This window comes from Myodes glareolus, chromosome X, assembly GCF_982192425.1.
Source record: "Myodes glareolus chromosome X, mMyoGla1.1, whole genome shotgun sequence".
Lineage (NCBI taxonomy): Eukaryota > Metazoa > Chordata > Mammalia > Rodentia > Cricetidae > Myodes > Myodes glareolus.
Window position 1 is genome coordinate 89,929,372 of NC_142053.1, and position 144,179 is coordinate 90,073,550.

The 144,179-nt window shown below is 41.2% G+C and overlaps 2 protein-coding genes across 3 annotated transcripts; one reads left to right on the forward strand and one right to left on the reverse strand.

Moving 5' to 3' along the window:
- Positions 1–19,713: 19,713 nt before the first annotated feature.
- On the reverse strand, positions 19,714–64,223 carry Klhl15 (kelch like family member 15). 2 transcript variants are annotated; one of them, XM_085684728.2, is made up of 4 exons: positions 64,103–64,223; positions 63,308–63,509; positions 44,860–45,571; positions 19,714–24,899 (listed from the first exon to the last, which is right to left on the reverse strand). In XM_085684728.2, the coding sequence occupies exons 3-4, from the start codon at positions 45,562–45,564 to the stop codon at positions 23,790–23,792; spliced, it is 1,815 nt and encodes a 604-aa protein (XP_085540854.1). In that variant the 5' UTR covers positions 45,565–45,571; positions 63,308–63,509; positions 64,103–64,223; the 3' UTR covers positions 19,714–23,789. The 2 variants fall into 2 exon arrangements, with proteins under 2 accessions (XP_085540854.1, XP_048305760.1); XM_048449803.3 differs by lacking the exon at positions 64,103–64,223 and adding an exon at positions 63,687–63,828.
- An 18,954-nt stretch (positions 64,224–83,177) lies between these two features.
- Eif2s3 (eukaryotic translation initiation factor 2 subunit gamma) lies at positions 83,178–102,417 on the forward strand. Its single transcript, XM_048449801.3, has 12 exons — positions 83,178–83,332; positions 84,076–84,139; positions 86,180–86,307; positions 86,405–86,526; positions 89,010–89,104; positions 90,037–90,195; positions 91,311–91,445; positions 92,477–92,571; positions 93,835–93,979; positions 96,321–96,490; positions 97,011–97,183; positions 100,894–102,417. The coding sequence occupies exons 1-12, from the start codon at positions 83,264–83,266 to the stop codon at positions 100,955–100,957; spliced, it is 1,419 nt and encodes a 472-aa protein (XP_048305758.1). The 5' UTR covers positions 83,178–83,263; the 3' UTR covers positions 100,958–102,417.
- The last annotated feature ends 41,762 nt before the right edge of the window (positions 102,418–144,179 follow it).

Consider the following 144,179-nt stretch of genomic DNA (forward strand, 5'->3'; position numbering starts at 1 on the left):
GGAAGCCCAGTCTGTTAATTTTTAAGGTATCCATATGGCTTTCTCCAGCAGCTGTGGGAATTTATATTATCTCCAAAATTGTACAAGAGGTTCCCTTTTCTCCACATTTTCCCCAGAACCTCTGGTATTCTAAGTAGGGTGATAAGATAGCTAGTGCTCAGTTTTGTTATTTTTTGTCTTGTTTTTTTCATTCGTTTTTAAGAAAAAAAAATCTCATGTAGCCCAAACTAGCCTTGAACTCATTTTGTATCCAATAATGGCACTCCCCCACCCGCCAGTCCTGACCTTCCATCTCCACCTCCCTGCACCAGAATCACAATTTATTTTATGGTGATTATTTCAAGTTGATAGAATGTGTATCTCCAAAGACTTTGTTTCCAGTCTGGTAGTTTTCTGTTGGGTATGCCTAAGGACCACGCTGGTTTTGGCAGGGGGTTATGTTGAACATCAGAGACTGAGGTTTCCATCTGTCCACACCGCTGGGAGAGGGCACATGCTTGGCTTTTCTTGGGCATGGGCTTTCATTAGCTGAACTTCCCTAGGATGCATTCTGTGTTCCCAGCCTTTATATGTGATGGAGTGGGGCTTCCTTTTGTCCCCTTGAGTTACTATGGGAGCTCTTTGGCTGCACCCCAAAGCCCAATTAATACAAGTGCTGATTGGCAAGGGGAGGGGAGAAAAGTTTTGTTAATTTTATGAGTGTGGGAAGCACCACAAGGGTAAAATCTGAAACAATGAACAAAAGAAAGAAAAACACATTTGTGCTGGAATGACGGGACACTCTGGGCTCCAAACAACACAAAGTCCCGTCAAGTCGTACTTAACATACTTGCTTTTCCTCACTTACTCTAAGAGCTGCAGCAGACGAGTGCTGGCCCTGGATCCATGACAATGCTCAAGGGGTAAAAGAACTTTCAGCTAAGCCTAGCAATCTAAGTCTAACCCGTGGCCTCCACACAGTGGAAAGAACCAACCCTGGTCAGATCCCTTCTGACTCATACGCAAGCACACGTGTGCACACATACACACATGCAGACACACACACACACACACACACACACTAAATAAATGTAATTTTTGAAATTTTTAGGTTAGTTTTTATTTTACATGTATGCATGTGTGTCTCTGTACCATGCATGCGCTATCGCCTGAGGAAGCCAAAAGAAGGCATTAGCTCCCTGGAGCTGGAGTTCCAGATGCCTGTGAGCTGTCATGGGGATGCTCCTGGGTTCTCTCGAAGAGTAACAAGTGCTCTTGACCACTGAGCCATCCCTCTCAGCTCCATCAGTGTGTGTGTGTGTGTGTGTGTGTGTGTGTGTGTGTGTGTGTGTGAGAGAGAGAGAGAGAGAGAGAGAGAGAGAGAGAGAGAGAGAGAGAGATAACAGAGAGAGAATTTGGTCCATCCCCCTTTTTTCCTATCAGGAAAACAAAAATGCTTTCTCTATCTAGATATGATTCTGTATGTGAATATGCCTGCCACCAAGGCTAACAACTTGAGTTCAACCCCCAGACCCCAAGTGGTGTAAGGAAAGAACTGGCTCCAGTAAATTGTCCTCTGACTGCCACACACACATATGCTCAAGCATGTGTGCAAACACACACACACACACACACAAAAGCAAAGCAAATAAAGCCAAGCAAAAGTTTCCCACTTATTAAAAAAAGAACACAGAAAGCCTCCAATAGACTTCATATATCTCCTTGACTAGAAGGGGCCCTGTGGCCACTCTTGGCTGGAAACTGGAAAAATGGAATGAATATTGTCATCATTTGGGCCTGGAGCAGTGAAAACTAATGCCTTGAACAATCTCTGACTTCTGTTAGTGTAGAAAAATAGAGACGGGCCAGGTGGTGGTAGTGCACACCTTTAATCCCAGCACTCGGGAGGCAGAGGCAAGGAGATCTCTATGAGTTCGAGGCCTGTTGGGGGCTGCAGACCCCTGGCCCCTTGACTTTCTTGGCCTACCTCAGATCCTTGGCCTGCTGGAGTGAAACAACTTGTTTTCCTCTGCTCTGAGCAGAGACCCTGATGGCAGGGTACTGGGTTCTGATGAGTCTGCAGCTGAAAGATCCTGAGAGCTGGGGCGTGGCCAGAGCCCTATATAAGCTGCCTCTGAACACAATAAAGGGGCATTCTTGGCATTCTTATATCAAGAAGGACTCGTGTCCCCGTGTTTCTTTCTGTGTGTGTATATTTTTAAATCTCCAGCCTAGTTCCTGGCTCACATAACCATCCTGTAGCTCAGGTGCTATAGGTGGAGGCTCCCAGCAAGATCGGGAACTAGGGAGATGCTGAGAGATCGCCCTCAGAAGGCTGACCAGCACGCGAGTAAGAGATTGATGGTGAGAGTAGATTAAAGATGGGTGCCAGTAATACTGTTCAGGTATTGGCCAGTCATTTGATAGTTCTTTTAAAGAATCAGGGCACCATTTTTAAAACTGAGACTGCACAAGAGTTTATTAAGATAGTTAGAATTTAGTTCCTGGTTTTCACAGGGTTTTTTTTTTAATATTCCTGATTGGGATCAGGTAAAAACTGACCTTCAAAAAGCTTTGAAACAACGAGGGCCTGAAGAATTTCCCATGGAAATACTTTTGCTTGCTCTTAGTGGGAGTTGAGGTGGAGCTAGATCAAAGACTTGTTTTCAGTGTGGACAACGGGGACATTTTAGAAGGAATTGCCCTGTGGGTAGCAGGGTGGGTAGTCAGACCAGGGAAAAATCAGGTATTTGTCTGACATGTCAGAGGGAGGGCCCATTGGGCTAATGAGAGCCACTTTAGAACTGACATTCAAGGAAATCCCCTCCCTGTGTTGGGAAATGGGAGGAGGTGCCTACTCCGGGCCCCCAAAATGCAAGTATATGGGGCAATGAGTGGACCAGCTGTTTCCATCAGATTCATTCCTCAAAGAAAAGCCTCACTGTCCACAACCTTGTCCGAGGCACCCCAGGAAGTGCAAGACTGGAGCTCTGTGTCTCCATCCAGGCAATATTGACCCCACAAATGTGTGTGCAGAGGAATAGTCCTGGGGGAAAGTAGTTCAGCACTTAAAATTCTATCAGGAATTATAGACTATGATTATACTGGAGAAATTAAAATTATGATTGAAGCTGGGGTGGGAGTCCTCGTCATCCCTCAAGGAGCGAGAATGGCTCAACTAGTGCTTTTGCCCATGTTTTGCTCTACTAATCCATTCCTAAAACAAGAACGAGGAAATGAAGGGTCTGCCTCCAGGGGACTCCCTGGAACTTTGGGGTTTCTAGTTTAGAGAGCCACCCCACACTTACATTAACAATTAATGGGGAAAAGTTTGAAGGTCTTCCAGACACAGGGGCTGATTCTTCTGTGATTGCTAAAAAAAATATTGGCCCACGGTCTGGCCTCTATAACCGACCTTTACAGCACTATAGGGGCTAGGAATGGTCAGTACTCCAGAGTGCAGTACCCAATATTTAGATTGAAAGAATGAGGAAGGTCATGAGGGCATGTTTAGATCATGTGTCCTGGAACACCTTCCCCTAAATTTACGGGGATGAGATATTTTGCAAGTTATGCTGACCACTGAACCTGTAAAATTATTTCGCTAGCTCCCCTAGATTGCATCCTTACCTCATTTGGGGGTGTGGAAGTGTATGTGTATTTCCACAGAATAGTCAAAGCCCCATTTGGATTTCTGAATGGATTACGCATCCTATGGACAATTCTCCTGACCATCAGCCACAGCAACAGGTGCAATGAGCCCAGTCAGGAAGCTGCTGGTACTGATGCCAGTAGGCCTGGATAGTCCCACTATCCAGGATAGTTTCCACTGATTGGGCTACAGAACAGCCAGCCATTTCCGTTGATTGGAGACATACTAATGTTATTAGTAGGTGGAAACTATCTAGCAGTTTGTGTTTTATTTCTGCTGAAATTTCCTTCTCCTTGTGTTAAATGTTGGCCCAGTACTATGATTGATGGCCAGAGCACATTATTCATTGTGGTGATGGGGACCATGATCACTTTACAAGAATGTTAGAAAGGATTCTCAGGAGTTTTGTTTTCAGAATCCAGCCCAATGTGGTATAGTGTCTACCTTCACAGGATAGTACCTCTGTGGACTTCATGCCTGTTTAAATTTTGAACCCTTCTCTGTGCAGGATTCTACCTTGTTTAATAGCACAGCAAGATGGAAAAACAGAGCCAAAATAGGGCTTCTCATGCGGCTGTCTATGGCTAATCAAACCTCGAATGATTCTTCCCTTAACTGTTTTCAAGTTTTGTGTCTTTTGAACAGCTGTTGGGCTAACGAGGTGACTGCCGTTGTGGTCCAGGTTACTGGTTTGGTGCATGCCCCAGTGAGTCAACTGGTGCTGAGCCGTCCCGGCCGAGACTTTGGGATCACTGTGGGTGGCTGCTATTGTCACTGCTGCGGCCTCCAAGACAGCCAGAATTGCCACTAGTCAGATGACTGCTGTGGCTGGCACTGTTGATCCCCTAGCCAGACAGGTTGCCACTGCCTTAGAGATCCAGAATTCCGGGTATAATTTTCACCAGGGCATTTTTCGGTTTGACCTATAGACCTCCTTTTATAAGAGCAGTTGGAGTATATGGTTGGCTGTGCCTTTACCTTTCATTATATTTGTGCCACGCCCATGCCAGTCCAGCCACTCCCATATAACCTAGGCTTGCTGAACAGCTGACCTTAGGAACTCCTGTAGCTGGAGGGCTTCTGTTGCTCTGCCTCTACAACAATCATCATCATCATCATCATCATCATCATCAGCAGCAGCAGCAGCAGCAGCAGCAGCAGCAGCAGCAGCTATGTAATATCACCATTTGCCCAAGAAAGTGGGCTTCCTCCGAGAGCAGTATGGGTTAGCAGGCTACAGAAAGACCAGTGAGCCAGAGACAGGTAAGACAGGAGCCTGTCACAGTCAACCTAAGACAGAGGCCTTCCATGCTGGGGCAAGGTTCTTTATGATGGGTAAGATGTGAATATGTGCTTCTGCAACCCAAGACAGGCCTGGACTAATTATATAGGACAAGAGAAGCTGTTGGGGGCTGCAGACCCCTGTCTCCTTGACTTTCTTGGCCTGCCTCCAGACCCTTGGCCTGCTGGAGTAAAACAATTTGTTTTCCTCTGCTCTGAGCACAAGACCCTGATGGCAGGGTACTGGGTTCTGATGAGTCTGCAGCTGAAAGATCCTGAGAGCTGGGGCGTGGCCAGAGCACTATATAAGCTGCCCCTGGCCACAATAAAGGGGCATTCTTGGCATTCTTATATCAAGGAGGGCCCGTGTCCCCGTGTTACAGTCTGTGTGTGTATGTATTTAAATCTCCAGCCTAGTTCCCGGCTTCTGTACCTTCCTGCAGTGCAAGTGCTACAGAGGCCAGCCTGGCCTACAAGAGCTAGTTGCAAGACAGACAAGGCTGTTATACAGAGAAACCCTGTCTCGAAAAAGAAAAATAGAAAAGGATGTGGGACATGCCACGAACAGGGCTAGAAGGATGTGGGGGATGCCATGAACAGGGCTAGGAGGATGTGTGACATGCCACGAACGGTGCTGTGCTCCAACACTGACTTCCCCAAAAGTGTTTGGAATAACAGCACCTAGACATAATACTCAGACAGCCCCATATTCCTGGACAGTGGGGCTATTTCTTATAGTGTACAGTACAATTCCTCCTCAGTTCACAATCTTAATTATAATGGTTCTGCAGGTTGAAATGCTAATTATTTCATTGCTGGCCTATCAAATGTGTTTTTAAAAGGGATTTTGATAGAGATTACGAAGGTGTACTGGAGGGAGCGTCTGTGAAGTTATATTCCTGAGAGCAATGCACAGAACAACCTGCTTCCCCCTCATGCTCTTCACGCTGGGGATTGCCACTCTTATTTTTCTTCATCAGTCTTATATTGTGGGGAGAAAAAAGGACCTTGCTTTCATTTGCATTTTTATTACTTATTATTCATCATATTTATTCAAGTTTTTTTTTCCTTTTGGTTATGATTCAAAAATGGAAATCATTTCAGCCTTGGGGAGATGAGTGAGACGCCAGTGCTCTGCTCTCGCGCTGCAAGGGTTAATCGCGGGGTTATTGGCCCGATTCACAGCGTTAGCTGTTCAGCTACAGCCCCTGCTCGACACTGTCTCCTAGTCAAAGCATGAAGTGTATTGATTAATAGTGTCTCTGTGGAAGCAGGAGTCCAGAGAATTTCAGGGCAGTTCGACCCAGCTTGTCAGCATTGTTTATTGATAACAATGAGACTGAAGAGTTGCACCTGGGCTTGAAGCGCTGTTTCCCCCCCCCAACTCCCACCGCCCACTTGCCTCTCCTTCCTCGGAGATGGAGATCTGCTGGTTCCACAGCAGAAATCTGCCAATATGACCAGCAACCCAGAAACAACCTCAGCAAAGCCTTCATTTGAATCTTCAACTTGCAGAGGATGCTCTCCACACATCAGTGGGCCCTAATCCAGGAGACATTTGGCCTGGCCTTTACAGATAGCCAGCTTGGGAAGAGCCCGCATCTGGCCCCTCCAGACACCCTGCTGGGAGTTGTCTGCTATGTTGCCTAGCCTGACTTTCTTACCATAATGTGCCCTTTCTTTGCACAGATATTTGAGGGGTCGTGAGCGTGGGGTTTGGAGGAGGGATCATTCTGACTTTTTAGTACAAGGATTGAACCCTTGTGTATGCTGAGCACAGTCTCAGTTCCCAAGCTATACCCCCTATCCTGAAGCCCTTTTAAGAGCCAGTGCTGGAGCAGCGTGATTGGGTTTCTGTAAATGCAGTGTGGCCACCAGGAAAAAAAAAAAAGGTATATTGTCTGCTAGAAGGGTTTCTTTCAAGGAAGCTATTAAATAAGACAGACAAACCATATTATTAACTGAATCCCCATCATACATTATCTTTATACACTTCAATGCCATTTTACTTGGGTTGTTTTGGTCTCACATTCTACTAGTTTAAATATTTTAACCTTTGGTTTCATATAATTTGCATCTGTTCTGTATATTTTCCCATTCTCTTACATTGACCTTTGTGTGACAGTGTGATTCTTTCAAATACCACAGAATTGACTTTTCTAATGTAATCTGTAAGGTTTTATTTTTAAATGCATTAAACTTATTTTAAAGATAAATTGCATTTACATTTATCATCAAAACTACTACATCAAGTTCACTGGGTTTTATCCCTTTCCTACTTTAAATGATTCACAGCCCTTTTGTTTGATGGGTTTTTTTCTCTTATTAGTTTTTTCTTGTTTTTGTTTTTATCAATCATCTTCATTACTTGTGAGGACATAGAGAATTCCTTTTGGAGCTAGTAAGTACAGTTTTTAAGCATTCTGGGTCTGGGAAGAACACACAGAAGATTTACAGACTCGCGTGCGCACACTGTGTGTGCGTGTGTGTGTGTGTGTGTGTAAAGGCAGGTGTGTATGTGCCATGGTTTGAGTGGAGGCTAAAAAGATGACTCCTTTGGGTGTTGATCCCCATCTTTTACCTTAATTGAGACATGTGCTCCTCCCCCTCTTCCATTTTCAAAGACCTACTGATCAATAGAGTAAACTCCAAAGAATCAACATGATATGCATTCAGATGAGAATTGTTTCTTGGTTTAAGTGGCTTCTAAAAAACCCTTAACTATAAACAGTTTGGTGCTGAAATCTGTATTTGGAAGTTGGGCCCTTTTTCAGTTTGCTATAGTCTACATTCAGAAGTATAATGTATAAGTATAGTCTACATTCAGAAGTAGAAGTTATATTGCTCATGGGGACCTGGTTTGTTCCAAGGCTCTTATTCCTTCTATCCCAACTGACATCGGAGTTGAACAATGCCACATACCGTGCTGCTCCAGTACCTCGAGCTCTAACAAATACAAAGAGGGGAAGCAAGCTTGGGTGCTTCTTGGCCCAACTGATAGTCTAGAGTAGCAGGTTTACAGAGGAGGCCTAGTCCACAGACAGGAGAACAAGCCCAAGAGTGCAAGGCAAACAACCTCTGCAGAGGTGGAATCTCTTGTGTGTCACTGCATGTGCATCTGGCTATATGTGGGGTCTGGGGATTTGAACTCAGGTCGTTATACTTTCATAGCATGAGCGTTAGCCATAAAGGCGCCTCAACAGCTCCAGTTAGTTTTCTAAAGCAGCATTGCTGTGTAGTCCAAATGTCCCTTTACCTTGCAATTCTTCTGCCTCAGCCTCCTCCAGTGCTGGGATTATAAAGATGTGATACCACTACCAATTAAAGTACTTTGATAGCAAAAAGGTTATAAAAACCTACTAGATCATAACAAAATATGTCAGGAGCCAACATAAATAAGTTTTCAGCAGCTACAGCCACACTGACAGGAACATTAGTGTACATAATTGGAGTGGGCCAAGACACAATCAAGTTGGAATCTGTGAGTTGATAATATTACCAAAAAAGGAACCTTTATTGTTTACTTTTTAAAAGCAACTCCACCATTTTCTTTTAGAAAAGTTTATGGCACTGCTAAATAAAATATTTAGTCAGAACAACAATATTTTTTGATGCTGGCAATTGAACTTAGGGCCTCACATGCTGAAGCACAAATTCTACCATAGAGCCATACCACAGTCTCATAGCAACAATAGTTAATTTTTAAAAAGCATCTCTCAGCCTATATTGCCTGCTTGTCAGTGAACTAGTGTCCTTTAGTTCCTTTCTATTCAGCCGAGTTGAGTCCATATATCCTTCCCTCCCTCTTTGCTAATAAAGCTTTAATTTAGATATGGATGAGTTATTTGGACTCTTAAAAGTGCCTTTGTAGTGTTCACGACTCCCCCCATGTTTTGGCCATTTTTTTTTGATCCTTCATTGTTGTAGCATATTTTTGCTGGACTCTTTTCAAGACATGTGAACCAATATTGTTTTTTAATCCAGGCAACAGAGACAAGCAAAGGGTTCAGAGGCTCAGGCTATCTAAACTCCCTCGTGGCTCTGAGATAAGTCAGTCATGTCACCTCCCCGGCCTTTGGCTTCTCGTCAGTAGGAGGACATGGATAGCAAGAATTCCTGTCTGCTAGGGTTATAAGTTGAGAGTGGGTGACTCAGTATATGCATCAACACTTCCCATCAGTGCCTGTCACACATATGTGTCGAAAACAGGCTTGCTATTATGAAATTGTGAAAGAGAATTTGACAGACCTTATAAATCAGCACCAGACAACATTTTTCTCCCCAAAAGATGTGACTCCATTTCCTTCTGGAAGCTTCTGCTGTAGAGAAGTAGGCGAAAGTGTCTGTCGAGCAGCGGTATTTGGCGTGTTGGAGGCCACCTGCCTTCGTTTGCATGCTAGGTCCCTGACTCACTAGCCATGTGACATTAGAGCAGCTGTTCTCTCTCATCGTGACTGTCATCCCTGGATCCCACAGTGAAAGGTGAGAACCAGCTTCCCCAACTTGTCCTTTGACCTCCACATGTGTTCCATCATATGTGCAACCATACACACACATACACATAAATAAAATTTAAAAGGTGGCACATGTGTGTAGGCCAGAGGACAACTTGTAGGAGGCCCTTCTTCTGTCACATGTGTCCTGGGGATTGAACTCAGGTTGGAAAGCTTGATAGCATGCACTGAGCCATCTCACTGGCCCAATTAAAAAAAAAAAAAACTTAGCCAGGCGATGGTGGTTCATGCCTTTAATCTCAGCAGTCGGGAGACAGAGGCAAGCAGATCTCTGTGAGTTCAAGACCAGCCTGGTCTACAAGAGGTAGTGCCAGGTTCTAAAGCTACACAGAGAAACCCTGTCTCGAAAAACCAAAAAAGAAAAAAAATTAAATGGTAATGAAATGTAGCTGCGTATAGGCAGTCAGGTCTTCCTGGAATGTCAAGTCTTTCTGGAGATAGCACCTTCTGGAGCTCAGGGCGCTCTTCTTTGTGAAGCACCATGCCTGCTCTGAGCTGGAAGGATAAGAGCCCCTATGTGCTGGGCTCTGTGCTGGTGCCGGCTCTGTGTTCTCCGCATCGCTCATCTCTTTCATCATCAGCTCCCCTCTGCCTCAGAAGGCTGTAGCTCCTCCGGGTTTAGTCTTAGGCAAAGTATTCATCACAAGAGTGGTGGACTCCTTGCGCTGGGCCCAACATTCCTGGGTCTCTGTGGCACCGGCGAGGCAGCTCAGCAGCCCCAGGCCACATGAGGGAAGGGGTTCTGGTCCTTTCCAGGCCCCCATTATCTCTGTAGCAGCAGCTGCTGGCAGGTAAGTGTGTGTGACTCATCAGTGACAAGACTCCATGCTTGGTGGGGTGGGAGAGAAACCAAACTCTACAGGATCCCAGAACCCCGTGCTGCTCAGAGCAGCAGCTACCTGGGGCCTCTCTGTGGGAGCTGGCTACAAGGACACACCCACCCTCAGGCCCAGACCTGGACCCTTTGCGTTCCAAGAGGCACGTTTACAGTGGCCCAGGACTGTGTGTTCTAATCCTTGTTTTTCTATCCAACCAGTTATCTCCCGGTAAAATCTCCAAGGGCCTCGGCAAACCGAATCGGGGACTACTCTCTCTTCTCTCTTCTCTCTCTTCTTCTCTCTTCTCTCTCTTCTTCTCTCCTCTCTCTCTGAAATTTCCCATAACATAGTGGTACTATTAAAAACCGCTCCATCATCAGGCACCTAGGAGTCTTGTTATGTACAATTCAGATTGTCACTGGAATTTTATCCCTCTTTGAATACCATCCAGGGCTTGCCTTACATTCATAAGGATTCCCAAACTTGTTATAGCTCAGAGTGTCTTCTGTGTGTTCTATACATGAGAACCACAGGTTTGAATACCTTCCCAGATTTAAGATACTGGTCAAAGGGGCTGGTGAGATGGCTCAGTGGTTAAGAGCACTAGATGTTCTTCCAAAGGTTCTGAGTTCAATTTCCAGGAACCATATGGTAGCTCAGAACCATCCATAATGAGACCTGGTACCCTCTTCTGGCCTGCAGGTATACATGCAGACAGAATACTGTATGCATAATAAATAATTTTTTTTTTAAAGATACTTGCCACTTTGTTCCTACTGGCTAACCTTGATCAACTTTTCTTCTCCAGTATGGAGTCAAGTCAAGACTACCCAATAAGAAGAAAGTATTCATGACAAACACTGGTCACTGAGAAGCACTGGCCCGATTGACCTCATCTTAAACCCATTATGATTCCCTGAAGCAGGTTCCAAGATTCCCACTTAGCAGATGAGAAAATTCAGGGTGGACTAATAAATGAGATATTTCTTTTTTAGGAAGGTACAATTTTGTTGTTTTTGTTTTTTTGAGACTGGGTTTCTCTGTGTAACAGTCTGGCTGTCCTGGAACTCACTCTGTAGACCAGGCTGGCCTCGAACTCAGAGATCCACTTGCCTTTGCCTCCTGAGTACTAGGATTAAAAGCATGTGCCACAACCGCCTGGCCTAGAAGAGTACTGTTTTTATAGCAAAAAAAAAAACCCCACAATCATTTGTAGCGTGAAGGGTAACGGGGAGATGTGTTACACTGTTTTGTCTACTGTTACTCCCCTTTCTGTTCCTGTCGCAAACACTTGGATAGTCCATTTAGAAAAAGTTTACATTGCCTCATGGCTTCAGGGAAACTGGTCTATGACCATGTAGTTCTGCTGTTTTGGGGACTGTGGGAGACAGTCCTCCATGCCAGAAAGCAGCTTTTAGCCAGGAAGTAAACAAGGGAAAAAGGGGAAGGGAGCCCTCCCAATAACCTAACCTTCTCTTACTAATTCCCACCTCTGAAAGAGTCCACCACCTCCCAAGGGCCCCATGCTGTGTAACAAACTTTACCTTTGGAGAATATTTCAGACCCAAACTAAAACACCTATGTAGCTGAGTATAACCTTGAACTGACCCCTGCCTAGGATTATAGGCATGGTTTATTTGGTGTTAGGGAATCAAAGCCAGGGTTTTATACATGCTAGGCAAATACTCCACCAGCTGAGCTACACACTCAGTCCCAGCAATCTTTCTTAAAGACAGGATTTCACTCTGTAGCCCTGAAACTGGCTAAGTAGACCATGCTGGCCTCGAACTCACAGAGAGATCCACCTGCCTCTTCCTCTCTAGTGCTGGGATTAAAGGTGTGTGCCATCATGCCCATCCCCAGAAATCTTTGAAAACTATGAAGCAGTTTTGACATTTTCTGACTTGAAAAGTAAATGCTTTTCAGGAATATTTCCCGAGTCTTCCGAGTTGCTCCCAGTTCCACGTTGCCGGGCACCGCTTTCAGTCTACACTCTTGCTGCCGATGCACTTCCCCTTAATTCTAACTCTTTGGAGTCTGGTGGCAACTTGCACTTTTCATCATCTTCTCTAATCCAGTGGTGGAACAGCCTTCGTTACTTCGCAGTGAACTATGAGACAGTCTACTTTATCTGCAGTCTAGACTCCCACTTCCCGCCTAGCTTATCACTGGGATTATTCTATTTTGATCTATTAGATAGTGAGTAGAGCTGGATAGATGGCTCATCAGAGCACTTGTTGCTCTTGCAGAGAACCCTGGGTTCAAGTCCCAGCATCCACATGGTGGTTCACAACCATCTTTGTAACTCCAGTTCCAGGGAATCCAAGACCCCCTTTCTGACCTCTGCAGGCACCTAGCACACACATGTGCAGAGAAAACATTCACACATAAAATGAATAAAATCCAACCAAAAAACTAAGAAAATGAAAGAGAAACAGGTCTAGGTGCAGTAAGAGACAAATCTCATAGTGTGTTTCCTGGTATGTTCAGTCTAAATGATAAGGCTCTAAATGTCCAGTCCTCTGTCCAGGGAAGGTGCGAGGCTGAAACAGAGCACTGTTGGAGCAAGAATGACACACCTTACAAAGCGCCCCCTCTTTGCTTTCATGATGTACCCCATAACATGAAGTATGGATTTCTTTTTCTGTTTAACTAACTCCATTTGCCTTCAGACTCATTTCAAGACTGCTCACAATTTCACATTGTCTTCTGTCAATCTCACTATTTTGATGAGGTTTTTAATCTTTTCCTCTAAGGTCATGGAATATTTTAATGAAAGTTATGAAGTGATTTACTGGAGGTTGTAAAATTCAATTTTCCTCATATCCTCTTTTAACCAAGTCATCTGTAGCTCCATGGAATACTCATGAATATATCTGTTGTTGTTTGACATCTGCTCCCATAGTTCTTTGGGTGAGAAATTCATCACTCACCAAGCAATTCATATGTTTCTCCGCTCATATTTACCCATGCAATTCCCTCGATTAGCTTAGAACTTTCTATGTAGACCATGCTGACCCTGAACTCACAGAGATCTGACTGTCTCTGCTGCCAGAGTGTTGGGTTAAAGGGCATGTGCCATCCCACCCAGACTAACTCCATTTTTGTGCGTACAATCAACTTAACCTCAGTGTAATAATATGATGAATTTATTTTTGGTACAGGGTCTTTCTGTGAGGCCCATGCTAGCCTCAAAATGGAAAATCTGCCTCAGATTATTTAATGCTGGGATTACAGGTATGCACCACCACACTAAGCTCCACTATACATGTAATTTTATAAAAATATATTTTCTTGAAAGGCATGGGGTCATACCTTTAATCTCAGCACTTGGGAGGCAGAGGCAGGCAGATCTCTGTGAGACGGAGGTTAGTCTGATCTACAGTGCAAGTTTCCAATTCAGCCAGAGGTACATAGTGAGACCCTGTCTCAAAAAAATAAAAACAAAATATATTTCTCTGCACAAATTCAAATCCACTTAATTTGTTGATAACAGTTTTCGTCTATACAGTGCAAGTAAACTATTTCTAGTATTTTTGTATCCTTTGAAAATTTTTCCAAAATTATTTTAATCTGTAAAATTCCTGTTCCTATAAATGTTGCTGGGGAGATGTTTTAAAACTTGCCCAAACTGGGGGCTGCAGAGGTGGTTCAGCAGTTAATAATACTGGCTGCTCTTCCAAAGGACCAGAGTTCAATTCCCAGCACCCACATGGCAGCTCACAAATGTTTGTAACTCCAAGATCTGACACCCTCACACAGACATACATGCCAACAAAACACCAATGCATATAAAATAAATAAATACTTTTAAAAAAAACTTGCCCAAACTGAGCCTGGGGTGGTGGTGCACACCTTGGATCTCAGCAGAGCCAGGCAGAGCTACACAGAGAAACCCTGTCTTAAAAACAAAACCAAAAGAACCCGTACAAATACTTTTTTGTTACAGACATCATGTATTTTATATTTCAAGCTCCTTGAAAATAGTATTGACATATTTTTCTTGTATTCAGAACATTGCGAGTTCCAAACAAGGCCTTGGTTTTGTTTGTTTGTTTGTTTTTTGAGACAGTGTCTCCCTGTGTAGGCCTGGATGTCCTGGAACTTACTCTGTAGACCAGGCTGGCCTCAAACTCACAGAGATCCGCCTGCTTCTGCATCCTGAGAGCTGGGATTAAAGGTGTGTGCCAACACACCTGACTATTTTAACTAATTGTTAAACTTATTAGAAGTGAGCTAACTTGCTGTGTCTAATTTTCTGGATTTGAAAAATCTTGTCAGCCTAAATTTTGTCAAGATGTATGTGACTCCTGAGAAAATGTACCGGACAGTGATGGTGCTAGAATACCTGTGAAGGAGGGTGGTCCACTGGGAGTAATCCAGGCACCAAGTTCTCAGCACAAAGGAGATTTATCACTCCAGAGGGGCAAGCAGGGGGTTGATGCAAAGGCAGCAGCGGCAGCAGCAGCAGCAGCAGCAAGCAGGTGTTTTTGCAGGAGTGGGTTTTTAAAGAGAAAAGGAGGGGTCTATGCTAGGGTGAGCTGGTAAATCCTGATTGGACATGTTAGCCAAATAATGAAATTTGATTGTTGGACCTTGGTGTTTTTGGCCAAATAAGGGAATAGGCTTTAGGGACTAGATTTAGGAATGTAAAAATCTAATGGTTTAACAAGGTAGGGAATGGTAAAAGGCAAAACCTGTCAGCACCATGTTTGCCATACTGGGGTCTGTTGGAGAGCCCTTCAATACCTCTGTCCACCTGGCCCTTTTCAACTCTTCATTTGAGGATTGCCTCAGTCCACAGCCCCAGCCTTAAGTGCTGGGGAGTTACAGTCCCTGGCAACCACCCTAAACCAATGAGTCACGAGAGTTGGAGGGAAAAAATCCTAGTTTCCTAGTCTCTTTGATGGGATGATGCTGAGGTAAGGAGGGAGGACTGAATCCAACTGATCCCCAGAGGATAATGTCTGATGATACACTTGCAGCCTTCATTCCTGTCCTATAGTTATCTTTTTTTTTTTCCGATAGAGTTTAAATGGGGAGTTTATTGAGAGAAAGAGGAAGGGGAGGGAAGAGAGAAAGAGAAAGACAGAGAGAGGTCCGATAGTCATCTTAAATTATTTGCGGATTAGCCAGATGGATCAGTGAGTGAAGGTCATCGTCACTCCCAGACTGATGACCTGAGCTAGATCTCCACAACTTCTAAAAGTTGTCCTCTGTCCTACACACACACTATGGCACATATGACCATGCATAGAGATAAATACATAAAAGTTTTCCACGTTATTTTTATGTGTGTACATGCACATGCTGGGGTGTGTGGTTGTGAGCATTCATGCAGAAGTCAGAAGAGGATGTCACTTATCCTTCCATATTACCTTCTGCCTATTCCTTTGAGGTGGAGTTTCTCCCTAAACTTAGGACTTGCACTTCTAGGCTAGGCTGGAAACCAGTGAGCCCCAGAGATCCTCCTATCTCCACCTCTGTCAGAGTTGAGGTTACAGGAATGCACGCAACATTTGGGTTGTTATGTGAGTTCTCTGATCCAAATCCTGTCCTCAAGATTGGGAAGCAAGCTCTCCTAACAGTGGAACTATCTCTCCAGCACCATCTCCTGTCCTGTCCTCCAACCTCTGCTTCCTGGAATTGTCTCTCCAATTAACCATACTTTAAATCCCTTTTCAAAGAATTCTCCTAGAGGACCCGCCTTGTGAAGTGAAACCCTCTAAGTGGTGTCATCTTGGCCAAATATTGGTGTCACAAGGTAGAATCTGACTAGGCCTGCAGGGATAGTCCTATTTTGTAACCCAGAGTGCCTACACTAGATATTATTATGTTCATTGTCTTCATAACTCTATAACTAAGAAAAAATTTTAAAGGATTTATGAGAATTTTTCTTGCATCTATGTCTGTGTATCATGTGTAACCTGAAATTGGAGTTATGGATGATTGTAAGCCACCATGTGGGTGCTGGAAATCAAACCCAAGTCCTCTGCAAGAAAAAGTGCTCTGAAGCACCATGCCACGATTCCAGTCTCTTAGTTAGACTTTTAAGAATATTCTGGGGAAGGTGAAGGGAATGGGAGGAGGGGAGGGAGTGGGAACTGGGATTGGCATGTAAAACGAAAATTTTTTCCTTTTTTAAAAAATAAAAAATATTCTGTGATCAAACATTTAGTTTATATGGCTATAAACATAAATCAGAATGAGTACAGCAAACTTCTCAGAGCGTTTACTAATTAAAATGCTAAATCTGATAATTTCTCTAAGAAAGAGGAATGGTATGTGCTATTTCCCAGTAGTACTGAGACCAGTGAACACTTTCTTACCCCACATTTTGTGAGACTGATGTTCTGCCAAGCACCTTTTAGGTCTGTTTTACTTGATATTTTTACCCTGAATCAGGAATCCCAAGATATCCAGGAAGTATCTGTTGACAACTGTGATAAGTGTGCACACATCAGCTTTTCAGAATGGTAGGAGAAATGAACGGATGTCCTCAGGGAAGTCAATCTCGGCAGACAAGCTCTCTAATACAACTCTCCTTCCTCAAAGGGAGCATTCTGTTGGTACTTCTCCAATTTTCTGGGTTATATTTTTATTGAGGATTTACCATGTGCCAGATACTAAGATTCTTGGAAGACAAAAAAGACAGTATCTGTCCTTAGGGCACGTTAAGGGTATAATGGGGAAGGGAGTTATCCTCACATATCAGAAAAGGTGAGGCCTAAGTATACACAAGGTGCTATTAGAAGACTAAAGGGTAGAAATTTTAAAACAACGAGAAAATGTTTGTTACCAAGACTGGTTTATGAAGGTCAAGAAAGGGTGAGCCAAAAGAGGATAGGGTGTGGGGTATGGGTAAAAAGGCAATGCGGCTTGAAAAAAACATAGCCTATTCAGAAAGCCATGTGGTTTGCTTAACTATATAGTACAGGGTAAAAGACACTGAAAAGGGAGTTGGGGGTACAGCTCAGTAGTAGAGTTGTTGTCTAGTACAGGGTTCTATCCCCAATAGGGAGGGCAGGCCAGAAAAAGGTTTTACATGGCACACTAGTGATTTGGGACCTTACTCTCAAGATAAAAGGCAATTATTGAAGAATGTTCTATCTCAGGAGCAGATTTATCTTTAGAAAGCTCTCTCTGGCAGCCGTGTATAAAAGAGAATATGGAAGCTGAGCAGAAAGACAATTCAGGAAGTCTAATATGAACCACGAGAGCTTGAACCAAACAAGCTTAAGAAGATAGATGAGAGTTTAAAGTGGCAAAAGACCAGTGTGATATCAGACCTGTATTCCCTGCACAAGGAAGGCTGAAGTAGGATCACCCAGCAGTCAAGGTCAGCCTAGGACACACAATAAGACTGACTAAAAAAACCCTGAAGATTGGTAAGAGAACTCACATGTTGGGTAAGAACAATGCAGATTTCTGCCTTGAACTACCACAGGCAATGGCAGAGCCACATATATAATCCAGGCAAAATTGTGGCCAGATGTAAGAAGGAATGCAGTACATAGAAAAACAAATGTCCCCCAGTGTCAGGCATTTGAACACCTGGTTATCAGTTGGTGGTGCTGTTTGGGGAGGAATTCTGTTCCTGGGGTGGGCTTTAGAGTAAAAGCCTATCCTACTTCTAACCTGTTCTCTTCTACTTCATGCTTACATTTGAAGATAAGAGCTCTCTGCTTCCTGCTCCTACCACCATGACCCTGCTTACTGCCATGGACTCTCTCTCATCCTTCTGGAGCCATAAGCCAAAATAACTTAAGTTGTCTTTGGTCATGGTATTTTATCACAGCAATAAAAAAGTAACTAATACAGGAGATAAACATGCTCTGTTTACTATGCCAATGAAACACATGAGGAATGTTTAGGAGTTGGCTGGAACCCTAAGTTGAGAAATGTGGATTTGCCAGGTGACAGAACTAAAGTTTGAAAGGAAGCTACAGGTGTGACTAAGACTATGTAGGAAGTGTGTACATAAAGAAAACCAAGCTAAAAGCCCAGCAACTGTTGCCTCTAACTCATCTAGCTCCCTATAGCACTCGCCTGTAACCTACAATGGAACCTGCCATGCTGCAATGAACACTTACTATGAACATAGCACAGGCTAGTCCTGAGGGTCTTTCCATTCAAGGCAGTAAGATAGGGTATTTATATCCAAGGAGACTATGATCTAAGCATGGAGGAAGAATTCTGTATGATGCTGTTGTGCAAAACGAATGAAATCAAGAGCTACAAATGAGTGGAGTATAGAAGAGGCAAAAAATTCACTGGGTAGAAATACAAGTTTCAAAGGGGAGGTGTATTATTTTTTTATTGTCATGATAAAATACCATGACTGAAGAAAATCATATGAGAGTTTTAAGCTTACAGTCGCAGAGAATTAGAGAGAATCCATGATGGCAGAGCAGAAGTAACAGGCATGTGGGTGGAGCAGAAGCCAAGAGCTGAGGGCTTACATTTCTATCTACAAGCAGGAAACAGAAAGCACACTCAAAATGGCAAGTCTTTTGAAATCTCAAAAGCCTGCCACCACTGACATACTTCCTCCAACAAGACCACACATCCAAACCTCCCCTTGAGACCAAGTATTCAAATGCCCAAGATTATTGGGGGACATCTCCTTCAACTATCACAGAAGCATTTCAGTTGGGCTTCATAAATTAAATGAACTGACAAGGAAAGAGGAAGACAATTTGAATCTGGACACGAATACACTGAAAGAGAAAACAGAATGTAAGAAGGCCATTGGAACAGAGTGCAGGAGGTGGTAGACAGAAAAGCTAGAAAATGATCTGAGTAAGTCAGGTGCTTTGGAATCCTGCTGAGGTTTCTTAGGAGTTCACATGAAAGGCACCTGTGTGTGCATACACACATACCTAAGACTACTTTCTGCCTATTTTCTAAGTTAAGGAATACCTTTAAGAACAATGAAAGAGGCTGGAGAGATGGCTCAGTGGCTAAGAGCACTAGCGGTTCTTCCAGAGGATCTGGGTGCAATTCCCAGCACCCACATGGCAGCTCACCAGTGTCTATAACTCCTCTTCTGGGGGATCTGATTCCCTCATACAGATGTACTTGCAGGCAAAACACCAATGTATATAAAATAAATAAATTATTTTTAAAAAGAACAATGAAAGAAATGTCAGAGAAAACATAAAGCTCACCAACTAAAGTTGAGGATCACATGCCTTTTCTCAGTTCTCATATTTCTATTCTGTAAAACTGAAAAAGTCTTGTTAGTGGACCGTTAATTATTTGGCTTTGTTATATCATTTCTATTGCATATAAGAATATAAATCATCTCACTCTAATGCTCTCATTTGAATCTTCTGCTGAAAACATTGGTAGAAATCACACTTTTCTTGGCATGTTGAAGAATAACAAAGTATACTATTTATTAAATTATTAATGACTTGAATGTGAAGTATTAAATAAAAGACTAAATAATCAGATAAAGACATACTTTTAAAGATTAAAAATATTTTATTTAAACTTTTCTTCATAAACACTTTTAACTTTTTTCAATTTAAAAACAGAATGGATAGCATAAACATGTTGAATAGATTACATCCACGGCTTGGGAAAAATTACCTGACAAAAAATGTAAAGGCTTTCAAAACAGGTATAAAAGGCAAACCTTAAATTATCCTAAGATTTTAATATCGGCCCTAGGATTATTTGACTACTGGCTCCAAAGGTACCTAAAGGTCAAAATATTTTTCTATAGACAAATTATGCCCAAGAGTATAGAGCATAAACAAGTTAGGTAGAAAAGAACCTTTCTGATCACCTCTTAGGAACATTCCTTCAGAAAGCAAACACCCAATCCTTACTGATATACTGATTAGTAACTTTTAATGCAGTTGTTCCCAAAGAAGTCAAAAGAAAACCCAAGAATTTTAAGAGGGAACAAAGCTAATGGCATTCTCAATGTTATTCACATAATATTGGGAGCTATACTGATATAGTAAAAGAATAGGATTTCCATGAATTATCTATTCCAGTTCATGCCTATGGGGTATTGAAGTAATAAACTCTCAATAAACTAATTTTTCAGGACTTTAATTTTTTAAGATAAATCTCTTTTTAGAAGGTATTTATTCCCAAACCGACTCTAAATGCAATTAAACAAATGGATGGTTTCTCAAAAATGTTCAGAATACCAAAAACAAACTGAAAACATGGTAGGCAAACAAGAAAACTGGCACTAGCAGTTCCACTGCCATATAGCCCTCAAATATTTCTAATTTACACTATTGTCTATGTTGTTTTACTTTAGTCTAAAACTTTTAAATTATGTATTCTCAAAAGAGCTAGTCTCTTTTGAGAGATAGCTTATAAACTGAAATAACAATTTATATTATAAACTGAAATGTTATGACCTACACCCACATATACATATATAAAAATAGTCCCACAAAACGTTTGACATGTTTAGATTATGCAGCTCAAATAATTTGTTATAAAATATTTTAAAGCTTAGTTTCATGTAATTAAGACAAAACTCTCCATTTTACCACTTCTTCCCCACACAAGTGTGTGTGTCCTTTATTGTGACTCAAGCAAGCTTCCCAGAATGAGGTGTCCAAAGGTGCTGCTTTAAAAAAGATACGAGAAGGGCTCAGTAAGTACTTCACAATTAGAGTAACACTCATACAAGATAGAGCAATGAGGAGGACACAGAAAAAGCTATCAAAGAAAGTTAATCATTCTATAATGCTTTGCCTTTAAGAAACCAGTAGCATTTCTTCCAATACAAAACCTTCAACACGAGAATCCTGTACTCTATGAAAAGGCTGTAGTGCAAGGATTTTCTTTAACATCAAAACTTAGAAGGTCAAAGACATGTAAGAGAATAAGTGGTGCCAACTAAAAGGCAAGTAAAGAAAATTTACTATTTTTGTGATGTCTACCATTTAAAATGTAAAGTGGAAGATGACACATTTAAAGATCCTAACAGTTAAACCATATAGTTTCAAACCACTTACTGAGTTTTTCAAAATGACAGTCTTGTTCATATACAATGCATATAGACAAAGTGGTTCCAAATGAAGCACAGAAAAGCTTGAAAAAATTCTATGAAAAATTTTCCATAGTTTAGTATAACAAAAATAAATCTCTTGCAGCTATTAAACCATAATTTTAAAAGGGAATGTAAGTTATTTGTGGATTTATAATCTAAATTAGAACTATGATTTCCTCATACATTCAGAACCCAAGCAATAGCAACTAGTCTTAAAGCTCAAAACTGATTACTACTAAGATTATAGTCAGACATGACTTACGTGAAGCTGAACCCAGAATTAGTTCAAGTTAAGATATCATGAATTTTCAGAAACAATCGTTGACCTTGGCCTTGTATATTCCAAATGGAAGACCAAGACTATTCAATTGTTTACAAAGATGTTGATCTACACAGGACTATGAAGTTGTATCAAAGCAACTAAAGAGAACTGCCACTGAGTGTAAAGCCTTTGATGGGGTACCCTGTCTGATATCCTCTTCTTGGTCATTTCCAGCAAAAGATACCAAGAAAAATAATGAAGACATTTTCTTTAAAGAGACACAAATAAAATTCTAAGTATATTAGAAAAAAATAGATGGCTAACCTATAGTTTCAAAAAGCAAAATAATTAAACTTATTTTTAAAATAAAAAACCCTTTAACCATATTCTAAGGGAAACTCAAATATCATTTTATTTTCAGAAATCAGAAATAAACGAAAGGCCACCTAATAAAAATGGAAGGATCACATACAAAAGAAGCCACTATTCTGATTCCTGAAAGAAAAAAAGGTTTTCTTTACAAAGTGTACCTGACACTTTCTAAAACTCAAACACTTGGCTTTACAGTTTTGAAAAATCAGGCCTTATTCACACTATCAATCGCAGCATAGGGGAAGGGGGAGAAAAAAACCCAAAATCTTCACATTTCCATTATTTCACACTTCCATTTTATGTTCAATGGTGCCAGCAGCAAAAATAAAACAAAACAAAGTACTAGAAAAATTTATACAACAGCAGCCATATAGAAGGCATTGCAATATTGCACCAAAATCCACAGATCTGGCAGGCTACGCCAGTGTAAGATTTAATCAGATACAGACTGCTCATGAGAAAATGGCATCAATTTGAATGATCCACTCACACGGATCACTCTTAATTTTGTCAGCTATATTTTCTTCCTTCGTATTTGAAGAGTTGAAATGTGCAGTTAATCCTAAACTATTTATTATAAATGCCATTAAAACAGCTATTCAAGATTCATTTCAAACTTTCGGGTGACTATCCCTCATGCTAGTAGCTTCCAGAAACTAAAAAGACGCTGAGGGTTGACATATCTCTCTAGTGCCACTGAATATTTTATAGAAAGTGATCAAGCAGATATAACCAGTAACATCATAACTCCTTTCTCACCTCTCAGTCGAAACTGAGCTCAAACTGTGTAAGAGTTGCTGCCCCACATTCACCCCTGCAGCAGCCTTACTGAATAGAAACTATGGGAGTTGCACTTACTTTTACGAGGCTTTTACTTAGGAGTCTGGCATTACCTGACTTTTCTTTAAAAGTGCTTGCACACTGCAGGTGAGAGCTTGACACAGAGCACTCTGATTCTCACTAAAACAGGGTAACCAAGATTAAACAGACTGCATAGAAAAACATTTTCAAACAAGAAAAACATACATTAATATGAAATATTAATGTTTAGTTTTGAAAACAAAATGTAAAAGTTTTTATCCATACATGTTTCAGAAATGAGTTTAAATTTTACTGAACTAGTATGGACTGGAAGATAGACTACTTTGATACTGAATGAGGACTCCAGTTATTTTAACTTTCTAAAAACATTAATACAGTAACGACATTACATCTAAATTTCAACAAGTATGGCGAACTGTGTGTGCAAGTGCACTAGCTTAAAAATATAGAATCCTAATCACGCATAAAAGGGATGTGCCTTATATATTTATAGGATGTACGTGAGTATGGTTATGCTTTCACTAACACAATGCAGATAAGAGAAGGCAGCTTAGAAATAGTGTTCTGATATAAAAAACTTTTGTAGAAAATTTAAATTTTTGCATTTTCAGCAAAAGCCATGCAAAAAGTCAAGAGTTTTAAACTTTTAAATAATAAACCAAAACATATAGCAGACTAAAACAATGTCTAAAAAGTGTTCAGATAAAGAGGGACTGAAATCACATCCAGTGACACTTACTGGGTCTTCTCTTAGAAGATGCACAAATCCTACACTAACATCTAAAAGAAATGTTTAAAGCAGAAAAATCAACTTCCCAGGTAAGTGGAGCAGTATAAACTGCTTTTGGAAGTAGTTTCAAGAGCTAGCGCTTTAAATGAACTTATTGCATGAGTTTGAGGCCACTGAAAGGAAAAGAAAGATGCTAGCACAGAATGAAAACTTACAATATTAGACCAATGGCTTTGATAGTAAAACTGGTGAGGTTTTTCTTTATGCTTTTAAACTACTTTATTACAAATGCTTTATTTGCCTTTTTTATTTTTAGGGAGAAGGATGACATTAGTTGCAACGCCTAACTTCATCCAGTACGTAGTCCGGAAAATGTAGGTTGCACACTTGTAAACCATCCAACTTGCAGGGCATTCGAGGATATTCGTCTTCCTTCCACTTATTTTCATCTGGGTCAAAGGTGAGAATGGAATCACTGTAATGACCATTGTAACAAAGCCCTCCAAGGACCATTATTTGTTTGTCCAGGACAGTCACACCATGGCCACTTCTACCAATTGGCATGGATGCCAAGATGGTCCACTGATCAGTATCTGGGTTGTACACCTCTGTGGAAGGGCAGCCCTGAGATTCAAAAGAGGCCCTCAAGATCACACAGACACCACCGAAGACATAAAGCTTGCCATTATAAGATATCATCTTGTGAAAGCATCTGGCATAATTCATCTTGCTCTTATTTTCCCAGCAATTGGTGACTACTTGAGTTCTCCTGGTCCGCTGTTCTATGGTCCCTTCTTTACTGGGATCAAACACACATACTTGTTTAGATGTGGAAGACGAAGTGATTCCTCCAGTGATAAACAATTTGTTATTGAGTACTGTCCCCTCATGTCCATATTTGTTAACTGGATAAGGATCTACAAATTCCCATTTATCATTAATGATATCATATCTTTCTGTCGAGTAGAAAGTCTCATCTCTTGTTCTGCCTGCTACAGCATAAATAAATTTCCCAATAACACCAACAGCAAATTCTGAACGGGGTACAGACATGTCTGCCATGCGCAGCCAAGAATTTTGTCTTGGATCATACCTGAACACTTTTGAAGATGCATGGAATTCACCATCTGGGCCCAGTTCTTCTCCACCTAACAGGAATACAAAATTATTGACAATAGCAAGGCAGTCTGGCCTCAGAGGTACTTGGGGACCCTCCAGTTCCCACCAGACTCTTGGTTTCTTTAGAAGAAGTATTTTACTATTAACCATGCTATGTCCAATCATTCCTCGGAATACTGTAGTTTGTGGTTTGGCAGAACGAATACGGCTTGATTTCATGTCTAACAAGGGCTGCTGGTGAATGTTCTGGAAGTAATTCAATGCTTGGTCAACTTCATAGCGTAGCTGTCGAGAATATCTATAAAATTCTGATGTTTTGACCTAGGAATACAAGTAAAAGAATTTAACCAAAAGATAAGGCATAAATGTTAAACAAACTATCAATGCCTACTATGATCAAGATATTTTAAGACTCCTTTGCTAAAACTGTTTTTTCCTGGAAAAATCACTTTGTTTTCTACAAAGCCTTTCCATTGTATTTGTTTCTGTAGCTTGCATTTATAATTACATATATATGTTCCCCCAAGCCTTTAAAAGTAAACAATCTCTCTTTAAGGAATAAGTTAATTTTTAAACAGAACAGGATTTATGAAAAAGTCTATTATCAGACACTATTATATGTTAGGCCCTAGGCTGCAAGTGGTGATCAGGTCATAAACAGGGCTTCATATTAGAAAAAGATCTCATCTGTAGTTTTCCTTTTTTAATATTTTTATGGTTTATTTAACTTTATTTTATGTGCATTGGTGTGAAAGTGTCAAATCTCCTGCAACTGGATCTTCAGACAGTTGTGAGCTGCCATGTGGGTGCTGGGAATTGAACCTGGGTCCTCTACAAGAGCAATCAGTGCTCTTAACCACTGAGTCATCTCTCCAGCCCCCTCATCTGTAGTTTTCTTAACCAATATTACATACCATGAAACAACCTCAAGTGCATCATTTAGAGAGTTATGGTAGTGAGTTAGTGAAAATTTTATATACATACACAATTCCCAGAAGGTTTTGACATAAAGATTTAGTATGTCAACAACAAATCCTATAAGTAGATTTTGGAAGTAGAACTACCTTAACATGACTACTATCAAGATCTTAGGAAGTACTTTTAAGAACTATACTAAACACTACTGGGAGATAGAAAGGTAAGTGTAAGAAGTAGTTTATGCCAGGCAGTGGTGGTACATGCCTTTAAGAGCAGCACTCAAGAGGCAGAGACAGGTAGATCTCTGTGAGTTCAAAGCCAGCCTGGTCTACAAAGCAAGTTCCAGGACAGGCTCCAAAGCTACAGAGAAACCTTGTCTCAGAAAAAAAGAAGAAATGGCTTATTTCCTCAAAGAATTTAGGATATATTTATAAAAATTAAAGCATATTTATAAAAATTAGAGCATAAATTGGCCAAGTTGACAGGTATGAAGTAGTACAGCACATCTCTGTATAGTAGCACTTTAGATATAGGTGTAAGAACGTATCAGTCAGGCCTCAGGCCGTGGTGGCACACGCCTTTAATCCCTTTAATCCCAGCATTTAGGAGGCAGAGGCAAGAGGATCTGTGTGAGTTCAAGGCCAGTCTGATCTACAGAGCTAGTTCCAGAACAGCTAGGGTGTTGCACAGAGAAACCCTGCCTAGGAAAAAAAAGTTATATAATATAAAATATTATATATGTGTATATATGTATATATATATATGTGTGTGTGTATATATATATATATATACACCTAAATTAGCCAATAAATACTTTGTAAAACAGGATGTTGGAAATCAGCAGAGAAAAAAATTCCCATTTTCAATAACAAGGATTCACTATTCTAAGATGAGGACTAGAGATGTAGTAGAGTACTTGGCTACCATGTGGCAAGGACCTGGGTACCTTCTTCAGCAATGTAAACAATTCTACAGATGACCATGATTAATTTGACAGAGTAGGAAAGTAAGAACTTTAATGTGATTTGTGGACTTAAGCTATTACATGAGTGGTGGATTACAGATATGAGAAAAGCAGCTAGGCTTTGGGAGAGGTATTCATTTCCCTGACAGGAAAATTGCTGGCAGGGTGCTGAAGGAGGAAATATAGGAGTCTGTTGGAAATCCAAATTGATAGCTCAAAAAAAAGTCAAAAGCAGGTATATGAGCTCTCTCTCTTCTCTTCTTAGGTGTTTTTCATTAATCCATCCTGTTATGAATTCTCCCAGGTAAGTCCAAAAAGATATCGGATATAATAAGTTATCAAAGTTAAATGTTTTAACTGTATTCAATATAATTGTCCTTTTTAACTTCAGGCATTTCATTTATGCAAATAAGATGATCACTTTGATATGGAGGTTTCCTCCATGGGCTTCACTAGACTAGCAAAGGCAAAATGTCTTGTCTAACTCCAGAAGATGGTAAACAAGAGCTGTGCTGGGTACTTCATATGTGTAGATCTTGTTAAAATTATTCCACCTGTAAGAGAACAACAACAATCCCTGATTCTCTGCTAAGAAAATTGAGGCTTAGGATATTACGTGACTTACTTGCTCAAGTTATTTACATAACTAAACTTCAGAGCCAGGATCTGAAGACAATTTTACTCTAAAGTGCATATTATTTCCAGTATGTTGGGAATACAGCTTCCATTCTGCTTTATAAAAAATGAATTTGTTTTTGTCAAAACAGGATTTCTCTGTGTAGTCATAGATGTCCTGGAACTCACTCTATAGACCAGGCTGTCCTCAAACTCACAGAGATCCACCTGCCTCTGCATCCCAAGTGCTGGAACAGAAATTCTTTTGTGTATAATCCATCTTTACATGGCTTTTTAAAAAATTGAACTATACATTTTTCTCTGCTCCCCTCCTTTCCTCCTCCTTCCGGGATAGAAAATTTTTTTTAGTAATATGTTCATTAATAAAAAACCTAGCTAGCCAGGTGGTGGTTGAGGTGCACATTTTTAATCCCAGTGCTAGGGAGGCAGAGGCAGGTGGATCTGTGTGAATTCGAGGTCAGCCTAGTCTACAGAGTGAGTTCCACAATGGCCAAAGCTACAAAAAGAAACCCTATATCAAAAAAACCAGAAAGATAAAAATCCTAGCAAGGGATTGGACCTAATGACTCATCACAAAGAAAAGAAACTATAACTGTCCTTAGCAAAAACTGATTAGCTTGGTGTGTTAGTGCATGCTTGTAATTTTAGCACTTGGAAAACAGACATGGGGACCAGAACTGCAAGACCATCTCTGACTACATAGTAAATTTTAAGCAGCCTGGGTTACCTGAAAGTCTGTCTCGAAATAAAAAAATCAGTTACTGGGATGACAATGATTACAAATTCAGCTCAATTCTTTCTATTAAAACAAATGTAGAAGAATTCAGCAAATAAAAACTATGAACAAATGATTGCAATAAAGAAAAATATGAAAAGACCCAATCCTTTATCATTTTAGTTCACATATTTAAAAAGCTTCAATCTCTTATGAGAAATAATGGGGTAATGGATAATAGTTCAGCAACTAAGGATAATATCATTGATTATTAACAAGGAAAGATGCTCACAGAATATCTAGTCCTTTATTTTTATTTATTATTTTTGTTTGTTTTTCAAGACAGGGTTTCCCTGTGTAACCTTGGCATTCCTAAAACTCACTCTGTAAACCCAGAGATCCACCTGCCTCTGCCTCCCAACTCCTGGGATTAAAGGTGCACCATTATCACCTGAATCAGTCAGTTATTTTATTGGTACTGATTACTGAACTCAGGTCTTGAATGTCAGGCAAGCATCCTACCAACTGAGCTATATCCCAAACCCTCACAGTATGTTCTGTTCATTTTTCTGAAGAACAACAGTACCCTGGCATTATACCAACCAAATACATTTTTATATAAGCTTACTTACATTAGTAGTGATTCCCTCTGGAATTTCACTAATATTTTTGGTTCTTTATCATGTATCTATTTATAAGTAAAAAGGAGTCTTTCCATTTTAAAAAAATGGGTCCCAAAGTGGATGGGGGTGGGGTGGGGGTCAGGAGAAGGGGAGGGAGTGGGAACTGGTGTGTAACATGAGAAAAGACTGTTTCAAAAAATAAATTGCTGGGCTATGGTGGTGCACGCCTTTAATCCCAGCACTTGCAAGGCAGAGGCACGTGGATCTCTGTGAGTTCAAGACCAGCCTGGTCTACAGGGTGAGTTCTAGGACAAGCCCCAAAGCTACAAACAAATCCTGTCTCGAAAAAACAAGATAGATAGATAGATAGATAGATAGATAGATAGATAGATAGATAGATAGACAGACAGACAGACAGACAGACAGACAGATCTTTTTAAATGGATTCCAAAGAGTTGGAGATATACAACTCAATTGCAGAGTGCTTGCCTAGTCTATGTAAGCCCTGGGTTTGGTTCCCAGAACCCTGAAAAAAGAAGACCATCAAAACTCTACTTCAAGCCAGTCATGGTGGCACATGCCTAGAATTCAGTACACAGTAGGTTAAGTGGAAGCTGAACTGGATTACCTAGTGAAATATTGTTTTGTTTTGTTCGGGGAGGTGTGCAGACATAATAGTTTAAAATTTCATGAGTAAAAATGAATGTTTTTCTACTTTCCTTTCTTATTCACTCTTTCTATAAATTGTCTAATAGTGTGCTGTATTCATTTATCATTTCATTATCGATTTGTTGGAATTAAAAGTTCATACTCTGTAAGTATGGACTAACAAGAATTAATGATGTATGATTAACAAGAATTAATCATCCTACCAGTCAGAAAGACCAGGTGTTTAAGGTCATCTTCAGCTACATAGGAAGATGAATGCTAGCCTGAGCTACATGAAACTCTATCTTGAAAGAGAGAAAGAAAAGGGAGGTAGAGAGGAGAGAGAAAAAAATAAATTAGCAGGGACCATAAACCCCAACTTACAAATTTAAGGGTTTAAAGTGCACAACCAGTGGCCTGGGTGCCACACAAATTCCTAAATAACAGAATTTTGTCCAGCATAGTAATTAAACATCTTGACAAGCAATCCAGTATGGAGATTAAGGATTCAATTTCTGATTTGGGAAAACATTAGCTGTACAACCTTGAACCTTTTGTTTTTTTAAATGTGCATTGGTGTTTGGCATACATGTGTGACTGTCTGAGGGTGTCGAATCCCCTGAAACTGGAGTTACAGACAATTATGAGCTGCTATATGAGAATTGAACCTGGGTCCTCTGGAAGAGCAGCCAGAGCTCTTAACTATTCAACCATCTTTATTGGGATATCACCTATGTTTCTTAATTTTGGAGCAGAAGATGACTGAGATAGCCCAAGTGCAAAGGATTTAGTTTAGTGTCTGTCATGTGCCCATGTACAAAATTCATTAGCTGTTACATTAAAGGTTAGTCTGTAGAGAGAGACAGAAGTGAGCGGAACCTATTTTGGACTTAACTGAAACATGACTGCTAATATACTAATAGAACACTACTTTACAGAAAGCAGCCTTGTTCAGACATTGAGAAAGGAGAAAGCTTCATATGCTAGACAGGAAGCTCTCAAGTTTTTCCAAGAAAAAAATCAGGAACTTTGCAAGGAAGCTTAGGAAGGCTTGGAAGTTCTGTGAAGTATAACACTAACTCCTTAACTGCAAAACACCCTGAGGAGAGAAATGAGAAAGTAACTGATGTAGCAGTTATCTGGACTTCAGATGCTAAGAAACAAGCTCATAGAGCAAGTATTATGAAGAGCTTCGGAATGAAACTGTAAGAATGCAGTAAAATGCTGAATCTTTACAAAGTACCAGATATTAAACAAAAAGCATCTTAAAGTAAAAATTAGAAAAAAAACGGAAATTAACAGAGAGAAAAAAAACCTCAGGTGGCACACACCTTTAATCCCAGAACTTGGGGGGCAGAGTAGATGGATCTATGTGAGCTATAGATAAACCTAAGTTCCAGGCCAACCAGAGACCCTATCTCAAAGAAAAAATAATTAGTTGAATGAACTATGGGCATATACCATCATTTTAATGATTGTGTATGATGTGAAATGAACCCAAAATGTACTGACAGATATTCAAAATGTTAAATGAGGAAAACCAAAGAACAGTACATATATTCTTAAATAAAAATCAACTATTTTATAGTTGGAAGCACATGTGGGGGGATCCACGTATATGTTTAATACACAACTACCAGCAAGTTCCCCAGGTCTACCCCAATTTGATTCTATATGGGTCAGAATATATTTTTTTACAAGGGTCATAACCCTTTTTTTGTAATAATCAGTTTTAAAAGGTACCCAATTTGCCCCAAATCAAGACAACTGGATCTCTGGAGACAACAAGCCCTCTGATACTAGAGGTAATGACTACCAGTAGGAACAGTAACTAGGGATTCCAGTGTCTCCGAAGACTAGGCTAAATGACCTGACAACCCCTTCCACATTCTAACACTGGTTTTTACAGATCTCATCAAACTGGCCCAGCTTACCTGCTTTGGGAATCATTTTCCAGTCTTGCATTTTCTACCTAATCTTCTAGTTTCACTGTCCTCTTCCCCATGCATTCTATTGTGTTCTTTTGAAAACCGGGTTCTAAAGAGCTTACAAAATTTACTTCAATTCTATGATCAAGCCCAATCAAACTGTTCTACCCCTAAGTCTCCAATAATGGAATTTATGCCTTTTGAAACAGCTAATTCAAAGACCTTCCAACCAAAGAAATTTAATTCCAATTGCTTTTGGCCAAAGCAAGTTCTAGATCTGCTTTGCTCTTTTCCCAGAGCTTCTTACTGCAATGCTTTTTCTAAAATTGCACAGTATCAACAAGCACAACCAATTACTTATTTCATTGTGGAGGTAGAACTAATGCCTCTACTAAATCTTGGCCTAAGGGATTTATACATACACATGCACTCTACTTTTAAAAAAGCATAGTGGTAAAACCATATGAAAGAAATCCTTCGAAGTGTATTCATTGGGTAAGAGAGCTACCCAAAAACAAATGTGACTCATCTTTTCATTAAAAAAAAAAAAAAGGCATTTCTCGCATCATCCATCCTTCATGTAACAGCTTAGCCATCTGTACATCAGGTGCTCTCAAAAAACAAATACAGAAAAAAAGACATATCTTCCTTCATGTTTTGAATTACCTTCCTTCTCCTTTCATAAATATAAAAAGCTGACTTGTTTTAACACTTGGAAAGATTATCACTTTTCCTGCTTTCATACATTAGGAATTTTGTTAAAAGTGGCATTTTGTTTTACAATAAAATCCTAGGACATACATATCATCTCTTAAAAACAGTGGTCTGAATTATCAGTTGGCCATTTCTTCCTCAAACATTTTCAATTTAATTTAATTTGTGTGCACACATATATGCATACCGTTAGGGAAGGAAGAAATATGACACAGGATTAATTCTAACAGTGGTTCCTTAAAGATGTTAAAAAAAAAACAGCAACTAGAACAGAGCAAAAATTCTGTTTCTCAAAATGTTATACAATCCATTTGCTAAATAAGCATTTTTTTTTTCGAGACAGCGTTTCACTATACAGTGTCACTTTATATATAGATCAGGCTGGTCTCAATCTCAGAGATATGCCTGCCTCTGCCTCCTGACTGCCAGGATTAAAGGTGTGTACCACCACTGCCAGGATTAAATAAGCAAATTTTGAAGGTAACTTGTTCATACTACCGTAAATTTTAAGAAGTAAAATGAACTTGTAATATTAACAGGTATTTTCCTACAATCTACTAGATTTAACTCAAAATCTGTAATTTTAAATATCTACTAAAGCTAGCTACAGTTTTAAAATTAGGTTTTTAAGCAACAGATACTATAAGCTGTTTCATGTTTTGAATAGTCCTAGTGATCAAACTCAAGGCCACACTCGCTAGCCAAGTTCTCTTTTACTGAACTATACTATCCTCAGTCATGAAATAATTTTTTAATGTCAAATATATTTCCATGAAACCAAAGAAAATCTTCTATATTAGTATTTCCTTCAGTGTGAGATTCTGAGCCACACTCCTTTAGATACGTTCTTCCTTACAGGAAACACTTGTTTCATGAGCAGACACTTCTGACTCTTCCTACATTCAAAAATGCTAACTTAAGCTTCATAATGATGGGTGTAAGCTTGTATCTTGGTTTTAAGTTTCATTTTCACTTCTCTATCATGATCTCATCTTCTCAAGAGAAATACCTAAAAACAAAGTACTATCATGGGGCTTGTGCTAAAACAAATCCTTACTTTTAGAAACCACAGCTGCATTATGGTTAATTTGGGCTTTTTGGTGGTGGTTGGTGATGAGACAGGTCATACTATGTAACCTTGGCTGGCCTGGAACTCACTATGTAGATTAGGCTGGTTTTGAACTTATCAGAAATTATTGTACCACAGCTTCCCAGGGCTAGAAAGTGGCACTACACCTGGCTCATTTGATAAAAATTTTGGTTGTCAGTAAAATGTGGGGCAGTCTTCATGTGTTGTATTGGAAAACTACCATGTCAAAGTCTTTATGAAATCATGCTTGGGAGATAAGGGTGTGGTTCAATGGTAAAGTCCTAGTCTAGCATTCATAAGGCCCTGAGCTTTATCCTCAGAAGCAGAAAATATTCATCATCAGAACTAAAGCTTATACTGATTTATGTAAAATAAAATGTTAGATTCAAAACCCCTTTGTTAAAAAATAAGGTGATAAAAATAAGTTTAGACTAGGTGCCAATCCTTTTGGTAGTAATACTGTGATTACTCGGCTCTTGGTATCAGAGAGGGATTGGTTTCAGGACTTTATGCTGATGCTCCAATCTCTTACTTAAAATGGTCCAGTGTTAACATTTGGGGGTACACATGTTCCAGCATGCTTTAAGCCATATCTACATTACTTATAAAAATTCAAACTAAATGTGCTTAGAAAGCTTAATTTTCTTACAACTTCAGTATGACACAGCATTGTCAGAAATGGTAAAGGCAGGAAATTAGTTTAAAATAGTTCTTAACTGAATAACTGAGCTGGGCAGTGGTGGCACACGCCTTTAATCCCAGCATTCGGGAGGCAGAGACAGGCAGATTTCTACGAGTTTGAGGCCAGCCTGGTCTACAAGAGCTAGTTCCAGGACAACTCCAAAATTACAGAGAAACCCTGTCTCAAAAAACTCTCTCTATATAAAATCTTCCAGATTATTAAAGATAAATGATCTGAAAGTTAAGAAATAAAAATAAAATTAATAATTTTTATTTATGCGACATAAGTAAGTTCTAGAATTCATGAGGAATCTTTTTGTATTTACAGAAATATACTCTACTATATATTTTATTCGTAAATATAGTAAAGCAAGCAAGCCAAATAAAAGGTTTAATTTTAAAATTAATTTCTCAATAAGTCATGGAATAGTGCTTACGGAAATGTGGTTCATTCTCAGGTATAAAGTTAAAAAATTAAGACTCCAAGCCAGGACGAGGTGGCACATACCTTTAAACCCAGAACTTGGAGACAAAAGCAAGTGAATCTGAGTTTGAGACAACATGGTCTACAGAGTGATTTCCAGAATGGCCAGGGCTGCACAGAGAAACCCTGTCATGAAAACACAATAAAATAATAATACTTCAAGGCCTAAAATCTAAACATTCCCCTTGTTCCTTCTTGTTCCTAACCTTTTCTCCAGTCATTCTGACATTTGATGTTTTTGTTGTTGTTTTCTGAGACAAAGTTTCCCTTTGTAACAGCCCTGACTGTCCTGTAACTTGCTCTGTAGACCAGAATGACCTCAAACTCATGGAGGTCTACCTACTTATTCCTCCCAAGTGCTGGTATTCAAGGTATGTGCCACCACTGCCCAACTAACATTTTGTCTTTTTTCTTTCAAAGTGATGGAGATGAATCCACGCTAGGGCAAGCTTTCTACATGTTCAGCTCCCTTTAATCCTTTTAATTTTCTGTTTTCCTATTATCTCTCCCAACTTATTAACAAAAGGGTTACATACACATCAGCAAAGAGGCCCTTATTCTCTTGACTTTGTTTGTTCTTTTTTATTAAAAAGGGAAACACTGAAATATTTTATTTGAAAACATGTTCTTACCATATTGTCCTGCCTGCCTGTTTCCTGAGTGATAGGATTAAAGGTATGTACCACCATGCCTGGCTCAAGATTGAGCTTTCAAATTCCTGTTTTCAATAGGTTCCAGTATACTAACTAACCCCTAACATACTGACTGCCTTTATCAAGGTTCTAATAGCAGTCAACATCTAGGCTTCTGATATTCTTGAAGAAACTATAAGCCTAAACTGAATCCAAGTCAGAGGTAGGGGGGAAAAGTACTCTGTATACACAGCAGATTTCAAAGCATAAAAGACACTGTGGGTTGCTTTTTTAGGGAAAAAAAACCTGCATATGCATTAATTCTGGGCATCTTAGTCTATGGGGCCTGGAAGATTAGTAAAAAGGAGACCAAAGTAACTGAGAGTATGTTTAATGCTGGTCTAGCTCCCAAAAGAAAACCCACCCATTTTTGTTTTCACTCCAAGGAGCAAATGAGTTAACTGTTCATTTAAGCAATTCAGCGTTCTATCTGCATAAATACTATTTCATAGCTGAAGAGGATTTTAAACTTTTCAACACAACTCAAGCTTATCAGAAATTCTGCTCAAATGTCTAATTTTCTTTCTTTAAAAATATGTTTACAGGGCTAGGTAGATGGCTCCATGGGTAAGAGCACTTGCTATGAAAGCAAGGAACCTGAATTCAAATCCCCAGCACCCAGGTAAAAGCTCAGCATGGCCAGAATTGGGGGTCAGAGAAATGCAGATTCCAGGAACTCAAGGGCTAATCAACTTCGCTAAAATGGCAAGCTTTAGGTTTACTGAGAAACTCTCAAAAACTAAGGTGCAAAGTGACAGGAGAAGACTTCCAACATCCTCCTCTAGCCTCTATCTGCATGTACCACAAGCACCCTACATACATACACAAACACTTAATACACATGTGCACATATAATACAAATACATACCCCAAATACTACTGTCAAATAAGCACAGCACTTTTTCTCATATATTTCTAAAACTGTGAGGGGTTACAAGAAAATTTCCACTTATTCTAGCTCTAACTGAAGTAATTAGATATAAACAAAGTCTTTTCAAGAAGTTTTGACTAAACAGTGTTAAAATTACAAGTAACAGTTTGACTGCTGGATTTAAGTTTTACTTCAAGCAAGTATCAGGACCAGACAGCATGTTCCAAAAACATACATGAAAGGACTGCAGACCTATAATACCAGGATCTACACTTTACCCATGGGCTGTATTTCAATTAATGAGAATACATCACAAGCATGAGATTAAGAACAGTAACTATGTTAACAGTCCACTGTGAATGCTGATGGAGAAACTGTGGATTAGTGTTTGGTGAAGAACACTGACAGCCACTATATTCTAAGGCATACTTTAGATACTCAAACCTTCATCCATGAATTCTACCAGTTCCTAGGTGACTTCACAATGCTTTAGGCTTGTTTTAAAATGTAGCTTTGATTTTTGGGTGTGTATGCATATATGCATGTGGTCACCAGAGGTCAATCTTGAATGTCATTCTTCTGGTGTTTACCTGTTTTTCTGACAGGATTTCTTACTGGCATGAAATTGGCAAATTTAGTTAGGCTGGTCACCAGGACTCTAACACCTCTGTGCTGAGACTATAAATGTGCACCATGGCAGACTTTTTTCCTGCATGGGTTCTAGGAATCAAACTTGGAGCCTCATACTATACCAATTGAGCTATTTCCCAAGAAACCAAAATGTAGGGGTTTTTGTTGGGGGGGGTTGTTTTATTGTTTGGTTTTTGTTGTTGTTGTTGTTGCTGTTTTGAGACAGGGTCTCTCTGTGTATCCCTGGCTGTCCTGGAACTCACTCTGTAGACCAGGCTCAGAGATCTGCCTGCCTCTGCCTCCCTAGTGCTGGGATTAAAAGAGTGTGCCACCACTGCAGGGTCTTGTTTTGGGATTTGTTGCTGTTGTTTTTGAGATAAGGTCTTATTATGTAGCTCTGGCTGTCCTGAAACTAGACCAAGTTGTCCTTAAACTCAGAGATTTGCCTGCCTCTGCCTCCTGAGTGTTGGAATTAAAGGTTCAATTTAAAGGTTTAGTTTTTTAGTTTCAGTTTTTAAAGCCATGAACTGTAGGTGAGCGTTATGACACCGGCCTATAATCCCATCATTCAGAAAGCTGAGGCAAGAAAGTAAAACCATCCTGGCCTAGATGAGATCCTGTCTTAAAATATCAAAGTGCTAGAAAGTTTTTCTGAAATATTATTTTCACTGACTTGAATTTTCACTAATAAAGACGTATTTTAAGCTATCAAAATTGTCAAAGTGGTAAATATTATATTACATATCTATGGGTATGTATATGCCATTGTGTATGGATTAAGATCAGAGGATAACACTCTCCTTCCACTATGTACGTCCCAGAGATTGAACTCAGGTCATCAGGCTTGGCAGCAGGCACCTTTACCCACGGAACCATCTTGCCAGCCCAAAGAAGTAAATAGTCCCAAAATAAACATTTATTAAGTACAAATATATTCTCAGTGATAGAAAAAGTACTAGTCTAAATTCTGTACACACAACAGATACACATTATGGCCTTTTCTTCCTAAAAAATATTAGCATTGCACGTTGAAAAAAACTGTAGGGACTCGTCATACAGCCCAGCGGTAGAGTACATGCCCTTGGGTGTTCTAACCAGAAAAAATAATAATTTTTATATAAATCCAGTTTTGAGATAAAACAGTGAATTATGCTTAACCAATAAGGGGGGAAAACCACACTATACAGTTTGAATATCATGAGGTAGTTCATGAAACAATGTGTCTGGAATAAAAATGATGAGTTTACTTAAAGGAGAATATATCTATATAGTCTGCTTCCTTAATAAACAGGCAATCAAATCAACTATAAAACCCTAAATACAGAACAGAACTAATTTGTTTTGCTATCCTCACAGGACTTAATAATTTTGAAGCTAATTCATATTAATATAATATCTAGAGGGTCAACAGCATGCTGAGTATTACCTTATGCATATTTATGATTTATGAAGATGCTCCTGTTCAAAAATGTTAAAATATGGACTCAAGATTGTAGCTAAGTGGAAAAACATTTCCCTAGCACATGTGAGGCCCTGGCTTACCTCCTAGTAACATCAAAATAAAAAAAATGTTAAGATGCCACTAAACTATGTTTTATTATTTATTTTCTGGCTTTTTGAAACAAAATCATATGTACACTGTAGCTCAGGATGGCCTCAAACTTAAGCAATCCTTCTGTCTTAGCCTTCCAAGTACTAGAATTATAGGAACCACCATTCCTGCTATGTCACTATATTAAAGAAATCAACAAATGTGTTCTAATCAATAATTTAACAATTTTGTTGGGGCTCAGAGGTTAAGAGCACTAACTGCTCTTCTAGAGGTCCTGAGTTCAATTCCCAGCAACCACATGGTGGCTCACAACCATCTATAAAGAGATCTAGTGCCCCCTTCTGGAATGCAGGCATACATGCAGGCAGAACACTATATATATAATCTTAAAAATTGTTACAAAGAAGGCCTTTTGTGTAAAGTATTTTGCCAAATATGCATTTACTGGATAATTTATTGTATCTATGTATGTATGTGTGGCCATGTACAGTCATGGCATGCATGAAGGTCAGAGGATAACTTTTGAAAGTCAGTTCTCTCCTTCTACCATTTAGGTCCCAGGGATGGAACTCGGGTTGTAAGGCTTGGTTGCAAGTGCCCTGATCTGCTCAGTCATCTGACAGACCCATATTGTTTCTTGTTTTTTAAGCCAGACCGTGGTGGTGCATGCCTTTAATCTCAGCACTTGGGAGGCAGAGGTAGGCAGGTGGATCTCTGAGTTTGAGGCCAATCTAGTCTATAGAACAAATTTCAGGACAGCCAGGGCTGTTACACAGAGAAATTCTGCTTCAAAAAGAAAAAAGAAAAAAAAACACAAAAAACAAAAACAAAACAAGACTAGCCAGGTACAATGGCTCACAACTGCACAACTATAATGGCAGCACTCAGGAATCTAAGGTGGAAGAATTATCTTAAATTCAAGTCTAACCTAGGTTATATGGTGAGTTCCAGGCAAGCTTAGGTTACCAATGAAACCCTATCACAAAACAAAAAATAAAACAAAGAGCACAATTTAAATGATTTAACTTTATCTACTGAAATTCATTGTGATAACAGGCCTTATTCCTTGTTAACAGATGCAAAGGCCATCAAAGCTAGTAAAAATGCATGCCAAAGATAACTGCTTAAGTAAAAACTGAAATTATAGTCTAGTTTCAAAACTAAGAATCTTTGACACACAAAAAAATAAATCTTAAAGACAAGATTTAACTTGAAATGTAGCTCAGTGGTGAAGTGCTTTCTTAAAATATGTGAAGACATGGGTATAATCCCCACCCAGCACCATAAAAATCTAAATTTAAAAAAGACTCTGAAATTGTGAGGTTTGATTAAACAGTAACAACAAAAATGTGTTTTCATACCTTATATTCTTTCAGGTGTATGAATTTCTTAAGTTTGTGTTGTTCATGCTATCACTTTAGAATTTCCTAATTCTACTAACAACTTCTAAATGACTAAAGGTGAATCACAGGTAAACAGCATGTGTTATGTACCTCCAGGGGCTCTGATTAGCCTAGCAGCTTTAAGAAAGACACTGACATGAGAAATAAACAGACCTGGATTCCAGTCTGGACAGTGCCACTTGTTCTGGAATAAGATCCCTGACTTTCTGAACTTGTTTTCTTATCTATATAATGAGGATAACTTTTGGACTCTATACCTATGTGGAAAGCAGTTAGTGGACACAACCTGGCAAACACATATGCAAATGCACACACAAAACACTGTGTGTGTGTGTGTGTGTGTGTGTGTGTGTGTGTGTGTGTGTGTGTGGGTGGTGGGGTGCGCGCATGTCTGTTTCAGTGTTACAATAAACAGTAGAGATGCCTTTGAGGAACTCAGGAAATCTAGAAACCTTGGCCTGGGGTGAGTTCACAGAGCACTCAGCATAAATTGAGGCAGTGTGCTGAGCTGAGAGAAATTCAGAAGGGTTTACAGGGAATGATAAGGCAGTAGAATAAACCTAGTAATTCTAGTGATTTGGACAGAGCTAGAGGGCCTTATTCAGATTCCTGAGATCCTATTAGGTAGAACTCTTCTTCAATGAAAAACAGAATACTTCTTTTGCTTCGTAAGATGCCATCACTTCTATCTGACAGCTACTATTACAGGAAGAAGTTTCTTCCCAAAGCTGTGTATAGGTGCTTATTTTCCTGATGATAGAAAAAAAGGGTCCTAACAAAGAAAGATGCTACACTCATTAACAGTTAATCTTCATCAAACACACTATAAATCTCTTCAGGTCTGGGAGGTTTTTTTTAACACTAACTGTATATAACCAAAGGGTGAAAATTAGGGAGAACGGGCTAAATATGAGAAAATTAGTTTACTACACGCATATTCAGGGTTGCTAATGAAAACTCACTTTAACTTTAGAGCAACACTCTGCTAGAAAAATATAATCCAAATGACAAATGAAAGCCAAAAGATGCAAAATTTTACATGCCCTACTATCCACATTTTAAAAAGCACAAAAGGTCAAATTTTATTTTGATATATTTAACTCAATATACTCAAAGTGCAATTTCAATATGTAATCAATCTTAAAATTATTTAAGTCTAGGGATGTAGTTCAGTAGTAGAATGCCTAACTAGCTAGCATCCACTAAGGTCCTACGTTTAAAATTCTTAGTTCCAAAGTAAATTAGAGATAATAAACATCCATTTTGTTCCCTTTTTAAGAGATTTATTTATTTTATGAGTATTTTATTTTATTCAGTATTTTGCCTGAATGCATATCTATGTGCATCATGTGCATCCATGGTGTCATGGATCCCCTGGAACTGGAGCTACAGACAGTTGTGAGCTGCCATGTACTCCTAACTGCTGAGTCATTTCTCCAGTCCCCCTGTTTGTTGTCTTAATCTTTCAACAGTGGAACTCAAGCCAGTTACACCTGATTTGGGTCATGCTGGAGACTGAATATAGTGCATACTAAGCTTATACTACAAACCGAAGTCTCAGGCTCACTTCTTTATTACAAGGACTCTTTCAATTTTAACCCTACACATAGTTTTAACTCCAATAAACCAAAGTATTCTACTTTTTCTTTAAGGAAAAAATTTTTATTACTCTAAACGAAACTGAACACAGAACAGAGTGAATAAAATTTTTGGTTTTAGTCACAGATATGAGCTGCTTGGAAACATAATACAAAAAAAGAATGATGATTTTCTAAGCCTAACCAGAGCAACTAAATGGTTTTCCGAGTTTTTCCTCTGGCATTATAGTATTTTCCTGTAATTGTTCATAAAAAAAAAAAAACATGACGCTAAAATGTAGCTGTGTTAACAGAAAGCAAGGAGTATAAAGAAACTAAATTAACAACACAAGGAAATAATCAGACACATCTAGAATACATCCAGAATGTGAAACACATTCTAGTCTTTCTCAAAAAAAAAAAGAAAAAAGAAAAGAAAAGAAAGAGAAAGAAAAGAAAGGTGAAGGTTGCTATAGATTAAGAAAGCTTAGATATACATGATGGCCAAAAAGCAATACAAAAACACTGGATTCTAGTGGATTTTAGAAGCAACTGCAAAACTAGAATATGCATTAGCAATTTGATGATGGGTCTTAGTGTTACTGCTCCTAAGGTAAAAATAGTATTGTATTTAAATAAGAAAAATCCTTACTCATCGGAGAAATACAGTTAAGTATTTAAGAGTGAGGTATATTGATGATTACAAGTTACAAGTTATTTTCAAAGGCTAGAAAAGCAACAGCTACACATGATACAAGTGTTCATTACAACATTCATTCAACTTTTCATATGTTTGAACATCCTTAAAACAAGTGAAGAAAGGTGGAGGCAATTCAAAATTAAAACAAAGACAACCAAATGTACTGTGCAAATCTGGATTAAATTTGAGTTCATGAAAAGCAACCAAAAGACACCTTTGAACTAACAGAAAATGATCTGGATGTTACATGATGTTAAAGAAAATATTGTTAATTCTCTTAGGCATAACAATAGTATTTTGGTTATGTAGGATGATAGCCTTAATCTTGGGAGATGATACATGAAACAGGAATGAATGGTCACAATGCCTACAACATTCTGTTTTGTTTTTGTTTTTTCTTGAAACCTGGTTTCTATGTAGTTCTGGTATAATGGCCTTGAATTGAGAGATCCGCCTGCCTCTGCCTCCCAAGTGCTGGGATTAAAGGCATGTGCCACCACTGCCTGGCTCTACAATATTCACTGAGTCAGTCAAGAAGGAAAAAAAAAGAACACATACTAAAGACTATACAATCTCTACCAATCTAACAAATATGTTAACAACTATTAACTTACATATTATGTTTGTTTTGGAGTGATCATTCTATTCTTTTTTTCAGCTTTTTTGTATGTTTAAGTAAATTTACAACAGAAAATTTAAAACACATAAAAGCTAAAATAAGGCCATATCAACACTTCCTGCCAGATGTGGTACATGCATATAATTCCTGTACTTGAGAAAGCTGAGGCAGGAAGATTATCCTGAGTGCGAGGCCAACCTGGGTTCTAAACATGTTTAAGCCCAGCCTGGGATAGAGTAAAAAGCCTTACTTGAAGAAAAAAATCCATTTTTATAAATTTCAGAAAATGGGATAAAAACCACAAATCAAAAGTAGTTATACTCCCTGTCCCTGGAGACTCTCTTACTAAAAAGGACCAGCATGGATTTAGCTTTACACTTTTATGCCCACTCTAGGACTAGGTATACATAATCAATGTGTTATTTTTTTTAAAAAAAAAAAAAGGCCCTGAGCGAGGCAGTGGTGACACACACCTTTAATCCCAGCACTGTGGAGGCAGACAGGTGGATCTTTGTGAGTTCGAAGCCAGCCTGGTCTACAAAGTGAGTTCCAGGACAGGCTCCAAAGCTCCACAGAGAAACCCTGTCTCGAAAACCTAAAACAATAATAAATGACCTTGAGCAGGGCAGTGGTGAGGCACGCCTTTAATTCCAGCACTTAGGAGTGAAGCAGAGGCAGGCAAATCTCTGTGAGTTAGAGTCCAGCCTGATCTACAGAGTAAGTTCCAGGACATCCAGGGCTACATAGAGAAACTATCTCAAAAAACAAAAAAGCAAAACAAAACCAAAAAAAAATAGGCCTTGTTTGGGACTTGCAAGAAAAATACATGGATACTATTTTCAAGGAGCTTGAAATATAAAACACATGATGTCTAAATTCTTTGTTTTGAGACAGGGTGTCTCTACAGCTGGCCTCTGCCTAAGTGCTGGAATCAAAGGTGTATGCCACCATGCCAAATCTTATCTAATATGTATTTGCCAATCAAATTCTCCCTAATAGTTTGGTTTTTCAAGTTGTATTTCTAGAGATAAGGCCTCTAATCTGCATAATTGAAGTGCATCTCAACATTTAAAAAGTCACAGATCGTTTTAATAAACAAATCTCACACACTATTAAGGCAATCTTACTGGTATTATTCAAGTAGAAGTGAAAGATTTTGTATTACAAAAAAAATGAAAAATTTCTCCTCAACTGGGTCTTAAGTTTACCTAAGAAAGTAATTTCAGAAAGAAGCCATAGTGATATTTTTATCCTAATAAAACCACATGCTTAGCCAATGGTGATAACCATTGTTATGTCATAGGTGCAAAAGGAAATCAGCAAGTTCAACTGCTAGACAACCTACCCAACACTGTATTTTAGCCACTAGAACAACTGCCTACTTTGAAAACTGATAATTGAAATGCAGACTAGTCTAGCAGCTCAGCATTTACAAATCATTAACTGCTCTCAGTTAACCACTATACTGTCCCACAAGAGATGAAATTTTATTTTCTATTTCAAAAATACTTTCTATTTCAATCTAGATTGAAATGGGGGAAGTAGGGGGCTCTGTTTTAGTAGTGAAAAAGCATCCTCATTTAATGTATAAAGACAAAACATGAATCCCCAGGGAAAGAGAGCAATAAAAACAATAGTAAAGGTAGAAAAAAATCAAAACATAAGCAGCAAATGGTTTACATAGTTGATGTGGGGCTGTTCTTTCTGAACAAAAACAAGAATACTCTTTAGTTTCAATTATTTCTGCCATATTAATACATTCTAAGAATAAAGATAAAATTCCATAAAATTCTCTATTAAAGATAATGACATTTCATAGCAGTTCAGAGGGGAAAAAAGAAAAACATGCCAGTCTGCTAAGTGTTATTCAAAGATGCAAATTTGTTTATTTTTCAAATGGCATAAACAAACCTCCTTTTCAGAGATTATATTTTTCACATGATCTGCTAGCTAAAGCTAAGCATTTTAACTGAAGGGTGTCTGTCAACAAAGTTTTGTGTGCTTTCTAGAAAGAAGGAAAGATGCAAGAGGTAAACATAGCCCCAGAGGTAACCATGTGATTAGAAACCAATTAAGTTAGGCAATTACTGAAGCTGCTCTCTCTCCTTTGGGCAAGAATGGATCACAAGTGAGACTCTTGATATAAAAATGAAGATGCTTATAAAAAAGGCCAAGGTTGTTTTAGAGAAAGTATTTTAAAATAGAATTATTTACATGTTAAAGTGTACACATGGATGCTTGATGAATATACATAGAGGATTTATGGTCTACCAATTTGGAAATGTCAAAATGTTTTTAGACATATATACTGTTTTCAGGGATAAATTTAGTTAGTATTCAACAGTGAAATGGGGAACAGAAATAAGCAAGAACATGGAAGACAATCACTCTGTGGCCTATTGGTCATCAAGAGCTATTATATGTACCTTTACTGCATTTTAAATAATAAAATGCATTTAATGTATATGTACCATGTAAAATTGTAAAAAACCCCAATGTCAATTCTAGCATGGATTACTTAAATTAACTTTAAAAAATATAAACCCAGTTTATATTATGAAAGGCTACAGCAAATTTGTAATATTTGTATCACATTATAATCCAACCTTAAAAGTACTTCAAAAGGGGAACTATTCTACTACCTACCTGGTTCACCCTTCACATACAAAATGTATTTTAAAAACAACTAAATACATAAGATATAACAAAGTCAGCTTCTTATATATAAAATATTTTATAAAACTACTTTGACTCCTAACCAACTCTGGGAATCTCATCTATAACAACATCTTTAACTAAATGAGGAGTCCTGTCTACTGCTTTCAAATGCACCAACCTTCTCAAAAACGCTGGATGGAGTCATCAAACAAAACCTGATGTTCTGAATGATGGTATCTGTATGTCTCCATCGTCGTCTATCATGTCGCAGCCAAGACTGCACAGCCTCGTACAGCTCTATTTCTGGAAACCTGCTCAGATGGTCATTATCCAGGTAAGACATGAGCTTCTCAAAGCTCAGATAGGACAGGAAGTCAGGCCTGGACATGAGTGGCACAAAGTTGTCTAGCAGAAAAGCGTCCAGCTTCTCCCTGACTCCCTCGATGTTAACACCGAAATCATCTAAGAGTCTCATAATTTCTGCACAATTTTCTAAGCAGATTTTGGCTAATAGGAAAGAACAGCAGAACTTCACCACTTCTATAAGCTGAACATACATTGCCGCCTGAAGGATTTCATGAACAGTATTCATACTCAGTTCTATAGTTCCATAATACATAAACTGAAGAACGTGGCTGAAACCGGTAGCTGTTAGACCTTTTAAATGAATTTTGTTCTGATCTCGTTCCCTCATGTCTGCAGTGAACATAATTCTGAAGTAATCACTTTGGGTGGCCAAGAGTGCTTTATGGGCCTGGAACTGATGGTCTTCAATAACCAGAGTGACATCGAGAAGCAATCCCTCCTCATACAGTGCTCTGAACCCAGCAGAGACACTGGTGTCATGGAGAGAAGAACAGAAACCTTCCACGTCCCCTGCCATGAATCACCTGGAAAAAAGTAATTAAAGAAAATGGTATTAATCATGACCATGCATTCAGAAGGTATTATTAAGAGCTGTAACAGTTTTTATACTATCTTAGGTCTACTGAAACAGTCTTGAAAGTGTACAAACCCTTAAGAGAGAAGGCAATCTTCTATGAAAGTTTCCAGGCTAATACTTTTGGGTTCCTACCTGGAGAAGAGATTCTACTAAAGATATATCAATCAAACAACAGTAACCTATTAACTTACAAACAACACACACCCATCTGATTTACTTTACATAATCCATCAAATATACACATGTTCTAAAATTAGGAATACAAAAGATTTCATATGCAAATACATAGTTAAGGAAAAGCCAAAAAAAAACAGAAAATAAATTATATCCAGAAAAAAAACCAAACTTGAAAATTCCTAGAAATTCACACAAAGAAAGTAATTAGATAAACATGCCAAGTTGTACAGATAAAATTCTTCTTCCTAGGATTTATAATAAACTATTATAAAGTATCCGGCACAGTAACATGCATTTGCAGTTATAGCTCCTAAAGAGGCTGGAAGAAAAACATCACTCGAATCCAGAGTTCCAGGCCAGCCTGGGCATGACAAAGGAGGGAGAAATGGAGAAGGGAGAGGAGTGGAAGAACAGAGGGAGGGTGATAAACAAAGCTTGCTGAGAATTCAAAGTCAGCCTAAGTACACAGCAAGTTCCAGACCAGCTCCTGTCTTGACCGACAAGGACAGACCTTCCTTGTCAACAAAAAATACACAAAAGCTTGACACTTGTGGGACATGTAGCACTCGGGAAGCAGAGGCATTAAGTTCTGGCCAGCTAGGGCTACATAACAAGATACTATGTAAAACAAAAAACAAGTCTGACAACAGATTAGTAAATAAATATGGTACAGTCTTATGGTAGATTACTGTAACAGGTAAGAGTGGTGGTAGAAATCTGCTTATTCTGACAAAGGATGTTTATTAGCTGCTACCATGATATTCTGAGTATACTTCAAAAATAAAATACATATGTATTTGTTCAGATGAGAAGAAATCTGGAAGAACATATACTAAAATGATGAGCCTAAGTAGTAAGTTAAGAGACATTTTTTCTTCTATACTTACCTTATTAACCTCATTTTAAAAACAGATGAATGCTTTTATATCTAATATATATATCTTATATATATATAAGGAAACAAATTTTCACATAGCTAAGAAATAAACCCAGGCATGGTGGTGAATGTCTTTATTCCCAGAACTAGGGAGGCAGACAGAGGCAGGTGGATCTCTGTGAGTTCAAGGCCAGCTACAGAGTGAGACCTGGTCTATAAAATGAGTTCCAGGATAGCTAGGGCTGCTACTCAGAGGAAGTCTCAAAAACGGGAGGTAGAAAGGTAGGAAGGGAGGGAGGGAGGAAGGGAAGGAAAGAAAAAAATTAAGTTAACACGGTACAATTAAAATCAGATATGAGGTTGAGGCTGGGCATGGAGGCATGTCTTTAATCCCAACACTCAAGGAAGTAGAGGTGGATCTTATTCAAGACCAGTCATACCTACACATCAACTTCCAAACTAGGCAGAGCTACACAATGAGACTTTGTCTCAAAACACAAGAAAAAAACAACCAAATTCGATCTATGGCAAGAGGCATAGCTTAGAGGTAGAGTGCATATTTAGTATGCAGGCCCTGGATTCAATTCCAAGCATTACAAAACTATAAATAAGAAAAATAAACTAGGTCCAAGAAAAAAGTAAATTTAGTAGATTCTGCTTATGAAATGAAGTAATTTTTTTCTTCCCAATGGCATCTACCTCATGTCATCTTCTATCTTGTTTTTTTCTTTGCATGCTCACATAGCTCCTAGTTCCCACTCTAAGGATTTCTCCATTCATGAATGCCCTCACAATTCCTTCCACTGTACCCTGTAGAACTTATACATAAACTTCCTTACATGCACATGTTGGTTCAAAGTTCCTTCTCCATCCTCATTTAAATATTTTTCCTCAAATTCCCACCTTCACCTATTTTATTAAAAATACTCTTTCAAGGTATACAGATATTTTTAATCCTTTCCTTAACTTCCTACCATCCTTTTCCTAAATAAAACTCAGGATTTTTTATAAGATAAAAATCCATCCTCTGTTACCTCTTATTACACACCTCTTGATCAATCACTTCCCACCTAACTGGCACCTCTCTGAGTTATATGTTCCCATTAAGCATTCATAAAAGACAATCCACACAAAAACTGAGTCATAATTCCTCCAAGTATTCCTTAACTTCTATATACCCTCCCTTATTCCACTGCAAATCCTTAAGATGTGCCCTTATCCAGAACTAGTACATAACTGAAATCCAAACTATCAACTTCCTAATTAACACCGCTCCTTTTAAAGAGAAATGGAGCCGGGCAGTGGTGGCACACGCCTTTAATCCCAGCACTCAGGAGGCAGAGGCAAGCGGATTTCTGTGAGTTCCAGACCAGCCTGGTCTACAAGAGCCAGTTCCAGGACAGCTAGGGCTGTTGCATAGAGAAACCCTGTCTCAAAAAAAGAAGAAGAAGAAGAAGAAGAAGAAGAAGAGGAGGAGGAGGAGGAGGAGGAGGAGGAGGAGGAGGAGGAGGAGGAAGGAAGGAAGGAAGGAAGGAAGGAAGGAAGGAAGGAAGGAAGGAAGGGAACGAACAAATAACCCAAGACAGACAAAGGCTTTTCACGTATAGGATCATAAGCCTCTATCACCACAGCAATTCTTCCTTTCTTCACTTGTCATATCATATCTTAACTTTGTTACTCTTTTGGCATCTTACACTTTCCCATACCAGATCAACAACTCCTGTCAAGGCTTCCATTTTTCTTGCCTCTTTGTCCCACTAAACAAAAAACATGCTGATCTGTCTTTTACTCTTAAGGTAGACCTTCAGTGTCTATGGACAGTTATTTCTTCTTTTTTTATTTTGTTTTTTTTTTCCAACACAGGGTTTCTCTGTGTAGCTTTGGAGCCTGTCCTGGAACTCGCTCTGTAGCTGGCTTCAAACTCACAAACTCCACCTGTCTGCCTCCCAAGTGCTGGGATTAAAGGCATGAGCCACCACTGCCATTCCCTACTAGTGAGTATTGATACACAATCACAATATGTTACCAAACTAAACATAACTGGTATGGACAAACCTCTGGAATATTATATCCATTGGAGGAGGGGTGATTTTGAGACAGGGTTTCAAGAGTCTCACTCTACAGTCCAGACTGGCCTTGAACTCATAGCATCTTTCTGTCTCAGACTCTCAAATCCTTCTCCACATAGTTAAGAAATGAAGCCAGGCATGGTATCGCACACCTTTTGTACCAGGATTTGGGAAGCAGAGGCAGATGGGTCTCTGAGTTTGAGGCCATTCAGGTCTACAAAGGAGTTCCAGGACAGCTAGGACTGTCACACAGAGAAACCCTGTCTCTGTATTCTGGAGAATTACAGATATACAACATATTCCCCACAATATAGCCACTTTGAAAACAGTCTAGAACGCCTCATGATTTGAAATTATGTTTGAGCTATCTGCTGAAACATTACCTACACATCAGGTTTGAAGAACATATTCAAAGATGTAGCAGCCAACATCTGAGGCTCTGAAACCCTGCCAAGTGACAATGCTGGGACCCAATCTCAATTCTTTTTTCATCTGCTTGGGTGTTTTGAACAAGATCCCTTCCAATGGAGCAATTGGCAACATATCTGACACCTGTCACCTGCCCTATCTTCTCCTTCTAGAGACAACACCTGCCAGTCTCACTGTTTTATTGCCATAGTTCCCCTTTTATTTACTGAAAGGAAAAGCACCAGTTTGCCAGGCACTACATTAGATATGGATGTATGTGACAATCAGGAAACCTCTCTGCATGCTGGATATGGTTAAGGAGGAAAAGGCAGTGCTCAAGACACACTAAGGCACCAATCCTCCACTTTCATGAGGAGATGATCATTAGATTTCCTACTGCTTCAATATGTTGTTTTAGCTTCTTGACTTTTTAACCTGTTTAATCAGTATTGAACCCAGGCTGAGCTCATGGAACAAAAAGAATGTGAATAAGAAAAAAGTCTGAGCAAGGTATGGTGTCATATACCTGTAATCTCAGCGGAAGCGAAAGGAGGAGGGTCAGTAGTTCAAAGTCATCCTTGGCTACAAACCAAGTTCAAAACTAGCCTGGGTGAGTTACATCACATCCTGAATCTTAAGAAAAAAGTCTGAGCCGGGCAGTGGTGGCACACGCCTTTAACCCCAGCATTCGGGAGGCAGAGCCAGGCAGATCTCTGTGAGTTCGAGGCCAGCCTGGTCTACAAGAGCTAGTTCCAGGACAGGCACCAAAAACTACAGAGAAACTCTTTCTCGAAAATCAAAAAAAAAAAAAAAGTCTGAAAGAATAATATATCAAAAATATTAAAAAATGGTTTTCTTGGCATGGTGGTGTGTCAGGCAGTTCCACTAACAGCTAATCTATTTTGCAATATAACTGCTCAAAAGGTATTACTGATTTTACAAAAACCTTTTAACAAAATCTTTAAAGTCTCTAATTGTCTGGTCTCTGTTTTCCTAAACCCTTCTGCAGCATGACTTAGGCCATTGGCTCATGGCTGTCAGTAGCACATTACTCTGAATCTCTTCCTATGCTACTCATTCTTCATTGTCATTCATGGGGTCATTTTTCTCAAAGTAACCCCTTGAGCACTGGTATCATCCGCAAATCAGCTCTTGCCCTATTTCTCTCATCTAAACATTGTATCTTGCTAAAAAAATCTCACCTAAACCTATGATTTTGAAGGTCTACTTTCACCAATATCTTGACAATCTTTCTGTATCTCAATCCTTACTTCACTCTGTCATATAATAAACCAATTGCATAGCAGACACTTCTGTACACTCTATTTGGGATGGTATCATTTTGGGACTTCAAAATCAATATATCTAAAACAGAATCCTAATCCAATCCTCCCCTACTCCGTTTCTTTTTCTTTTTTATCTTCCATCTTATCAAAAGACATATTGCAGGTGCCCCCTACTTCCCATGTCTTTTTTTCATGAGTCAAGGTCATACTTTATAGCCCAGACTGGCCTGAAACTCATTATGTACTCCAAGTTGGGCTTAAATTCACAGCAATTCTCTTGCTTCAACCTCCAGAAAGCTATGGTTATAGGCATGGACTACTATGCTCAACTCTTTAAAGCCTATTGATTCTACCACATTAAATATTCACTAATCAAAGGTAGCAAAAGTATGCACTAAATGAAATTAAGATCAAAATATTTATTTAGCATGCCATTAATTAAAAATTACACAAATTTAACCAGATTTTGGTTTTTAGGCAGGCTCTTACTATACAGACCTAGCTGGTCTGGAACTCATTATGCAAACCAGGCTAGTCTGGAACCTGCCTCTGCCTCCTGGTCAAACATGGCTACACAGTAAGACCTTGTCCAAAAATTAAAAACAGGCAAAAATAATCTTTAAAAAATATTTAGCTCAGGCAGCTAGGAGCGCCTAACGCTCCACTCTATAGTCCCAGGGGTCGTGGGTTCGAATCCCGCCTGGTGTTGACACTATCGATGACGATACTCAATCAATCAGTCGATCGATGGTCATTATCGATATCGAAAAAAAGTTTAAATTAAAAAAAAATATTTAGCTGGGCAGTAGTAGTGCACATCTTTAATCCCAGCTCTTGGGAGACAGAGGCAGGCAGATCTCTGTGAGTTCGAGATCAGCCTGGTCCACAAGAGGCTATAAAGCTACAGAGAAACCCTGTCTCAAAAAACAAAAACAAAACAAGCAAACAAACAAAAATTTTACAAAAACTTTTTGAGACAGGGTGTCTTTGTAGCCTCAGTTGACCAGGCTGGCATCAAAGTCAGAGATCCTCTTGCCTCTGCCTGCCAAGAGCTGGGATTAAAGGCATACACCATGCCTGACTAAAAATAGCTTTTTTAATGTGAAGTTTTGTTTGAAAAACATAGGACAACTGAAGGCTATCCTTTTTTTTAAATGAAATATTTATTTACTTATTATTTGTACAGTGTTCGGCCTGCATGCATTCCTGCAGGTCAGAAGAGGGCACCAGCTCTCATTACAGATAGTTGTGAGCCACCATGTGGTTACTTGCTGGGAATTGAACTCAGGACCTTTGGAAGACCAGGCAGTGAGAGCTCTTAACCACCAAGTCATCTCTCCAGCCCCAGAAGGCAATCTTTTAAGTGTGCAGGGGGGTATTCTAGACATTGCAATATCAGAACATTTAATTTGCATATTAAAGATTAAAGTAAGCAGGTAAAGTGCACACTTATAATTCTAGCGTTCAGAGGGCGGAGGCAAAAAGATTGAGTTTGAGCTTTGTCTAGTTATACAGAAGGTTCAAGGCAAGCCTAGGCTACTTATTAATATAATCCATCAATTTTGTCTTATCTGAATATTTTTGTTGTTGTTGTTTTGAGACAGGTTTTCTCTGTATTGTTCTGGTTGTCCTAGAACTCACTCTGTAGACCAGATTGGCCTCAAACTCAGAGACCTGCCTGTCTCTGCCTCCCAAGTACTGGGCTCGATGGTGTGTGCAATCCTGCTAAGCTTATCTGAATCGTTTAAAAAAGTTTATTAGCTCAGAAGTTTCAAGTAATAGAAGGCATATGTACAAAAATAAAATACTAGGAACAAAAGGAACCTCAAATAATACAGTGTCTGGACAATCACTGATTAGTAGAAGGCTACCACCACACTAATTTTGAAGTAAAACACAATAACAAATTAAGCTGGATGAAAATTCTGGTATTTCCTTACTTTCTCGGGGTCATGGCTACCAAATATCACTTTCATCAATATACACCAGTCACACTCAATGAGAATTTAACAACAGAAGCCTAAACATTACCATTCATATACTATGGCTAGACTGTTTCTGTTAATACGACATTGCCTAAATTATTATATATTTTACTTCCTATCAGCGAGATCATCTTTAAGGGCTAGAGTTCAGTGCTTGCCTACTATGCACAAAGTCCTAATATCAATCTTCAACAATGCTTAAAAATTAAGGAAGGAAAAAATGATCCAGTGTATGCAATAGTTACTACTATATAAAAAGGTTTCAAAAAATGTTCACCTTTATGAAAAAAAACATTATTTAAATAGAAAAAGAACTTTTTTCAAGGTTCATTTATTTTGTGTGTACGAGTGTTGTACCTGCACAAATGTATGTATGTGCATCATGAACATGGCTGGTTCAGAAGAAGGCACTATATGGGTGGAATTGGAGTTACAGATGTTTGTGGGCCACCATGTGGGTTTTAGGAATCAAACACTTTCTGCAAGAGCAACAAGTGCTCTTAACCACTGAACCACCTCTCCAGCCTCTAAAAGAAAATTTCTTTTGTTTGTTTGTTTGTTTGTTTGTTTTGGTTTTTTGAGACAGTGTTTCTCAGTAGCTATGGAGCCAGTCCTAGAACTTGCTCTGAGACCAGGCTGGCCTCAAGTTCACAGAGATCCACCTGCCTCTGCCTCCCAAGTGCTGGGATTAAAGGCATGCGCCACCACTGCCTGGCTCTAAATGAAAAAATTTTAAGTAAATATGTGGACTGCAATACAACTCAGTATGTGCAAGGCCCCAGATTCAATCCCTTTCCTGGGTTCAATCCCTATGCACCAAAAATAAAAGAGGCATTACACTTTCTTTGGGGGACATTTTTTGTTTTGTGGACAAGCTTTGCACTTCAGGCCTATCTCAAGTTTATTATCCCCTTGGAAGAAATATTAAAAAGTAATCCAGACCCACATGTGGATTTTGCCTATAATCCCAGCTACTTGAAAAGTTGAGGCAGAAGGACTCTGACAAGTTGCAGACCATTCTGGCCTACAGTGTGAGACTTTGTCTCAAAAAAGGGAATCAAGGAGACTGTAGAGATGGCTCAGTAGTTAAGAGTACTGTATGCTCTTCCAGAGGACCAGAGTTCAATTCCCAGCAACCATATGATGGCTCACAACCACCTGTAATGAAATCTGGTGCCCTCTTCTTACCTGCAAATGTGCAGGCAGAACACTGTGTACACAATAAATAAATAATTCTTTAAAGAAAGTAATCAAAACAGCTAACTATGGCAGAAATATCATATGGCAAAGAAGCAATAGGAAACTTCCTGGTTAAAACAAACAAACAAACAAACAAACAAAACCTGAAGACATAAGCAGGTTACCTGTCTTGAGTACTGGGCACCTTCCTGTTTGCCAAGCCTGTCTAGAATTCCCAGCATGTAAACTTCACTTTGATTCTAGCCCCAATCCCACATGGTCAGACCCACCTGGGAAATATGAACCAAGATGAATACCACTTTGTCAAGAAATCTGGAAAGGCAAGGGACAGGAGAAAGGGGAAAAGGAGTGTACATTAACTATGTATGACTAGAATTAAAACATGTTAAAAAGCAGCCGTAGGCATCCACTTGTGACCTAATTATCACTGAAAAGCAGTCAACTAAGAAAGAAGGCTTAAACAAGACTACAAAGAGTGCTTCACAGTCCCCAGATCTGAAAGGAATCTTTATGTTCTTGAAATAAAATTTTACTTTTTATTACCTGGTTTGATTTCTACTTAAAGCCAAGGGTCCTAAGTAAAGACTTAGCACAGAAATACCTGTTAGTTACTTAAGATTTATCATTTTGTCTCTGTAAAATCTGAACTTTTGAGGCATAATACTCCCATTTGTTTTTCTACTTTTTATATGATTGTATAGCTATGCAATGCTCTTACATACACATTAAAACTAAAGCTAAGCCAGGCAGTGATGGTGCATGCCTTTAACCCCAGTACTCGGGAGGCAGAGGCAAGTGGATTTCTGTGAGTTTGAGGCCAGCCTGGTCTTTGTAGAGAATTCCAAGAGAGTCAGAGATGTTACAGAGAGACTATGTCTCGAAAAACCAAAACCAAAACCCCAAACCCAACAAACTAAAGCTGGGCAGGGGTGGCTCACATGTTTAATTTCAGCACTTAGCAACAGAAGTCACCTCTGAGTTCGAGGCCAGCCTGGTCTACAAAGCAAGTTCTTGGACAACCAAGGCTACAGAGAAACCAGATCTTGAAAAACAAAATAAATAAATGAATAAATAAACTATAGCTACTTTTAAAGTTCCACCAAAACTTTTATCAAGTCTATCTGATCTAAATTAACTTCTAAAGTAATTTCTGACAGCTGGGGCATATGCATTAATTTTTTTCCACCTAGGAAAACTCAATGAACTTTTCAAATAAGACTAACAGCATTAGACCAGGATTAGTAACTTATACTTTTATGGAAAGTATGTATGGAAGCAGAAAATACTCCATGATGAACTGATAACACCATACAGTCTCTCAATGAAAGCATGAGTCAAAGTCTAGATCGAGAGTCACACTCAAGAGATCAAACTGTGATTCTTCTTTTACTAGCTCTGTGACTTAGGGCAAACTATTTAGCTTCTCCGTTGCCTAATGTCCTCATCTGTAAAATGAGGATACTAATAGTAACCGAATCTACAATACTGGATACTCTGAGAATTAAATGTTTTAATGCACATAAAACACTTACCATAGTGCACGGACCTAAAGTACACTATTAGCACTGCACCTTTTTCTCTTGGTGCCTACTCAAGTCCAATAGTAAACTTGACACCTTTATTTAGGAGTTGAATAATAAATCTAATCCTGCTAACCTCATAGAAACCTTCTCTTCTCCTTACCAACAGCATTTTGAACTAAATTCCACCTTCTCAGAACCCAGACCAACTGTAACTTACGTGACAGATGAAGACACTAAGATTTATGAATGAACAGACTTTACTTGAGGTCACACATCTAGTTAAGTGTTAAAAAGATAGGGTATATAACAATGATAGAAGAGCAGACATAAAAAAAAATAATGTAAGAAAATCTTTTTATATTGAGTTTGCTATTTACCTTAGATATACTTATTATATTGAATAAAACATATTAAAAATAATTTTCCCTGTTTCTCTTGTGATAAAAAAACTATGGCTAACAAATTTTTAAAATGCATTAGTATCTAGCATATTCTACTAAACAGCAAGGTTTTATAGTATCAACATTTAAGGCATCAAATAACCAAACTTACAAATGAACATATGAAATAAAACCAACTTGTTCACAATCATACCCTGGACACTACAAAGAAAGAAAAAAAAGCACAGAATGACAAGGTTTAAACAAAAACCAAAAAAAAAAAAAAAAAAAGAAAACTATAACACAAAAACACACATTTAAGTAAGTCAAATAACTAAGAAAAGCAAAAGTAAGGCTTTAAAAAAGGAAATATACAAAACCTTATATAAAATTCTCTAATTATAAGCCGGGCGGTGGTGGCGCATGCCTTTAATCCCAGCACTCGAGAGGCAGAGGCAGGTGGATCTTTGTGAGTTCGAGGCCAGCCTGGTCTACAAGAGCTAGTTCTAGGACAGGCTCCAAAGCTACAGAGAAACCTTGTCTCAAAAAACCAAAAAAAAAATCTCTAATTATATCAATTTTAGAAAGAAAAGTAATAATTCTAAGATGTACAGCACAAAACTCAAATATTTAATTCTATAATCAATGAGGACTGGGAAAATATCCAGTAAGAGACTTTTGAGAAAAAATATTACTAACACATAAAATGTCAAATGTTCAGAAACTCTATATCCTGACCTCTCATAATGGATCTTCAGATCAGGGCAAATTATGGCTTATAAACCCAATGTGTACATATTCTATACTTGGCCTTCAGAATTTAAAATATTTTTCCAAAAGAGGAATGAACCTAAATTAGACTAAATTACAAGGCATGCTTATACTACTAGGAGGGAAATACTGTATAGTGTATCTTGCTGTATCAACTTGGCACTGCAGAGGCTACAAGAGGTTAAAGATGTAGTTCATACTTCGGTGACTGAGGGCCCTGGATTCAGGGTTCAATTCCCAGTTCATACACATTCATATGCACACACATACACACCAGCGGGGGGGGGGGGAGATGGGAAAGAGACAGACACAGACTGAGATTCATGTCTTTGAGAATATGAAATGGTCTAGAGAAAACTGGGGTCACAGTCACCTGAAAGAACTTGTCAAGGTCAAAATTATTCTCAAAATATTTCAAAAGCTTTGGGGCTAACAAAAAAATAGTTCTAAGGATTAGGATATGTAGTTCAGAGGTAACACACTTAACCTAGCAGCACACATGAATTTCTTAAATTCAATGCCCAGAGCCCCCCTCTCAAGAAGTTATCTCTTTCACCTTTCCTCTATGATTATCAGAGGTTTTGTTTAAGAAGAATACACAGAAAGTAAATACCTGTCATGCTTTTTATAAAACCAAATGTTATAGAAAGATTTGGAAAAATATGGTCACCAATAATCCAATTATCAAGGATCTTTGTTTTGTGTTTTTTGAGACAGGGATTCAACCTAGTCCAGGCTGACTTTGAACTCAGCAATTCTTTTTCAATCTCCCAAGTGCTGGGATTATTGACATGAGCCACTACACCTGACTTCAAGAACTTAATTTTCTAGAGGATACACATTTTTCATTAAAAAAACCATAATTTATATAACTTTAAGAGGGCTACTTTTCAAAAGAATTACAAATATTTTTAAATTTCATGGTATCAGTTTCTACATAAATCAATACACATAAACCAAAGTTGTTTAGAATCCAAATAAATTTTAAGAGTTATAAAGAGGTTCCGGGACATCTCAAGTATCAGTTAAGGGACGATAGAGGTAAGTGACCACAAAACAAACACACACACACACACACACACACACACCTGCCTTCGAAGACTATTAAAGCTATTTATATCACAAAAATTTCTAATAGTTCAAACTCTCTAGTGACCAGTAAAGAAAGAAGTCTGGTGGGGGTAAGATTGCAAGGAAATTAAGGGCATGGAAATTAAATGCTTCCCTTTTAGTTAGAAGGCTACCATTCTGATCTGAAGGCAAAATTCTAGACAACTAAATAGAAGATGTTCCAAAATCAACTAACCTCCATGTTTATGACATAAGTAGTTAGTTATTTATTATTTTCATATTCCTCCCAAAGCTGCCTGAAAACTAAAAATCTGTAAGCTGTTCAGTATAAAAGTTAGACTCTCAAAAGGTTAATGTTTACCCTCAATGAAAAATGTAAATGATTCCATACTGCCTTCACTATCAAATTGTTCTAACAAAAATGATACCTACTTCCATATTGAAAGGAAAATGAAAAGCTTAGCATTTTTTTAAAAAAGATTTCCAAATCATAAAATCTCACACAATTTCTATAACCTAGCCAATAATTTTTAATTCAACAATCTCAAATCAGTCACTTCTCAGTACACTGATTCTAAAGAAAATTTAGAAATCGGGAATATTTTTTTGAGCTCTAACAGGCATTCCTTTTATCCTCAACTATATACAACCACTCAAGCTGGGAAAGAACACAAGCTGAATGTGGGAGAAAGGATTGCATATTTAACACTGAAACTCTCGTCATCAAAATATTCTTTTAACTCAGTACTAAATTGCAAATTTAGAAAGATCTGGTCCTTCAGCCTCAAAACTGGCACCTAATACCCAAATTACTTCAGTTTACAGGTATGTTTAGTATCGAGTCACCCTATATTGTAAGAAAACTAAGAAAAAACCCTCAACCATTTCAATGCTATTTTTCATCTTTAATGCTCCTTTACTTATTCCTTACTGCAAGAAGTAGTCCAAGAGTGATGTCATGGAAAACAGTTTCCCTGGTCTTTAGAGATTGGATCCAGTGAGAATTCTAGGAAAAGTCTCTATTGGGAAATAAAATCCCAACTCTTCTAAGCTACATTTTAACATGAGATCACAAATCATGCACTGTTAGCATTTTTATTCTCCCCAAGAATTATGTAACTAACACAATCTTTTGGAAGCTCCTGAGGTTATGATACAGATTTCCTGTAAGTCCATGATGCAGTATTAACTAAATTCAAAGATAATAATCAAGGACAAAAGATACTTTTTCTATCTGACCTTATTTGCTTCAATGATTCAGCTAGATGCCCCCCCCCCCCGGCTTGCAGATAGAGCCCAGGGCTTCACACATGAGATGTAAGTGCTTTATCACTGAGATATACCCCCAGCCTGACGAACTTTAGGTATCTCATATTAAAGAGAGGAAGCAGCTTACTCAGGTGGTGCAGCCTGATGACCTGAGTACCATCTCAGGGACATGCTAATAGAGAACCTACTCCTACAAGTAGTTCTCTAACCTCCACATTCATGCTGTGTAGCCTGTGCACATGTATGCACATACAATAAATAAATAAGCAAATAAATAAATGTGTTTTTTAAACATCCTATGGCCAGTGATATGACTCAGTGAGTAAAGGAGTCTGCTACCAAGAGTGATGGTCCCTGGCTACACATGGTAGAAGGAGAGAACCAACTCCTACAAGTTGTATTCTGACCTTCACATTCCGGCCGTGGTTCATATGCATGTGCATTTGAATATACAAAAAAAGAAAAAAATATGAAAGTCTGAGGCTATAACTTAAAGGTATGGTGTTTGCCTAACACATAAACCCTAGGTTCAACCTCTACCTCCAAGTATTAAAAAGAAGAAAAAAGCTGGGCAGTGGTGGCGCACACTTTTAATCCCAGCACTCCGGAAGGCAGAGGCAGGTGAATCTCTGTGAGTTCGAGGCCAGTCTGGTTTATAAGAGCTAGTTCCAGGACAGGCTCCAAAGCTACAGAGAAACCCTGTTTTGGAAAAAAAAAAAAGAAAAAAGAAAGAAAAAAATTAGAATATATTTTACTTGAAAAAAGTGAAAACTCTTTATTATTCCAAAATTAAAAATTCTGGGCTAAGCATGTCATTCAGTCAAAGAGCACTTGCCTGGTACATGTGAGACTCTGGGCAGTTCAATCCCCAGCACCCTCTTCGAAAATAATTATAATTCTGGTCTACTGAGATGGCTCAACTTGTAAAGGCACCTGCCCCCAAGACTGACTATCTAAATTCAATCAATTCTTGGGAACTAAATGGTAGAAGATGAGAACCAACTCCTGCATCGTCCTCTGACCTTCATATGTACACTCCTACATACACAAAGACACTGACAAAAAAAATAATTTTTAAAAATTCTAACTTGAAAGGGTATCTACTGCCACATGTGTTGGTACACACCTTTAATCCCAGTACTTGCAGGCAGAGGCAAGCAGATCTCTGTAAGTTTGACGCTGGCCTAGTCTACATAGTGAATTCCAGGACAACTAGGGCTATGTAGAGACCCTATCTCAGAAAAACAAAGCAAAACAAAAACAAAAGGCCATTTTTTTATTGGGAGAAGGTTATTTATTTGGCGACAGGGCTTCACTTTGTAGCCCTGGAGAGCTTTGAACTTAAAAATCTACCTGCCTTTGCCTTCTTCATGCTTGAATTAAAGGTCCGGGGAACCATTCCTGGCCCCCTTGTCATCTAAATTTTTTTTTTCATTTTGTGGTATGGGTGTTTTGCCTGCATATATGCCTATGTACCATGAGAGTGCCTAGTGGTCATGGAAGCCAGAAGAGTCTAGGATTACCTGGAACTGGAATTACATTTAGTTGTGAGCCAACATGTAGATGCTGGGAATTGAACCCTGATCCTCTAGAAGAGCAATTAGTGCTCTTAATCACTGAGCCATCTTTTCCAGCCCCATGGTCATCTACTTTTGAGCCAATAGCAATACAAGGTATACCTATGGGAAATGACCTATGGGAGCCTTTCTATTGGTTCCTAAAATGGCAACAATAAGCTCCTTCTACTCTTCCTTTTGTTGCTGCTGTTCCTAGCCTCACCCCACTTGTTCCTTTTTGTCTAGGATCACTCTATCCAGGTATCTATGACTGCCTTTAGATCAGTCTCAATGAGACCTTGTTCCAAATCCCTCTTAAAATAACAGAACCCAGCGGGCTTGGTGGTACCTTTTTTTCAGTACTCAGGAGGCAGAAGCAGGAGGATCTCTGTGGGTTCAAAGCCAGCCTGGTCTAGAGAGTGAGTTCCAAGACAGCCAAGATTACATTACAGAGACCCTATCCTAAAAAAAGCAAACAAACAAAACATAAAAATTAGAAAACACCTCTATTCCATCAACCAAAGAATCTATATCTTCATCTTTGCTTTATTTTTTTGCTAATGCATATTTAATGCTGAAGTAAAAATTTTTAAGATAGGGTCTCATATTCCAGGCTGCCTCTATAGAAGAAGATTCTCAACTGATCCTCTTGCCTCCACCTTCTAGTACTAAAACTACAGAAATGGGCCACCATACTTTTAATTTTCTCTTCAAAAAATTTTGTTTTGTGCCACGTATAGTTAGTTACACATGCCTATAATGTCAGTACATGGGAGGCTGAGGCAGGAGGAATACCCTAACTTTAAAGCAAACCTGGGCTACAGTGAAAAACTGTCTGGAAAAAAAATCCAAAACAAAAAATTGTTAAAACTATTACTACTTACTTGAATCCCCAGCACTTAGAATGGTGTGTATCACATAGTAAATGCTTAGTAAATATTTGATCTATGAAGAAATTTACTTCACAAATCTCCATGTTCTATAACCACTCTCAATTTAAAGATGAAAAAATCCAAAATATGAGGTCAAGCTACTGGCCTAAGGCTATGATATTACGTAGCTAGTGTCCTCCCACGTTCTCCGAATTCTATACCTTTCTAATTAACTACCATTACTGCAAGCCCTCATCAATGGCCAGCTTTTGCTGTTCTTCAGTTTTTAAAAAAGCCCAAAGGAGCTATGGTATTCTACTTCTGAAGAAATGACTGGTAATAAATTAATCTACAACACGCCCCCAACCCAGCCTAAGAGTCATTGTCCTAACTTAACATTCAGTCATGAAACATTTGCAATTTGAAAGCTCAAACCTGAGGGTGGGCCACCAACATCATAGGGAAAGGGTCAAAATCAAGGGGAAAATTCAAGTTAAAGGTACTAAAATATAACACTTTTTCCTTTCTCCCATCTCTCGACTTGTCATGATGTATTTTTATTTGTTGATATAAGTTGTCCTAAGTAAAGAAAAATTCAGATTTGAAATTATTAGCACAAATTTTACTATTCATTTATATTGCACAATGTCAATTTATACACATTAAACCAAGTATGGGACTCCCCCCCTGTTAAAAACATATGAATTCAGTCAAGCCAGTCTTGGTTCCACAATTTCACCCCCAAATAACCCACAACAAGGCAGAGAGGTCAAACTATGAATCAAAATTATCTTTAGGACAAGGGATAAATCCAAAATATAAAATAAGCCACTTTAAAGTTGGCTGTTCCTTTTCCAAATTAATCTTGCCCACCTTACATTATTCTGTCTTTTTACAAAACACAAAAGCATACTGTGAAAGACAACTGGTATTAGACTATGGAATTAAAAAACACTTATTAACAACTAAAAATAATATACTCAAAATTGATCCTTTCAGTTTTTATTGACTATTTTAAGCCAAAACATCCTACAATTTTGAAACTCAAGCAAAATATTTTCAAACCACAAATATTACTATCTTATTTTTCTGCCAAATTAACCAGTAGTAAAGAGCATTAATTAACATCCTTCACCACTGACAAACTGCGACTCAAGGCACCTACTGAGTGTTGTGATTGAAAATAGAATTTAATTACACAAATATTACATTAAAAACTAAAATGTTGAAATTCATTACACATTTCTAGACCTATTAAGCATTAGAGAAATATGCATGCATTTGTAAGTGCTTCAAAAACAATTTTCAAATGGGTAGAAGCAGTCAGTCATCCTGGTCCCTAGATATGAGAAGCAAACATTGCAATTAGAGCATACACACTTTTAAAATGACAACGGCAAATCAGGTAGCAAAGAGAAACTCTGAAAAACATAAGAAATATTCTGAGTCAGAAAAGGGCCTGAGAGGCCTAGAAAGATGACAAGCTCTATAGTGACATGAGATCTGAATTAAAGAATACCGTTATTTTAAAGAAGCAGCTAGCATTTTGTAGGAGGCAAGTCAGCCAACATGCCTATTAAACAGCCATCGATCACTGCACTGTTTTGCTATTCCGTACTTATTTACTTATAATATAGAAATTAAGAGGCAGCAACAGTTAGCCACATTAACCACTCCAGCAAAGGGTACTTAAAAAAAAATGACCTTACATTTGCGACGACACTTTACAGCTATAGATTATTTTTACATATATGACCTCATATAGTCCTCACTACCTTCTGATGTGGCTCTGACCGACTACATTTCAGATAAGAAACTGAGGTTCTGCCCGGGATTTTCTCAGCCACCCAGGCGGCCCCAGACGTTCCGATTCCACGCTTTATTGCCTCACAATCCGCACAGTTCTATTTCAGGCACAACTCAGATTTTTAAAGGGAAGGAACCGGTTAGGGGGAAAATAATCATGGTACCTGCAGCTCTGTGCTGCAAAAAATGGCTGAATTATGCTTCTTCCTTTTTTTCCCTCTCTCTGTCTGTCTCTCCCTCTCTCTTTCTCTCTGTTCCCCTGGAAAAAGAAAATTTACATTTCAAACAATTTAAGTAAACTCAAAGACAAATCGGGTTCCAGCGTCTTAGGAAATGTTTGAGCGCGGCCGGTGCAGCGAGGGCCACGGAGCCCGTGCCTTCCTCGGGGCCGCGGGCAAAGCCCGGGCTCCGCAGGCCAGCGGCGACTACGCACCTCGGGGGTCCTGTCCAGCCTCTAGTGGACGGCAGTCTGCATCAGGAAAAAGCGGGCCGGTGGGCCGAACGATGGGAGGGTCGGGCGCCGGGACGAACCTCGGGAGGCTCCCTAGACCTCTACAAGGGGCCGCTCCCTGGCCGGGCCGGGGCGCTCCGGCGCGGGGCGAGCGTGCAAACCCGAGGTCCCCTCAGAAGCAGTCCTGGGAAAGAAGACAGCGCTTGAGTAGCGAGTCCAGACAGTCGGGCTAGGTGGGAGGCGCACGGCTGGCGTCGGGGCCGGGGCCCAGACTTGCCGCTACCGGGGAGGGGAAGCGGGGGAGGCTCGCGGCACCCCCCCAACAGGGTTCGGCGAGAGCACCCCGTGTAGGGCCACGAACCGGGAGAGAGCTGAGGGGGCCGAAGGCAACTGCAGAAACGCCAGCAGCTGGAGCGAAGTCGACGACGGCGTCTCCGGGTTTCTGCCCCGAAGCGCGCGGAGCCTCAGGATCACCCACGCCGGGGGTGGAGGAAAGCGGGAAAGGGGCGGGAAAGGGGCGGGGCGTGCGGGGCCACGAGCCAGGGGCCGCTCCGGGCCTCGCGCCCCCTGCGGGCCGCGGGAGCCGCCCGGGGCCCGCCCAGGGAGGCGGGGCTGCTGGTAGGGGGCCCGGACCACGGGGTAGAGGACACGGAAGCCGGCCTCTCGGAGGGAGCGGGCGGGAACGGGAAGCGGCGGCTTAGAGAGGAGGCCAGAGAGGTCTCCTGAAACCCCGAGGGTGCCCCGTAGGGGCCAGCGCGCCGCCTGCCGGGTGTTTACCTTCTCCCTGGTCGAACGCTAATGTCGCCATAGTCCAGCCGAACGCGCGTCACTTCCGGCGCCACGGAGCGGGAGCGGGGTGTGGGAGCACGGTAGAGGGAGGATTGTCCCGCGCCCGCTGCCCGCTGCGCGCCTTGTCCCTGAGGCGGGCCTGTCACAGTAGCGGGGACTGGGGAGGGGCTCCGAGGGAAAGAGCGGGGCGCTGCAGGCCGGAGCCGCTGAGACTTCCCTTCCAAGCACCGCCGTCGGGGCTATAGAGGATCGGCGGGGCACCTCCCCCGGCGACAGTATCACCTCGCCTGCCCGGGAGGTGGGCCCTGAGGCGCTGCGGCGAACGCAGGGTGTGCAAGTTGAGTGCTAGGAAACCCGGAAATTTCCATTTTTCGCATCTTGCACACCATGGGATGAGGGGAAGTTTTGCCAACAGTACCTGTTATAAAAGTGACTAGAGCAACACTAAATGACGTCATTTCTATAAGGCAGTTTGCAGTGGGTCGTTGCGTCACAGTTCCACTCGGCTTATTGCATAGTAATTACACATTTCACAGATATATTTATTTCCCAGAGATGAAAAAACTCATAGAAAATGGCATGACTTCACCACAGGGAGAAAAGTGCGGACTGAAAAAGCGGATTTGTTTTGCATCAAAATAGGCAAGAACGAAGTGTGTGCGCGCATGCATGTGAGTGTGTGTGTTTACAAGTCTGCTATAGAATTTAAGGTCATGACCGTTAAATATCACATTTTTTTGATTTGAGAATATGGAACTACAGCATACGACTCTGGTAAATTTATTATGGGTCTCTGTGAGGAAGTCGTGGATGACAGAAATACTTAGTGGAAGCCACTAGTTATACTACCAGTTTAAAATTAAAGCACCCATTGATCATTTCTGACCTTTGCAGATATTTTTTGGCTTCTCCTACCTCTACCTCCACCAAGGAAAATAAATTTAAGCTTTATCTTATCTAAATAAACTTATCTTATCTAAATAAACTTATCTAAATAAACTGACACCTGCAGCAGTAATTCCTGTTTTCAATTACAGCCAGGCATTGCTCAACAACAGTGATGTGTTCTGAGAAATCAATAGGCAGGCAATTTCACTGTTAGGCAAACCTAGATGGATGCCTAATGTGGCGGTGTGTGCCTTTAATTCCAGCACTTGAGAGGCAGAGGCAAGAGATTGTTGTGAGTGGGAGGCCAACTTCATCTACATAATGAATTCTAGGCTAGCCAGGGGTTACCTAGTGAGACCTTATCTGAGATATAGATAGATAGATAGATGTATATCTTCCTTATCTGATACACACACACACACACACACACACACACACACACACACAGAGACTTTTTCGAAGGTGCTATGGTTTGATATGACTGGCAGCATGATGGTTTGTTTCTACCAGAATCAACCACAAAAGGAGTAATGTGCTGCACTACAGTTTTTAGGATAGCTGAGACATCAGTAGGTAGTGGGGATTTTTCAGCTCCATTATAATCTTTTGAGAACACCACCATAAGTGCAGTATGTAATTGAAACTACATCCTTTTATTTATTTATATACATTTATTTGGTAGGAGAGGGAGCCATGGAGATCAGAAGCTTGCAAGGGGTGGGTGAGGTGGGTTCCTCTTTCTATCATTGATGCAGAGGGTTGAATTTAGGTTGTCAGATTAAAGTTGAAATACTTGGTAGCAAGTGCCATTACCTGCTGAGACTTGTCCTTGTCACTGGTCCTTTTTTTTTTTTTTTGAGACAGTCTCTCAACTATCCCAGGATGGCCTTGAACCCTAACCTTGATCCTCCTGCCCCCACCTCACAGTAGTGTGTAGTGCAGTGTGATTCTTAACCTTCATAATGCTGCGACCCTTTAATGCAGCTCCTCATTTTGCAGTGACCCCAACCATAAAATTATTTCGTTGCCACTTCATAACTATAATTTTGCTACTGTTATGAATCGTAATGTAAATATCTGATATTCAGGATATATGCAACCCCAAAGAGATGGTCACCCGCAGGTTGAGAACCACTGGTGTAGTACTTGCCTAGCACACATCAGATGTCAAGGATTGAATCCAGGACCTCATACATGCTACACGAGTGCTCTGTCAACTGAGCTACATCTCTAGTCCTGAAACAACATCCTTAGGCAACCATGACAACTTTTCTCATCGCGCTGGAAAGTAACTGGAATTCCTTCATTCCAGAAGAGCCCCCAAAAGCCACCTGTGCCTCCCAAGTTTTAGGATCACAAGTGTTAGTGCCCTGCCTGTGTTGTCTTTTCTTAGCTCCCTAGCCTAAGGGTTTAAGAATACAATACACATTTCCCAGTCTGTTGATGTCTGGCTGGCTGACAGTCCTGAGACATGCTAGAAACTTGGGCTGGGATTCGAAGGCGATCGTAACCTAGAGATTACAAGGATTGACAATATTGTATTCCCCTTGCCCCTTCCTTTATTTTGTTTTGTTTTATGTTTTAAGAAGTTGAAAGCCGGGGACTGGAGAAATGGCTCAGCGGTTAAGAGCATTGTCTGCTCTTCCCAAGGTCCTGAGTTCAATTCCCAGCAACCACATGGTGGCTCATCTGTAATGAGGTCTGGTGCCCTCTTCTGGCCTGCAGGCATACACACAGACAGAATATTGTATACATAATAAATAAAAAAAAAGTTGAAAGCCCACAGTGGTAGTGTATACTTGCAGTACCAGAACTAACAAGGCTAAGGAAAGAGGATGCAGAAATTGAGCCAGCTAGACCCTACCTCTGAAAACAAAAGAATACCTGGATCTCTTATGATGCATGACTAATGGGAAATTGGGATGCATATGAATAAAGGAAGAGTCGTGATTGGTGTTTAAGCTTCTTGGCTGTGACTGGTACCCTTCATTAGCACTGGCTCCTCTTCTTTCCTATTTCCCCTGGCCTCCTGGTCTCTCTTCACTTCTCCAAATTTTCCCAACTCTCTGCCCACCTTTTAATTCATGAACCTGACCCACTTTTCCAGAAAAAGTAAATACTGTAAGGGAACTGCATCAAAACTTCCATCTCTTTAAGTAGGTCACGGCTTCTGGAAATGTCTACACAAGGGTTTTCCTCACTTGTCACCCCTTAATGTCAATCTCTAGTTATCCGGTAAGAATCTCTACGTTGTTTCCCCTATATTCTCTAATATCACGAAGCCCAAATCCCTCCCCAGGATTCAGATGAAGTAATTCCTTAAACACTAAGAAAGGATCCTGAGTACAAAGACAAAAAAAAATACTCTAGGTCATACCTAGCAAGGTCATACCTTGCTATTTTTTCAGGAACATAGGTTCTCCACCAGCAAAACAAGTTAGTAATTGCAAAGTCGGAATGGCTCATCATGATCTAAGTAACCCACTCCCCAAAGAGAGGCATTTCGAGTGTGTACATTGTATTAGCAGAAACCCTGGGAGCCACTCAAGGAAAATAAATCAGTAACTTAAGTCCACATGACCAGAATGACTCAGCAGGATCTGTGCAACCCAAAGAGACAGGGTGCCTAAACTGTACATTGCATTACTTCAAAACTATGAGGAGCTATCCACGGAAAATGAATTAAACTTAAATTTACATGACCAAAAAGGAGAATTCATGATGACCTCTCCTGAAATAATGTAAACGCTAAACTTTTTTAACGTCTACTTTTGATATCCCACCTAACCCTTTCTTTTTTGGCGGGGAGTGGGCATGGGGAAGAGACTGGAGACAGAACCCCATGCCTGGCTAGGTAAAGGCTCTACTGCTGAGTTACCCCCAGGCTTATTTCCACCCTTTAAACTGAGGAAGCAAATTAGCTCATAGCAGTATTTAGAATAACAGCACAGCCCCTATAGATAGCCGTCAGGGTTCAAAACATTCAAAGCTGGGCTCAGAGCAATAGTTTGAGGTGACATGGGGTAGTCTGGTAGAACCCAGGCTTGGAAAGATTGAGTAAGGCTTCTCAAAGGGGGCGATTTATAAATTCAGTCCAGAGGAAAGAGAGGGAGGAGAAAGAGTAAATAAGGCAGCCACAGACTGCGTCTAAACCTAGAAGAAGCAGAAAGCTCTTCAACGACCGCTGATAACTGAATAGGGTGAAAATGCAGGCCAAGAGAAGGCAAGAAGAGCGTATCTATAGTTTGCTTTTTCAAAAGCCACAAGCAGTAACCTATGTCATCTCTCTTGTTGTTGTTTTTAACATGTTTGTTCTTTGATCATTTCATATATGTACAGCAGACATTCTGATTGGTGTAACCCCCTCCTTAATCTACCCATACAAATGTTGCAGCTCTGAAGGGAAAGGTACCCTGGCAGCGTGGAACCAAGGAATCCCACAAAGTCGCACAACAAACCTCACACAGATGATTGGGAAATAGAAAGAAAATGTCTAGCTCTGAGGGTCTAGAGGAGTTGTGAGATTATGACAGGCAGCTCTGAAGGGAAAACAGGAGAAGAGGGCAGGAAGGGGCACAGGAAACTGCAGGATTACAGCTTCAAGGGTAGAGGGACAGAGTCAGGTGAAGAGGACTTGCCATAACATTAAAGACCAAGGCTGTGGAGTACCACAGTTCCAGAGTACCAGAGGGCTGCCAGATACTCAATGGTCACTTCCTCAGACTCAGGGAAGCATTTACATGACCAACAGAAGGGGGAATTTACCAAATTGCTACTGGTGGATGGGGTGTCAAGCAATTGGTGAGCGGGAAGGTGAGTCTGTTGTGGGGGGACCAGAGGTGAGGGTCCTAGTGGGGTTCAGACCCTGAGGGGGAGCACAGGCACCAGGAGAGCCTACGTGAGTCATCCCACCAATGTAAGTGTTACAGCTCTGAGGCAAAAGCTATCCTGACAGTTGGGAGCCAAGGATTATCACAAAGTCACACTGCACAATAAACTTCACACACAGATTTACTGGGAGGGAAAACTCAGAGAGATGATTGCCTGTGTTCAGATGAGAAGCAACAAGAACTGGACAGAAGGCAGGCCTTATATAGGGTTTCTTGGGGGTTGGAGCTTTCCAGGGTGGCATAGAATTGGTGGGATTAGTGTGGCCTGATCTTGAGGCATGATCAGGGATTGGTGGGATTTTTTTTCTGTAGGGTCTCTAGGGTCTCAGGGGCGGGGTCAGGCCATTGGAGCTTCTCAGGGGCGAGGTCAGGCCTTTGGAGGAGGACGGGGTCAGGCCACTGGAGCTTCTCAGGGCAGGGTCAGGCTTTTGGAGCTTCTCAGGGGCGGGGTCAGGCCACTGGAGTGTCTCAGGGGTGGGGTCAGGCCGTTGGAGGGGGGTTGGGGTCAGACCTTTGAAGGGGGCGGGGTCAGGCCATTGGAGCTTCTCAGGGGCGGGGTCAGACCATTGGAGGGGGGCGGGGTCAGGTCATTGGAGTTTCTTAGGGGCAGGGGCAGGCCATTGGAGGGGCGGGGTCAGACCATTGGAGCTTCTCAGGGGCGGGGTCAGACCACGGGGGGGGGGGGGGGGGGGGTCAGACCTTTGAAGGGGGCGGGGTCAGGTCATTGGAGCTTCTTAGGGGCAGGGGCAGGCCATTGGAGGGGGCGGGGTCAGGTAATTGAAGCTTCTTAGGGGTAGGGGCCAGACCATTGGAGGGGGGCGGGGTCAGGTCATTGGAGCTTCTTAGGGGGCAGGGGCAGGACATTGGAGGGGGCGGGGTCAAGCCATTGGAGCTTCTCAGGGGCGGGGTCAGACCATGGGGGGGGTCAGACCTTTGAAGGGGGCGGGGTCAGGTCTTTGGAGCTTCTCAGGGGCGGGGTCAGACCATTGGAGGGGGCGGGGTCAGGTCATTGGAGCTTCTTAGGGGCAGGGGCAGGCCTTTGGAGAGGGGCGGGGCCAGGCTTTGGAGCTTCTCAGGGGCGGGGGTCAGGCCACTGGAGCTTCTCAGGGGCGGGGGCAGGCCTTTGGAGGGAGGCGGGGTCAGGCTTTGGAGCTTCTCAGGGCGGGGTCAGGCCATTGGAGCTTCTCAGGGGCAGGCCTTTGGAGGGGTCGGGGTCAGGCCATTGGAGCTTCTCAGGGGCAGGGGCAGGCCTTTGGAGGGGGGCGGGGTCAGGCCACTGGAGCTTCTCAGGGGCAGGGGCAGGCCTTTGGAGGGGGGCGGGGTCAGGCTTTGGAGCTTCTCAGGGGCGGGGTCAGGCCATTGGAGGGGGCGGGGTCAAACCATTGGAGCTTCTCAGGGGCAGGCCTTTGGAGGGGACGGGGTCAGACCATTGGAGGGGGCGGGGTCAGGTCATTGGAGCTTCTTAGGGGCAGGGGCAGGCCATTGGAGGGGATGGGGTCAGGCTATTTGAGTTTCTCAGGAACAGGGTCAGGCCATTGGAGCTGCTTAGGGGCGGGGTCAGGCTATTGGAGCTTCTCAGGGGTGGGGTCAGGCCATTGGAGTTTCTGGGGGGGGGCAGGCCCTTGGAGGGGGCAGGGTCAGGCCACTGGAGCTTCTCAGGGGCGGGGTCAGGCCATTGGAGGGGGCGGGGGTCAGATCTCTGGAGCTTCTCAGGGGCGGGGTCAGGCCATGGAGGTTCTCAAGGATGGGGTCTGGCAGCTGGAGGTCCTGGGTGTGGAGTGAGCTAGCCAGTTTCATACCTCAATGGGTCAGACTGGACTGTCAGAGTCTGGGAGTAAAGCCTGGCAACTGGAGGTCTCCAAAGGCAGGGCCTACAAAGGGGGTCTGTGCAGCCAGGAAAGCTGTCCCCACTGCCTGAGTCAGCATGAATAACCCATACCCCCCAACTCTTATCATACACACCCACAAGTCTCCACATTAAATTATTGTTTTGTTGTTGTCGTTTTGTCATTTTTTTATGAGATTCATTTTCACCAGGACTATGTGTGAATAGTTCAATGGGTTTGGAACTATCCATTGGAGCCTGGTGGGTTCATCAATGGGCACACAACTGAAGACAATGACCGTCCCAACCCCAGAGTCCATTAGGAGCCAATAGTTCAGCAGGAAGTGGTAGGGGCTTGTGAACTCCTCCCCAACCTATATTAGACTGGTGATATATTCAGTTTTATTTAGGCCTATTGTACCTAGTCACAGCTGCCGTGAGGTACAGATGGTTTTGATTGTGCCGTACTCAGAAGATGCGTGGTTCTTTCCTTATCTTCCAGGTACTCCACTCTTCTTAGCCCCGAGCCTCGGAGAGGGTGGCATAAATGTCTTGCTGAGGACCGAGCGCTCAGCTATCACTTACGGTCAGCATCTTGGCATGTGTGTCTCCAGATTCCCCACCATCCACTGTCGTAGGTAGGGTTTCTATTGCTGTGGTAAAACACTATGACGCGACAAACTTTTGGAGGAAAGAGTTTATTTTGCTTACACTTCCACATCACAGCTGATCATCGCTGGAAGTCAGGGCAGGAATTCACCAGACCAGGAACCTGGAGGCGGGAGCTGAAGCAGAAGCTACAGAGGAATGCTGCTTACTGGTTTGCTCCTCATGACTTGTCCAACCTTCCTTCCGATAGCACTCAGGAGCACCAGGGTTGGCATCACTCACAATGCGTGGGGCCTACCACATCAATCACCAATTAAAAAAACACCCAGCAGGGTGATGGTGGCACACGCCTTCAACCCCAGCACACCGGAGGCAGAGACAGGCAGATCTCTGTGAGATTAAGGCCAATCTAGGCTACAGTGTGGGTTCCAGAACAGCCAGGGAAACCCTATCTCAAAAACAAAAAAAAAAAAAAACCAGAAGATGCAATGAGTATTGCTGTGTTAACTGAATATTGTTACTTTGAAACATCATCATAGACAAGGTCTTCTAGTAGTGGAAATATTTCAAAGGAATGAGCTGGACGTGTTAGTGAAAGCCTGTAATTCCAGCACTAGAGAGGTTGAAGCAAGAGGACCAGGGATCCCAGGTCCTCCTCATCTAAACAGTCAATTCAAGCCTACCTGAGCTACAATGACCCTGTCTCAGGAAGCCAAAACAGGGCCAGAGAGATGGCTCAGCAGATAAAAGTTCCTCCCACTAAACCCGATGACATGAATCTGTTCTCTGGGGCCCACATGGTGGAAAGAGAGAAACTCCAGCATGCTGTCCTCTGACCTACACACTCACAGAGTGACAGGGTTAAACTGAGCAGGACCAATGAAGAATTGCTATATAATGTTGCACCGTGAGCTGTAAAAAGGCTCCAGAAATTTCTTTGAAACTTACGAGTTTTGGGACTGTGGTCAAGAATACAAATAAGAGCCGGGTGGTGATGGCGTACACCTTTTTTTTTAATAATTATTTATTTATTTATTATGTATGTATACAATATTCTGTCTGTGTGTATGACTGCAGGCCAGAAGAGGGTACCAGACCTCATTACAGATGGTTGTGAGCCACCATGTGGTTGCCGGGAATTGAACTCAGGACCTTTAGAAGAGCAGGCAATGCTCTTAACCACTGAGCCATCTCTCCAGCCCGATGGCGTACACCTTTAATCCCAGCACTAGGGAGGCAGAAGCAGGTGGATATCTGTGAGTTCAAGGCCAATCTGGTCTTCAAAGCAAGTTCCAGGACATCTAAAGCTACCCAGAGAAACCCTGTCTTGAAAAAACAAAATAAAAAAAAATTAAGATTGAATACAGGCTCTTGGCTTATTTCTTGATCCTAAAACTAAATTCCTTTTTTTTTTCATTTTTTAAAGATTTTTTTTTTGATACAGGGTCTCACTATGTAGCCCTAGCTATGTAGATAAGCTAGCTTTGAACTCAGAGACCTGCTTCTGCATTTTAAGTTAAAGGTTTATTTTCACTGGGGCTGGAGAGACTGATTTAGTGGTTAAGAGCACGTATTGCTCTTGCTGAAGTCCTGAATTTAGTTCTAAACTCTCACATTGGGTAGCTTACAACCTCCTGAAACTATAGTTCCAAACAGTCTGTCGCCCTCTTCTGGTCTCTGAGAGCATTGCATGCATATGGTATACAAACAGACAAGCAGGTGTGCACAGATACAAAAAGAAGCTTCTTGCTTTTTTGTTTTTACGTAGCCTTGGCTGACCTGGAGCTCACTTTATAGAGTAAAAGGTGGGGATATGGTGCCCAAATACTGGGATTAAAGGTATGTGCCATCGTACCTGGTTCCAATAAAATTATTTTTTAAAAGATTGCATTTTAATGTATGTGATTTATGAGAGCTCTGTACACGCCATGTGTTGTTTTTAAACAAAATTCTGCAAAAGTCATGTCTGTGTGGGTGTCCACAGAGGCCAGAAGAGGGCACTGGATTCTCAGAGCTGGAATTCCAGGTGGTTGTGAGAGGATCAAAGAGGGTTCTGGAAGAGCAGCAAGTGTTCGTCTTTCCAGCCACCAGCACCCTCGTTTTAATATTTTATTACTTATTTTAAGGCAGTATCCTATAGGTCAGGCTGCTCTTGCTCTATAGTCAAGAATGCCCTTGAACTGGTGGTCACCCTGCTTCCACCTCCTAAGGGCTGGAATTGCAGTTGGGGCACCGGCACACTATGCCTTTTCTTCCTTATTTTTGAGACAGCATCCCACTCTGTCCTGTGCCAACGTCCCGAGTGCTGGAATTACAGGCATGTGCCACCATGCGCAGCAGAAACTAAATTCTGAGTTGTTTGTTTTTGTTTGGTTCTGTTTTTTAAGATAAGATCTCATTATGTAATTTTGACTGTCCTGTAACTCACAATGTAGACCAGGCTGGCTTTAATCTCACAGAAATCCTTCTGCTGGGAATAAAGGAATGCACCACCAAACCTGGCTGTAAATTCTTTTTTAAAGTGACCGTAGGTCTTTTCATGCTCAGAGTGTAAAGGTGCCTGCCTCCAAGTCTGATTACCCAAAGTAAAGTTCCAGAATTCACGAATTCACGTGGTAGAAGGAATGAATCAACTCTTTTTTGTTGTTGTTTTTGTCTTTTGTGTATTTCTATGTGTTCTGTATTGTGTATTCTCTGTGTAACTTTTGGAGTCTGTCCTGGAGCTTGCTTTGTAGACCAGGCCGGACTCAAACTCACAGTGTGAGCCAACTCTTACCAAGTCTCCTCTGAGCTACACACACTCTGTGGTATTCACATGTGCCCCCACCCTCATCCACACACACTTACATACACACAAATAAGTGCTTAACAAACTAAAAGCCAGTTGGCTGGTAGTGGCACATGTCTTTAATCCCAGCACTCGGAAGGCAGAGGCAGGTGGATCTCTGTGAGATCTCTGAGGTCAGCCTGGTCTACAAGAGCTAGTTCCAGGACAGGCACCAAAGCTACGGAGAAACCCTGACTCGAAAAACCAAACAAAAAAAAAAAGAAGAACAAAAGAAAGAAAATTAAAAACCAGTGATTGTATAACTATCTCAACACCAAACTTTGTAGTTTACAGGGCAGAGAAAAACATTTCTGGCCCCCTCAGCTTTGAATTGGGTTGCTGACTAGAAAACAGGGTACCTTGACAATATGTGAAGATATGTAACTGTGATTGGTTTAATAAAAAGCTGAATGCCCAACAGCTAGGTAGGATTTCCAGGTACAGAGGCCACTGAGAAGAAGGGCAGAATTCCGAGGAGATGCAGAGGAGGCATGACATGGGAGATGAGGTAACAAGCCATGAGCCACATTGCAGCACGTAAATTAAAAGAAATGGGTTAATTTGAGCGATAAGAGCTAATTAGAAACAAGCCTAACCTCTCTGCCGAGCTTTCATAATTAATAGTAAGTCTCTGTGTTGTGATTTGGGAGCTGGTAGGCAGGACAGAGAAAGAGTCACAACAGTTACTCATATACAAACACTGGGCTCAGACTTGACCTACAGGAGCACCGACTTCATGTTGCCTAGAGATGTGGGGAATATTGCCTTAGTGACAGATGACCGAATGCTAAGCATGGGTGAAGCAAATCCCAGAAGCAATTGGAAGTCTCCATACTGTCAGATTCCAATTCCTCCCAAGTTGATATACAGATTCAAACCAGTCTCAACCAGGCTGAGGCTGTGGAGCTTAGCGTTACAGAGTATGCAAATATATGAGACAGTGAGTGCTTGGCCATTCATGAGACTCTAGGTTAAGTCACTAGCATAGAGAAAGAGGGGGAAGACAGAAAGGAAAGGAAGAGGAAAAGGCTAAGCAAGCTGTGTGTGAGAGAGAGCACGTACCTGTAATTCTAGCCCTAGGGAGGCTGAGATAGGTCATGAGTCCAAGGCCACACTGGACTGCACAACAAATTTCAGGCCAGTCTGGACAGCATAGCAAAAAAAGCCTGTCTCAGAAAACAAGTAAGCCCTGTAATCATGGGTATAAAGTTCCTGTTTTGTAAGATGGAAAAGCAAAGGTTCCATCAATCAGTTGCACAACAATATGTATATAGTTAACACTACTATGTTGCACACTTACTCAAATGTTCTCTCTCATAGGCTGATTCTAGCCAATGTGAATGCTTAAAAAAAAACATGTCAAAAAATGTGGCACCAGAGATCAAACCTACAACCTTGGGGCATACCAAACACACATTCTACCACTGAACTACATCCTCAGCCCAAGACAAGGTCTCACCATGGGGCCTTGGCTAGCCTGGAACTCATAGATCAGGCTGGCCTGGAATTCATAGAGATCTGTTGTGGGATATTTATACACTGTGTGAAGATGTATTTGCTATGATTTCTGTGATAAAAAGCTAATTGGCCAGTAGCTAGGTAGGAGGTTTAGGTGGGACTTCTGGGGGAAGAAAGGAAGAGGAGGTGAATCAAGGCACTTGAGAGGGGTTCCAGGAGACACAGAAGAAGCCAGAATCACCAGTCAGATGTGGAGGAAGCAGTATGAGCAGTACGGAGAGATGAGGTAACGAGCCACATGACAGAATGAGATTAAAATAAATGGGTTAATTTAAGTTATAAGAGCTAGCGGAAGCCGGGCGGTGGTGGCGCACGCCTTTAATCCCAACACTCAGGCAGCAGAGACAGGTGGATCTCTGTGAGTTCGAGGCCAACCTGGTCTACAAGAGCTAGTTCCAGGACAGGCTTCAAAGCTACAGAGAAACCCTGTCTCGAAAAACCATTAAAAAAAAAGAGCTAGTGGGACAAGTCTAAGCTAAGGCCCAATTTTCATAATTAATAGTAAGGCCCCATGCCATTATTTGGGAGCTGGCTGGCAGAACAGCAAAAGACTCATTTGGTGCCCAATGTGTGGCAGTCCTAGCTTGTCCTGGAACTCACTCTGTAGACCAGGCTGGCCTCAAACTTACAGAGATCTGCCTACTTCTGCCTCCTGAGTGCTGGGATTAAAAGCATGCACCATCACCGCCCAGCTCTCAATTTTATTTATTTTTTTTCAATTTACTTTTTATATAAAAGTACTAAGGGAATTCAATAAGAAAAGGATAGTGATGGTTGTTTATTACTCTTTGCTCTTTGGAGTCTGCCACCTAGCTCCCAAATAAATACAAGGAGTCTTGTTCTAGCCAGCTTGTTTCTGGCCATCTTTTCTTAAATTATCTCATCCATCTTTTACCCCTGGGCTTTTAACCTTTCTATATACTTTCTTTACTCCTTACTCCATGGCTTGCTGGGTGGCTGGTCCCTGGAGTCCTCCTCTCCTTCTCCTGTTGCTCCCTAAACTTCTCTTTCCAGATTTCTCCTATTTATTCTCTCTGCCTGTCAGCCCCACTTATCCTTTCTCCTGCCTAACTATTTACCATTCAGCTCTTTATTTTCTTCAACTAATATTCCACAACAGGATAGCTTTTATAACGATACTATTAGAACAACTAATGTCCACACATAAAAAGGTAGGTGTTGCCAGGCGATGGTGGTGCATACTTTTAACCTATCATTTGGGAGGCAGAAGCAGGCAGATCTCTGTGCACTCAAGGCCAGCCTGGTCTACAGAGTAAGTTCAAAGACAGACAGGGCTGTTACACAGAGAATACCTGACTTGGAAAACCAAAAATAAATAAATAAGTAGGTGTCTTAGGGTTTCTATTGTTGTGAAGAAACACTATGACCACAGCAACTCTTATAAAGGAAAATGTTTGAGGTTAGCTTAAAGTTTCAGAGTTTTTGTCCATTATCATCATGGTGGGAAGTTAGGTGGCATGCAGGCAGACATGATGCTGGAGAAAGAGCTGAGAGTTTTACATCTGGATCTGTAGGCAACAGGAAGTGAACTGTCTACCACACTGGATATAGCTTGAGCACATATGAGACCTCAAAGTCTGCCCCCACAGTGACACATTTCCTCCAAAAAGGCCACACCTCCTAATAGTGCCATTCCCTATAGGCCAGGCATGAAAACACAATTAATATAGTTTCTGTGTGATTGTTCGGGTCTGTCTGGTCAGGAAACAAATGAGCATTCTCCACCCGTGGGAGCCATTCCTATTCAAAACACCAGAGTAGGTTTCGACCTTTCTTGCTAGCCAGACAAGAAAGAACTCAAAGAATGAACTCAAATCTATGTTCCTTTGCATATACAGATCATAGATTAAAAAAAAAAAACTATTGTGTGTATATGTGTACTTACGTGCCTGACTGTGGGCACACGTGCCCTAGCATGTGTGGGAAAGGGAGAGGGCTGCCTCCAACGTCAGTACTTGCCAGCAACCTTGGAGACAGGGTTTTTGTGTTCTGCTGCATAGGCCTGGATATCTGGTCCTTAAGCTTCCAGGAACTCTCCTGTCTCCAGTTCCCATCTTGCTATAGTAGTATATACACGTCACCACATCTGACTTCTCTGGGATCTGGGGATCCTAACTCTGGTCACCATCACATTTATTTTTTATTTTTGGTTTTGGTTTTTTGAGAAAGGGTTTCTCTGTAGCTTTGGAGCCTGTCCTGGAACTAGCTCTTGTAGATCAGGCTGGCCTTGAACTCACAGAGATCCGCCTACCTCTGCCTCCCCAGTGCTGGGATTAAAGGCATGTGCCACCATCGCCCAGTTTAATTTGCATTCTTTAATGACTGTTGAACCTGTGTGTGTGTGTGTGTGTGTGTGTGTGTGTGTGTGTGTGTGTGTGCACACGTGCATGCTTGCTAGGTGGTGGGGGTGTGATGGTGTTGGTGCTGGTGATCTGATCCATCCCAGGGCCTCATGAATATTAAGTAAATTCTCTCCCACTGAGCTATATATATGCCCAGTTTGAGTATCTTCCCGTGGACTGATCAGTCATTCATATCTCAGTACGGGTAGGGTAGGAGTTGAGGCAGGCTGGCTTCGAACCCTCTGTCTAAGGTTCGAAGTCTGGCCTTGAGCTGATTCTCCTGACTCCACTTTCCAAATTTGGGGATTATAGTCACACTTTTTGCATTCATATATAAGAACACTTTGCCAGTTTTAAAGATTTTATTTTTATTTTATGTGTATGAGTGTTTTCCCTGAATGTCTGTCAGCAAAGTATGTGTGTGTGATGCCCACAGAGACCAGAAGAGAGTGTCATATCCCCTTAAAGTGGAGTTACAGACAGCTGTGAGTTGCTATGTGAGTACTGGGAATTGAACTTAGGTCCTTTGGAAAAGCAGTTGGGGCTCTTAACCACCAAGTTATCTCTCTTCTTTGGTAACAAGTTTATTTAGACTTTTTCCCCATTTTAAATATCAGATTGGTTATTGATTGATTGATTGATTGGGTGGTGGCTATTGAACATAGAGCCTCCTGTTAAGCATATATACTCTACCATGGTGATTTTTAAAAATTATTTTTATTTCATGCACATTGGTGTTTTGCTGCATGTATGTCTGTATAAGAGTGTCAGATATTGAAGCTACAGACAGTTGTGAGCTGCCATAATTGTGAGCTACTATGTGGGTACCAGGAATTGAACCCAGGTCCTCTGAAAGAGCAGCCAGTGCTCCTAAACACTGAGCCATCTCTCCAGCCCAGAACTCAGGTTCTATTCTCAACAGTTCCAGTGATCCAATGCCCTCTTCTGATCTCTGTGGGAACCACACACACAAATGCTACATAGCCAAATACATTCAGGCAAATCACTTATATACATAAAATAAATAAATCTAAAAACTTTTTAACGTAATAAGTGCTCTTAACTGATAAGCCGTCTCTCAACTTATGCTTTTAGCTCCTACATTATCTATTTTGAATTCAATATCTTGTTTTGAGAAAGGGTTTTCACTGTATAGCCCCAACTGTACTGGAAATCACTCTGTAGACCTCGCTGATCCGTCTACGTCTACCTCCCAAGTGCATGCACCACCTGGAAAATTCAATATTTCTTTTTAAAAACGATTTCTAAGAATTTATTTGTATTTTATGTATGTTGGTGTTTTACCTGCATATATGTCTGTGTGAGGGTGTCACATTCCCTGGAACAGGATCTACAGACAGCTTTGAGCTGTCATGAATTGAACCCGTGTCCCTTGGAAGAGCAGCCCGTGCTTTCAACTGCTGAGCCATCTCGCCAGCCCCTCAATATTTCTTAATATTTTAAAATCTTTAATTGGTGTACAAGTTGTAGGTTTCAGTATGGCATTTTCTTTTGTTTGTGGAGCCAAGCGCTCACTGCGTAGCACTGGCTGACCTGGGGCTTGCTGTGTAGACCAGGCTGGCCTCCACTCATCCACATCCACCTGCCTCAGCCTCCTGAGTACTGGGATTAAAGGTGTGTGCCTCCATGCTTGGCTAATTATGCCATTTTCTTTTTAAAATATTTTATTACACTTTATTCATTGATTTTTAGAGATTTGTTTACAGTTATGCGTATGGGTGTGTCTGTGTGAGGGTCTGTTGCTGTACCAGTGGAGGCCAGAAGAGGGTATTCAATCTTCTGGAGGTAGAGTTCCTGGTGGCTATGAACCACCCAACTTGAGTGCTGGGAACTGAACTCAGGTCCTCTTGAAGAACAGCAAGTACTCTTAACTACTAATTCATCTCTCCAGCTCTAGTGTATGTATGTATGCATGTATGCATTTAGTGTGTGTCTACATGCATGTATCTGTGTGTACCTGTACCACTGTGCCTGTGTGGGGGTCAAAGGACAACTTGGGGGTAGTCAGTTCTTTCCTTCTACTGTGTGGGATCTGAGGATTGAACTCGGGTGGTTAGGCTTAGCAGCAAGCTCCTTCACCCACTGAACCATCTTACAGGCCCATTATGGTATTTTCAAGCATATTTTGTTCTTATTGATTCTCCTTCCTAGTCTTCTTCCCCATCAACTGCCCTTGTCCCTTGTACCCTTCCATCTCTCTGGCTTCTTTTTCACTTGCATGCCACATGGGTCCTATTTTCCTCTTCCCTTCCTCAATAGCTCTTTTCTCTCTCTTGTTGTTTCTTTTTTAGTTTCATGACCTATACCTACACTCATAAGTATATATACAAACATTAAAAGCTAGAATCCAAGGTGGGAAGATGGCCCAGTGGTAAAAAGTACTTGCTACAGAAGTGTGATGATGGCAGGGCGGTGGTGGCGCACGCCTTTAATCCTAGCACTCGGGGAGGCAGAGGCAGGGTGAGTTCTGTGAGTTCAAGGCCAGCCTGGCCTACAAAAGCTAGTTCCAGGACAGGCTCCAAAGCTAGAGAAACCCTGTCTCAAAAAACCAGGAAAAAAAGCAAATTAAAACCGTGGGGCCGGAGTGATGGATAATTCAGTGATTAAGAACACTTACTGCTCTTGAAGAGGACCCAGGTTTCCCACCCATGTGGTTACATGTAGTCCAGGCTGCCCTCGGATTCTACTTAACCAAGAAAGGCTTTGAACTGCACGGTCCAAGTGCTAGAATTAAAGACATGCAGCACCATGCCTGGTTGCCCTGTGGTGTTTCCTTCCCTCCTCCTTTTTTCTCTTAAAGATTTATTTATTTATTATGTATACAGAGTTCTGCCTGCATGTGTGCCTGCAGGCCAGAAGAGGGCAACAGATCTCATTACAGATGGTTGTGAGCCACCATATGGTTGCTAGAAATTGAACTCAAGACCTCTGGAAGAGCAGTCAGTGCTCTTAACTGCTCACCCATATCTCCAGCCCCATTGGCTATAATGAGATCTGGTGCCCTCTTCTGGCATTTAGGCAAATGTGCAGGCAGATCTATAAACAAGATAAATAAATCTTAAAAAATTTATTTGGGCCGGGAGGTGGTGGCGCATGCCTTTAATCCCAGAACTCGGGAGGCTGGGCAGGATCTCTGTGAGTTCGAGGTCAGCTTGGTCTACAGAGCGAGTTTCAGGACGGCTCCAAAGCGACACAGAGAAACGCCTCGAAAAACCAAAACCAAAAAGAAAAAAAAAGTTATTTGAGGTTACAAATAGTCACTGACTTAAAACAAAAAGATAACGGAGGATGAGAGGTGAATTTATAAACAGAAACTTGTTCAGAATGCAAGATGGCAAATGGGAGCTGGGCGGTGGTTGTAATGGTTGTTCTGTCTCTTTAAGAGACAAGCCACGCCCACTCCCTCCCCCATTCGCTGAGGTAGGCAGGTCTTTCTTCCTGCTTGCAGCCTGAGTTCTCTCTCTTTCCTGACCCTCTCTCGAAGAGGCAGCTTCTGGGTCTCTCCCCACTTATCTGCTTCCCCTCTTTTCTGTCTCTCTCTCCCCCTTCTCCCCTTTTTCCTTCCCCTCCATAACCCACCTAATAAATGTCCAACTTTACATGATGTACCTATCTCTGTCTCCCACCTGCCGCCTATCTGTTTGTCGCCACAGGGGACCAGCCACCTTCCCTGCCGCCTGGTCTTTGGGACTGGCTGCTTTCCCACCTTGGTTTGTGGACCTGCCGCGTGGTCTCGACCCCGCAGCAAGCTGCCGGGGACCCGCAGCAAATCTGTAACAGTGGTGACGCATGCCTTTAATCAGCATTCGGGAGGCAGAGACAGGTGGATCTCTGAGTTCGAGGCTAGCCTGATCTACATAGCGAGTTCCAGGACAGGCTCCAAAGCTACACAGAGAAACCCTGTCTCGAAAAAAAAAACAAAAAGAAAAGAAAGAAATGCAAGATGGGGGTGGGGGTGTAGCTCAGTTGATAGAGTGCTTACCCAGCATGGATGAGGTTCTCAGTTCGATCCCCAGCACCCAATGAATCAGGCACATAGTCAAAGCCTGTAATCACAGCATTGAGAAGGAGAGGCAGAAGTTCGAGGTCATCCTGTGATTCGAAGTAAGTTCATGACCAGCTGGGATATATAAGAGCCTGCCTGTCTCAAAAGAAAAACAATGAGAGAGAATTTTAAAAGATCGTTTTCTTTTTAGTGGTGAACCTAGAGCATCATACATGCCAGGGAAAACACTTTCTGCCAAAACTATGTTCTTAACCCCACCCCTACCTCACTTTTTTGAGACAGGGTCTCTACATAACACAGGTTGGTCTTGAGCTCATAAATTCCTGATTCTGCCTCCTGAGTACAGAGATTACGTGACATTTAAATTTTTAAATACAGATGCAAAATGAGGATTTCCTAGGTTCAGCTAAAAAAAAAAAAGGTGCGGACGCTCTTCAGACAGCTGGCTTCCAGAAGCTAAATTTACGCGGGTGGAGACTAACATCACCTTATCATCCCTAGAAACTTCTCCCAAGGAACAAGGGAGGGACTTTTCCCTCCAACGGTACGCCCCTGAGCCCCAGGCCTCCGCGCGAGGGCGCTCTGTGCGAGCTCCCTAGGGACCGCGAGGCTTAAGCGTGGCGAGCCCAGCACGCGGTGTCATCCTCTGGACCCAGAGTCCCAGCAAGGCGGAAGAGGATTCCGAGCTGATATTGCTTTATTAAGTTACAGAAACAGAAAAAAACCGAGTAAATAAATTAATGGAATAAAATAAAAGAGAAATCTCCACTTTCTGACTTTACAACACAGGCAAGAAGCCCAGATGCCGGGAAATTCTTCCGGCTGGCACCAAAAGGAAACGGAAATGGCTTCTCTGTCCAGCGCGCTGTGTCGCACTAATAACCCTCCTCTCAAGGAGGGGGGGGGGAGGGAGGGGAACTAACCTGGAGCTGTCCTCAGTTTTGCCTGCACAAAAAAAATCTAACAGGACTGCAAGGGATACATTCCAAAACATTGTATCGTGTTTGTGAGTAAGGGTACGGGTAGTTTCTGTGAAAATTCAAACAGAAAAGTCCAAGCAGTGAGATCAGTGCTGCATTTGCCATCTTTTTTACCAGGTCTGGGCCGTAGTCCGCCTTCCCGCCTCTCCTCCTTCGCTCCGCCCAAGGGGACCTGCGTTAAATCAGGCTGCTACCGAACAGTTTCCTTCCTCTCTGAGCAAGATGGCTGGGGGTGAGGTTGGAGTGACTCTCGGGCAGCCACATCTTTCCCGACAGGATCTTGCCACATTGGTGAGTTCTCGATTTGCGGCGGGAATGCACCCTGAGCTCGGGAGAGGGCATGGACTCTTGAAGGGCGTGGCGATGAGACACCGCCCTGGTGGCTGGAGCGCGGGGTAGCGGAGCCATCCTAAGGCTGGACCCTCTAAGTCTAAGGCGTGCCAGTTCCGCTGCCAGTACCTTGCCTAGTCCCCAAACTGGTGAACGATTGTGAGACTTGGAACTCCTAGAGTGTGTGGCTAAGCTTTGATGATAAATATAATTAAGGAGTGTGGGGCTGCACTTCACTGGGTAGAGTGCATACTTAGCAGGCACAAATCCCGGAGTTCCATCCCCAGAAGTGCATAAGCGCACACCAGTAATTCCTAGTTCTTAAGAGATTCAAATAGGAAGATCAGAAGTTAAAGATTATTCTTGGCTACATTTCGAGCTGGAGGCCAGCACGAGACACACGAGATTGCCATTAAGTCTGTAAAGGGTTGGAAACCGGACTACACTGACACTGCTGAACCCTTGAGGACTTGCTAAGGCTCCAGGATTAGATGGCCTCTTATCTCCAGACCTCTCTTAGTGAATGGTGTTGTCTTGCAACAGTGAAGGGCTGCTAGGGTCCCCAATCTTAGCCGTTTCGAGACAAAGCACTTCAGCGGGAGAAAAGTGCTGCTTATACAGGGTAGAGTTGAGTCTGGGGAGTATAAAGTCAAGGAAGATTTTCTGGTTTATATTGATTTGTGTTTTGAACTATTTCATTGCAGGACGTCACCAAGTTGACACCACTTTCACATGAAGTTATCAGCAGACAAGCTACAATTAATATTGGTAAGATAGCTCAGACACTTGACTTAAAAGTAATTTTAATGTCTTCTTTTGTGCAACTACTTGAAGAATGTGGGCGTTTCCTTGGAGGTTGGCCTGAGTAGTACAGTAACAGAAAGAAAGCTGTGGACCCCTTGTGAACAAAATGCTGCTTCTTTTTTTTTTTTTTTTGGAGATATATGTTTGAAAAGTTTACGACAGTAAACTAGTACTCGGCAGTGTGTAATCATAGGTAGCACAAGTTTGAAGTGAAAATGCATTATTGTCATACAAGGGCAGTTTATAGAAGTTTTATTTGATATATAGGCTATAATTAAGTAGAATTCTCCCCCTCCCCCTAATAGGCACCTAGAACTGTTGAGGTATATTGCTTGAGTATAAATGTGGTGTGGTCTGGTTTTTTTTTCTTTTTTTTTTTTCTTTTTTTTTAGTTTTGAGTCAGACTTGTGAGGAACCTGCCTGACTCTGTTTTAAAGGCAGGAGCCATTATGTGTTTTTAAAAATGAGTTTTTGTTCACTGTGAGAGTTTTGTAGCTCTGTTTCCTAGAACCTAACCTTCCCCAACCCATGGCCATGATTTATTTTGAGAATACCCAGACCCTCCTTGACCCCTCCTAATCTCATGGTGGGTGACCACATGGTTTTTTTAATTTTTTTTATTTTTTATTTATTTATTTGTATTTCCTTACTGCCCCATTATCTCCCTTTTGTAAAAAGTACTCCAGGATTTTTTGCTCCTTAAAAGAGGATTTGTGGCTGCTCCTTTTTTTGTTGTTGTTGTTTTGTTTTGTTTGAGACAGGTTTTCTCTGTGTAACAGTCCTAGCTGTCCTGGAACTAGCTCTTGTAGACCAGGCTGACCTCGAACTCACAGATCTACCTGCTTCTGCCTCCCAAGTGCTGAGAGGATTGGTTGCATAGGTAACAAATCCAGTTTTCTTTTTTCTTTTACATTGAAACTTTAAGATTTATAAACTTTCTTAAAGGTATGTGCCACCACTGCCTGGCAGGGCTGCTCTCTTTAACCAACTTTGGAGGCAGTTGCTGGCCAGCTCTTAGATGCACCCCAATAAGAGTCAAGCTGGCTTCAAATTCGGCTCAAGTGTGGTAGTGGTCTTATTCTCGCCATTGGGATTAACACTTGCTATGCAACCCTGGCTAGCTTGGTATTCACTGTGTAGCCCAAGCTACACAGACCTCTAACTCAAGACAATCTCCTTGCCTCAGACTTCTGAATACTGTGATTATGAGTGTGTTCTTTTTTGTTGTGCTGGAGTTTGTCATATTAACTGGGCATGTCAATGTTTCTTGATAGACAAGATTTTTTGTTTTGTTTTTTGAGACAGGGTTTCTCTGTATAGCCCTGGCTGTCTTGGAACTCTCTGTAGACCAGGCAGACCTTGAACTCAGAGATCTACCATACCCCTGGCTCTTGAAGCAAGATTTTGAGTATTTTTTTCTTCCAAGTTTTATAGCAGGGTCTTTCTACATTGTCCAGGCTAGCCTCAAACTGTCCATCCTGTTTCTTCTTCTCAAGTACATATACTAAAATTGGTCTGAGAAGAAATTTACAATAGGACAGAGCAGATAGGGAAAAATTGAATTCTCTTTAAATAGTTTTATTTCCATTGTGATTATTGTGTGTGTGTGTGTATGTGTGTGTGTGTCGTCAGGAGAACTTTCAGGAGCTGCTTCTCTCCATTCTGGTGACTCAGGCTTTTGTGACAAGTGCTTTTACCTGCTGAGTCATGTCACTAGCTCTATTACTGGTAGTTTTACCTTGATGTCTATGGTTTTTAGTTTTCTTGTTTCCTCCCCTCCCTCCCCCCAAGACAGGGTTTCTCATTGTTAGCCTAGCTGTCCTGGAACTCACTTTGTAGACCAGGCTTGCCTCAAACCCACAGAGATCCTCCTGAGTGCTGGGATTAAAGGTGTGTACCACCACTGCCTGGCCGTTTTTTTGTTTGTTTTCTACTCCATGCTATTTGACGAAATGTTTGGTGTACTTGCGTGAAGAAGGTAATTTTGTTCTGCTTTGTCAATAGGTACAATTGGCCATGTAGCTCATGGGAAGTCCACTGTGGTAAAGGCTATTTCTGGAGTTCACACCGTCAGATTCAAAAATGAACTAGAAAGAAACATTACCATCAAGCTTGGATATGCCAATGCTAAGGTGATCTATGGACCCTGAAACTAGAAACCATTTAACTTTGATTGTTGCATAGGTAACAAATCCAGTTTTCTTTTTTCTTTTACATTGAAACTTTTAGATTTATAAACTTGATGACCCAAGTTGTCCTAGACCAGAATGTTACAGGTCATGTGGCAGTAGTACACCGGATGAGTTTCCCACGGACATCCCTGGAACCAAAGGGAACTTCAAATTAGTCAGGTAACTTTTGTGTTAAAAAATACTTTATGCTCTTTAAGTCTCCGTTTTGTGCTTTTATAAACTTAGTTGCTGAATTGTTTCATTGTTTTTCCATTATTTCATGTTATTTTATGTAATGATGATAATTGAAAGAAATATTTTTTAATTAATTTTAAATACTTAGAAAAAAGTTCTACAAACTGAAAAGATGCATGAGGGAGCTGGAGAGGGTTCAGCTGTTGAATGCACTGGCTGCTCTTGCAGAGGACCCAGGTTCAATTCCCAGCATCTACTTGGTGGCTCACAGCCAGGAACTCCCACATCCTCTCCTGGCCTCTGAGGGTACCAGAAATAACACTTATCCACAGAAAATAAAAATAAATCTTCTTTAAAAATTCTTTTTTTTAAGGCAAGTATTACATAAGCAAAAAAGGAAGGGAGAGAAAATACCTTACTGGATTTCAACAGTGTCATTTGTTTGCTAGATAAGGAAGAATGAAACCAGTTTTGAAATTACTTCTTTAAAATAAATAGACTCCTTTCCAAACAATTTTTTTTTCTTTCTTTTTTGGTTTTTCGAGACAGGGTTTCTCTGTAGCTTTTTGAAACCTGTCCTGGAACTCACTTTGTAGACCAGGCTGGCCTTGAACTCATGGAGCTGTGCCTGTCTCTGCCTCCCAAGTGCTGGGATTAAAGGCTTGCACCACCACCACTGAGCTTCCAAACAATTTTCTGAATATTATTGCACATGTTGGTCCTTTACCAGAGGGTGCTGGTATCTGGTTACTGATGTCTTTGGGGATTGCAAGTTCATTAAGACCATATTAGATTGGGGCAGAGTCATATCTTCATCTCAGGGCCAAAATTTAAGGATGGAGGAGAAACCAAGAAATCTCAATAATCAGGATAAATACTTTAATGCAATCATTTTGTTTTTCTTGTTGTTGGTGGTGGTTTTTGTTGTTGTTTGCAAGACAGGGTTTCCCAGTAGTTATGGAGCCAGCCCTGGAACTTGCTCTGTAGACCAAGTTGGCCTTGAACCCACAAAGATCCTCCTACCTCTGTCTCCCTAGTGCGGGGATTAAAGGCGTGTGCCACTAACACCCGACATTTTATTTATTTAATTTGTGTTTGTGTTGTTGTTTTGCTGCATGTGTCTCTGTACGAAAATGCCAGATTCACTGTAGACAGTTGTGAGCCACCATGTGGGTGCTGGGAGCCAGGGTCCTCCAAAAGAGCAGCCAATGCTCTTAACCACTGAGCAATCTCTCAAGCAACACTTTAATGTAATTTTAAAAATTAATTTAAGAAATTGTAATGAACTGGATATCAGGATTCTGTTTTAGATAGGGTCTTGGGAGGGAGAAGCAGACAGGTCTCTAATTTGAGTCAAGCCTGGTCTACACAGAGAAACCCTGTTTTAAAAAAACAAACCAAAAACAAAAAAAAACTAAAAAAACTATCCCCACCAAGCAAAATAAGTCACACTGAAGCAAGAGAATATCAGCTATATTGTTGGCCTTTATTTAAAGTTTTGATATTGGTAACTCTTTAGAAGCCTATCCCCACACCCTGGAATGTGTCTTTCTTTCTAAGTACCTCTTCACCTTTGTGCTTAACATCTATACTAAAATAGCTTCAGTAAAACCCCAACCTAGCTTTGTAGGGGGAAAAAAAGCAAGCCCAGATATGGTGGTACAAGCCTTTAAAATTCCAGCACTGGGAAGGAGGGAGGCAAAGACAGGTGGATCTGTGAGTTCCAGGCTAGCCAGGGCTACATATTGAGACCCTATCTAAATAACAACAGAATTTTAGAATTAATTCAGAAAATTGTAATGAACAAGATTTCCCTCCCGGGTGCTGGGATTGGAGGTGTGCCCCACCGTGCACAAATGTAAGCTCTTAAACAGAGAACTCGAGCTCATTTCCAACAGTCACAACGGCCTCACACTCCAGCTCGAGGGGAGCCGGTGCTGTCTTCTGTGAGGCTGAAGCAGGGTCTGAAAAGCCTTCAAAGGCCCTGACCTGGAGCCCTAGAGTTTTAGAGAAGCGCCGCCCCTCACTTCAAGTGCACAGTTCTAGGTTTTCAGGACTAGTGCTATTTTGGACAAAATATTTTTTTCAAATTCTCATTCTCTCTGTGTTTAAAATTTAGTGTTTTTAATTATATGTATGTGTTTGGGTTTACCTGGGTACCAGAGGCATGAGCCCCAAAGTCTACGTTTTCCCACAGTGAAAACCAGTTCCCTTGAGATTTAACTTCAAGAAATCTAGTTTGCTTATAGTTTGGTTTTGTTTGTTTGTTTGTTTGAGACAGGGTTTCTCTGTGTAACTTTGGAGCCTGTCCTGGAACTCCTTCTGTAAACCAGGCTGGCCTCGAACTCACAGAGATCCACCTGCCTCTACCTCCCGAGTGCTGGGATTAAAGGCATGCACCACCACCACCCGGCCTTGCTTATAGTTTTGATTGGTTTTAAGGCTGATTGTTGTTTCTCAACTGTTAGGCATGTTTCCTTTGTTGACTGTCCTGGCCATGATATTTTGATGGCTACAATGTTGAACGGCGCAGCAGTGATGGATGCAGCTCTTCTGTTGATAGGTAAAATCATCAGAACTGATCTGGACAAACCAATAAAGAACTAATTTGGGTAGAATATGTGAGGAAGAACTAAATCCTTTGGAGGCCGTGTCCATTACCTAAGTGAGGCATGACTAGGAATGTGCCATCCAGAATGACATTTTCTTCTTCTAGATATCACAACCAAAATACTAAGCAAAAGAGTCCTTGGGTTATGGCTTCTGAGAAGTCGGACAGTATCCAAAAAGGCATATGTGTATGTTGTGTGTTGTCCCTGCATGTAGAGGTGTGATTGTTATTCACAATAATTGCCGTGATGTAGTACAACATGGCTGTTTCCAAAGTTACTTTTGCCTCCTTATGTGAGCTAATAAGAGATTTGATAAGCATGGATATGGTGCTTTTAGGCATTCGAGAGATTATAGTACAGGACACATGAACATACTGGGCAAGGTGATTGCTAGCATGGTGAGCAAATCTTGCCTATGGTATGCACTGTTGCTTGTCTTCACGGTGCTCTTGCTTGGAAGGAGTAACCTTAATCTCAGGAGGTTGAGTCTCCTAGGAGCTTGACTGCCAGAATATACCTAGGCTAAACTGAGCTAGAAGGCCTAAACAAAAGAGCTCTTGAAGCCAAATCTGTTCATTGGAAACTTCTTGCTTAGAGCCGGGAATGGGAGACTGTAGTAAGCACAGATAAAGGGTGAAAGCAAAGTTGGTAGAATATGTGCATAATATAAAGATTGCCATTTATTACTTAGAGGGGACAACTCAGTGAATGGAAGTACATTCAGAATTTCATCACCGCAAAAGTGATGCCTGTTAAGAAGTCATTGCCCAATTGCACTCCCTCCAGCTCCTCACAACCAACAATCTGCTTTCTATTTTTGAAATTGCATGGTCTAGATATTTCTAGTTAATCTTATGTATCTTTTTTATTCTCTGTCAACTAGCTGGTAATGAATCATGCCCTCAGCCTCAGACTTCTGAACACCTGGCTGCCATAGAAATCATGAAACTCAAGCATATTTTGATCTTACAGAATAAAATTGATCTGGTAAAAGAAAGTCAGGCTAAGGAACAATATGAGCAGATTCTTGCATTTGTACAAGGTAAGAAGCTATAATAACTTAAATCAGAGGATCACTTTGAAAGGTAATATAGTACATTATCTAAAACAAAGTCAATTTAGGTATCATAAATGTTCTTTTTTTTCTACCTGCTACTAGTTAGTGATTTGATACAGTGTCCTGGTAAGACTATAAATATCTATTTTTGAATTTAATGTACAAAATTAAAACTGAAGTTTGGAAATGCTATCAGATTAAGTTTTTTAAAATCCCAAGAATTTAGACTATCGCTCAATGGTAGAGGGCTTGCCTGGCATACACAGGGTACTGAGTTCACATCATTGCCTCCCAATCCTTAGTGACAGATGAATAAAAGCATTTCAAAAACAATCTTTCTTCTGGGCCTCGTGGCACATGCCTTTAATCCCAGCATCCTGGAGGCACGGGTGTGTGCAGGCTTCTGAGTTCAAGGGCAGCTTGTTGGTGTGTATAGCTGGTTCCAGGCCAGCAAGGACTGCATAGAGAGACCCTGCCTCAAAACACAAATGAATTTTTGCAGGGTTCCTTTCTCTAATACCATGGCGTGTTTCACTCTCAGAGAAGACATGATGCATATTACTGTTGACATTTAATTATTTTAGCCTTTTCATGTTGGGAACTTAATTTCAGCATAAAAAAATAATTCATTTTTATTAAAATCTAATTATTTTGGTCTATTTCTTTGACCAGTTTGTCTGACATGTGATTAATTTTTAAAAATGTGATATATGCCAGCCAGTCTTTGATCAGCAAGGAGTCTGTAATTTACTCTTGGCATTTATGGAAAGGTTAATTACATGTTAGAATTCTTTGAGCTTGTAAAGAGCTCCTTCCCTGAAGTGTTCATATTTTATTCCTTTAAACACAGCATTTGCCTCTGTTAAATATACCCAGTGATACAGTTTTAGCAGTTGTTCCTTTAGAGGACAATGAATTCATTTTGTGGAGTTAAAGAAAGAATATTGTCATATTTCTATAGACTACTTTCTGCTTGCTGACTGGCATTTGTGTGGGAATGTTTATTCCTCTGTTAGCTCTAATTACTTTGTCTAGCGGCTGTATAGACCAAGTTTTGTAAGACCCAAGGATTTTGTTCTTTCTGAAATTTGTTAATGTAGGAACAGTGGCAGAAGGAGCGCCAATTATTCCAATCTCTGCTCAGCTGAAATACAATATTGAAGTTGTCTGTGAGTACATAGTGAAGAAAATACCAGTGCCCCCAAGAGACTTTACTTCAGAGCCCCGTCTCATTGGTAAGTGACAGGAGTCACATTTAACTGAACTCTTCCACGTTAGTGCTTCTTCAAGGCTGTTTATTAATACTTTCTCTTTCTGCAGAGGTGATAAATCCATAAAACCTATTTGAAATAATGTCTTATATTGCTGGATGACAGCCTTGAGTACAAAAGAAACTCTTTGTGCTTTTATATATGATATTTTCTGTAACCAACATGGAGTAATACAGTAGTTGCTAGAGAAGTACATCATGTTGGGACGTTACAGTTCCATATAAATGATGTTGTACCATTACTGAAAAACCAGTAAGTTCAATTTCACTGGACTGTGGTTAATGCTCAAAGATGTAGGAACACTTTTAAAGTAGGTATTTGGGCCCTTCCAGGCCTTCATTTGGAGCTGTTTGTGTGATTATTGAGGAATGTTCTCTTGGATGACCTAAAAATAATAGTCTTAGAATTGCTTTTTATAATTTTTTAAAAATTATTTTATATGGTAGAAGTCATATAATACAGAAATTTTATATATAAAAATCCCAGCATGGTGGTACACTTAGAATCCCAGCTCTTGGGTGGCAGAGGCAAGTGGATCTCTGAGTTCAGGGCTACAAAGTCAGACACTCTCTCAGAAACACGAGATAGGTAAAGTGGCGTGTTGCGAGTGTCCACGTACAGTCTCCTGTGCACTTGATTGACTTTTTTGATGCTGCTACAAGGCAAGGGCTTACCACTACACTCCCGGTCCCTGTATGTGCCTTAAGTCATAATAGCTAATTTGTTGTAAACGCTGTGTAAATAGTTATGAGACATCGGGGATAATGACCCTCACCAAAAAGAAAGAAAAGACTTGTGCTCATTACATAAATACTTTTGCTCTTAATGTACTTTCAGGCTATTTCCATTTTTTTACTCTCACAAGTAAGGCTTCAGTAAGCATTAAAGCAATAATACTAGATTATTTTTTAAGAAAAGTTGAGTTTTAAAAGAATGTGTCTTCTGAATCTAAAATAAAGAGAAATGGCTTTAATTTGTGTTCATTTTTTTTCTAGTTATCAGGTCATTTGATGTCAACAAACCTGGCTGTGAAGTTGATGACCTTAAGGGAGGTGTAGCGGGTGGTAGTATTCTGAAAGGAGTCTTAAAGGTACACTGGCTTCGAATTGTTGCGCTGTGTATTTGTTTGTTATGTGTGTGGACGTACTAGTGCTACAGTACCCAGGTGGAAGCAAGACAACTTTTCAGGAGTTGACTCCTTCCATTTAGTGGCTTCTTGGGATGGAACTCAGACATGGTGGTAAGCACCTTTACCCTCTGGGCCAGTTCATCAGCCCACACTTGTCTTAAGCATGCTGGCCTCGAACTTAGAGATCCCCTTGCCTCTGCCTCCCGATTGCTGGGACTAAAGGTCTGCACCACTACACTAATGAAAAAATGTTTCTTCATCATGTTGTCAGATATTGGATACGGATTTGTTTTTGTTTTTGGAAGCTGTCTGACCTCTAAATTTATAGTTCTCTAGTGGTGGTGGAGCGTGTTTTATATGACAACAGGTTTACTTGGTAAATTGCAACAGTTAAGTTGACCTGATTTTTAAAACTTTTTAGATTTATTTATTTTATATGTATGTATGAGTATTTTGTCTCTGAATATGCATGTGTCCGTGGAGGCCAGAAGAGGCTGTTGGTCCCCTGAAACTGGAGTTAGAGAAGGCTGTGAGCTACCATGTGGCTGCTGGGAACTGAACTCTGATCCTCTTCGAGAGCACCAAGTGCTTATTAACTGTTGAGCCATCTATCTCCTATATCAGTTTTTTCCATTGGGGAAAAAAAGCTGAGTGTTGTAATACAAACCGAACATTGGGGAGGCAGAGGCAGGTGATCTCTTGAGTTTGAGGCCAGCCTGGTCTACAGTGTCATTTCCAGGACAACCAGAACTACAGAGAGACCATGTCTGAAATAAAACAAAAAGTAATTTTTTTTGTTTTGTTTTTGAGACAGGGTTTTGTAGTAACTATCAAGCCTGTCCTAGAACTAGCTGTTGTAGACCAGGCTGGCCTCAAACTCACAGAGATCCTCCTGCCTCTGCCTCCCGAGTGCTGAGATTAAAGGCATGCGTCACCACCACCCTGCAGTAAAATATTGTTTTAAGTAATAATTTTAACCTAGCATGGTGGTGCACAGCTGGGAGCCAGAAGCAGGCTGGTATCTTGGTATCTGAGTTCAAAGCCAGCGTGTTCTACATAGTGAGTTGCAGGTCAATAAAAATAATAAGTAAATAAGGGGGGTAATCATGAAATTAGAGGAAAGATTACTTCTTTAGTTTTTGTGGTCATTTTTTGTTAGAACATTAGTATGTAAATAGTAAATGTGTTCTTTAGTAATTTTCACTGCTAATTATGTGTTTACAGGTAGGCCAGGAGATAGAAGTGAGACCGGGTATTGTTTCCAAAGATAGTGAAGGAAAGCTCATGTGTAAGCCAATCTTTTCCAAAATTGTATCACTGTTTGCGGAACATAATGATCTTCAGTATGCCGCCCCAGGTGGTCTCATTGGTAAGCATTTCCCTGTCATCTCTCTCTTAATTGTGGAGATTTGTGGCATGTTTCATAAGACATATTAAGGATAGATTATAAGGTTTGTTTTGTTTTACAGATTTACTTATTTTAATGTGTATGAGTTTGTGTGTGTGTCTGTGTGTGTGTGTCTGTGTGTCTGAGCACTGTGTGTGTACTGGTACCCAAGAATGCCAAAGAGGTCGTCAGACCCCCTGCCACTGGAGTTTCAGTGGTTGTAAGCTGCCTTGTGAGTTCTGGGAAACAAATCCAGGTCTTCTGCAAGAGTAACAAGTGCTCTTAACTGCTGAGTCATCTATCTATCTGCCTCCTTCTGGTGTTTGTTTGTTTGTTTGTTTGAGATATATGGTCTCTCTACGTAGGCCTGGCTGGCGTCAGACTCACAAAGATCCGCCTTCCTCTGCCTCCTGAGTGCTGAGGTTAAAGGTATGCCACCATATCCTGTTTTAATTTTTGACATAGGGTCTTGCCATATATCTTTGGCTATATTAGGGCTCAAAGCAGCTTTCCAAGTGCTAGACTTCAAGGTGTATACCACCACACCTGACCTTATTGGTCCATCTTAGAAAATTTAAACAAAGAGTACATTTTGGAGCTGGCAGTCTGACTCAGGTAAAGGTGTTTGCTCACCCACTCATACAAGCAAATAATAAAATATTTTTAAGGTACATTTTGGTGTATAAATGCTTACTAGCAATAATAATTATTTCTGACTACTTTGTTTTGAAGTCCTAGGGTTTGGACCTAATGTCTAGAACATACTAGGTAGATTCTCTGCCACTGAGGTATAGCCTTATATACCCTCTTTTTTCTCTTTTTTAAATTATTACTATTTATTTATTTTTATGTATAGGTGTTTTACCTGTGTGCATGTGTGTGTCTGTGCACTACATGGGTGTCTGGTTCTCATAAAGTCCAGAAGAAGGCACTGGGTCCCCTGGGACTGAAGTTATATACAATTGTGAGCTGTTTGTGTGGGTGCTGGAAATCGAAAGCTGGGTCCTCTGGAAGAGTAGCCAGTGGGTGCTCTTAATCACTGAGCCATCTCTCTAGCCCCACTCTTTTTCATTTTTAGAAAGGTTCTTACAAGGTTACTCAGGCTGAGCTAGAACTGGAGGTCTTCCTGCCTCGCTAGCTCCAATAGCTGGAATTTCAGGTCTGTGTCACCGGGCCTGGCAGAAAATAAGTTTGATGGCCCAAGCATTCAAAACAGCCAACTAGTTACATATAGTTTGAGGATTTAGGTTTGTTTTACTATCTTGCTATATTTCCCAAGCTGGCCTTGAATTTCCTTATTCAAATGGTCCTCAGGTAGCTGGGACTACTACAGGTTTGCACTAGAGTGAGTGCCTGGTCTACTGTTTGGTGAAACACTTGGTTATAGTGGTTGTTTTTGTGTGTTTCGCAAGTGTAAAGTTACTCAAAAATGTTAGATTATACTTATACTGTGGTGGCGATGAAAGAAAATAACTTCTAGTAAGCACCTGTAGTCCCACATACTTGAGAGTCAGAAGCAGGAGGATTGCCATTAGCACAGAAAGTTGAGACCAACGTGGACAACATAACCAGACTCGAGATATAAGAGCTTCCTCAAGTAAGACCCTGTCTCAAAAAAAAAAAAGGAAAAAATCAAGGTGGTGGTTGGTAGATCAAATAAGAGAACCTCTACCATGCGGGAGTTGCTGAATTGATTTAAGAGTTTTCAATTTTCTTAAAACTTTTTGATTAGTTGAAAAGGGCAAGATTGAATGAGAGTCCATAATTTACCCTTGGACTAAAGAAAAAAAAATATCCACAATTAAGTTTTCCTTTCTGCCATGTTCTTAAGGTGTGGAGATGTGGCTCGGTGGTGAGGAATGCCTGCTGCTCAGGCAGAGCTCCTGGGGTTAGGAGCTGCTCGGAACCACCTGTAACTCCAGCTCCAGGAAAGTTAGTGTTCTCTTCTGGCACCACATTTACGGGCTCGAATCCACACACAGATAATATGCATATACACATAACTTAAAAGTAGCTGGGCTGTGGTGGCACACGCCTTTAATCCCAGCACTCAGGAGACAAGAGCAAGCGAGTCTCTGAACTTGAGCCTAGTCCTGGTCTACAGAGCCAGTTCCAGGACAGCCAGAGCTGTTACAGAGACAAACCACTGAATGAATGAAATAGAAATAAAGCAGGAATTTTGTTAAGCTTAATTTATGTGTGTGAATATGGAAGTATTTGTAAAGAGGTATCAATTTATGCTTGTTTAACTAAACTTTAAAGCAAATCACTCCAGAGGTGTTTCAGATAAGAAATAAGGCCAAATATTCTTGCTTTATATTAGGAGTTGGAACAAAGATCGACCCCACTTTGTGCAGAGCTGACAGGATGGTGGGACAAGTGCTTGGTGCTGTTGGAGCTTTACCTGAAATATTCACGGAACTGGAAATTTCCTATTTCCTGCTTAGACGTCTCCTGGGTGTACGAACTGAAGGAGACAAGAAAGCAGCAAAGGTAAGTGCTTTGTATGACTTGTCTTTCAGAAAGAGACCAACAACAATGCTGAACTCAGTTTTGAGTTTTGGTCTTTTATAGCTAATGTGTAATTAATTTATAAGTAAATTGACTTCCTGAAAAAAAAATCAAAAACCGCTCTCGTGCAATCAATTTTTTTTAAATCCTTACTGAAACAAAAATTTGGTTTGGGTTTGGTTGTCTTGTTTTTGTTTTTTCAAGGCAAGGTTTCTCTGAAGTCCTAGCTGTACTGAAACGTGTTCTGTAGACCAGGCTGGCCTCAAACTCACAGAGATCCACCTGCCTCTGCCTTCTGAGTGCTGGGATCAAAGGTGTGTGCCACTAATGCCCAGCTTCTGTTGGTTTTGGTTTTGGTTTTGAGGCAGGGTCTCTCAACATTGCCCCTGCTGTCCTGGGACTTGCTTTGTAAAGCAGGCTGACCTCCCAGAGCTGGGTCTGTGCCATCACACTCTTCGGAGACCATTTCCTCATTTGTTTTTCCCTTTCTTTACTTCCCTAGGTCCAAAAGCTGTCTAAGAATGAAGTGCTTATGGTCAATATAGGATCCCTGTCAACAGGAGGAAGAGTTAGTGCTGTCAAGGCTGATTTGGGCAAGATTGTTTTGACTAATCCTGTGTGCACAGAAGTAGGAGAAAAAATTGCTCTTAGCCGAAGAGTTGAGAAACATTGGCGGTAAGTTTGTGTTTGCCTTTGCCTAAACAGCTTAAGTTCTTAGTGAGAGATACACATACACACACACACACACACACACACACACACACACACTTCTTGAACACAACAGTAAGTGTGGCTTTAGCTCTCACTTTTTTGTTTGAATGGTTTTAGGAGCTGTATTATAGCCTTGATTTGTATTCCTTTATATTAGTACAAATACTTCAATTGACTTCCCTTTGTTTTAGGTGTAACCTATACAAAAAAAGTACTGAGTTATAATATTCCCTCCATTTAGTGTGTGTGAGAGACAGTCAGAGTCAGAACAACGTGTGGAGTTGGAATGGGTTCCGGGGATTGAATTCAGGTTGTCTGACTTTGTGTAGCAAGCACCCTTTTTAAATGATTTTTTTAATGTGTGTATGTATAGAAGTACACACATGCCACAGTATACATATGGAGGTCAGAGAACAACTTCTTGTTCCACTATGGGTTCTGGGGATCAAACTCAGGTAGTCAGGCTTGGTGATGAGTACGTTTATCTGTTGAGCCATCTTTTATCAGCCCTGGACTTTACTTTTTTAAAATTAGTTTCTTTAAGAGTTTCACACATGCCAACCAGTGGTGGCGCACGCCTTTAGTCCCAGCACTTAGGAGGGAGAGGCAGGCAGATTTATGTGAGTTCCAGGACAGCCAGGGTAACCAACCCTGTCTTGAAACAAAGAATTTGACACATTGGATTGTGAGCATATTCACCCACCTCCCCCTAACCCTTTCTAGGGCTGCTCCTCATAAACTTTGTTTTTAGAACTAGGACTCACTGTGTAGCCCTGCCTAGTCTCAAATCCACAGAAATCTGCTTGCTTCTGCCTTTTGAATGCTGGGGGGAAAGGCGTGTGTCACTACACCTGGCTCCTGTAAATTTTTTATTTGTAGTTAATTTTATACTTTACAGTAACATTGCAAGAATTGTCTAGAAAGCAAAGAAGTGAGCACACATGTAAACACACATTTATGTATGTATTAATTTTATATGTATGTGTGGGTATGTACACGAGTCCATTGCATATGGGAGAAAGAGTTGTTGTGGCGCATGGACCTAGAGTTGTAGGTGCTTGTGAGCCACCCAATGAGGGTGCTAGGAACCTGAATCCTCTGAAATTCATTTTTGGGTTTTCAAGATAGGGTTCCTCTGTGTAGCCCGGGCTATTCTGGAACTCACTCTGTAGATCAGGCCGGCCTTTAACTCAGAGATCCACCTGGCTCTGCTCCCCGAGTGCTGGGGTTAAAAGTGTGCACCAACCCTGGAATTCTTTGGGTTTTTGAGATGGGGTTTCTCTGTAGCCCTGGCTGTCCTGGAACTCGCGCTGTAGACCGGGCTGGTCTAGAACTCAACAGAGATCCACCTGTGTTTGTCTCCTGGGTGCCTGGGTTAAAGACGTGCACCACCACTGCCTGGCTTCCCTGAATTCTTATGGGTAGTCATGTCTTCTCGGGAAATCATGGCCAGAGGTGCATGACTGACTGCTCTCTCTGGAAGTTGACTTTTGCTGTGGTGAGGGTGTCTAGTAAGTTTTTTTACTTTTAATTTCCGTGGCAATTAATAAGAAATCTAGGAGGCTAGATGCGGTGGCACAGAATGTAATCCCTATACTTAGAAGGTGAATACACATGATTAGGAATCCAAAGTCATCTTCAGCTCCATAGTGAGTTTGAGGGCCACCTGCGCTAGCTCAAAGTTAGCATGTGCATGCAAGTACGTACACATATACACACAGCCAAGAAAAGAAAGAAATGTGTGAGGAGACCCTGTATATGCAAATAGCTTGATGTTCATCAGATTCTACCCCCTCCAGTATTTATCATTCACCGACAGTTTTTGCCTGACTTGAACTTCACTATATTGATTGTAACATAGTGACTCCACCCTCCTGTGACCTCCCCCAGCCAATCCCATCAGTCCACATTTGTTTGGTATTTTTCTTCCTCATCATTTGATTACCCATTTCATAATGCAGATTCAGTAGGGTCTGTTTTATTCATTAGGCTATGATCTGTTGCTGTCTTTTATTTTGATGTACAAATTGTCTATGGTTCATCAGTGGGGAGGGTTCCTTAGAAATGCAGGTCTGTGTGCGTGCTGGGAAACACAGTTATGTTTGATTTCTCAGTCTGTGTTCTTGCCCATTCCTTGCTGCATTTTTGTCAATATCACTTTCATTTTCATTTAAAAATGGAGTCCTGATCTGAATTGTAACTACAATTTAGCAAAAGTTAATCTTTTTGGTATCTCTACTACCACCACTACCCCCTCCTATGTAGCCCTGGCTTCTCTGGAACTTACTATACAGACCAAGCTAGCCTGGAGCTCAAAGTGATCCATCTGCCTCTGCCTCCTGAGTGCTGAGATTAAAGGCATGCGTCACCAGAGCTATCAAAGGCCCTGTGGTGGAGAGCAGTCTGCTTACAGACTGTGTTCCTGTGGTTCTCTTTATTTTTCCAGCTAATGTTATTTAAAACCCATTGATCGGGCTGGAGAGATGGCTCAGAGGTTAAGAGCATTGCCTGCTCTTCCAAAGGTCCTGAGTTCAATTCCCAGCAACCACATGGTGGCTCACAACCATCTGTAATGGGGTCTGGTGCCCTCTTCTGGCCTGCAGGCATACACACAGACAGAATATTGTATACATAATAAATAAACAAATAAATAAATAAATATTTAAAAAAAAAAAACCCATTGATCTACTGAGGCAGTCGGTGAAAAGAAAGCATTTTCCAAAGACAAGTATAGAGAAGTGGGTTTGATTTGTTTTCAAATTTGAGCTGGATGTAGTGGCACAGGCCTTTAATCCCCAACATTGGAAACAGGCAGGTGGACCTCTGAGTTCAAAGGCAGCCTAATTTACAAAGCAACTTTGTACATCCAGAGCTACATAGTGAAACTCCTTTTCAAAACAACCAAACACATATAGAGACCAACAGACACGCTCATGCACGTTCACACACAAACACAAAATGTATTAGAGATGTAATCTGAGTTTCCTTAAGGGCCCTTAGATGGATCTGTACCATCTGAACAGGTAGGTGGATTCTTTTCTTCTTTTGACTAGAACAGTAAAACAAATATTCTTTCTGGGGAGTAATTTTTGTTGTTTTAAATTTTATTTTATGTGTTTGCCTGAATGTATGTGCACCACGTGTGCCTGGTGCCCAAGGAAGTTGAGATTTGTGATTGTGAGCCACCATATGGGTGCTAGGAGCTGAATCCAGGCCCTCTGCAAGAGCAGTGAGTGCTCTTAACCATTCATTGCGCCATCTCTCCAGCTCTTAGGTTTTGTTTCTCTTTGAGACAGGGTCTCACTTTTAGACCAGGCTGTCCTTGAGCACAGATCTGCCTTCCTCTGCTGGCATTGTGCCACCACAACCGGCAATTTTTGTTTAAGATGGGAGAGCCTCTCACCTGGGTTAACCTTGAACTTACTATGTAGCTATGAGCTAATATTTATTTTCCTGTCTCCCAAATGCTCGAATTTATTACCACACCCAACTTACTAGTATATTTATGACAGCAGGTTTTGTAGAGAAAATAGTATGGGCTTTCTTTATAAGAAGCAGCTTTGGGAACACATCTGAGTTTGGAAGGTAGGCAAGTAAAGGAACCTGTCAGATGATTGTGGTGATGCCAGTGTGGTAGTACACAACTCATAATTTCTTCTATTCTTATTTTGCAGTTTAATTGGTTGGGGTCAGATAAGAAGAGGAGTGACCATTAAGCCGACTGTAGATGATGACTGAGGAGTCCAATTTAAACGATGCCTTGGGATGGAGTTCGAATTTCTTTTAATAGCCTAGGGTATATTTTCAAAGCAATACTAGCGAATTACTTTCGTAGCTCATTACCTTGGTAGTAGCTGTAAGACTATTCTCATATTTTGGTGATGAAAATAGGGCCCACAAGAAAATGTGAAAAGTGGTATACTATATACTACATTGGATTAAATCTACATTTTAGCAGAAGTTAAGCATTCCAAAATCATGCCTAATTTATCAATCAGTGAAATTTGGAGTGAAACTTCACTACAACCAACCAGCCTTTGCTATAGCACACCTATCATGAACCTATCAGAGTGAAAATGTTCTCATTTTCCCTGATTTCTCTGTGAGGGGCCCCATAGTGAGGGACAGTTGTCCTCCTATTTGCTATTCTGTTATCTGAAATTCGAAGGGAAAAGAAGACCAATGAGCTCAAATGAGCAAGGCTCTTAGAAATTGAGTGCTCACTCCCTTGCCACAGGCGGACCTTTCCTCTTCTCTTTTTCCTGGATGGGACCATAGGACTCCAGCATCAGAAGTTCTCGCCCTCTTCCAGTGCCCTGAGACTGTGTCTTTCTTATGCCTAAAATCTCAGTCTTCCCTCACTTGCAAATAGTATTATAACAATGGATGATTAATGGTAGTTGACAAAGTTCTGTCCAGGTTGTGTTTTCTGGGATCTTTGTTTTAGTAAGCTAGGGATGGAGCAGTCTCCTGCATGATGAACAAGCACTCTACTGCCCCTCGCTGTGGTACTTTTCCTTAGTTGGTAGGATTATGGTATAAATTGTGCTATGAGTAATCTTTGAGCCTTGGAAGAGAGAAAAAGTGTTCAAAAGCAGAGTGTATTGGTTCTAAGTCTATCCCCCATGTGCCTGCAATTTTCCTGTGCTGTACTTTTAAATTAATCATGTTTTTGCTTACTTAGATATTCTGTGAGAGCAGTGATTTCCAGCTCTAGCTGACATGAGAATTGCTGGAGAAGGTCTTTGGGGTTTTTTGTTTTGTTTTGTTTTTATTTTTTTTAAAGGCCAGGCTATTGTGGTGCAAGCCTCTAATCCCAACATAATGAAGGCAGAGGCAGGAGGACCAGGGCAGCCAGGACAACACAGAAACCCTGTCTCAAAAAACTGGGGGTTAAAAAAAAAACTCCTCAACATTGAGAAAGTTTAGGGAGTTAAGAAATATACATACTAAATGATGTTACTGGCTTTTGATAGTTTGATCTTCTTTTGGTTTGCATAAAAATGGGATTTCATGCCACAATTAATTACTGTGCTGTGATCTTTTGGATACTGAAGCTGCCTTATAGAGGTTTAGAACTGTGGCTGTGAGCCTTTAAGAGTTTTGAGGAAACTATTGACATTATGTATTTGATTGACTCTGAAGGGTTGTATTGTAGCATGAAGAACACATTTAAATAAAACAAGATTCTGAATCAAGCATTTTTATATCTATGTGCCCCGTGTTTTGTAGATACTTTTTACTAGAAATTCTGGTATGAGACTGAAAATACTGAATGGCTTATGTAATCTCGTCAAAACTGAAAGAAGAATCTCTTGTCATTAATTTCAAGCATTTGTGTGAATATCAATTTTGTAAAGCACTGTGCTCCGTATAGTGGTCATATAGGTTTTAAAACAATGTACCTTGTTGTCTTAAAAGTCACTTCAGATCAATGCAATGATTCTCAGCAAAACATGTACCTGATTTAAAGTTAGTCTAAGAAGAATAAGGTGTGAATATGCCACCAAGAAGCTCTCTTTCTATACTCTGTATGTAACCTCCAAGGATGAGATGTGTGTGCTAAGTTTTTTTTACAGAAGAATAGAACTACTAAGTGTGCAAATAACTGAATTCATAAATCTGATTTCTTAAAAAAAAGATTTCATTTGGTGATGCTTTCAATGAAATAGATATTTTGGGTTTTTGTTTTTTTCTGAAACCAAAGCATGGTGGCACAGGCCTCTACTGCTATAACATGCAGAAGAAAATTGAGACTGGAGGGCTGAACTCTAGGCCGTGCAGGCAAAATACCTATGTTTTTAAAAAAGACAAAAAACTTCTGCAAAAAATCTTGATAAGCTAAGTATACATTTTGCTAGAAAACGTCATGATAGACCCCATTACTTTGTTTATTAATTATTGTGAATTACTGCTATAAAAACATGGACAAATCCTGTGGGAAATAATAGGAGGTATAGAGTGCTGGCCTAGTGTATATGAGGCCCTGACTCAAGCTCCAGCACGACAAACACAAAATGAATGACTGTTTTCATGTTGGTATAAGGTCTGCGTTAAAACTTAAGTCTATTTTAGTGCCTGAGTACATATATGTGCACCACACATGTGTAGGAGCCCACCGATGTCAAAATAGGGTGTCATCCCCTGGAGCTGAGTTGTGAGCTGTCGTCTGGGACCTTTAGCAAGAGCAGTAAACACCTTTAACTGTTGAGCCATCTCTCCAGCCACCTTTGCTTTCTTTTATTCAATCTATGAACCCAGCCATGGGTTTGTACCAGTAGTATTCAGAGTGGGTCTTCCCTGCTTAAAGCTTTGTGGAAACATACTCATATACAACCCCCAAAGAGATGTGTTTCCGTGGTGATTATATTCAGTCAAGTTGGTAAGATTAGTCTTCATAGCTCCACCCTTTGTCAACTACATCACTTTAAATCATAGCATTGTACCCTAATGTCCCATTTTCATATCTGCAAAATGCATCTAGTCCATGGCTAAAAGTCTCCATAGTCTTTAAGTGGTCTTCTCCGGGACCTAGAGCAATATCAAAATACAAATTATTTTGTGACACAATATAAATATTCCCATTGGCACAGGGAGGGATGGGTACATAGAACAAAAGATCTAGGCAGAGTAAGGCCAAAAGCCAGAACAAACACCAAATCTGCAGATCCTTGGCAGGCATCTGAGGATCGTGATGAAATCATCCAGACTTCAGAAATCTTGGCTAGTCGCAGCCCTCAAGCTCTACTGCCTACCAGTACACCTAGCTTCGGGCCAGCGCTACTTCATGCTCACACGGCCTGGGCACCTCACTCTCCTGATAGCTTCACTATTCTGTGGTCTCCACAGCAATTTAGGCTTCACCTTCAGAGCGCCACCACACAAGGACCTCTGCCTCCTCAGAAGGAATCCTACGCTGTCACACATTTCTTGGCCTCATCAAGTCTTGGCAGGTTTCATGGTACCACCCTATGCCTTAGTGCTTTTTGGATCTTGCATGCCCGTAAAACCAGGGCCACGTGGGCAAAGCTGCCAATTCTAGATTTAGTCAGATCAAGTAATACCCTGGCCTCCTTAAGCCAAAACGTGTAGTGGCCTCAGTTGCTAGGTGGTGGTTTTAGAGCAGGGAGCCCCTGTTTTCTATTTACATTAGGTTCCCTCGCAATGAATTTGTATTTTCACAAGGTGGGGCTTTTGCTGGGTAGGATGTTGTGTTTGGCCCAGTGCAGTACAGGAGGTTCCTCTTCAGCGGTGCTAATTACTTTCACAATTAGAGCTGCAGTTTCAACACCAGACTTGTTTACAAATTTAAATCCCCCACCCCTGCCAAACAATGTTTTTCCGTATTTTACTCCCTTTGTTGTCTTACTGTGGACTTGAACAAAGGCAGTGACAAATGACAGCCTGAATATCTTGTCTTGACATTTCCTCTGCCAAACAAATTAGATCATTTTTTTTTCTCGAAACAGGGTTTCTCTGTGTATTCCCGGCTCTCCTGGAGCTCATTCTGTAGACCACCTGTCCCTGCCTCCTGTGTGCTGGGATTAAAGGCATGTGCCACTATACCTGGCTAGACCATTAATTTTTAATCCAGCCCGCCCGACTCAAGTTCTCAGGACAGAGGTAGAATGCAGTCAGCTTCTTTACCTGAATATAAAAAAATGGCTTCTAGTGTTCCCTTCTGAAACCTCTCAAGGTGGGCCTTCGCTTCCGCATTCCTCACGACATTGTGGTCTTCTAAATCCTCACCAGAACAGCCACTTCAGCTTGGTTTACAGCATTCTAGCTTTTCTAGCCCATAGTCCCAGACTCTTATTCCCCCTGAAAATAATTTCCAAAGGTTTACCACAACAACAGTCCTACTTAGCAAAACCAATTTTCTGGATTTGTTACTTTTCTCACTACTGAATACTTGGCAAAAAGCAGCTTAAGGAATGAGGAGTTTGTTTTGGTTTAAGGTTTGGGAGATTACGGTGGCTGTGAAGGGGGGGGGGAGCTGGTCGACTGTATAACAGTCATGAAGCAGACAGATGGTGCTGGTGTTCAACTTGCTCTCTCCATTTTATTAAGTCCTGGAAAACAGCCCATGAGATGCTGCTGTTTATATTCAGGGTCAGTCTTTCCTACTTAGCTAAACCTTTCTGGAAATAATGTTCACTGACACACCCAGAGGTGAGTGTCCATGGTGATTCTAATCCAGTGAAGTTGGCAATGAAGATTAATAAACACATTTGGCTAAGTAACACATTCCAAGCCACCCTGGGCTACATGACACACAGTCTCAAAAAATAAAAGGGGATAAAGAGGTGGCTAACAAGTGAAGAGTTCATGCTGTACCTGCAGAGGACCCAAGTTCAGTATGCAGTACCCACACTGGGTGACTCCCAACTACGTAGAGCTCCAGTGTGGTAAGAGGTGTCTGTGGACACCTGAACTCATGTTTGCGAACACAAATGCATACATATATGCATAATTAAAAATACATTTTTTTTTAAGAATGATAAGAGCTGGAGAAATGGTTCAGCAGTTAAGCTACTTGCTGCTCTTGCAGAGGACCACAGTTCAGTTCCCAGAATCCAAATCAGACAGCTTACAAGTGCCTTGTGACTCGAGCTCCAGGGGATCCTGTGTCCCTTTCTGGCTTTCGAAAGTATCCTTGCACACACAGGTACACACACACTCACACATATACACATAAACACAGTGTTTTTGTTTCTCTGTTCAACAGCCCCTGACTGACCTACAACTCGAGTTGTAGCCCAGGCTAGCCGCAAATGCAGAGCTCCGCCTGCCTCTGCCTCCAGAGTGCTGGGATTAAAGGCGTGCGCCACCATGCCTGGCTCATAAACATACATATTTTTAAAATTTAAAACGTAAAATCCAGCAATCATTTCATTCTTGTGTCCATGTGAATGTCTTAAAAAATGAGGGGGAAATGGCTTAGAGATGTATGTGGTAGAATTTTACTATCAGAACCATCATATTTAATGAAACAGTGGGGCTAGGGTACAGCTCAGTGGTAGATCACATGTCTAGTATGTTTCCACTCCTTACTTCTGTACTGAAAAGGCAACCTTACTGAAACATCAAAGTTTAGTATGATCTCATAGTACCACAGATAGGGAAAGTTTTTACATTGCATAAAAACAAGAAAGCCACTGTGTGGTGGTAGCACATGCCTTTAATCCCAGTTCTCAGGAGGCAGAGGAGAAGCAGGCAGATCTCTATGAGTTCGAGGCCAACCTGGTCTACAAAGCGAGTTCTAGGACAGCCAGAGCTTCATGGTGAAACCCTGTCTCGAAAAAACAAACAAACAAACAAAAACCTGAAAAACAACAACAACAGCAAAAAAAAAAAAGCCAAGAAAGTATAGTCTCTCGCATCTGTAGTTCAAGCACTCAGGAGGCCAAGGAAGGAGAATTGTAAGTTTGAAGCTACTCTGAGCCACAAAACAAGACTGTCTCAAAAGGAAATGAGTGAGAATTGTGGATTGATGAAGCAGCTATGACGAAATTCAGAGGATGACATTTCACTGGATTTGAATCCATCCACCTGGTTAGAATGACCCCAGCCTGACCGCCACTTCCCATTTCAGTTCTGCAGTATTCTCACCCAGCACTTAGCAAATGGGGATACATATCAGTAATAGAAAAGATAGAACATTATTTACAAGATATAGGTTATTCACCCATAAAACCTAACTCGGGACAGGTAAGAGAATAAGACGGCAAAATTCAAGATAAACATACAAAATTATTCCTTATCTACCAAGCATACACAATAAAAATGCAATAGATTAAACTATTCAGGCATGCATTTAACTGGAATAAGATATGTGATTAAATCAGTATTTTGATAAAAATCCAAAGTATTCTGGGCGGTGGTGCGGCACACCTTTAAGTCTCAGCACTTGAGAGGCAGTGGCACACAGATCTCTGTGAGTCCAAGGCCAGCCTGGTCTACAGAGCGAGTTCCAGGACAACAGGCTCCAAACCTACAGAGAAACCCTGTCTCAAAAAACTAACTAAATAAATAAATAAATAAACAAACAAACCCAGAATATATGAACAATTAGAAAGTAGACAATATTCTTGGTTGAGACAACTGTATTATAGAGATGGCAATACCTCCAAATTTTTCCTTCCATTACATGTGATCTCAATAAAAATTTCACTATGTAGCATTGGCTGTCTGGAGCTCAGTATATAGACCAGGCAGGCTTTGAACTCATTGGGATCCTCTTGTCTCAGCCTTCCACGCCCAAACTATATATGTATTTATATTACGCAATTATATACTTTTAAAATGTCTTCTTTTAAGAGGCTGGAAATATGGCTGAACAGTTAAGAAGAGCACTGGCTGCTCTTGCAGAGGACCCGGGTTAGATTTTCAATACCCACGTGGCGACTCAACTGTTTGTAACTCCAGTTTCAGGGGATCCAACGCCCTTTCTGGGCACCAGGCACACATGTGGTGCACTGTACACACAGACATGCAAACAAAATATACAATAAAACAATAGTACAGTTTTAAGATTTATTTTTATTACTTTTAATTATGTGTGTGCGTTGTCTGGGTATGCACGTGTATGTGAGTGCCTGCGGAAGTCAGAGGCGTCTGATCCCTCTGGAACTGTTCAAAGCAAGTGTGAGCCAACGGATGGGGGTCGCCTGCAAGTACAGTAAGTACTTTGAACCGCTGAATCATCTCTCTAGCCCCGGCATACCACATTTTAGAACATCTAAAAACATGTTTTTTCAATTTTTAAAATTACATTATTTTATTAATTGCGTGCGTGAGGGGTAGTGTCAACACACAGCCCATCTGGCGGTCCGAAAACTTCCTCCATGAGTCGCTGGATCGAACTCTGTTAGGCTTGGCAGCAAGTACCTTTACTGTCTGACTCGCCACACCAGATCTAAAACATAATATGTATAAGTGTGCCATTGCTGCAGGGACAGATCAATCATTTCACCAGACTACAGCTACACGTGAAATTCTAGTAACGCATTTTATAGGTAGCATATACTGTCAATGAGGAAAAAGGCTTTCCTGCTTTGAACAGAAAAAAAAAATACGTTGAGCAACAACAACAAAAAAAATACGCCTAAGACATGGCAGTATTAAGTCCCAGGACAGACAATTTTGATAGACAATTTCGTAATAAAAATGTCTAGCTGTTGGGAGTCATTTTTTTTTCCTCCTCGTTGTATTCAGGGCGGGGCATGCGTGCGGACGGCGGCGGCGCCCGCAGCGCGCGCGCGCGCACTCGACACACGGAAGGAGTCAGAGCCAAGTCTCGAGCTGAGTTCACTTCCGGTGCACGCCCTCAACCCCTCCCCTTCCCCCCGTCCGAGGCGTCGCGGCCTCCACCGTGGGAGTGTGGGTGGAGACGAACCCTTGCCGGGTCGGCTGCCCCTTCCCGAGTCGGCGGCCGCTTCCCGGAGCGCCGCCGAGCGTGCGCGGTGCGCTGCATCCGGGCGATCGAGTCTGGAAAGCTATTCGACTCCTTCCGGCCCGAAACGAGCCCTCGGAGCGTGTGCTAGGCAAACAGGAAGTGATGAGGCTGGGAAAAGGGGTGGGTCCAGACCAATCAGTCATTCAGGGAGCGGAGCTGACGCAGTCTCTGTACTTCGCCTGCGGAGCCATTAGGCCCCAGCCTCGCGCCACCGCACCCCACGCTGGTCTTCCACGTGGAACGTCTGAAGCGAACTAGGAGTGGCCTCCTTTAGCTCCCCGCTTGTCTATCCGCCATGGAGGCATCCGGCACCTTTAGACGCATGCGCACGAATGCATGCGCCGCCTTCTTGGACGTGCACTCCAGCCTTGTGCAAACATCCGCCCCGCTGAGCGTGTTCTCTCACGCAGCTTTGCTTGGGAATCCTCCATGTCTGCTTCCCCTCTTGCTTGTATGGGCTCAATTAAACTATGTGCCATAAGCCTTAAGTTACACGTTTTGGTTTTTTTTTTCTTCTATTTGAAGATGAAGATTGATTTTTTTCAGGTTTTTAAATCTAGGTTTCCAATTAAGTATATCGTCAACAGCACATGTGATAGGTTATTTTTATAATAGAAATTGGGGGTGGAGTTTGCACGAATGCTTATTATATTTCATTTTAAGATAAGATATTTTATGGTGTATTAAAGCATTCTGGCAAAGCCATCGTGGATTTGAAATGCTGTGAAGAGCTGAATTAATCTCCTGTCGGTTAAATTAAAACCCCGAACTCCAATAGGAACGATAGTCTTTGGTACTATCAGATTCCCCACTTTCTCGCCTGAAACCCTCATTTTATTTATTCCTTTTTCTATTTTGGTGCAGGTTCTCACTCCATAGCCCATGCTGGTCGGGAATTCTCTATGGAGCTGACGGCAATCTTCCTGATTTAGCTTCCCAAATACTGGGATTATAGAATGAGCCACTGCACCCTGCTAACTCTCTGCCTTTTAAAACACATCATTTTTCCTGTGATGATGGACACTAGCGCTATGTGTCGCTGGGCCACCAGGGAGCTCTGAAGCCTTCTTGACCTGGCTTAATTTGTTTTTTGCATTGTGTGGTTTTTCTAATAGAGCTCTTCAGGACATTTGCAGTCTTATAGCTATTCAAGCTCCATTTCCTAAATTTTAAGAACTTAAATTGAGGGCTGGCAAATGGTTCGATAGATAAAAATACTTGCCAGGTAAGTCTGATGATCTAGGTTCTATCCTGGGATCCATAGTGAAAGGAGAAAACAGAATCCCAGAAGTTGTTTTCTGTTCTCCACATGTGCTCACACATCTCTCTCACACACATTAATACAATTTTCAAATTAAAAAAGAGAGAGAGAGCTGGATGGTGGTGGTGCACACCTTTAATCCCAGCCCTTGGGAGGCAGAGGCAGACGGATCTCTGTAAATTTGAGGCCCGCCTGGTCTACAAGAGCCAGTTCCAGGACAGGCTCCAAAGCTACAGAAAAACCTGTCTTGAAAAACCAAAAGAAAGGAACAAAAGGAACTTTTGCCAGGCAGTGGAGATGCACACCTTTAATCCCAGCACATGGGAGACAAAGGCAGGCAGATCTCTGTGAGTTCAAGACCAGCCTGGTCTACATAGTGAGTTTCAAGACAGCTAGTGCTGTTACTCAGAGAAACCTTGTCTTGAAAAATCAAATACTTAAAAAAAAGAAAAAAGAAAAATCAAATCGTAATTAATAATATTAATTAATAAAAATAAATTTAAATTTTAGGTGTTTTTTTTTCTTTTTGAGACAGTGTTTCTCTGTAGCTTTGGAGCCTGTCCTGGAACTAGCTCTTGTAGACCAGGCTGGCCTCGAACTCGAACTCAGAGATCTGCCTGCCTCTACCTCCCGAGAACTGGGATTAAAGGCCTGTGCCACCACCGACCAGTTTAAAAATTTATCCCATGGGGTTGGAGAGATGGCTCAGCAGTTAAGTGTGCTGGTTGTTCTCGCAGAGGACCTGGGTTCAATTCTCAGCATCCACACGGTTGTTCACAAGCATCTGTGACTCCAGTTCTAGGGATTCTAATACCCTTCTCTGATCTCCAAGTGCAGCGTGCATGCACATAGTGCACATACAGGGAAAACACTCACATGCATACAATTTAAAAATGAATTATTTCATGGGGGCTGGAGAGGTGGCTTTAGTGGTCAAGAACACTGGCTGCTCTTCCAGAGGACCAGAATTTGATTCCCAGCATCCATATGGTGGGTCACAGTCATCTCTAACTCCAGGTCCAGGGGACCCAACACTCTTGTCTGATCTCTGTGGGCACACACATGTAGCACACATTCTCAGGTGCATACATACATACACTTAATAAAAATAACTTAAAATTTCTTTTATTGTGTGTGTATGGGTGTTTTCACTGCATGTGTGTATGTGTACCACATATCTGCAGTGCCCATGGATACCAGAGGAGAATGTTGGGATCCCTGGAACTGGAGCTGAGACCCTTATGAACTACGGTGTGGGTGTGGGGGGACCAAACCCAGGTCCTCTGCAAGAACAGCAGGCAATCTTACCCACTGAGTCATTTCTCTAATCCCCTATTTATTTTTGAGACAGAGTCTTGCTGGTCTTTAACTTACGACACCCACACTGGCTGGTCTTTAACCAGTGTTTGAACCTTCTGAGTGCTGAGTTTGCAAGTATGCATCAGCAGGCCTGGTTTGGCTTCTCAGTGTTTCCACTTAAGGTAATACTTGCAAACACTGAGCATCGGGGGGGAAATCACACTGTGTCCTGAGGAATAAAGAATTAATACTATTACTTTGTGGCATTGAAGACCAAGCTAGAGCCTCACAGTGTGATTTCTCCAATGCTCAGTGTTTGCAAGTATTACCACAGAGTCGCATCCCCAGTCCAGGATAAAGCAGCCCCAGCAAACAGTACAACTGGTTCCAGGCTTATGAGAACGTGGAAAACCTCTTGTGCAATAGGCATATGTATATACGTGAGCAATTCGGAAAAGAGAAGAATTGTCAGGCGGTGATGACACACACCTTTATCCCAGCTCTTGGGAGGCAGAGGCAGGTGGATCTTTGAGTTTGAGGCTAGCCTGGTCTACAGGGTAAGTTCCAGGACAGCCAGGACTGTTACACAGAGAAACCCTGTCTCAAAAACCACAACCACCACCCACCCCCGCCGCCAAACAAAAGCGAAGAATTGAAAACCACCAAATTACATTTGTAAAGTGCCCAGACTATTTTCTAGTCCCGAGAAACAGGAACGCTAACAATGAGGCAGTGTTACCTAGGCCCACTCTGTGCCAGTAGTTCTATGTTACTCAAGGGACTAAGAGGGAATCTTTTGAACATTGAACATAGGTAGAGCCTCTCTCTCTCTCTCTCTCTCTCTCTCTCTCTCTCTCTCTCTCTCTCTCTCTCTCTGAAAAGGTATTTTTATGATTTATTTATATTTTATGTACATTGGTGTGAAGGTGTCAGATCCCCTGGAACTGGAGTCGTGAGCTGCCTTGTGGGTGCTAGGAATTGAACCCGGGTCCTCTGGAAGAGCAGTCAGTACTCCTAACTGCTGAGCCATCCCTCCAGCTCCGAGCCCATCTCTTAAAATAATAACAGGGTAGGTGTTGTAGCTCAGTGGTAGAGTGCTTGCTTAGCATATGTGAGGCTCAGCACCACAAAAAGAAAAGAAAATATTGTCAGTGGTGCCAGAACATAATTCTCCCTGAGAATTGTAAACCAATGGGATATTCTTTAAGGACAGCTCTTTGAGACAGCTACCAGCATTTTGGAGACTGAGGCAGAAAACGGTTTTGTTGATGTTGTTTGGTTTTGGTTTTTTGAGACAGGGTTTCTCTGTGTAGCCCTCTCTGTCCTGGAACTTGCTCTGTAGATCAGGCCGGTCTCAAACTCACAGAGATCCTCCTGCCTCTGTCTCCTGAGTGCTGGGATTAAAGGCCTGGGCCACCAGCACTCTGTGAAAGATCTTTATTTTTTTTTATTTTTTTATTTTTTTTTAATACCTGGAGGGACAGCCGTGGGTGCTGGGAACCGAACTCTTACATTTTTGGTTGTGAGCCTAGCCTTTAACGGCTGAGCCATCCCTCCAGGCCTCGGTGAAGGATCTTTTAAGATTATTTTTATTATTTTTAATTACGTGTATATATGTGTGCAGGGAGAAGGAAGATTGTGTGTGAGAGCAGGTGCCTGTAGAGGCCAGAGACATCAGATCCCCTGGAGCTGCAGGTCCAGGGAGCTGTGGCTGCCTGCTATGAGTGCTGGGAATCAAATATGAGTCTTCTGCCAGAATATTATTATTATTACTATTATTATTATTATTTTGGGTTTTTCGAAACAGGGTTTCTCTGTGAAACAGTCCTGGCTGTCCTGAAACTAGCTCTTATAGACCAGGTTGGCCTCGAATTCACAGAGATCCGTCTGTCTCTGCCTCCTGAGTGCTGGGATTAAAGGCATGCACCACCACCGCCTGGCCCAGTACATATTCTTAACCACTAAGCCATCTCTCCAGCCCTGAAGCACGAGGATTTCAAAGTTCAGACCAATCTGGGTTATATACCTAGCCAGTTTTTTTTTTTTAAATACAAAACTATGTCTCAAAGAACAAACAAAAACTAAAATAGCAGCCAGGCAGAGGTGGTGCATACCTTTAATCCCAGCACTCGGGAGGAAGAGGCAGGCGAATCTCTGTGAGTTCGAGGCCAGCCTGGACTACAAGAGTTCGTTCCAGAACAGGCTCCAAAGCCACAGAGAAACCCTGTCTCGAAAAATCAAATAAAATAAAATAACAAAAACTCACTAAACAAAAGATGGTTGGTAAATTGGCTCAGTGGGTAAAGGTAACTTGTTAGCCTTACAATCTGAGTTTGGTCCTGGGAACCTACATAGAGGAAAGAGCCAGCTTCCCCAGTGATCCTCTGAACTGCGTGCACACATGCACATGCTCACAGTGGCTTGTCCCTCTCCCCACAAAATAACACAATAAATAAATAAATAAATAAATGTAGTAACTGGTTGAAGCCTCCTAATGATGGAGAAAACATTAAATTTCTATTTTTAAAAAATGGGACTGGAAAGATAGCTCAGCAGTTAAGAGCACCAGCTATTCTAGAGAACCCGGGTTGATTCCCAGCACCCATGTGACAACTCCAGCTCCAGGGGACCCGATGCACTCTTAGATATACAGGAAAACAAAACACCCACACACATAAAATAAATTAATTAAATAAAAAAACAAGGAAAAAAGAAAAAACTGCTTATGTACAAATATTAATTCTACTATTATTTATTATGACAAAATCATAAATCACCTTAATGTTAGTCAAGAGGGTGGTTAATCATATTTTGTGGTTTATTTATTCTATTATAAAATGAAGGTATGAGCTGCCTTTCATTCTACTCTGGTTAAAATTAAAGGTGAAAATATTGATCCGGAAAGTGTTTTGTTGAAATCCCTGAGAGGAAATAATCATTTTGACTGAGAGTGATATGAGACTTCAACACGCAGTATCGATTATCACTCAACTCAACCCAAAGAAGAAAGAGGACGGTCAAAGGAACAAATGCCACATCAGTCTTAGACAAGCACCTCATCAGTCTTATCATTGAATCTTTTAGAAGCACAGCCTTCTTTTCTCTAACAGCTGTAAAGGGAGAAGCAGAGTATCATGTGTAGCCCAGACTGACCTTAGGCTTGCAATCCTTCTGCCTTAGTATCCTAAGAGCTGGGACTATAGGCATGCCCCACAATGCCGAGCTCGGTCATGTTCATATTAGTAACGCTAGTCACTACTTGGCTGAGGTATCCGTTACAATAAGTTTTCCTATCAGCTATAATTTCCTAGCTGGGTGTGGTGGCACACACCTTTAATCACAGCACCTAGGAGACAAAGGCAGACAGATCTCTATGAATTCACAACCAGCCCAGTCTATATAGTGATACCCTGTCTCAAAAATCAAACAGACTGGAGAGATGCCTCAGCAATTATTGTTCTTGCAGTGAACTTAGGTTCAATTTCCAACACCCCACAGAGGCTCCCAACTATCTGTATAGTTCCAATGGGTTCAGTTCCCCTTCTGACCTCTGAGGGCTCCTGCATGCACATCACATACATTCATTCAGTCACACACCTACACATTAAATTAAACCAATAAATGTTTTAGAAAACAATATATAATTTCCTATTACAGTGAATCATATATTCTCCAACATGAATATATGGTGGAGATTTAGCAGATTTAGCAGAGACAATTTTAAATGCTAGAGTCCAAAAGTGATAACCAGTGTGTGTTAAAATGTTACAGTAAAAACTTCAAGGAGCTGGGCAGTGGTGGCGCACGCCTTTAGTACCAGCACTCGGGAGGCAGAAGCAGGCGGATCTCTATGAGTTCGAGGCCAGCCTGGTCTACAGAGAGAGTTCTAGGACAAGATCCAAAACAACACAGAGAAACCCTGTCTCAAGTGGCCCCCCTCCAAAAATAAAAATAAAAAAAAAAACACCTTTAACTAATCAGGTATGCATTTTGGAGTTAGTAAGATAGATAATGTGTACTTCAAACTTAAACAAGAACTCTGCCCTGTTGTGAATTCCCCTTAATTCCTAAAGGCCTCATCATCTGTAATCATCAACCTCCAAAGGGTTGTGAAAATCCAACAAAACGTAACAGCTCTGTAGCAACCTCAAGAGCACTAATCCTATAATCTTGTTTGTCTCAAGGGTTCTTAGCCACATGACTTGTTGGGTTTCTTTTTTTCAATTTTACTATTCTTTTCAAAAGACCAGTTTTTGACTTTGTTAATTTTCCCTATTGTACTTTATTGCATGTGTCTGGTACATCTGCGTCACAGTGCACGAAAAGAGATCAGCAGCCAGCCCTGGGGATACTCTTCACCTTTCATCTTTTTCTCTTCTTCTTGTTTGTTTTTCTGGCTTTTAGACACAGGGTTTCTCTATGTAGCTCTGGCTGTCCTGCAACTCACTCTGTAGCCCAGGCTGGCCCTGAACTCACAGAGATCCACCTGCTTCTGACTCTCAAGTGCTGGGATTAAAGGTTGTCCACCACCATACCGGGCTCCTCTTCTCTTCTCTTCTCTTCTCTTCTCTTCTCTTCTCTTCTCTTCTCTTCTCTTCTCTTCTCTTCTCTCCTCTCCTCTCCTCTCCTCTCCTCTCCTCTCCTCTCCTCTCCTCTCCTCTCCTCTCCTCTCCTCTCCTCTCCTCTCCTCTCCTCTTTTTTCTTTTTTTTTTCTTTGAGACAGGGTTTCTCTGTAGCTTTGGATCCTGTACTGGAACTCGCTCTGTAGACCAGGGTGGTCTCGAACTCACAGAGATCTACTTACCTCTGCCTCCCCATCTTGTTTTCTTCTAATAAAAACATTTAAAGTGAGGTGGTTTCTACTTGAGACTTGCATGATTAAATCAAATAAAGTTTTGTTTACTTATTTGTATATCTTATAGTCAGTAAATGTACAAATCTCAAGAATTTATTTCTAAAAGTTTGACTAGTTTATATATTCATGTATCTATCAGACCAAGCACGATACAGAATGTTCTCACACTCCGAAGACTTCCCGCATCATCCTACCACATGCAATGTTTTGGCATCCGAGTTGCTTTTCATTTTGTACTTATTTATCTGAGAGGGGACCATAGTGTCATGGCATGTGTGTAGAGGTCATAGGACATCTTACAGGAGCTGGTTCTCTCCTTCCACCATGTGGGTCTAGGGAATCAAACTCAGGTCATCAGGCTAGACAGCAAATACCTTTACCCACTGATCCGTCTTGCTGGCCCACATCTGCATTTTTTCCCTTCAAATATTTTTGAGATTCATGTATATTGTAGTGAGTGCCAATCTTAACCTTTTCATTGCAGAACAATATTCTACTGTAAAGATATGCCACACCCTGCCCATTCATTCGCCAACTAATGGACATTTGAACTGTTTGTATTTTACCTACTGTGAGTATAATGCTGCTGTAAACATTCACATGTAGGTCTGTGTGTAATGATAAGATTCTCTACAGCAGATCTTAGAAGTGTGATGTTGGGTTGTATGCTAAGTCTATGTTCGCTTTTTAAAAGAAAACTGTTATACTGGTTTTGAAAGTCGCTACTCCATTCTATATTCCCATCAGCAATGTAGAAGGGCCTCAGTTTCCCCAAGTCTTCTCTAATGTTTTGTACTATCCTTTCCATGTTTATTTTACTGGGTGTGCAGTGTTTGTCATTTCAGTTAGTATCTTCCTAACTAGTGAACATCTTTTATGTGCTTAATAGTGTTTCATACTGGTAAAATCTTTTTACATGCACGCGCCCCCTCCCCGTGTACATTGCTGGGAATTGAATCAAAGGGCACACACATGATAAGCAAATTCTCTACCACTGAACCATATCTCCAGTCTTTCAACCTGTCTTTTCCTCCTTTTATTTGTTTATTGGTTTTCCCAGACACAGTACCCCCTTTTTTATTGATTCTTATTGAGCTCTACATTTTTCTCTGCTCCCCTATCTGACTCCCTCCTCCCCTTCAACCCTCTCCCATGGTCCCCAAGCTCCAAATTTATTTAGGAGATCTCAGACAAAGTTTTCTGTGTAGCCCTGACTGTCCTGGAACTCACTCTGTAGACCAGACTGGCCTCGAACCCAGAGATCTGCCTGACTCTGTCTCCCAAGTGCTGGTTTTAAAGACATGCACCATTACAGTCTGGCCCTCCTTTTTATTTTTTAAAGACATGTACTGATGTAGCCCAGGCTAGCCTCAAAGTTACAGGCCTGTACTACCATACATGTTTTTTGTTTGTTTGTTTGTTTGTTTTTTGCTTTGACTTGTGACAGGTCTCTTGACGAGAATTGGCTTGACTAGAACTCTCTACTTAGACCTGGATGGCCTTGAACTCACATAGATCCACCACCTTTCTGCTGCCTAAGTGCTGAGATTAAGAGTTTGTGTTATCACACTTAGCCAATTGTGGTGCTGGGGATTGAGCTACCCCAGGGCCAGAGCCTCGGACATGCTCAGCAAGCAGTGTACCACCGAGTTACATCCCCAGACCTTTGCTGTTGTTTGTCCTCATTGGAAAAAATATTTAGCCCATCCTTCAGTGTTTTTAACCACCCCCTCTCTGAGTGCATGTCTTGTGTCTTTGTGTGAAAGGGATCAAACTATGCATTGCTGGGCAAGCACTCTACCTACACCCTCAGACTTTGCTTTTTCTTTTGGTGCTAGAATTTGAACCCAAGACCTAGCACACACCAAGCACACTCTACCACTGAGCTGCAATCCTAGCCTTACCTCTTTTTAAAAGTCCAGAAACTTCATTTTCATGAAGTACAGAATGTTTTTCTTGTAGAATGTGTTTTTAGTGTCATAGCTAAGAATTTGTTGCCTATTTCAAGATCACAGATATTTTCTGTGTTTTCTTCTAGAAATTTTATAGTTTTTGTTTGGTTTGTTTTGACAGTGCTAAGGATGGATCCCAGGATCTCACACCTGGTAGGCAAGAGCCCTAACTCTAAGCTACATCCCCAACTCTTTTATATTTAAGACTGTTTTGACTATTCTAAGTTCTTGTTTCGACTGTTTTTTAAGGCCTTGATTTCCATATACTTTCAGTACCAGCCTGCTAATTTCTCCAAAATAGTCTGCTAGAATTTTGTTGAGGATTGTAATACATTTCTAGACTAGTTTGGAGGAAATTACCATCTTGACACTCTTGAGAATTCCAATGACTAAGTGTGGAATCTTTCCGTATTTCATTCTCTTTCATGTTTTGTCAATTTTCAGTGTACATGTCTTATACTTCTTTTGTTAAATTAACTCCTAACTAGCCATTTTATGTTATTTTTAATTTCATTTTTGAATTGTATATAAAAGTACAGTTGACTTTTGCATATTGACCTTATTCAGCCTGTGTCCCTGAAACATATGCTTATTGATCTGAGTAGAGATTGTTTCCTTGTTTCTTTCACATGTGTGCATTACTTGGACTTTATTTTTCTTTGTTTTGGCTTTTGAGTTTTGGAGACAGAATTTATCTCTGTAGGCTTGGCCATCCTGGAATGGGATTTTCATCCCAGAGGATCATGTCTTCTGCAAGGAAAGGCAGCTCCATTCCCTTTCTATCTGGATGCTTTTCATTTTTCTCTACTGATTTAGTTCACTAGTCAGAGCCTCCAGAACACACAGATACTTTTTTTTTCTTCGTTTGTTTCGTTTTTCAAGACAGCATTCCTAACTCCTACTAATTGATTTTGGGATATTACATTAACCTCGTGTTCCTGGCATATAGTAACATCTAACATGTATAGGTTCTTTAAAATTTATTTTTAATTTATTTTTATTTTTTGATTTTGTCTTTTTGAGACAGGGTTTCTCTGTAACGGTCCTAGCTGTCCTGAACTAGCTCTTGTAGAGCCAGGACCTAAAACTCACAGAGGAGATCTGCCTGCCTCTGCCTCCTGAGGCATGTAATGGTCACCGCACGGCTTACCGCATGGCTTACCGCATGGCTTACCACACGGCTTATTTATATTTTATGTGCATTGTTGTTTTGTCATGGGTGTAAGGTCCCCCTGGACCTGGAATTATAGACAGTCGTGAGCTGCCATGTGGGTGCTAGGAATTGAACCCTGGTCCTCTGGAGGAGGAGTCAGTGCTCTTAACATCTGAGCCATCTCTCCAGCCCCACGTGTTTAAGGTTTTAAAAACCTATCATCTTGTTTCTCAGACAAAGTGAATACACTGTTTTGCATTCCCTTAAGCAATGCATCCTGTTTTCCTGAATCCTTACCAGGAATTGACACCACCCCTTTTCATTTGAACTATTCTAATAGGTATGTGACGGTCCCTCTAGCAGCTAATGGGATCAGATGCCTTTCCATGGGCTTATTTGCCTTCTATATATCTCTTTTGACAAAAGTGGTTCATAACTTTTCCTCATTTTGTACTTGCATTATTTGCTTTTGTATTGTTGAGTTTTGAGATACCTACCCTTTGTTTAATGTGTGCTTTGCAAATATTTCCCCCACATTTGTAGCTTACCGTTTCATCCTCCAAATGGGTCCTTCCATGGTATAACACTTTGGATGTCAACTCTAAGAATACTTTGTCTGGCCTCAGATCCTCCTGTTCATCCATTTGTTTGTTTCCCTGAAGTTTGTGTGTTTTACATGTAAGACTGGGATGTGTTTTCAACTAAGTTTCTCTGAGATGTGAGGTTAGGTTGAGTTGTAATTTTGCTCATGGTGCAGAATTGCTACAATATCTTTTATTGAAAAAGTTTTTCTTTCTTCATTTAATTACTTTTGCACTTAGGGTTTTTTTTAAATTTTTTTTTAATCGATTGGGTGCTGAAAACTGAACTCAGGTTCCCTAGAACAGCAGGAAATGGCTGAGATATCCTTCCAGCCCCTTTATAGATCTCATAGAGAGAATCATATCATCTAAAACAAGGGACAGTATAGTCAATTTCTGGTCAATTTAAAAAATCCCCTATTTTGCCGTACTTGCTAGAATTTCCAGTGCCGTGTTGAATAAGGTGACAAAAGGGAACAGCCTTGCCTTTCACTGGTGTGTATGTTAGCTAAATAATTTTTGGTAGCTTTTCTTTATCAATATGAAGAAGAATTTTTTTCTAAGTTTTATTTTTATTTTTCGCCCGAGTGTTTTGCCTGCATGTGTGTCTGGTGCCTGTGAAAGCCAGAAGAGGGTGTCAAATCTCTTGAAGCTGGCACTACACAAGGTTGTAAGCCATCATGTTTGCTGGGAGACGAATCTAGGAGCTCTGCAGAGCGGCCAGTGAGCTCAACCCCTGGGCCATCTCTCTGGCTAGCTTCTGCGAAATTTGAACAGGAATGGTGGTTGGAATTATAGATGCTTTTCCTTAATCAGTTGGTAGGCTCTTGTGCCTGGTGGCACATACCTGTAGTTCCAGCACTGGAGAGGCAGAGGCAGGAGTGTCAGGAGTTCAAGGAAAGCCTCGAGTACATCCTGAGGGCAAGGCCAACCTGGGGCTACGAAAGACCCCCTCCTCAAAAACAAATTGAGGACTGGAGTGACGGCTCCACAGGTGCAACCACAGACTGCATTTCCAGAGGATCTGGGTTTGATTTCCAGCCCCCAGTGGCAGTTCAGGACCTTCTGTAACTCAAGTCTGTCTTCTGGCCTCTGTCTATGGACACTAGGATTGTAGGTGGTACACAGACATACATGCAGGCAAAACACTCATACATATAAAAATAAAACCAAAAAAACCTGATAATGATTTTATGATCTTTCTTCTTCGGCTAATCAGTGTAATTGGTTACACTGATTTTAAATATTGAACCAGATTTGCATCCATGAAATGAACCTAACTAGCCTGTAGTGTTTGATTTTATTTTATTTTTTTACTTTCATACGAAATATATACCTCATTTTCGCCATTTTTAAAATGAACAAGTGGCATCAAGGGCTTTCACGGCATTGGGCAACCATTCCTGATATCTAATTCCAGAGTATCTTCATCACTCCTGAAGGAAACCCTATACCCATGAAGTACGTACTCCGCATTCCCCTTCCCCTCTGCCCCTGACAACCACTAACACTTGTTTTTTGTTTATATGGATTTGCCAATTCTGGATAACTCACATAAATGGAGCCACATATTTTGTGGTCCTCTGTGTCTGGTTTCTTTCACGTAGCATACTGTTTTCAAAGTTCATCCATGTTGCATCCCGTGGCAGTACTTCATTCCTTTCCGTACGTGCATAGCATGCCATATTTTGTTTATCTGTTCATCTGTTGATGGACATCTGGGTTGTTTTCATTTGCAGATAGTGGTGCAACGAACATTTCTGTTCAAGCCTTTGTTTGAACACCTGCTTTCAATTCTTTTAGGTACATACCTAGAAGTGGAATTGCTGGGCCAAGGTAATTATATATTATAACATTTGAGAAACTGCCAAACTATTTTTCCAAAGTGGCTGGACCATTTCACATGACATTTTTAAGCTTAAGAATTCAGTGTCTGTGGGTGGGGGATGTGTGTGGTTCAGTGTTAGAGTTTGTGCCTAAGATTCGTGAGGCCCTAGGATGCTGAGCACCACTGAAAAGGAAAATTCCGTTTTCTTAAGAAACTTGGGACCAACCAGGCATTGTGGCTCTCACCTGCAATCCCAGCTACTTGGGAGGCTGAGGCAGGAGGACTGAAAGTTCAGGGACTGCCTGGGCTACACAACACATTCAAGATAAACCCGAACAATTTAGGAAGACATTGTCTCCTAAAACTGAACAACAAAATTAACTTTAATTTTTTTCTTTCAATTTATTTTGAAAAAGTAGAGAACTATTCAAACTTTGTATTTCATGTTGGGTTCTTTGTGGTAGCTTGTGGGCTATCTGAATTTATTCCATGTGCATTGGTGTGAATGTGTCAGATCCCCTGGAACTGGAGTTACAGACAGCTGTGAGCTGTCATGTGGGTTCTGGGAATTGAACCGGGTTTCTCTGGAAGTGCTCTTACCCACTGAACCATCTCTCCAGTCCCTAGTAGTTTGTGTTTTTAAAGCAATTAGTGCACTTCATAATTGTCAAGTTCTTGTGCGTTGAATTGTTATTGTCCATTGAAGTCTTCAGAATCTCTATATCCCTGGTTTATTTCATGGTTTTTTTTCTGTCCTTGATTCTTCTCTATCATCCTGTGGTCACAGTGATTTCTGGTGCTGTCTGTGTGTAAGGCATGTGTGAGGGTAGAGCAGGTCCTCTGCATGAGCAGAAGCCAACACATTGGTGTCTTCATTAACTACTCTTCGGGTTTTTTATTTGTTTTGTTTGCTTGTCTATTTGTTTAGTTTTTGTGGTTCTTTTTTTCTTTTTCTTTTCTTTTTTTATTTTTTTGGTTTTTCGAGACAGGGTTTCTCTGTAGCTTTGGAGCCTATCCTGGAACTAGCTCTTGTAGACCAGGCTGGCCTCGAACTCACAGAGATCCTCCTGCCTCTGCCTCCCAAGCGCCACCACCGCCCAGCTATTTGTTTTCTGAGGCAGCGTCTCTCACTGAACCTGCCGCTTGTCTGTTTTGAGCAGACTGGAGACCAGGAAATCTAGGGCCTCCAATACTAGTGTTACAGACATGGACCTTCACATGGCTTTTACACAGAACTGGAGATCTGAACTCAGGTCCTCATGCTTGTGTGGCAAGTTGTCTCAGGTCTAGATGTTCTCTTTATTATTTCTTTTTCTGCTTCTTCTTCCTCTTTTCGAGACAGGGTTTCTCTGTAGCTTTGCAGCTTGTCCTGGAACTAGCTCTTGTAGATCAGAGCTGGCCTAAAACTCACAGAGATCCGCCTGTCTCTGCCTCCTGAGTGCTAGGATTAAAGGTGTGTGCCACCACCACCCTGCTCTTTTTCTGCTTCTTTTGGGTTTGATGTTCCTTTTTCTCGACTCTTCTGTCGGAGGCCTAGGCAAATGCCCTGAGTCTTTGTCCTTTCAGCACTGCTTTAGCTGGGTCTTGCTGAAGTTCGTGCACTTGTTTTCCTTCTGTATACGGTCTTTGGGAATAGGTGATTTATTTTCCTTTCCAGTTTTTCCCTAACAAATAATAGTTTTGCATTTTAAATTGTGATTTTTAAAAAACAGAGTGAAGCCGGGTGGTGGTGGCGCACACTTTTAATCCCAGCACTCAGGAGGCAGAGGCAGACGGATCTCTGTGAGTTCGAGGCCAGCCTGGTCTAGAGAGTGAATTCCAGGACAGCCAGCGCTGTTACAAAGAAACCCTGTCTCAAAAACCAAAACCAGGGGCTGGAGAGATGGCTCAGTGGTTAAGAACTCTGACTGTTCTTCCAGAGGACCCGGGTTCAATTCCCAGCAACCACATGCAGCTCACAACTGTCTAAAAATCCAGTTCCAGGGGATCTATCTGACACCTTCATACCAATTCACATAAAATAAAGTTAAAAAAATTAAAAAAAAAACAAAAACAAAACAAACGAACAAACCAAAAACAAAAAGATTAATGAATTTTACTATCTTAACGTCTTCAAAACCATTTTTCATTTATTTATTTTTGGTGTGTGTTGGGAGTAGGTAGCACAAATACCATGACATACATGGAAGCCAGAGGACAACCTGCAGGAACCTGTTCGCTCCTTCCACCACGTGGGTTCTGTGGATGAAATTCAGGCCAGCAGGCCAGCAGGCCAGCAGGCTTGCCAGCAGATATCCTTACCCATTAAACCATTTTATCTGCCCCGTCTTAACCTTTGTTGTTGTTGTTGTAACCCTGGCTGTCCTGGAACTCACTCTGTAGACCAAGCTGACCTCGAACTCACAGATCTACCTGCCTCTGCCTCCCGAGTGCCAGGACTAAAGGTGTGCACCACCACCGCCCAGCTTATCTTAACCATTTTCAAGTGCATAGTTCAGTAGTAATAAATGTTCATATTTCTGTGAACCAGATTCCCAGGTATGAAATGAGCTAGCTTAAAACCCTTTACTCAGACTGTGGATATTGCTCATTTATAGAAAAATTTCCTACTGCATGTGAGAAACCCCAGCACCAAAATAGATAGATAGATGATAGATAGATAGATAAAAAGAACTGAGTGTGCTAACACACACCTATAATCCCAGTGGTAGGTAGACTAAGGTGAAAGGAGGAAGGGTCTCCAGTTGGAGGTTATCCTGGGCTACATAGTTAAGACTCTGTCTAAACAACCAAGAATTGATGTAGCTCAGGGGTAGAACATTATTTTGCTTGACATGTGTAAGGTCCTAAGTTGGGTCACCAGAACCACAAAATAAATAAGAGGATAGACAGACAGACAGACAGACAGACAGACAGATAAAATTTAAAAACAGGTGGAGTATAGTGACATATGCCTCTAATTCCAGCACTAGAGAGTCTGAGGCAGCAGGATAATCATGAATTCAAAGTCAACCTGGTCTATATAAGTTATAGGCCAGAGTGGGAATATATCAAAATAAACAAGGGAAAAAATTCAATGCAACCTTCATTGAATAGTCTTTTTAATTTTTTAATTTTATTTCATTGCTTTAAGACTGATCTTACTATGTAGCCCTGGCTCCCTGAAACTTGCTATATAGACCAGGCTAGGCTTGAATTCTCAGGGATCCTCGCTGCCTTTGTCTCTTGAGTTTTAGGTGGTTTATGCCACCATGCCCAGCTAAATAGTTCCTCTTTATAATTTCCTCTGACCTCATGTTAATATTCATTAAAGTTTGTGGTTTTTATGAATTTGAATGGCTTAGACACCTCATATAAGTAGCTATATAATATTTATGTATTAAAATTTGCTGTATTTTGGTTTCGTTTCCTTGGCCTTCCTCTCTGATCTAGTCATTATTTAGAAGCATATTTGTTCCCATGTATTGAGACATTTTGACGTCTACCATTATTGCGTTGTTGTCCGAGAAGGCTCAATGTGATTTCAGTCCCTTTAAATTTATGGAGACTTATTTTACAGCCTATGCCATAGCTTATCCTAGAGAATGTTCCCTGTGTGCCTGAAAAGAATGTGTCTTCTGAAGTGATTGGATGGAATGTTCTAAAAGTGTCAGTTAGGCTGAGTTCGTTGCTAGTTATGTGAGTCTTTATTGTTGCTGTAGTAATTGCCACAAAAGAAGTTGTTTACAATAACAGGAATGTACTGTTGTGCAGGCATGGAGGGCAAAAGTCCGAAACAGCTTTCACTGGGTGATGGTGATACTGGCAAGGCTGCATTTTTTTCTCGTGACTCTAAGGAAGTGGTATATTTTGGATATAGCCTCTCCCCTTAATCTCATCTCTTCCTGCACATCGTTTGAGGTTGTCTTGCAAAGGTCCCTGCGTTAGAAGCTTGGTCCTCAGTGATGTTGGGGGTGTGGTGTGGGAAACTCTTAGAAGTGGAGCCTGTGGAAGTTTATTGGTCTCAGAAGAGATTTAAAATAAATCTTGGGCTGGGGAGATGGTTAAGGTGACAAAGATTCACAAGCCTGATGGCCCGAGTTCCATCCCTAGGACCCACACAGGAGAAGGAAAGGACCCAACTTCTATAAGTTGTCCTCTGTCCTTCACTTGTATGACTCGAAACAGACACACACACACACACACACACACACACACACACACACACAAATAAATAAATTAATGTTTAAATTATATTACTTGTGGGAACCTGAATTAGTTCTTTTTTACCCTAGCTTCTTTTCTTGACATGAGATTTTATCATATCCTTCCCTCCCTCCCTCCTTCCCCCTCTCTCTTCTCTGTTACTACCATGATGTCTTACACCATGGAGGGAAGACCCTCACCAGAATCAGCACCATGTTGTTCAGACTTCCAGCTACAAAAACTGTGAGCTATTTAAATAGGCCCCTTCTTTGTAAAGTAGCCAGTCTGAATTTTGTTGCTAGGATAACAGAAGATGAACTGATCCAGGCAGTAGCCATTTCCTTGTCTTTTCAGCTTTCTCCAGGCTGCCTTCATCCCTTGGCTCAGGGTCCCTTTCTGTCTTCAGTCAGCAAAGAACTGGTTGTGCCTTTCTCTTCTGCCGTCACACTGATGCTCACTCTCCTTCCTCACTCTTTCACTTTGTGGTTACACTGAACCCACCCAGATAGTGCACGATAATCTCGCTATCTGAAAACCTTTCATTTCATCATGCCTATAAAATCCCACTTGTCGTACAAAGTGCCATATTCATAGGCACCAGTGATTAGGATGGGGCAGCTCCCAGAGGCCATCATTATGGTAACACTACCACATAATGCAATTTAAATTTTCTTCTTTTTCTTCTTTTTCTTTTCTCATCCTCTCTTCCTCTGCCTCTTCCCCCTCCTCCTCTTCCTCTTCTTCCCCTTTATCTTTATTATTTCTTAAACAAGGTTGGGGTTGGAGGACAACATCTCAATACGTAGCCCAAGCAGGCCTTGAACTAGTTCTCCAGTCTCTCAAGTGCTGGGCTCACAGAAGTGCACTACCGCACTCAGCTAGTTGCTATGAATATCTTTGCCTATTGTTTCTGAATTAATTAATGCCCCTTTGATGTCTTTCATTATTTTTTCATATGGTTTGAGGTTCTTTTTAACTGTATATACAGTCTATGACTACTATATCTTCCTCACACAGTACCACTTATATCCCCATGAAATAAATGTACCTGTTTGTACATTTCTATAAGTATTTCTTGTCTTTACGTCTGTTTTACTTGATGCAGCTCAGTCAGGAATATGATTGCTCCTGTCACTGTATCAGCACTGGGCTGGAAAAGATGTTGCTCCTCCCATCTCTACCTTTCCCTAAGCTGTCACTTCTTTTCTGATAGCGCTTGCATTGGCATCACTTCCTGCTCCAATTGGAGTGAAATCACTTTGTAGACAGTAGGGCAAATAATAAAAACCCAGACACAGATCCAGCTGGTGGTGGTGGTGGCTCACATCTTAATCCCAGTACTAGGGAGTCACACCTTTAATCCCAGCACTAAAGGGGAATATAAGACAGGAGGAGACAGAGGCTCAGCTCTGTCTGTAGTCACCCAGCCTTGGTAGAGGTAAGATTTCATTAGGAACTTGGCTGTTTTGCTTTCCTGATCTTCAGCTTGAACCCCAATATCTGTCTCTAAGTTTTTATTCTTTGTGCCACATTGGATGGAAAAACTGCCAGTTCCCATAGGTAACCCAAGCACAGCAGACTTTCTATGGTAATAAACTGGGGAGGAGGAGTGCATCCAGGAGAGGTCTCCGGGGGACTGTCACAGTCTCCCATTGTTCTCCCATGAAGCTTCCCTGCGTGGACACTTCACAGATCATTGTATGGTTGTCTTGGTAATTTTTGCCCAACTTTATAGTCACTTTTTGGGGGAGGAGGGGAGTTGACTACTATCCTCCTTGGAAGTTGCCTCTCTACTCCATAGTGTTTTTAATACTCTGAAAGGAGCTTTGTATATTGTTTTAAATTAATGAGGATTTATTATCTCTTAATTTTCTTTCTTTCTTTCTTTCTTTCTTTCTTTCTTTCTTTCTTTCTTTTTTTTTTTTTTTTTTAATAGACGGGGTTTCTCTGTAGCTTTGGAGCCTGTCCTGGAACTAGCTCTTGTAGACCAGGCTGGTCTTGAACTCACAAAGATTCGCCTGCCTCTGCCTCCCGAGTGCTGGGATTAAAGGTGTGTGCCACCACTGCCCGGCTTCTTTTCTTCTATTTTTTTTTTTTGATCTCTTGTGTTTTCAACATGAATCTATAAAATAGATTACTATTCTTTGTGATGTGTTACTACTGTCTTGGTTACTGTTCTATTGCTGTGATGAAACATTACAAATGAGGTGTCTTACAGGAAAAAGCATTCAGTTGGGAGGGTGGCTCGCAGTTTCAGAGGGTTACTCCATGACCATCGTGTAGGAGAACATGGCAGAGACAGGCATGCAGGCATGGCGCTGTAGCAGCAGCTGTGAGCTCACATCTGATCTGTAAGATAGAGGCAGAGAGAAAGCAAGACCTTGTGCCTTTTGCGATCTTTTGAAACCCACCCCAGTGATACACATCCTCCAACAAGGCCACACCTCCTAATCCAGTCCCAAACAGTTCACCAACTGGGGACTAAGCATTCAAATATATGAGCCTATCAGGGCCATTGAGAGTACCACAGTTACTCATAAAAGCATACTTGATCACTCCACATTACTTTCTTAATACACTGCAAAAATCGAGTTTGTTATTATTTTATTTAGAAGTTTTAGGGCCAGCAAGATAGCAAGGTACATAAAGACACTTGCTATCAAGCCTAATGACCTGAGTTCAATCCCTGGTGGTGGAAGTTGAGAACTTACTCCTGAAATCTGTCCTCTGACCCCCACATGCAAGCTGTAGCAAATATACCCACACACACCCACCCCAGCCCCAAATAATTAAATGTAGCAAGAAGTTTTACATACATCTTAATAAATATTAGGGGACTGGAGAGATGGCTCAGTGGTTAAGAGCACTGACTGTTCTGACTCTTCTTCCAGGGGACCTGGGTTCAATTCCCAGCACCCACATGGCAGCTCACAACTTGTTTATAACTCCAGTTCTAGGTGTTCCAGCACCCTCACACAACCACACATGTAGGCAACACCAATATACATGAAATAAAAATAAAATAAAAATGGTATTGGTCTAAATATTATTTTAAAAATATTTTATGGGTCTGATACCAAATTAGCACTAGCTTATAGAATGGACTAATGTAATTACTTATCTACTTTATGTAGTTTAAATCTTTTAAATTTATTTACTTATTGAAATAGATTATTTTCTCATATAATGCATCCCAACCACAGTTACCCTCCTTCCATTCCTCCCAGCCATCTCCTATCTTCCCTCTTCCTGAGATCCACTGTTCCTCCATTTCCTTTCAGAAGAGAACAGGCCTTCTAGGGATATCAACTGAACTAGGCATATCAAGATACAATAAGACTAGGCACAAAATCTCTTATCAAGGCTGGACTATGTAAGCTAAAAGGGTCCCAAGGCGAGGCAAACGAGTCAGACACCTCCATTCCCATTTTTAGGTGTCCCACAAAAACTCTAAGCTAAACAACTACAAAATATATCTCGAGGACCAAGTGAAGACCCATCCAGGCTCTGATTGTCCGTTCAGTCTTTGCAAACCCCTTCAAATATTGTTTAGTTGATTCTGTGAACCTCTACTTTTGTTTTCAAAAATGTATTGTACAATATAGAGAGATCATCTTCCCTTTGAAAGTCTGGGAAGATTTTTGATTAATACTGACTGACCTTGTTAATTCTTATAATGAGAGACTGTTATTATTATTATTATCATTATTATTTTTAGACAGGGTTTCATTGTGCAGCCCTGGCTGTCCTGGAACTCACAGAAGTCCTCCTGTCTCCTGAGTGCTGGAATTAAAGGCATGCACAACTATACCTGACTTGTTTTGTTTGTTTCTTGAAACAGAGCTTAACTTTGTAGGCCATGCTGGTTGGAATTTACTGTGTAGCCCAGGGTGGCCTTGAAAGTATGGTAATCTTTCTGCTTCGGCCTCCTAAGTACTGGGACTGCAAGTATGCACCACCACACCTGACTTAAAAATTTTGTTTTCTGCTCTTCTGTTCTTACAGGCCCCTGACGTGGCTGGCTTGCTACCCCTTTCACTTTGCTGGAGATCAAACCCAGCACCTAGCCTTCCACACTAGACAGGCATCTCTGACCCCAAATTCTTGGACTGTTTTTCATTTTCCCTTTTATATGAATTTTTAAGATATCATTATTTTATATACAACTCACCCGGCATGAAATTGACACGTTTAAAATGTGTAATTCGGTGGTTCGATGTATACTTACAAAGTTGCGCTATTACCACTCCCAGACTCCCCCAACGTTGTGAGACTGGATCTCAAATACCAAAGAATGGCCTTGGGCTCCTGATCTTCCTGTGTTCCCTTTCTGAGTGTTGGGATTACAGATGTGTACCACCATGTCCGGGTTTATGTGGCACTTGGAAATTGAACTCAGGGCTTCCTGCGTGCTCTACTTCCCAACTGAGCTCCATCCCTAGCCCTACTGTCTAATTCCAAAATGTGAAAGTTCATATTCATTAGGCAGCCATTCCCAACCCATCACTACCCAGGCCCTGGCAAGGACTAAACCAGTTTTTGTTCTTCATGCATTTGCTTCTTCTAGACATTTACATACAAGGAGCCATATGATATATAGACTTCTTTCATTTAATGTGATTTTTTTTCAAAGTTCAACTATTCATGTTGTTGAATGTTTTAGTATGTGCATTAGTCTTTAGAAGTAGTCATAATAAACCACCAATTGGGTGCCTTAAACAACAGAAGTTTATTCTTAGTGTTCTGTGGCTAGAAATCTGATCTCAGATGGTGCTGTCAGTAACAGCTTTAAATGTGTAATTTTGATGAAGCCCAGTTATTTTTTGTTTTGTTGGAGGTACTTCTGGTAGTTCATCTAAGAATCCATTGCCAAACCTAACTAAGACCGTGAAGGCTTGCTCCTGTTCTCCTCTACGAGTTTTATAGTTTTACCTCTTAACATTCAGGACCGTGATCAACTCTGAGGTCGTTTTGTGTGTTGTATGAGAAAGATCAAACTTCATACTTTTGCGTGTGTATCTGGTTGTCTCAGCACCATTTATAGAAGAGACTAGACTATTTTTCCCCATTGAATGATCTTAGAATCTTTTTCAAAATCCGTTGACCACAAAATATAAGGGTTTATTTCTGAACTCTTAATTCTGTTCCATGAATTTAATGCCTTTCTTAATATATATATATATATATACATCTATATGTATATATATGTATACACACACACAATTTTAAATATTTTCTTTTTACATTTGATTTATTAATCTGTGTGTAATGTGTTTGTGAGGACCACAGCATGAGTTAGTGTAAGTCAAAGGACAACTTGTGACAATCAGCACTCTCCTTCTAGCATGTGGATGCCAGGGATTAAACGGAGGTCATCAAGCTTCATGGTGAGCATTTTTACTCACTGAGCCATGCAGCACTTGGGAGGCAGAGTCAGGAAGATTGCCACAGGACAGCTCGTTTTACATAGAAACTTCAAGGACAGTCTGAGCTACAGAATGTAAACACCAGCAACCATTGAAACCGCACCAAAACAGCAACAAAACAAAACAGCAAAATATATTTGAGAATATTTTTGCAATATTTGAATTTCAGTTGAGATAGAAACATATATTAACTTTTATTTTGTTCTATTCTTGTTTGATTTACTATAATCTATCGTTTGGTCTTCATGTAGTCCAGGGTGGCCCAGAACTCACTATGTAGACAAGGATAGCCCTAACTAACTTCCGATCCTCCTTTCTCTACTCCCCAAGTGCTGGACTTACAGGGATGTGCCATTATTCCTGGCTCAGTTTGGCAATTATGGACGAATATGCTATGAACGTTCACATACAAGTTTATATGTTGACCTGTTTTTAGTTCATTTGGGGGAAAATACAGTAAGCATGTATTTAATTTGGTAAGAAATTACCAATCTCTTCTCCAAAGTGGTTTGTTCCATTTTTCATTCTTACAATAAATCGGAGTTATTGTTGAAGATTTTAAATTCTAGCCTTTTGGGGGCTGGAAAGATGACTCAACATTTAAGAGCACTGGCTGTTCTTGGAGAAGATCCGGTTTTGATTTCCAGCACATGGCAGTTCACAATTGTCTGTAACATCAATTCTCCGGGATCTGATGCCTTCTTTGGGCCTCTACGGGAACTGCACATGTACTGCACACATTTGGTGCACAGATGTGCACAGACATTCACAGACATACATGCAGGGGAAACATCCATACACATAAAAGTAAATAAATCTTTAAAATTTTAAAAACAGAAATCTAGTCATTCTATAGGCTAAAAAGTGGCATCTCATTGCCATTTTGATTTGCCTTCTCCTAATGGCGAACAATGCAGGACATTTTTTGTGTGTGTGCTAGCTGTTTGTACATTCCTGGGAGAAATACAGGCCTTGTCTCCCTAGATCCTTTGACATTTGTTTATATTGGATTTTCAGCTGTTCCAAGTTTTTTATTTATTCTAGGTACAAAGCTCTTATCAGATCTATGATTTGTAGATATGGTCTCCCTCCCCGTGGCTTTCCTGTGCATGTCATTGTTGGTGACCAAAGTTTTAAATGCCGACGAAGAATTTATTCATTCTCTTTTTCATTGTTGCTTCTGGTGTTATCTAAGAATCATTTATTAAATCATGACTTACTGATGAAACCATGACTTATTTAGTAGCATTTTAGTATCACACACCTTTATTATTATTACTATTTTGACTATTCATTTGATACAGGAAATTCCCATATGTCCCAGGCTGGCCTTGGACTCCTGGTCCTGCTGCCTCAGTCTCCAGAGTGCTGGGATGACAGGCATGCACCATCATGCCTGGTCTAAACATTTACTTTTTATACTATTCCTTTATTTTTTTTTTATCCAAGCTTGGGGCTTGTTTAATCTTGATTCTTTGAAATGTGTTGAAATTCTGTTTGTCATTTATATGTAATCTTTTAAAATAAATACCTTCTATGTGATTGAGAAGAATTAACAAAATATTTTCAAATATTGAATGATGATATGCACCTATGGCCTTGACTACTTGGAAGGCTGAGGCAGGAGAATTCTCTTGAACCCAGGAATAACAATAACCTATACCAAGAAAGTTATTTTTTTTCTTCTTTTTAGTGAGTTTGCACTGGTTTGGGTTTGTTGATCATGAGCCTTGATATTCATCTTTCTTCCAAGTTTGGAAGTTTTCAGTTATTTCTTTCTTTCATTATTCTTTTCTGTTTTTTCAAGTCTGGTTTTCTCTGTGTAGTCCTGGCTGTCCTGAAACTTGCTTTGTAGACCAGTCTGGCCTCAAACTTGAGATCAACCTACTTCTGCCTCCCAAGTGCTAGAATTAAAGGCATGGGCCACCACCACCCAACCAATTATGATTTCTTCAAATATTTTTTTTTTCTGTTCTGTGTGCTCTCCTGAGACTGTGTTATCATAAATATTAGACTTTTTGATAAATTTTCATAAGTTTCTGAAGTTCTGTTAATTTTTTTTTAGTTTTCTTTCTTTTCATTCTTCAGATTGCAGAATTTCTATTGCTCTAGCTTAAAACTCAGTGACTTCATTCTCTGCTCTCTCTGATGGTAAATCTTAGCATTACATTTTGTTTATTTATTTGTGGAAGAGCACACACATTCCATGGCACACATGTAGAAGCTTTCATGAGTTGGATCTTTTTTCTACCATGTGCATTGAACTCAGGTTGCTAGTGTCGACAAATGCCTTTCATCACTGGGCCTTTCTGTTGGCCCAATGGTTAACTTGGATAGATTATGGTATCTCTTGTTTGTTCAAACACTAGGGTAGATGTTGCTGTGAGTCTAATTTTTGGATTGGATTAATGTTTAAGCCTGTAGACTTTGAGTAAAGTAGATTATCCTCTGTAATGAAAGAGGACCTCACCCATCCCACCAAGGTCCTTGGGAGTAAAGATTGACCTTTCCTGACGAAGAAGGAATTCTGCCTCCAGACTGACTTTTGGACTCAAGCCTGCAGCCTCAACTTTTTCCTGGTTTCCAGACTATGGTTGTACTCTACAGATTTGGGGCTTGCCTATATATTGTATGATTATATTCTATTGGGTCTACTTCCATGCAGAACCCCCATCCCTTTCTTTCTTCTTTTAATTTTTCAAAACAAATAAACATTTTTCTCTGTGTAGATTTGACAGTCCTAGAACTCACTTTGTAGAGCAGGCTGGCCTCAAACTCACAGAGATCTGCCTGCCTCTGCCTCCTCAGTGCTGGGATCAAAGACATATGCCACCACCACCCCATTTGTGTGTTTGTTTATGAGATCACTTAGTGATTTTTTAAATTTCATATACTGTATTATTACTATAGAACATTAGCTTTTTCCTAGCTTCCTCCTTTCCTTTTGTCTTTGACATGATCTCATGTATCCCAGAGAACTCTGTACATACAGCCTAGAACTCTGTACATAGCCCAAGCTTATTCAAACTTTGGAACTTCCTGTTTCAGCCTCCTGAATAGTGAATGTTCATTTTAAAATAATTTATTTAACTTATTTATTTATTATATATGTGCATTGGTGCAAAGGTGCCAGATCTCCTGGAACTGGAGTTACAGACAGTTGTGAGCTACCATGTGGTTGCTGGGAATTGTACCCGGGTCCTCTGGAAGAGCAGCCAGAGCAGTTCTTAACCCTTAAGCCATCTCTCCAGCATCCTTGAATTTATTTTTATTTATTTTTGTCTATTTGTTTGTTTATGAGACAGAGCCTCACTATGTACCCCTGACTATCATAAAACTTGCTATGTAGATCAGACTGGTCTCAAAATTTCTATGCCTACCTAGTGCTGAGATTAAAGATGTGTGCCACAGTGGGACAGTGGTGGCACAGCTGGACAGTGGTGGTACACATCTTTAATCACAACACTTGGGAGACAGAGGCAGGTGGATCTCTGTGAGTTTGAGGCTAGCCTGATCTACAAAGTGAATTTCAGGATAGGCTCTAAAAGCTACACAGAGAAACCCTGTTTTAAACAAACAAACAAACAAACAAACAAACAAAAAACAAAAGAAAGACGTGTGCCACCATGCCTGGCTATAATTTTGTTATATTCTACCAAGACCTATATCTTCATTTATTTAAAGCTGTGTTTGTATGGCTCTGGTTCTGCTGGTTCCAAGCAGTGGAAAATAGAAATAAAATAAAAATAAATTTGTTTACCTTTACCTCACAGATCAGCATTATGATAATGGCTTTAAAGTTATTGTTAAAGGGGGCTGGAGGGATGGCTCAGTAATTAAAGCACGTGTTGCTCTTAAAGAGGAGCTAGGTTCAAATCCCAGCACCCAAGTTGCAACTCAAATCTATCAGTAGCTCCAGTTCCAGGAGATCCTCTTTTGCCCTCTGAGGGCACCAGGCAAGCACATGGTGCACACACACACATACAGGCAAAGCATTCATGTACGCAAAATAAGCTAAATCTCAAAAGAAAAAGTCATTGTTAATCTCAACGACTGAGTCATCTTGATTTTGACATTTACTGAATGTCTTTTCTCTCAGAAACTAGTGTTTTCTTGGCTCTTCATGCACCAACTTTTGCTTCTGTTTTTGCTTGTGGTACAAGGAATGGAAGCCGGGGCTTCTCAAATGCTAGGCAAGAGCTCTCCTACCGAGTTCTATCCCCAGGCCAGCCATAGAACTTTGTACTGCCTTGTGGACATTTTGAATTTTTGCACTGTGACTCTCAAGGTCCTTTTCTTCTTGAAGCCAGGCTATCAGCCTGGTTCGGCTCAGATTTAAGCTGTGTTTCATCTTCTGTGCGCAGCTGTTCCACAAACAGCTCTGTTTCCAACGCCTTTGCCCAACTACTTTGGGTTTACTTCATCTACGGTTTACTCAGGGGTTAGTCTGGGTGGCGTGTGATATCATAGTTCAGCTCTCAAGGTCTTTGTGGTGTTGCTTTGAGGCTGACGACTGTTTGTCCAGTTTAGAGGTAAGCCTGGGATTCACGCTGTGTTCACACAAGATAAAAAGTTGCCTCCTCAAGCTCTCTTTGCGCTCACGTCGTGCGCTTTTCAGAGGCCCTAAAGATGGGGTTTCTCAGAGTCTGTCTTCTTTCACAGCTTACAGCTCCTCAGCTCAATGTTGGAGTAGAAAGCAGGGTTGATGGCGTAGGTAATTTAGCCCGGTAAGAATTCTTTTGCCTGGTCTGGAGAGATGTTTCGGTAGTTAAAAGCGCCAGCGGCCAAACCTGACAATCAGATACCTATCCCCAGGACCCATCCGGAGGAGGGAGAGGAGGAGGGAGAGAAGCATCTCCAGAACTCTGACCTCTGATCTCTACTGTGCAGTGTGCTACGTGCTCTTCAATAACTAAAATGCAAATTAAAGTATTTTATGTATACACATTATATTTCAGAATATCTTCCCCAATACATTCTCTTCTCCCTCTTTTCTTCCCCCTTCCCATTACTCCTCTTTTTCTCAAGAAAATTTCTTCTTAACAACAACAAAAAAAGATTTATGCCAGGCAGTGGTGGCACATGCCTTTAATCGCAGCACTCAGGAGTGAGAGACAGGAGAATCTCTGTGAGTTCAGGACCAGCTTGGTCTGCAAAGAGAGTTCCAGTACAGCTAGGACTGTTATAGAAAGAGATCCTGTCTCCAAAACCAAAACCAAACCAAACCAAACCAAACCAAACCAAACCAAACCAAACCAAAGATTTACTTATTTCTAGTTTATGCGTATGAGTGTTTTGCGTGCAAGTATGTAGGTATACTACATGCATGTGCCTGGTGCCCATGGAGGCCTGAAGAGAGTTTCTGATCCCCAGGAACTGAAGTTGTGGGTGGTAGCCAGGTGTAGTGGCACACATCTTTAATTCCAGCACTCAGGAAGCAGAGACAAGTGTATCTTTGTGAGTTCTAGGCCAGCTTGCTCTACATAGTGAGTTCCAGGACAGTCAAGGATATAAAGAGAGACCTGTCTCAAAAAAGAAGAAAGGAAGGAAGGAGAGAAGGAAAAGGAAGGAGAGTTCTGGACGGCTGGAACCTGCCATGTGGGCCCAGGAACAAGGCTTGGGTTCCAGGCGAGAGCAGCAAAGTCCTCTTAACCTCTAAGCCATGCCTCCAGCCTTTCTAGACAGTCTCATTTCTACTGCTATTTAATCTATACATATATGATTTTGTGTAGGAACTACAAATGAGAGAAAAAATAATATTTATATTTTTGAGACTGACTAAATTTACTTAATGTGATTATCTTTGTCCACCAATTTTTCCCTCAAATGTCATAACTTCATTTTCCCTTATGGGTGAAAAAATTTATATATAATATGTACATATAATATCTATTTTCCTTATCCATTTCTGCCGTTTGAGACAGGGTTTCATGTAATCCAGGCTGGCTTTGAATTTGCTTTGCAACTGAGCCTAGTCATGAACTCCAGATCCTCCTGCTTCGGTCTCTCAAGCTCTAGAATTACAGGCAAGTCAATTTTTCAAGTTTTCTGTTTTGCTTTGTTTTTCTAGAGATTGAATTTAGGGGTCTTGAGCATTTTTTTTCTCGCCGTCCTGGAACTCCCCATGTAAAGCAGGCCGGCTTCAAACTCTTAAAAGATCGGCCTGCCTCTGCCTGAGTGTTCGGACAGAAGGTATGCGCCAACACGCCTAGTTTTTCAAGTTTTTTTTTTTTAAATTTGTTTGTGCAGTTTTGCACGTCAGAGCGCTTATGTGGAGGTCAGAGGCCAACTTCGTGGAGCCAGTTTTCTTCATCCCGGAGTTCCGGGGATCAAGCCCTGGGTCCAGAGGGGCGTGGCTAGAGCCTTTATCTACTCACAGCCCTCTCGCTCAGCAGACTCTGAGGCGCGGACCGAGCCTGAGGAACGGAGCCTGAAGAACGCCTGATCTCTCCTCCAGATCGGCCTCTTCTGGCTTGCTTCTCCGAAACCTCAGGTAATTCTTTTTCTTTTCTACAGAGATGTCGGTTGCTAGAAGCAGGTAAGAGCGATTATTGTGGATTTATTCCTGTCTTGGTTGATACCAGAAATCATTATGTTTCTTTTTTGAGTCGGGAAACGGTAGACTGTGTCTTTGCATGCTTGTAAATTTTGCCTTGACTCTGAAAAGTGTGTTTACCTAGGTATACAACCCTTGGAGGCGAATAACTTCTTTTCGTTTTGAAATGTTCAGCGCTCTTCCCAATGGTTGGCTGCTAATGATCTAACTTTTATTTCTTAGCGGTAAGAACGTTTATCACCCGTGGGATTATTTGTTCATTGTGGGTTTTTAAAATTTTATTTATTTATTTATTTATTTATTGAGTAAGAGGCAAGTGAGTCTCTGTGAGTTCAAGGCCTGCTTGGTCTGCACGGCACGTTCCAAGTCAGGCGGGGCCTCTGCCTCCCACGTGCTGGAAATTAAAGCTATGGGCCATCACGCTCAGCTTCTTGTGGTTTTAAAGATTCTCTTAGCATTGATGTTTTGCAGTTTTGTTTTATTGTGTTAAACAAACAAACACATACAAGCTTTAAAAATGGTCCGCGGAGGGCAATATCACCATAGTATTCTTGGGAGAAAATCCTTCCTTTGTCTGTGTCCCCTATCTCTCTGTGTATGTGTCTTTCTCTTTTTCTGTTTCTCTCTCCAGACAGGGTCTTGCAGTGCACTCCATGCTGGCCTGGAACGCAGGATTCTCCCCCCCCCCCCACTCAGACAGTGCTGAGATAGCAGAAGTGTGACATGGCGAAGGGCTCAATTACTGTCCCTTTACCCTGAGGTTGCTTTTGGACAGAGACTGTGGTCTGTGAAATTTGGGCTGCAGATCTCTGGTTTCTCCTAAATTCAAAGGCCTGGCTAATCTCGTTTTTATAGACAAAATATAGATTGTGAAGTTTTAAAATACAGGATGCACACAGGATCTTCACCCGTGGCCGTCTGTCCTAGTAATGCCCGCTTCTTTTATCGATTCTTGGAAAACTCTGTGGCCTTCACCAAGGTTCTGAATGCCTGTTTCATTCCTTTGTGTTTCGTTATTCCTTTTCAGATATTTAAATTATTTTGAATAATTACTTTTGTGTGCACATATGTGTGGCACACGCACGCCTGGTGTATTCATATGTGTGCAGGTGTGTCTTCTGTGCATGACCACGTGGAGGCTAGAGATCAGCAGGTAGGGGCCCTTCCTGCTATCAGTCTTTTGAGTGAAGGTCTCAATATGTGGCCTTGGTTTCCTGGAACTCATTAGGTAGACCAGGCTGGCCTGGAATTCACAGCGATCCGACCCCTACCCCTGCCCTCTAAGTGCTGGAATTAAAGACTCCAGCATGCTGCCCGGCTTCCATCTTAGTTTTTGAGTTGGTCTCTCGCTTGACTTGGAGTATTGATCCAGTTAGACTGGCGGGCCAACAGCAAACTCCTGCAATTCTCCTGCCTCCACCCAGCACAGCACTGGGGTTACAGGTCCTGGGAGTTCAAACTCAGCTCCTCATGCTAGTGCAGCAAGTGCTTTTGTCCACTGAAAAAGGGGTGTCCCCAACCCCCCTTTTCTGATATTCGAATATATTTTATCCTAACAAAGGCACGGAGGGCCATCTCATTGACTCATTTGCCCTTCCTTTCTTTCTCTTTCCCTTCCTCCCTTCTTTTTAATTATCCCCTTGTTTGTTTAACGTTAATTGAATTAAAATACCAGGTTCTGTACTAGGCCTAGCAAAAGAACAATAAATGAAAGCTTCCCTCCAGGTTCCCTTAGCCTTTCCTGCACACTATTAATTCAGACAAAACAGTTTCATGTCCTAGAACAGAGAGGCTTAAGGAACACGTGAAGCCGTAGCAAGTTTTTCACTTAGTTCATTTCTAGGCTTTTTTGTTTGTTTGTTTGTTTCTGAAGGTTCTGTAAAGCTAGCCTAGCTACTTTCTTTCTATGAGAAATCCATTACAGAAGTACGTAGCGACCCTGTGCAGGGTAGTTAGGAGGTATTTCATGATGCTTGTTGTCAGTTCAATAGAGAAATTGCTACTAGAGTTATCACTTTTGGGAAATGCTTTTTTGTCGGGCTGTGTTATCCTATAATGCCTCCTGCTAAATGACGTACTTGAAATAGATTATCTAAAATGAATCTGAGTAATTTTTCAATCAACCTCACAACGTTCCAAATGAACATTTTAAATTATCTAATTTTTGTTTGTCTGAGACAGGGGCTCTCCATGTAGCCCGGGCTGTTCTGGAACTCAACTCTGTAGAGCAGGCTGGCTTTGCATTCGCAGAGATCTTTCTGCCTTTGCCTCTTGAGGGCTGGGATCAAAGGTGTGCAAGGCCATGCCTAGCCCTAAAATATCTGATTTTTGAGCGGAAGCATTAAGCTGTAAGTTGTGTTTCTTCCTCTTTTTTTTACATGTATTTGTTCCTTGGGGAGAGGTGTGGGCACCCGTGTGCTTCAGCATGAGGACAACTGGCGGGCTCAGTGCTCTCCTTCCAGCACGTGGGTTCTGGGGACCCAGTTCAGGTGACAGGCTTGGCAGCAGCAAGCACTTTTATCTACTGGATCATCCGGTAGGCCCTTCACTTTTTTTTTTTTTTCGAAAAGTCATTTCAAAAGCATTCAGGTGCCTTGTTTGGGGGAATAAGTCCTTGCTGGCAAGCAAATGATTTGTATGATAATTTTGCCTCCACCGCATTTCTGTGAGTTGAACATTATTCCAAAATTTATTAGAGAAACTAATGTATGAAAAAAAATCTTTTAATCCCACTGCTTGGGAGGCAGATCTCTGAGCTCCAGGACAGCCTGATCTACACAGAGAAACCTTGCTTGAAAAGTAAAAGAAAAAAGAAATATTTTAAGCCACATAATGCTACATTAACAGGGGATATTCAACTTTTGTTAACAGTTGAAGGGAATTCGGGCTACCGCATTGCAGAGTGCTTTCACAGACATAGATGACTGAAAATAAGCAAAATTAAGATTTAGAAATAATGAATAATCGGTTCCTCTGGGGAGGGGGAGGGGGCAACACGAGGGGAAAGAGCCTTTATTTTCATTGCTGTTGTTGTTCACAATTTGAGTTGTGCTCTTCCAAGGAGGAGTCTCAGTAGGATAAAAATCTAAGAAATTAAGGGAAACACCATATGGTGAGATGGAATTGAAAACATTTCTGTAAGCACATGGCTGAGAAAAACACGGCTGGAGAGTTGGCTCAACAGTTAAGCGTACTCATTAGTCTTGCAGAGGACCCACCCAGGTTTGCTTCCCAAAACCATACGGGAGCTCCAGTTCCCGAGGATCTCATACCTTTATCTGATCCCGAGGATCTCATACCTTTATCTGACCCCCACACACCAAGCACTCAAGTGTCTGGCCACAGGCATATATGCAGGCTAAACACTCCAACACATTTCAAAAATGAAACAAACTTAATTTTTTTTTAGCTAGAACTATATCAGTTATCTGTTCCTGTTCAATAGTTCTACCACAGCATAGAGGCTGGAGACACATGGCTTTTGCATGCTTCCTGTGAGCCAGGAGTCTGAACATGGCTTGAGCCAGGATGCTGAGTTAAGGAGTGTCTGCACTGTCTGTTTTAGGGTCTCACAAATCTTAATGCACAGAGGGTGAAAGGGTGAATGTGTGCTTAGTGTACCTGAAGCCCTAGCTTCAAAGTCCGACTCCCAATTCCCCACCAAACAAACAAACAAGCAAAAAAACAAAAAACCCAGAAAAATCAGTTGCATTGGGCTGTGGTTTGTTTCCAAACACAAACTGGCACGTTTAGCCTCAGTTTCTTGTGTCCTGTGAGCCAGAAACTGCCCCCAGTTCCTTGCCACATGGCCTTCTTCATAGTTAGTCTGCTTCTGCAAAGTCAGCAAGGGAGGAAGTCTCCCTACAAGAGGGACATACCATCTTGTAATCGTTATAAACATAGTATAATCATGTGTATGTCCAGCTGAGGCAGGAGTATTGCCAAGAATGTGAGGCCAGCCTAGGGGGGAAAAAAAGACACGGTGACCTGAGTTCAATTCTGGAACCCACGTGGCAGGGGAAAAGGAGAAAGCCAATTCCCACAAGTTGTCCTGTGACTTTCACACGCACACACCAGGGTGTGCACACCCACAAACACACACACAAAAATGTAGAAAAAATAACAGAAGCTGCGATGGCGCACACATAATCCTACCACTGGAGAGATGAAAACCAAAACCAGGCCTGGGAACAGTTGATAGAGTGTCGCCTAGCATGCGTGACGGCCTGGGTTCAATCTCCAGCACCTCATAAACCGGGTGTATTGGTATACTCCTGGAATCCTAACTTTCTGGATGTTGAAGCAGGAGGATTAAAAACGCAGAGTCATCCTCAGCTACACCGAGCCATGTGAACTCCTATCTCAAAAATAAAATAAAATAGCAACAGCAATATTGTACGTCCCATCACCTCTGCTATATACTACTGGTTAGATGAAAGAGACCAATGGTGTGGGAGGTCCTCCTCTTAGGTTCAAGAGGAGCAGCTTGCGCAGGAGCCTTGGAGGCAGGGATTATGGGGGCAGCTGTAGAGTTCGTCTGCCGCAAATACGTATGGGTTTTCCAGCTTCGTAATGAGTGTCGCCAGTGCTCGGGTTGTTGTCTTTTAACTCGTTCCTCATTAAGAGGGAGCTGGGTCATCTCTGCAGAAATGGCTTGTTCCAGATAAGGAGCCAGGAAAGCACGCTCAGAGCCAGGGGTAATTTTATGGTGTTGGAAATCAGTAATGTTGAAGCCAGACATGGTGGCGCATGCCTTTAATCCCAGAACTCGGGAGGCAGAGCTCTGGCAGATCACTGAATTTGAGGCCTGCAGAGAGAGAGAGAGAGAGAGAGAGAGAGAGAGAGAGAGAGAGAGAGAGAGAGAGAGAGATAGACAGAGAGAGAGAGAAAGAGAGAGAACAGAATCAGTAATGTTCTCAAGGATGAACAGGGTCGTGTTTCATTGGACAGAGTCATGATATTTATAGCATATAAAGGCTAATGGTGGCAGTGAAATGAGACAGATTGAATTTACATGAAAATTCATGGCCTAATAATGATGTTCAACTTAGGGAAAGTCTGAAAAAATTTGTGAGTATCTAAAGAAGATATTGGGGCCGGGGAGATGGCTCAGTGTAAGTGCTTGCCATGCAAGCCTGCCAGCCTGAGTGCTGTCTGTCCCTGGAATCCATGTGGACAGAGAAGCAAGTCTACAGAGCTGTCCTTTGACTGCCGCATGCTCAGGGAGGCATGCCCGAACCCACACACACAGGCAGCATGTGCTCACCGTCACAGTAAATAAGCTTGTTAAAAGAAATAGATTAAGTTTAACTGCTGACGGGGCTAGAAAATTGGCTCAGCAGTTAAAGAACACTGGCTGCTCTTCGGAGGACCCTGGTTCAGTTCCCAGAACTCAAATGGCAGCTCAGAACTGTCTGTGGCTCCAGTCCCAGAGGATCTGACACCCTCTTCTGACCTCCAAAGGCACCAGGCATGCGCACGGTATACATACAAACCTGAGGGCAAAACACTCATGGACACAACATAAACAAATAAATCTTAAAAAGTTAATTAATCTTAAAAAGTCAGGTATGGTGGCTCAGGCCTTTAAGCCCAAAGCCAGTCTGGTCTACACAGTGAGTTCCAGGACAGCCAGAACTATATAGAGAGACCCTGACTCAAAAAAAAAAAAAAAAAAAAGGTTAACTTAAAAAAAAGGAAAATTAAGAAAGTTAAATAAGTTAACTGTTTGTATGTAGGATTTAGATCAAAATAATATAGGACTAATAAAGCAGATAAGAGCTTGTAAAAATTAAGTTAATTATTTACTGTGGAAAGTGGTCATTAATAATGCAAAATTAAGCTTTTTATCCAGCCTTTCCAAAATGTTATATATATATATATATATATATATATTGTCAACTAACTATCACTAGACAAAAGGGAGAAGTTGTACTCAGGTGAAATCCAACTAATAAATGTGGAAAGGATGGTGGATTTAGCAAAACACAACAAATATTTTTAAAGTTTTAAAAAAGCTTCATGTGTGGGTGTGGGGCTGCATGCACACAGACCACGTGCATGCAGGCGCCCAAACTTCAGAAGAGGCCCTAGGATCCCCTGGAACTGCAGTGAAAGGCAGTTGTGAATTGTCACGCGAGTCTTGGGAAGCCAGCCCCAGTTCTCTGGAAGGGCAGCAAACACTCTTTAGTTGCTGAACCATCTCTCCAGCCCCTGTCCCTCATACACCTTAATGAAATTATTAGGATAATGATAATTTTCACGTTGGTCATTGGATTCAGACATGCTGATTAGCTGTTGTATAATGAGGAACTTGGTGTGGTAGTGCACGTGTGCACTCCTAGAACTCAGGGAACAGGCAGTTGAACTAAGAATCTGAGGCTGAGCCGGCGGGAGTGGCGCATGC

What these genes read in the sequence shown, in the direction of transcription:
- Klhl15 (XM_085684728.2), bottom strand. Translation starts at nt 45,564, where the DNA reads ATGGCAGGGGACGTGGAAGGTTTCTGTTCTTCTCTCCATGACACCAGT. An exon ending in CATCCAGCGTTTTTGAGAAG is followed by an intron (nt 24,900 to 44,859) that starts GTTGGTGCATTT and finishes TTGTATTCCTAG; the next exon opens with GTCAAAACATCAGAATTTTA.
- Eif2s3 (XM_048449801.3), top strand. Translation starts at nt 83,264, where the DNA reads ATGGCTGGGGGTGAGGTTGGAGTGACTCTCGGGCAGCCACATCTTTCC. An exon ending in GGGAACTTCAAATTAGTCAG is followed by an intron (nt 86,527 to 89,009) that starts GTAACTTTTGTG and finishes CTCAACTGTTAG; the next exon opens with GCATGTTTCCTTTGTTGACT. An exon ending in GATTCTTGCATTTGTACAAG is followed by an intron (nt 90,196 to 91,310) that starts GTAAGAAGCTAT and finishes TTGTTAATGTAG; the next exon opens with GAACAGTGGCAGAAGGAGCG.